Source organism: Dermacentor variabilis, chromosome 5, assembly GCF_050947875.1.
Source record: "Dermacentor variabilis isolate Ectoservices chromosome 5, ASM5094787v1, whole genome shotgun sequence".
NCBI lineage: Eukaryota > Metazoa > Arthropoda > Arachnida > Ixodida > Ixodidae > Dermacentor > Dermacentor variabilis.
This window is the reverse complement of record NC_134572.1, coordinates 63,625,283-63,738,078: the sequence shown is the minus strand read 5'-3', so window position 1 is coordinate 63,738,078 and position 112,796 is coordinate 63,625,283. Positions and strand designations below refer to the sequence as shown.

The 112,796-nt window shown below is 46.6% G+C and overlaps 9 protein-coding genes across 9 annotated transcripts; 7 read left to right on the top strand and 2 right to left on the bottom strand.

Annotated features, from left to right (window-relative positions):
• Positions 1-95: 95 nt before the first annotated feature.
• LOC142581880 (toll-like receptor 9) lies at positions 96-5,466 on the bottom strand. The gene is made up of 3 exons (XM_075691324.1): positions 4,589-5,466; positions 1,938-2,086; positions 96-360 (listed from the first exon to the last, which is right to left on the bottom strand). Exons 1-3 carry the CDS (start codon positions 5,215-5,217, stop codon positions 209-211), a joined length of 930 nt encoding a protein of 309 aa, XP_075547439.1. The 5' UTR covers positions 5,218-5,466; the 3' UTR covers positions 96-208.
• A 2,932-nt stretch (positions 5,467-8,398) lies between these two features.
• On the bottom strand, positions 8,399-11,067 carry LOC142582677 (uncharacterized). The gene is made up of 3 exons (XM_075692616.1): positions 10,307-11,067; positions 9,660-9,808; positions 8,399-8,674 (listed from the first exon to the last, which is right to left on the bottom strand). Exons 1-3 carry the CDS (start codon positions 11,050-11,052, stop codon positions 8,520-8,522), a joined length of 1,050 nt encoding a protein of 349 aa, XP_075548731.1. The 5' UTR covers positions 11,053-11,067; the 3' UTR covers positions 8,399-8,519.
• A 16,896-nt stretch (positions 11,068-27,963) lies between these two features.
• On the top strand, positions 27,964-37,306 carry LOC142582676 (uncharacterized). Its single transcript, XM_075692614.1, has 3 exons — positions 27,964-29,329; positions 32,611-32,759; positions 33,059-37,306. Exons 1-3 carry the CDS (start codon positions 28,611-28,613, stop codon positions 33,229-33,231), a joined length of 1,041 nt encoding a protein of 346 aa, XP_075548729.1. The 5' UTR covers positions 27,964-28,610; the 3' UTR covers positions 33,232-37,306.
• A 5,394-nt stretch (positions 37,307-42,700) lies between these two features.
• On the top strand, positions 42,701-48,816 carry LOC142581878 (uncharacterized). Its single transcript, XM_075691323.1, has 3 exons — positions 42,701-43,617; positions 45,970-46,118; positions 48,424-48,816. Exons 1-3 carry the CDS (start codon positions 42,959-42,961, stop codon positions 48,699-48,701), a joined length of 1,086 nt encoding a protein of 361 aa, XP_075547438.1. The 5' UTR covers positions 42,701-42,958; the 3' UTR covers positions 48,702-48,816.
• A 4,268-nt stretch (positions 48,817-53,084) lies between these two features.
• Positions 53,085-57,516, top strand: LOC142581877 (uncharacterized). Its single transcript, XM_075691322.1, has 3 exons — positions 53,085-53,923; positions 55,453-55,601; positions 57,114-57,516. The coding sequence occupies exons 1-3, from the start codon at positions 53,271-53,273 to the stop codon at positions 57,278-57,280; spliced, it is 969 nt and encodes a 322-aa protein (XP_075547437.1). The 5' UTR covers positions 53,085-53,270; the 3' UTR covers positions 57,281-57,516.
• A 7,227-nt stretch (positions 57,517-64,743) lies between these two features.
• On the top strand, positions 64,744-68,263 carry LOC142583555 (uncharacterized). The gene is made up of 3 exons (XM_075694042.1): positions 64,744-65,590; positions 66,748-66,896; positions 68,064-68,263. The coding sequence occupies exons 1-3, from the start codon at positions 64,947-64,949 to the stop codon at positions 68,261-68,263; spliced, it is 993 nt and encodes a 330-aa protein (XP_075550157.1). The 5' UTR covers positions 64,744-64,946.
• Positions 68,264-71,609: 3,346 nt separating this feature from the next.
• Positions 71,610-74,994, top strand: LOC142581876 (uncharacterized). Its single transcript, XM_075691321.1, has 3 exons — positions 71,610-72,378; positions 73,672-73,820; positions 74,759-74,994. Exons 1-3 carry the CDS (start codon positions 71,711-71,713, stop codon positions 74,923-74,925), a joined length of 984 nt encoding a protein of 327 aa, XP_075547436.1. The 5' UTR covers positions 71,610-71,710; the 3' UTR covers positions 74,926-74,994.
• A 5,047-nt stretch (positions 74,995-80,041) lies between these two features.
• LOC142582675 (toll-like receptor 2) lies at positions 80,042-93,389 on the top strand. Its single transcript, XM_075692613.1, has 5 exons — positions 80,042-80,585; positions 84,318-84,580; positions 90,089-90,246; positions 91,793-91,941; positions 93,171-93,389. The coding sequence occupies exons 1-5, from the start codon at positions 80,342-80,344 to the stop codon at positions 93,326-93,328; spliced, it is 972 nt and encodes a 323-aa protein (XP_075548728.1). The 5' UTR covers positions 80,042-80,341; the 3' UTR covers positions 93,329-93,389.
• Positions 93,390-102,424: 9,035 nt separating this feature from the next.
• Positions 102,425-111,453, top strand: LOC142581875 (leucine-rich repeat transmembrane protein FLRT3-like). The gene is made up of 3 exons (XM_075691320.1): positions 102,425-103,286; positions 108,900-109,048; positions 111,183-111,453. Exons 1-3 carry the CDS (start codon positions 102,631-102,633, stop codon positions 111,407-111,409), a joined length of 1,032 nt encoding a protein of 343 aa, XP_075547435.1. The 5' UTR covers positions 102,425-102,630; the 3' UTR covers positions 111,410-111,453.
• The last annotated feature ends 1,343 nt before the right edge of the window (positions 111,454-112,796 follow it).

Below are 112,796 nucleotides of genomic sequence, written 5' to 3'. Positions count from 1 at the left end.
ATCAATCAATCAATCAATCAGCGCGTCGTTGTTTGTGGGGAACTCGACCCGGAGTCAAATGAAAGTATAATTAAAGAAAAACATCTGAGTGATCGTCGGCGAACGTAGGCACTTTTAATCGGAATCGAATGTGCACCGAAGCGCATTGGCTCCGCGTTTATCCGTGCTGTAGGTAGTCACGAACTGTACGGGGCCCAGCAGCAGTTAGTCAGGGAATGCTCTCGCATTTGAGCTGATTGTACCGCAGGTTGGTGGCGTAGGTGTCCTTCAGGTCGCGCGGACTGGCGCACAGAAAGTAATGCCACGACGACGGGTAATCCAGGATGAAGGACACGGTGCAGTTGCAGTGCATCGGGTTATCTGCGTGGCAGAAAAGGCTCGAGCATTACAAACAACCCAAGACGGACTTGCAGACAAAAGGAAAAAAAAATGTTTGTGCGTATTAATGTCGAAAATCTGCGCAGTGGGATATGATACGAGGGCCGCTGCACTGCAGTACTCCGGGATAATTTTGACCCCCTAGGGTTTTAACGCATACATACATACATACATACATACATACATACATACATACATACATACATACATACATACATACATACATACATACATACATACATACATACATACATACATACATACATACATACATACATACATACATACATACATACATACATACATACATACATACATACATACATACATACATACATACATACATACATACATACATACATACATACATACATACATACATACAGAAGGGAAGCCAATCATACACGCACTTAGATGGCTATCCTGCGCTGGAAGAAGGGAAAAGGGGCAGAAATAATAGAGAGAAAGATTGTATAAGCGGTTCAAAACCTATGTAAAGCCTACAAAGACACACAAAAGCACTCGTCGCCTCACCGCAAGCGAATGAGTGGTATTAGTCCACGATAGCGTCGTAAGACTGTCTAGTACGCTATCAGTTACGTCTCTCTGTTGACCGATGGTCCGCACTGCCGAGACTCACGCAACTTACATAACGTATTCAACCCCTTTACGGCAAATGCTATGTTCTGCTTTTTCTAAACATAAGACCAGCCGTACTGAAATCGTTTTGCTCGTACTGAACTAAGACTGCAGTGCATTAGGGTTTTCGCAGAGACTCAGCCTACTGGTCAACTTTATTTGCTATGCTTCTGTTTACAACCCTTTTTCTGCTCAATGGGTGCACACGTGCCTATAAGCCTGAGGTTTTCATTGTTCTTTCGTTCGCAGTCTTTTCTTAACACATGAAACACGTAACACGTCAAATGTGTTACGGATTAAAGTAGACAGATTCTGAGTTGGCTCTCTGCTCTTTCTTTCTTTTTTTCTTTCTTTTATTCAGGCTCTTTGTTTAAGTCTTGCTTTCCTGTTCTTTTTGTTTTCTGATTTTGGACCGGTTGGCGTTGTGCCCTTCAGAGGCTACTGACAGCTTCAAAATCGCGTTTGTTGCTGCAGTACAATGCTACTCCTTTTTCTTGCACTTCGCTATATATTTCTAGCGCCACTAAATTTAACGCCAGAATGCTTATACAATGTGAGTTGGAGTGAATGACAATGGTCTCACACTCAGTGGATGATCACCCCTGTTCCTGTTTTCTTTTTTTTTTTGGTAGCCTGTATTTTTGAGCACTTCCGACGAGATAGTTACTTCGTCGCTCAGAAGTTTCTGATTTACTGAGGGCGATTCCCTTGCTAGAGTTCTTCTGTGTTGTCGTCCGTTTTTTTTTTCGATGTCTTTCTTTTTCTCGATATTTCTTTTGGCTCTAAGATTACCGCACTAGCTGTCACTCTTCACCATCACCCGTTCCTTGGAATATCCCCATAGCGACTTCGTGCCCTCCTGTACTCAAAAGTGCAATCAAATTCCGATATGGAGGCAATCATTCGAAATCAGGCCTTACACAGCATGTCGACGACGGCCACCTTATCCTTGATGGGTGCGAAGTCTTCTTCCCTGATCGTCGTGATTAAGTTCTTGAACACGTTGACGTAGTTCAGAGCTGGCAGATTATCTCCAAGTCCTACCGGGAAAGAAGTCAACTTGTTCGTCCTGCAAGCAAGCGTGATTGCGCATAATTCAGTGGACGCCCCCAGTATTATAAACACATTTCGCAAAATACACTCTGTGTCTCGATATGGTGCGTTGTCGCCCGTAGCTTCAAGTAGTAAATATGCTATCAACTTTAATCAACTGTCAACTTTGTGAGTTTCGGGCCCTCTTTGTCCAGACCAAGGTGGCGACCACTGCGGAGCTCCGATTTCTCTTATGGCTGGCCAGCGGCTCCACCAATTTCTTACATTGCGGAAATCAAGTGATCACATGTAAACACGTATTTACGAGTTGGGTACAAGAAAGGCAACGATAGACAAACGAGACGGCTGCCGAGACCGATCCCACATCGACGCGCCATATTGTCTTCTTTTGTCTTTGGTGCTACTTTTGGGTGCGCCTATAGCAACCAAGACGGCAGCAGAAGTATATATTTTCAGAATTCACAGCTTTTTTTGTGTGTGTTCGGAACACCTGTTTGGGCTCGACTGGGCCATTTTTGTGGTAATACCTTCGCTATACCAATTTGCCGGGGCCTGTTTTCAATGAACGGACCTAACGTACGAGCTGCAGCAAGAAAATGGACCCTGTGGTGCACATCCTCGAAGTTGTAAGAGCAACAGGCACGAAAACCGGAGACAGATAAAGGTACACGTAAAACATCACTGAAGAGAGCGAATAGAATAAAAGGGCGATACCTTTACTAAAGTTTATCCATTCCAATCCTTATACCCATGTTACATTAAATTAGTACATCTTAAACAAGCGCACCCCCTCCCCCTCTCCCCCAACAAACCGCCCTAAAACTATTGTGTTCTTGGCCATTTCTACAAAGGGGGTGGATTCAATCAAACAGGAGACTTAGGTACCAGTGAAGCACAAAATGTCTTCCTCGACCACTACAGTATCGCGCGTTCTGGCCTCAGAAAATACATACATAGACGCCACCAATCTTTGAGTCGGCGCGGAGCGCAAAGCCTTGCAATAATTTCCCAGCACTGTTATTGCACGATAGCTCTAATTTCAAAGTTCTTTTCTAAAAGTCCGTTGGAAGACATCCCAAAATAGGGTGGCGTCGGTGTAGCTAATGAAACAATGTTCAATTGTCTCTGGCACATCACCAAGCGACAGTTAACAGAAGATACAAAGATATCCTTTCTCTGTAGCCACGTTTATTGTGTGATACCTGCTGCCGACCACTGATAATAATGCATATCCTTCGATATGTTTCCTCTCATGGGAAAGCACAGTTTGCGGTAAACGCGAATCATGGACCGAAACGCCGAAACGGTTGTACCTACTTGGGTACATTTCATCCAGGTGACACTACACCTAACGCATATTTATGATTGACTCGATATATAACCGGACTGTTACCTTATTTTGGTGAGGTGCCTATCCTTACCACCTTTATAAAGTGGAACCAACGTTTCCACTCACAATATGGACGCTGCCTTTTCTGTGTGTTACTTTCATTGTGCCCTCCATTCTCTGACTATGCACAACTCGTGAATGTCGGGCTGAATGCTACTGTAATAAATACCATGAAAGAAAAAAAAATTGCGCCATAGCTCAGTGGTTAGTGCACTCGACTCCCACTTGCACATTGCTTAACTGTCATGAGCTCAATCACGGTGGAGGGTGGGTTGTGACGAAGTTTTTTTTTCTCCACGCTGTGGCAATGGAGCAGCCGAGGAAGACTACAGGTGGCTTGATGACGGCAAAAAGAGTCGTCGTGTTTCGTTGATGATGACAACGGGCAGATTCGAGAAGACTAACTGCTGTCAAAGTAAAAAGAAAGCACGGACTTATTTGGATTCAGAACTACAAACCGAAATAGAAATGCAGAGAATCTACGAGCGTGGTAAGCATAATGGAGGTAACTTTGGGCCGAGTTCACAAAGCTTTTCGTTCACAAGTGCTACTTCCCGTGCTTAAAAAGGGGCTAAAAAACACAAGACGAAAGAAAATGAGTGGCCACGGGACAAGCACTTTTTATTTCGCGCTGTTTCTTTTTTTTTTGCGCTCTCTAATCATTTCAAGCATGCACAAACTAGGCCCTGTGGAAAAGCTATTGTGTTATTTGCCGTTGGCTGGTCGCCCTCGCTTACGATATGTACGGCATCAGTAGTGACTGGAAGTTTCTCTTACGAACAATTCTAGCCTAAGAGCTTTCTTTTTCTGAATACCGGCCTTGGTAATTCGGACTATGTTGAGACAGAAAGATAATCCCGAGTTGGTGGTTATAATCCCATGAGTAACCATTATCAGCACTGGAGCTGACGGGACAGATAACGCACGCGTGGCAGACGCCGAACTTGTCTTAAGCATTTCCAGCGTTTGTTCCGCCATACCTCTACCCCAGGATTCAACGCACAAGGGAGAAAAGCGATAGACACAAATTCTGAGCACCCCCTGTGCTGTGCGCTTCTTTCTTCGCTCCGTCAAGCTCTCCCAGCTCTGGTAAATTATGGCGGATAGAGTCGAGAGGCGTCTACTCACGGCAAGTCGAGGGTGGTAAAACGAGGCGCCGGCGAAGGTAGCCAGTTCCTGTTGAAGCTGTCGAGGCCCGTGTTTCGGAAAATGAGGTGCTCTAGGTTGACCAGGTCGCTGATCCATCCTCCCTCAATGGACTCGAAGGTAACATCTGCGATGAGCAGCGTCTTAAGGCTTTTGGGCAGGTAGTTGAAGTCGCGCGTCAGTCGCAGGCGCGCGTAGTGAAGCATCTGCAGTTCTTCCAGACGCCGCAGGCCGGACAGCAGGGACCACGAGGACGGCATGGTGCCCAGGCTAAACGTGAGCTTGCGCAGGGTGTCCTCGAGACCGGCGAAAGGGTTCTCGGTCTCGGCGGGGTCGAGACGTCCCAGTTCGACCGACCTCAGCTCCAGGACCGTGACGTTGAGTCCCGCGAAGGCCGACGGAGGCAGCGCGGAAAGACGTGACTCGTGCAGCGAGAACCACGTCGGCTTCGTGGACGGATATCGCCGAACGTGCTCGGTGAAGTCGCTGGCCGTCCGAAATTCACGACACATGTAGCGCCGGTAATCGCGGGACTCGAAGAGTTCGCACGCAGGAACGGCGAGCGCTACGGCCGCCGATAAGGACAGGATGACCACGTGCAGGCAATACATTGTCGCTTCTCGAGAAGCGCCCGTCTTAGCCGGAATGTTTGGTCAAACGTTCAGAGGTGGAGTGACCTGGAGAGTGACAAAATGTTGTTCTGGATCTCTCTTGTCTTTGCGCAGTCCTTCTACTCGACTGCTACCGAGAACGAAGTGAAAGCGGTGGTATATGGCAACGCAGGGCCCTAGATCTTCGCAACTTTCCGCGTAGGGTGCCAGGAAGGTCCCAGGTGTCGCCTCTGTGTGTCGAACTGCTTGCGTCGCTCGTGCATGAGGCGCATAAAGCTCTTTATATACAAGACCTAGGACGGGCATAAACGGCACAACGTCCACTGAAGCTGGTGGCGTGTTCCTGTTTTTTTCGGCGCATGTCTGGCTGCTATCTTGGGGTCAGCCGCGCGGCTGTTTATTTTTGTGACATCTCATACCCTCACCACCACCATCTCCTCCCTATATTTTTTCTTCCATCTCCAGCTGTCACGAGCGATTATTTCGCGCAACAGGAGGCACTTATCGCGGCGGGGAACTGGAGGAAGCACCGGAAAAACCACCCGTATAGAATAAATGCTCTCGACTCAACCGACAACGACCTGAACCTAGTTATCTTGTTAAACGATCTTGAAAAGTGGATGGACAACGCCGGCACGAGGTACAATCAAACAAGAACGGCTTGCATAAGAATGAAAAACACATGTTTATTGGCGAACGCAGGACGCGCCTTCCAGACGCGGCGGCTTATCGGCCTGTTTTGGGTGTCCTCCGGTTTGTCTCCAGCGTCGCTTAGGAGATTGCGCAGTGCCATTCAGTAAAATGGCGTTGCCCAAATCACGGACTTTGCATCCCAATGACATTGCGACTGCTGAGGTAAAGGCACGTTTGCTGATTTCCTTAGCTGATTTTTCGACAGGGTCCATGTTTTGTTGTTGTTTGTGTGCAAGTCAGTGGCCGACGCATGGTAAAAGCAAGTTTGAGAGCGCCAAGTACAAGGTGATGTTTTGTGATGGCTGTCATGCAAGGGAGACAGATTCTCTAGCACTGGAAAGTGGGCATGAATCACACATCTACATTTCACTCTCGCAGTGTCTTGCCAGTATGTGGGACTGGCAAGACACTGTTACTGGCAAATACTGTATAGTATTTCTTATTTACCTATATTTTCATGATTTTCCGAGCCCACTAGTGAGCAGCAGTGCAAGAAGAATTTCAGAAAAGCTGCTCACACCTTTCAAATTATGATATAGATAGCTTGTCGCTGTTTCTCCTTTTTCCTTTCTTTTTTTTTCGACACAGACGGAACAACTTTTACTTTCCCTTATTTCCTGAAGGATGACGCTCACAGTTTCATGTCACACGATTTATGATACCGTTATGTGAGTAAACCTCTGCGTAGCTGAAGACATTGAGAAAAACACACCTACATTTATAGGTCTCCTCCACACGTACTTCTTTCTATGGAGGGGCTCTAGGAAGCGTGCCTTTTGTCGTTGGTATAAAATTTTCTTAAAATCAATTTTAAAAAAAAGTGATATGAAAATGATGCTGGCTACTCTTTTTTCCTGCATGAGGGAGTTGCTCCACTCAGTGGCTTGGTCATTATTTCTATTTTGCTTTCACAGTTACATTGCGAGAGTGGGCTTTATTTTTAAGGCACGGCTTGCACGAGGCATTTTGCACGTGGTCGAATTCTCCCACTCCTAAAACGTTTAGCGCACAGCGACAGTAAGTTGCCGAACAGTAGGTTCTCGAGTGACACTTGCGCGGAACTTTTTATCCTCTCTTCTGTTTTTTCAAGAGATTGCGTTCGCCCTGGTAGAGTACGGTCGTTGTGACTGATATCACGCAGAGAAAACGTACTCTGTGTCGAGGAGAGTAGAAGAAGTTTTCGAAATAGGGTTAAACGTGGGGCTGGCAGCCACTCGCATGAAGTACTTGCCAGCACTCCGATTTTTTTTCGACCGCACCAAAATTGCCGCATTCGCTTTGTTCGCCACATGAAATGGGAGAGAATGCAGTTTGTTGCATTTCCGCTGCATTCCTGAACGATAAGCATACTGAGTCAAGTAACTCAGCCAGATGGCTAAAAGACAATTTGTCAGACATATCTGTGAAAAATTCTGCTACTGGAGAAGCCGTTGCGTCTATTAATGAGCCCTTCTGCCACCTCTGAGCTCGAAGGCGAGTAAGCGGCTTCCTTCTCGCCTTCGCTCCCCCCACGTGCGCTCTATCCTTCTCGCCACGTGCTTATCTAGAATTCACGTAGACACCCCGTCAGTACCAAACGTCACGTTGGCGCTCTTAATTGTTTGAAAATATCAGTTTCCGCTTGTCAGGATTCCGTCCTTTCAGCTACACGTTGTTTTCGCCGCACGCGCACTGCTCCATGCGCCCCACGAGGTGAAATCAGTTTACTGCGCACGAGAAGCAAGCGATACGGCAAGGAAGAGCAGGCGTACGACTGAATTGCAGACGTACTAACACATTGATCGGAACCAACGCGCTTCGTAAATAGATTAATTGACCGCTTTGGCAACGGTGACGTCACGTTCTTGACCCTGTCGACGTCACGCCGAGTGAAGAAGCGACCCAAAAAGCCCGGAGCGGGAGCGGGGGATTTTTTTTTCATTATTATTGTCAGGAGGTGGTTCAAAGTGCTTTCTTTAATGGGTCGTAGCCGCACGTTGAGCAGCGTAATGGTATACGCTGCCGACTTACGTGTTCAACCTGCGCGCACGCTCGCAAGCATTCAACTTCCCTCCTCCTCTGCGAAAGAGCGATGGAATGAAAAATGTCAGGCGCAACGTTAAGAGGCAGGGAGAGAGCGGTGTGAAGCAGGGAGCCAACGGTGATAAGCGATGTTCTAGTTGGCATCAAAAGAGAGAATGGAGCTGGGCAGGCCACGTAATGCGCAGGGCAGAAAACCGTAGGGCCATTATAATTGCAGAATGGGTGCCAAGTGAAGGTAAGCGCAGTCAAGCACGGCAGAAAATTCGGTAGGGTGATGAATTTAGTAAATTTGCAGGGCGCCAGTTGGAATCAGCTAGCGCAAGACAGCGGTAATTGGAAATCGCGTGAGAGGCCTTCATCCTGCAATGAACGCAAATATAGGTTGGTGGTGGTGGTGGTGATGATGATGATGATGACGATGATGATGATGATGTTACTTCGTATCAGAAGAAACAACAAACATCAGTTCATAGGTCGTGTGAGCATTTATTCGAATAGCAACGCGTAGAAATAACACCGAAGGTGACATGATGGGCAACAACGATAAACTTCAAACGAAGTGAATGGTCACAGGCTGGCGGAGTCCCTCAAGCGGTACTGTGCTCGCACTGAAGCTGCTCTTCGGTAAGGTGCGTGACGTAGCGGTCGGCCACCTCTCCGGGCGTGGCGCACAGGAAGTAGTGCCAGCGGGTCGGGTAGTCCAGGATGAAAGCCAGCTTGCAGTCGCAGTGCACAGGGTTGACTGCACGTGTGCGTAAAAATCGACAGTAAAGCAAAGAAACCTCACAGGGATGGCAAAATAGGCTCGTTGGCGCGTCATGCGACGGCAATAAGTACAACGTACTGCTAGTGCAACTAGGACACGGGATAAACAAACGCAGACAGCGCCATGCATATGTGTGCTTGTGTTTCCGTTGTATTTCGGCGTTCTCATTTCGAATAACCTACGACGCGCGGTGGGCTTTTTGCTTTGATGGTGGGAAGCCCTCACAGAACCATTTTACGAAGGGCGTTTATTAAGCACGGTCGGTAAGTGATACTACGCCGACGCATGTTACAAATAGGCAGCTTTCTACAGAATCCTTATACTGGTGGTATACAGTGCATACAGTGGCTGTACGATGGAAGCCCCCAGACTGAAGCCAATGTTCCGAATGTGCACCTGAGCTGCGAGTTTGCAGCAATGCTTTCCATTCGATTCTATGCCACTCTCATCATCCACCATTCACGTCCGGATGATCCCATTCATTGGGTGGGCTGAGCGTCGCTCTCACCACTGACGAAGGTAAAAAGCGCGAAAAGGATTAGCATCGGAAGAGGCATCCCTATAAAGATGTGGCCTTGTCTTCGTCAGGGTCCTTGTCCCGACGCAGACAAGTTCCCTGGTTCAAACGTTGGCTGAGTATTCTCTTTTCCGGCCACCTTTCGTCAGTTCAAAACTCCATCTTTCTGTAAACCACTGTCATGTTTGGGCTCATACTGGAAGATGTTATACATAGCAAACACCCTACAAGGCAGGGGCACTATGTAAGGACCTTCACTGCGCCGGAGAAACGTTCTTGCGGGTTGTGGAAGCTACGTGTTGGAGCCCCGAGCACCCACCGCCATCCCATTGTTTCTATAAAACCAGCGGGTGCCTGTCGCAGTCCACGTCTTGAACGCGTGATGGCGCAATCGAGGTTTAGGAACCTTTAAACTGAACCGCCATCAACAATGGCTATACTTACACATAAAGTCCACCAGCACCGGCTTGTCCTTGAGCGGAGCCAGGTCCTCTTCGTGCAGACTAGTGATGAGGTTCTTTTCGACGCTCACATATTTGAGCTCAGGCAGGCCGTCGTCCAGGTTGGCGGGGAACGAGATCAGTTTGTTTGTCCTGCGAGTGACACGCATGGGCTCATTCACATAATCTGAACTTCGCTGTGCAGGCTTATGCATACGTTGCCAGATTGTTGCGTAAGTTATGTGCCAGTTTACCGGAAGTCACAAATCTCTGAGCTCATAATAAACTTTCCTCACGCCTGCTAAATAAACTAGACTTCGCGAAAGGAAAATTATGTTTTAAGAGACAGGCAGCTACAAGCGTATTAGCCTGGACGCTGTCCCGTTAACCAAGCGTGATCTGCCGGTCCTTCCGGGCTTGACATTTATTATACAGCGCACGGAGCCATTAGTGTAAATTTGTAACTTCTGCATCTAGATAATTCATTCTCTAGTGGATACCTGTCTAAATGTAACTAATTTACCGTTGTCATTTGCTGCTTGGCAAATGCTAATTCGAGCTGATAACTGAGCTCTCTGAAAGTGTGTTGAGCCCCATGCGTATTATCTACATCATCCCTTTCAAGAGCAAAAAGGAAGGCGATGTACTCACGGAAGGTCTAGAGTGGTGAAGTGAGGGGCTGGATTAGGCAACCATGACCTGGTGAAGTTGTACAAGTCGGTCTGGCGCACAACGAGATGCTTCAGATCATCCAAGTGAGCCAGCCAGTCGTCGTCGATCTTCTTAATGGTACCATCGGCGATGTAAAGAGTTTCAACACTCTTTGGAAGGTTGTTGAAATCATTGCTGAGATGCATGTCCTTGTAGTGGATGAGCTTCAGCTCTTCCAAATGCTGCAGGTGACCGAGGATGGACCACGAAGTCGGCAGGGTCCCCAGGCTGAACATCAGCCGGTGAAGGGATTGCTCGAGGCCATGGAAAGGGTTCTCCTCTCCCTCTGTTGGCTCAAAATGCTCGACGTGGACGCGCCGGAGCTCCAAAACCGAAACGTTGAGGTCCTTGAATGCGCCTCCAGGAATCTTGGGAACCTGACTGTCCCACAAGGTGAACCAAGTCGGTTTGTCGGAGTGGGTGTCGTGGACGATCTGCTGGAAGTCTTCGAGAGAGTGGAAGTTGCGGCACGTGAAATGGCGATAGTGAAGTCCTTCGTGCACCTTGCAGGAGGGTGGCGCGGGTACGGCGGACGAGTGACATAAAGCTGCAAGGAAGGCCAGCAGGAGGCCGCGCGACAAAACGCTCGAACACATCGCTCTCGCCGCGCTCGACAGTTGCGGTGACCACACCGGGTTCGCGTCCTCTCCAAGTTGCGCCTTCTTATAGGGCGCCTCGAGAAGCATAGCGACCTTGGCCTTGATCTCCAAATTGGTGGTGTGTTCGTACACCACGCTCTTGATTGCTTCATTTCTCCTTTGTTTTTTGATGCGCCGAAGGGCGTCGCTTGTAAGGTCATCGCGGAGCGGCTTCTCCGCCGAATACCGCACGCGTGTTGAAAAAAGTGGCGTATCGCAAGCCGCCCGAGTGTCCGACAGTGCGGCAGAAACTTTATGAATTTCGCGCGCCGATAGTGGGTCTCATTTTCGTAACATCCCTCAGTCTGCTCTTCATCCGCAAGCGGGAGATAAGCCGAGACGCTGCGCCCACTTGCCAGAGCTTTCAGATATTCTTTCTATAGAGACCGCACGCCGCCGTAAAGACTGACGTCGAGAGAAAATGCATGCAAAAGGCCCCCCCCCCCCCTCCATCGCAACCTTCACTTTTCCGGCCGTTTAATCTTGCTAGCTGCTCCTGAGAACACGCCATACGCCGAGCAATGCGGTTTCCGCTCTGTATCAGAAAGCGGAACGGTCATATTTCTTGCTGCGCAACGCGAAGCAGGCTTCCGATAAGGAAAACTTGCTTCCACGCAATGAAATCTGCAGTTATATTTGCAAGATGATCAGTCAGTATTCACTTTCAGTGCTACTGGTAATCAATAGTGCCGCAAAAGCTGAGAAAAAAATATGCGAAGGGTGCTCCTGGCTGAGATCAGCATAACGTTGAGGGCTAAGGCATAGTTAGCGTGAACACGCTGCAGTTTCAGTTGTATACGGTCTGTTTGCAGCTGGTCTGGTTGCTGTAGTGTCCAATCGCTATTTCTTTTTACAGTGAACCTGTATACCTCTACCGTCCAAGAAAATTTTCGCGTCGTTGGCGTGGTAAGCAAAAAACTCCCCGTACGTGGGCCGATCCCGAAGATGGTACAATGCCGGGCCGAACCGCGGCGGAGGTGAAGCAGGCGTTAAGCACTCCCCATACGTGGGCCGATACCGAAGATAGGGCAATGCCAGACCGACCGCGCCGACCGGCGGCGGAGGTGAAGCAGGCGTTCAGCACTCCCCATACGTGGGCCGATCCCGAAGATAGTGCAATGCCGGGTCAACCGGGCTGACCGGCAGCGGAGGTGAAGCAGGCGTTCAGCACTCCCCATACGTGGGCCGAAACCGAAGATAGTGCAATGCCGGGCCGACCGGGCCGACCGGCGGCGGAGGTGAAGCAGGCGTTAAGCACTCCCCATACGTGGGCCTGTTCCGGAGATAGGGCAATGCCGGATCGACCCGCGGTGGAGGTGCAGTTCGCCATTAAGGGGCCCACATACACAGCTTCGATGGCCATCCTTCTTCACAGAGTGGAAAGGACTGAGTTTTTTCAATCATCTGTCATCAATTAAATGTGAAATGTAACAAACAATATAAATAAAATGTCATTTCGTAATCTACATGTCCGAGTAACCAAGACCTACGACAAATAATTGCCCCGTTCAATGAACGGCAATTTGCCAGAATTTGCCAGAACACGCTTTAATCAAGCCACCTTATTGCTGCCATGAATTTCGGTTCTACACGTTATCCACGTTAATATTATGGTAAAAAAAATTGTGCACTTTTTACTCATTAATATTTTCAACATAAGTTAGTGGCATGTAACCATGTGCGGAAATTCGTGAGCTTCGCCAATTTTGAAGATGCGATCTTCCTTTGATTAACATGTACTTCAATAGCTTCCGCAGACTATCGGTAAGATTTAGAACTGTAGTAGAAAAATATAGGAAGCAAAGTTCCAACGCACACTTTGAAGAGTACGCTCGCACTTTTCACATCTTTGCAAAGTGCCGTTTTAACAAGCCCCAAAATTTTCTTAACAAAGCTTAAGAAACTGCTATGGTAAAGGGGGACTGAGTTGGACTTAGGAGAGGGTGATGTTAGGTTGACGGCACATTGTGTTTTGCTGGCGAGAGAGAGAAAGAAAGGAGAGAAAAGGAAGGGAGGTCAACCAGATCAGCGTTCGGTTTGCTGCCCTATATAGGCGGAGAGTTTTCATTTTTCCGGGTGGGGGGTGGGGGGAGGACTGAGGCCCGATATTAGCATGCCCATATATACCCCATATATATATTGTCACACGTGTAAGTCTATTTTCACGGCGTATTTACAAGGTGTATAAAACAGCAGCCGAGAATCTCAAGAGGCTGTCGCCACATCGTCGCCTTCAGCGTCGCCGACCTGGTTCTCTTTTCCCACCGTAACACGGCCCCCGGCAGAAAAAGCACCGTCCCGGTGCTTCAGATGGGGCCGTCGGTAAGGGCATAGTAAGGCTTAAGCCGAGAGACATGTACGGCGTCAGGTGATGTGGAAACGGGTGGCATGACTGAGGTCTCTGGGATGATCTCGTAAATGACATTGGTCACTTGACGTAGAACAGGGTAAGGGCCTTTGTAACACGGAAGGAGTTTCTCGGAGAGCCCCACTCGGCGGCAAGGGGACCAAAGTAGCCCGAGAGCCTTGTGAAAATATGTGTCACGATGACGATGGTTGTAAGCGCACCGTTGAGATTCCGGCGATGCCAAGAGACGAGTACGGGAAAGCTGACGCGCATGGTCAGCATGGGCGATGGCGTGGCGGGCATACTCAGTCTTGGAATCTTGTATCAAGGGGAGTAAAGTGTCTAATGGTAATACAGGATCACGACCGAAGAGTAAGTAAAAAGTGGAATACCTGGCGTGATGAATTATAGGCGAACGTGACATAAGGGAGCGCCACATCCCAGTCCTTGTGGTCGGGTGAAACGTATTTCGATAACATGTCAGTAATGGCCCGATTAAGTCGCTCGCCGTTGGTCTGGGGATGATAGGAGGTAGCCAGTTTGTGCTTGGTAGAACATGAGCGTAGGATATCGGCGATGACTTGGGATAGAAAAGTGCGGCCGCGGTCAGTAAGGAGCTGTCGCGGGGTGCCATGAACTAAAATGGTAACCCGGAGCAGGAAATCTGCGACGTCGGTTGCGCAGCTCGTGGGAAGTGCCCGAGTGATGGCATAGCGCGTCGCATAATCAGTAGCGACAGCGATCCACCTGTTGCCGGAGCTGGACTTGAGGAAAGGGCCAAGGAGATCCAAACCCAGCGAAAGAAAGGCTCAGGTGTAATGTCGATCGACTGCAAGTATCCGGCAGGAAGCGTCGCTGGCTTTTTGCGATGTTGACAGGACTTGAAGCAGCTACATGCACCGTACAGAGCGAGCGAGGCCGGGCCAGCAGAAGCGTCGGCGCACGCGCTCGTAAGTGCGAGCAAACCCAAGGTGTCCGGCACTTGGGGCGTCATGAAGCTCCTGAAGCACGGTTGAGCGGAGGTGTTGAGAGACGACAAGGAGAAGGGGAGGACCGCCCGAATGAAAACTGCGTCGGTACAATATGCCGTCGTTGAAAACGAACCACCGTAACGATGGATCAGTAGGAGCAGATTCCATTCGGTCAATGAGGGTACTCAAAGTAGCGTGATGGCGTTGCTCGTTGGCCTTGTCCAAAAGCTGGAAAACGGAAAGAACACTTGCGGAAGCGTCCATGTCGGCGTTGGCTGGCGTGTGTGCAGGGCAACGGGTCAAGCAGTCGGCGTCCTTGTGTAGGCGACCAGACCTATACACCACCGAATAGGAATGCTCTTGTAGCCGCAAAGCCCATCGTCCAGCCTCCCTGTGGGATCTTTTTAAGGACGAAAGCCAACAGAGAGCGTGGTGATCCGTTACAGTGGAAAAGGGCCTGCCGTATAAATAGGGGCAGAATTTCGCCACTGCCCACACAACAGCCAAGCATTCGCGCTCGGTAATAGAGTCGTTCCGCTCCGCAGGTGACAAAAAACGGCTAGCGTACGCGATGACACGTTCATGGCCGTGTTGAACTTGTGCCAAGACGGCACCGATTCCGCAGCTACAGGCATCGGTGCGCACCTCTGTAGGGGCTGAAGTAGCGAAGTGGCCTAGAATCGGTGGGGTGTGAGCATGGTGACAAGGCGAGAAAAGGCGGTGGCCTGACAGGTGGACGTGCGGGGTACGCGTCTTCGCCACGGAGCTCTGCAGCGGACGTCTCACCCAGCCTGCGACCATGCCTCCAGTGGAAGGCACCACATCTGCAGCAGCAGTGCCAACTGCACATACCCAGTACGTTGCTCTACCTCAGCCGCAAGACCCCGGCAAGTTCACCGGTCTCGATGGTGTTGATGTAGAAGAATGGTTGAAGATGTATGAGCGTGTCAGCAAGGTGAGCAGGTGGGATTCGACCATAATGCTGGCCAATGTCGTGTTCTACCTCGACGGAACACCGCGAACGTGGTTTTACACACGAGGAAGAGCTAACCAGCTGGGACTTGTTCAAAGAAAAGCTGTCCGATGTTTTTGGTAATCCGACCGGTCGACAACAAGCTGCCAAGCAACAACTCGCCACGCGTGCCCAAACTGCTACCGAGTCGTATGTCTCCTACATTCAGGACGTCCTAGTCCTCTGTCATAAAATCGCCACGTCTGTGCCTGAGGCGGACAAGGTAGGACACATTATCAAAGGCATTGCGGACGACGCATTCAACCTTCTGGTCTTCAGAAACTTATCGACTGTCGACGCCATCATGAAGGAATGCCGCCGTTTCGAGCAGGTGAAGAGTCGCCGTGTATACAATCATTTTACACGGCTTCCAAATACTGCAGCGACCTCTTTCTGTGCAGACCCCACCGACCAATCTAGCTCGCCACCACCTAGCGAAAACGTGACCCGAATTGTACGCAGCGAACTCGAAGCAGCGTTTCCTGCCTCGCCTCAACAGACGTCTTGGAAAAACATTGCTGGGAAGATATCGCTGATCCAGTCCGTGGTTCGCCAGGAAATCGCTAATATGGGTCTTCCCAGTGCCTGCTCCTTGAGTCGCCCTGACATCCACCCAGGTCCTACGGCTCGGTCCTATCGTAGTCCACCACACATTGTCCGTTATCCCTACACTACCAGGAATCCCTCGGACTGCTGTACGCCTGACGGCAGGCCGATCTGTTTCTGCTGCGGCCGAATCGCTCACTTTTCCCACTACTGCCGGAGCCGTTGGCCGCCTCCCCCTCGAAACACCTTCCGGAATTCAAGTTCGCCCCGAAATTCCTCACCCCATCGTTTCTACGACGCTTCTGACGCCACTATACCTCGACTCGCCGCTATGTTCGCTTGCCGTCGCCTCAACGTCGCCAGCCACGCCCGCCCCAGCTTCACCACTCGCCGTCACCGACCTACCCAGGACCGTCCCAGCAGGAAAACTAGGCAATGCGGCACCTCGAGGTGGTGCTGCAATGTCGTATTCACCGCAAAATCCTCCTTTGGCGCTGTTTACAAGACGTAACCTTCTTGACGTCCAAGTTGATGGCACACCCGTCACAGCCCTCATACATACGGGAGCACACATATCGATTATGACCAGCCGCCTAAGCTGCCATTTAAAGAAAATTGTTACGCCTCCCGTTACTCGGTTAGTACGAATCGCCGACGGTAGCACTGTGACCGTGGTCGGAATGTGTACTGCACGTGTGAGCATTTCTGGCCGCCATACTGTCGTCCTTTTCACCGTGCTTGACCAATGCCCCCATGACGTCATACTAGGCCTAGACTTCCTCTGGGCCCATTCAGCGCTCATCGCTTGTTCCTCAAGTACTGTGCGGCTTGACCTGCCTCTACTGGACGTTCCTCCAACACCACAGGAAATTCGCCTAAGACCGACTGATTTTGTTCACGTTCCACCTCAGGTCTTGACATACATCGAAATGTCGCCTTCTACGCCAGTTCCCGATGGTGATTACATCTCCGCTCCCATAACTGCCATCGTTCTCATCCACAGCGTTACTGTTCCGCATACAATACTGAGGATCAAAGACAATCGCACGTACCTCCCTGCGGTGTATTTCGGGCTCGCTAAACAAATTCTGGCTTAACATATCACCCTGGCCAGAATTACTGCTTTAGAGGTTAGTTGCGTAGAGACTTTTGCCGTCGACGCTTCCTGTGAGCCTTTCCGGTCTGCCAAATGTACTGACAACGACATTAGGAAAATGATCGCCCCAAATCTCACTCCTGCGGAGACTAAACAGCTCTGCAGTTTATTGCTTTCCTACAAGGATATATTCGACCTGAACAACCGACCCTTAGGCCAGACGGCACTTGTAAAACATCGTATGCATACAGGCGATAATCCACACATCCATCGGCGACCCTACCGAGTTTCAGCTTCGGAGCGTCACGTCATCAAAACGGAAGTAGACAAGATGCTAGCCAAAGACATCACTGAGCCATCGTCAAGTCCCTGGGCGTCCCCTGTCGCGCTGGTCGAAAAGAAGGACGGTTCATGGAGATTCTGCGTTGATTACCCAGCACCTCCACCAAAATGTCACAGGTATAAAACTGTTCACACGGCGTATTTACAAGGTGCATAAAACAGCAGCCGAGAATCTCGAGAGGCTGTTGCCACTTCGTCGTCTCTTCACCGTCGACGACGACCTGGTTCTCTTTTCCCACCGTAACAATATATATATAATTCCTGCACTTGAAGAAATTTCGTGTGACCTCGAAGAATTGGGCGCTGAAGTTACGGCGTTATATGAGTATATACAAGACCTCATAATCGGAGACAGTTCAATTTCACAGCCTGAGTCCCCTCGGCGCTGTAATCTTCCCTCGTGTAATCGTCACATACTTTGCTATCATTAATACTGCTTCGCCTTTCCGGCGAAACTGCAGTCTCTCTCTTTCTTCCTTTTTTTCTTTTTTGAGTCCGAGTATGAGCGCTGCTGCGCATGACTGCTGTTGATTCTGATTTCGAGTGAATCCGGCTTGGACTCTTTTCGGTTATTGAAAGAATTATACAGTGTTCCCCAACTACCACGCACCAACACTTAAAAAAAGAGCAGTTGAGTTACTCGAACAAAACCTAGTGCATATTGTTTCCAGTACAGTGGAGTAGCCGCCAGTGGTTCTTTCGTTACTGAGATTTAATTCGGTAAATGTAAGTTATTATCCAACTCGAGAAGTATTGTCCTCATTTTGAAAGTGTCAATGAGGCATTTGTAGACAGCGAAAATGACACCTAACAGCAGTGTTTCCAGTGACGTACTACTTGCGTACAATTTTTTCACACTGGCAAAGAAACCTCACGAAGTATGCAAAACACCACGTGAGTGCGCTCCCACACGCATCATAAAGCAGCGCCCTCAGATAAGCTGATTGAAAGCAACTGCATTGCCTGTCGCAGACCCGAAGAGACAGCGCATCACCTTGGTAATGGTACGGAAGGAGCACCAACAGCTGGTTTCGCGGCTTCTATTCCTTCGTCTCACTTCTACATCACACTTATTATCCGTCTCTCAAGGCCGACTGATCACATTGATAACACAGACTCCTTGATAACGGCGCCGAATTCACAGGTCCGTGCCTTCCAATCTGTTGCGCATGGAAAGTCGCATCCAGCCAGTTCCGAGCTCGGCTGCTGCTGTGTGCGGGTGCCCCATCTTGCTGATGCCACAAAAGTGGAATACGTGAGAGCGAGACTTCGCTGAGAAACTCATCCACCACTCCTTCAATGATTTCGTCCACGTAACCGTATCCAGTCAGTGTGTGATCGAAGAAGATGGGACCGACTATAGCACAGGCGTAAATTCCTAACCACACATTAAGCGACCCCTGGTACTGGTGACGACTGCGCTTTACCTAGTGTGGATTGGAGTCCTTCCGATAGTGTGCATTATCCCAATTTACGTAGGCGTTTCTGTGAAAATTGGCTTCGTCTGCGCTCATGATGTTGCTCAAAAAGTCCGGTGACCCATCGGCTTTTGTGAGGACCCAGTTCGAGAAATCTAGACGATTCGACAGGTCCCTATATTCTAAGAATTGGTGCTGATTAAGGTGGTATGGATGAAAGGCCGTCAATTAGGATCCTCCAAGCTCATGATTTGTAAATTGATACCTGGGCGGCTACGCCTCGCACGCTAGCCTGAGGGTTTGAGGTCATAAATGCTAGAACATCTGTGCGTAGGCTATAGGACTCAAACATGAAGTCCTCCGCCGCTGTTTCTTGAAGCTGCCGCTTTTTCTCAGGTTTTCATAATTACTGATGATAGTTTTTGCGTTTGGTCTACCGCCACACTTCCAAGAAATATGTGTATTTATATATATATATATATATATATATATATATATATATATATATATATATATATATATATATATATATATATATATATATATATATATATATGCGGCCTTCCTCTTGTTACCATCTGCAGCTCCCAAGGCAACCATCATATTTGCTTTCTGCTCATTACAGAAAGACATCGCGACATTCGAACGAAACAAAAGGCACCTTTAAGTCATTGAACTCGCGTTATAAATTCGCTATTGTGGTTATAGCTTTCGCGGCACAAAAAAAAAAAAAAAGAATCGTCCGCCCACTTTATCTACGCTAAGACAACAGCTATCACAGCTTGTTTCCGACTAACACCAAACGCGACATGTTACTTCGGCCGAGGCGCGGCATATAAGGCACAAGTTCGATCATGATGTTATTCTTTATTTCCTTTGTTTCGTCCTGGCTAATTCAGAGGGAGCATGATCGAAAGCACTGCTTACGCAGTCACGTGGTATTCTCCATATTTCGCAGGGTTTATTTATCAATCGTAAAACATTAGTACGCAGTAAGTATACTTCTTCATGAAAATACCGCAGTTACACGTCCCTTGACTGTGCCTTCAAATGCCTCAGTGACACTTTGATAATTAGGATAGTACGTCTCAAGTTGGATAATTAATTACAATTACCTAACTAAATCTCAGTAACGAAGAAGGTACTGGCAGCTACTTCCCTGTACTAAACAATATGCACTATGCTTTGTTCAAGTAACGCATTGCTCTTTCTTTAAATCTTGATGCATGTTAGGACACTCTGTATATATTTATGACTTTCGCATGCAAGTGACGATGTTTCCATCCCTAATAAATGTTGGAATTTGTAGAAATGTTTCTTTTTCAAGAGTCTTTAGCATTGCTTACTGGAAAGAGAAACAATGCTGAGACACACAACATTCACGCGCATTTCACACGACATGGATAAAAGTCTCTGCCGAAGGGGTCACTTAAGTCTATAGGTTTTTTCATGGCTAAAAAAGCATGCAAAACAATTTGAAGCGTGGTGAACATGCAGCAACATATTCATTCTCTAGGCATACGCTATCCATACCTTTAGAAATAATTTTTATCTCCCTACCTCCACATCTTTCAAAGATATAATAAACATTGTCCTGTGTGCATATTTAAATATATTGTATATGTGCAGGGTGTTTATACAGTAGAAATTTAAAACAATGTTGAAGTGAGAAAGTACGGGTGAGGCAGGCGCCGTTAGTGCTTCTAATGCGCGTGTCCTCCTATTGTCAGGATTTGCATAAATGAAGTGAAAATATGAATTAAAAGCCGTGCATGTCCGCGCCAACAAGGGTGGAGTAAGGCATTAACCCCAGTAAAACTTCAGGTGAAAAGGTCGAGGAAATTCAAAAGAAACACCTCAGATGATGTGACTGACCAAGCTCTGGCAATGACACTTTAGGTGTGTGTGTGTGTGTGTGTGTGTGTGTGTGCGCGCGCGAGGAGGCTGAGCCGCCCCCCCCCCCTCCCCCCGGAAAACTTCGGAGAGGGCCCGGGCCCCGGAGCCCCACCTTAGTCGGCCCCTATGCTGCCCTACACTCAGGGTAATGCAGAGGGGAAACAGAAAGAGGACTGGAAACAATTGTACAGAGATAATTATGGGCTGCGTGATTCTTATTGATGCATTGTACAATGGAGGATGCATAGCACTTTGCAAGGCTCATTATTACATATGGCAGTGATGAGCGAATGTTAGAAATTTCGAATATCGAATTCGAATATCGAATTCGAGTATCGACTGATATTTCATTTGCCCGTAAATGGACTAACGGCTGTACTTTCCCGTATGCTTATCGAACAATCATAGTGAAATGTTTGACAAGAAGGATATGAAAAATATAGGACACCGAGCTTCTTGACAAAATAGCGAATCTTTCAACCAGCAACATCAGGCGACCAACCACAATCTTAAACCTTCCTAAAAGGCTTGCATCATATTCGCAAACTATTTGATTTCCTCTCGATTCGATGTCAGCACTGCTGAACTCGCGGTGGATTCGGTTTCGAAAATCACTGCTCGCACAGTAAGCCGTATTAGTGAGTCCTTCTGTTGAATCAGCGATTGAGAGAATATTAAAGTAAAGATAATATGCTTTAACCTGGTAGTGAAAAAACATGCATGTTCAAACGTGCTTTCGCAGATGACTCGAAAGCACTTCTTGTGACACCGGCTCCTACTCTGTACGACATAACATGCGAGCCACAGCCACGGAATACATACTGCCATCTGTTGGCAAGCTGCAAAAGGAAGCGGCATTCGAGTGTAAGGCAGCAACATCATGGCGGGAAGCCACTGCCTTTCTCTCTCTCTATTTATGCACGCGAACTCAAGATTAATGGGACATGGCGAGGATTAGGATTAGCATCACAAAAACGTTGTGCACTTCGCCAAAACATGCAGAATATCATCACGGAAGCGCATACGCGCGTAGGAGGCCACTTCCGCTCAAGAAAACGCACGCAGCACGCTGTGTTGTATTTCCCTCTGGCTTATTTCCGAAGCACATACTTAGTTAATAAAAAATCAGGTCTCCCACCAATTTCCTTTCGGAGGACTGTTACTGAATTAACGTGATTGCTACTACAAACTTCAAATGGCGAGCAAAATATAAAGCCTGCCAAAGTGTTGGATTAATCATGTTAACCATCTTACAGTGCTCACATTCGATATCATTTACCAGCGAAAACTGCCTCGATTCGCCGTTTGGTGCCATGTGCTTCGAGTGTGCATTAGGGGTGCGTTCCGCCACTAATGCCCTGGAATAGGGGCGCCGATCTTGTGAAGCGGCCAGGACTCAAGACATGAAGACACCGACCCACCGCCAATCTCTCTGAGATATAGAGCAATAAAGCTTTTCCATTCCATTCCATTCCACTTGAGGAGAGTGCGGTTTTTCTTTTTATACACCGCTTTGAATGTCTACCACGTCCAACGATCTGGTATGCGAAACTCTCGAGCATGGTGGAATAACAGCGAAACTTTCCACGGACGAAGAAAGGAAAATGTACACACACGTCAGCGCCGAATTCACTAGACCTGTGTTGAAGACCTAGCGGTATATACAACTCATCACAAGTAAAAAGTAAACAGGCAAAGCGTAATAAGATGCATTATGCAAAAAAGAAGTGAGGCGTGCAGACAGGACACAAGAGTAGAGAAGTGGACAACACGAACGCCGACTGTCAACTGAAGCGAGTCCTGAGGCGAAAAAAGAAAGAAGACACAAAACTCATCTGCGCAAGCTCAGGAATGGTATCACCACGTGCCAGTCGGGTAAATGTGCCGGTCTACGTGAGAAATAACTGCTAAGGTGCTTAATCTCTTCCTTATGTAAAGTAATCGAAGGCTGACTCACGCACGCACTTCCACCATTATAGATATGCCATGCCTCTACCATAAGACGCGTAACTTAATACTTATGCCTGTACAATGTCGCGCATTAATCTAACTCTGGCATGCAGTTACAATCTTGGCAATGTAGGGAAAGATTAGAAGGCGATCCACCGGTTAACGACCTTTTATGCTCCATTAGCCTCTGATAGATACACCGTCCCGTTTGCCCTACGTAGAACTGGCCACAGCTAAGGGGAATTTTATAAACATACGACAGTCGGTAAAACTGTTGTTCTTATTGTGCTTCACTGGACAAATATCTGTTCTTTTTTTTTCCTTTTATTTGCTCCTTTTTCCTCTGTACGGCAGCCCATATCTTACTTAGCTTATTGGGAGCAGTGAAAGCAACATTAACATCATATCTACTTGCAACTTTTTTGAGCCTGTGCGACACTGAATGAATGTATGGAATAGCCACTACTTTTTTTTTTGCTATTACTGCTTTCTGTAATCACGTCCGTCCCCCTCAAAACCAACTTCTTTAGGCGCTCAGCCACAGTGGCCACTGCTACACTAGGATAACCTGCTTATAATAGGCGCCGGACCTGCGCATAAAACTGGCGCTCATTTTGTGCATGCAGGGTCTGGTGAGAGAATAAGACTTAAGGCACGACATGGCAGTTCCGTTTTTTACTACTTTGGAATGCTTGGATTGAAAGTTCAGCAACGGCTTCGAAGATCTTGGGAAGTACTGTCAACAAACGTGATTTTGTTCGAAGACCAAGAAAATGTCAAGAAACTGAATTACGCGTCGCTGAGGACATTCCTTGGTAAACTATAATCCTCCTCCATAAACTTTAAATTGCTCACTTACTAAGGTAGCAGCGGAATCGAATTCCCTATTGCAGAAAATCAGGTAATCATCAACGTAACGAAATATCTTGATAACGCTATCACCTAAGGCTTTCTCTAAGCAGCTGTCGACCTTACTTAGGTAAATATTGCTAAGAATAGGGGCAACCTTTTAGCCAATACAAATTCTTTTTTTCACCTCAGTGCTCCCTTCAGTTGATAGTCAGCGTTCGTGTTGTCCACTTCTCTACTCTTGTGTCCTGTCTGCACGCCTCACCTCTATTTTGCATAATGAATCCTTACCAACTAGCTCAGCTTTCTGTCGTTATAAACGTAATCAGAAACAAGCAAACTCACGTGTACTTATATTTATTGGCAGGTTAAAGACTCCAGCTGGTCAAAATTAATTAACCCGTACCTTTCCGATATATTGCTGCTTCGGGTCGCTGCAAACAGTCAGTCAGTCACCAACCCAAAGGCGTCCCCACCTCAATAGCTGCATTTGAGGCGCCGCATGGGAAATGGCCGCCATGGGAGCGGCCCAAACATCACTTTTCTGTTGTTGGACCACCAGGCGCCCAGAGGCAGCTCGTAAATCTCTATTGGGCCCCTTATATTCGAGATGTGAGCCCGCAAGAGAGCCGAGCACCAGGCCTGGGAACATCTCGACCCATTAGAAAAGGCCGGGGGAGTTTCCGGCGGCACCGGGATTTGAGCTCTTTACGTTTCGCATGCGAGGCGGATGCTCTACCGCTAGACCACCGCCGCATGGGAAACAGACACCATGCATCAATCAGTCAAATTACAGTGAACTAGTGGTATAGTGTACATTAGTAAAGTAAATCAAGTTAGGTGAAGTCAAGCCAGGCGAGTCAGGCCAAACCAAGCCAGCCAGTTAGCCAGTCAATCAGTCCCCCTTCTCTTTTCCGAAGGGTATGTGCCGCAGGGGCAGATTGTATCAGTCTTGTTTGTGTTAGACGGATGAATCCTTATGGTTGCAAGCTTCCCGATGTCCTCCTACCGCCTAGTCCTCTGCCACCTTCGAGTGTGCTTTCCTTAGCACCCACTGGTTCGCACTGCAGCAAACCACCATTATCTGCTCTACACACTGCACGCCTTGTCCCAGTCACGCTTCTTCCTCTTAATCTCAACCATAATCTCGGCTACACCATTCTCTAATCTCAATCGGGGCTGCGCTAATGCCCACTCTAATTGGAGTCGTAGAGGAGCGCGCTGACATCAAGCCTTAATTGACGATGAAGGGTTTCCCGGCTTTTGGGGCCGGTATCGCAAGCCAGCATTGCCTCTGTAAGAGACCTCTTGCGGATGGTGCGGTTCACAGCAGTGAAGTTAATTCTAATACATACTTCGATGTCCGGGCGTCGAATGCGAAAGGTTTATTTCTGCTCTGTCGCCGATAGTTTGCGTCATCCTAGCTTCTGTGTCAGCTTGCACTATCAGCAGTTCCTGCACCGAATCGAACATTTGTCATGCTCTGCTTTGTGCTGTGGCCGCCATGGTGACGACATTCACCAGCTGATCCTCGAGTGTCCTAGAGATGCTACACACTGGCAGCGCGAACAAGAGGTTCATAGAAATGATCCGCATCGACGTTTATCAATAACCAAGCTGTTGGGACCATAGAGTTTCAAACAATAATGACTACAGGGAACTCTGGCGCTAGTGTCTACGGGAACTGCATGGGAGAGGGTGAGCCAGCATGTGAATTATGGGAAGTATATGGATTTGCCTAAACTTCGTCCTTCTGGCTTGAAGCCGCTTCTTGACTTCGTAAACTCGTCATTTTCAACAATGTAATGTGTAATAAATAATTAAATAGACATTACTAAAATTGTCCGACGCCAGGTTTCGAGCACAGGATCTCTAGCACAGAAGCCTGATATTGAAACCGTTAAAGCACGGACGCATGCACCGACAAGCGCTGTGACACGCCCTTATGAATTTATCGCGGGCATGCCACTGCCTTGAGACGCTTGGCGCGTTTCGATTTGGCCACCTCGACAAGCTCAATCGTTGCAATTAGTAGCAATAGTGCGCGTTCGCAACGTCTTCTGCACTTCTAAGAGAATAGATTGCTTTGAAATTGACGGCAATGAAGGCATATAAAGCGCAATAAACAAAGCCACAAGGACGTCTGAATCCATAAGCACGAAGATCAGACAAATCCATGTACTTCCCATCATTGCCATGGTGGGTCAACGACTGCCTACAGCGCCAGAGTTCTCTCGAGTATATTGTAGGAAACTCTATGGTTGGGACTGTGGCTGTCGAAAGCAACACAGCGGAAAGTACTGAACCAGCTTCAACGTTTTTTCCGAGGACAATGACATACTCTGCATTTATTGTGCGCTCGACTGATGCGTGCTGATGGACGATACATTGCCAGGTTTGTAGAAGTACACTGCCACACTGCGCGCAGAAGTGGCTAGCTACGTGCATATTGAACTTCTCACTTTTTAGAGCGCAGCTCTTAGTAGCCCGCTCCTGCGTTCCGCGTCGGCGCTGTCCTTCGGCGTTGTCCTTCGGCGTAACTGAGCGAACGAGCACAGCGAAGGATGAAAGAGAGAACGCGGAACGCAGCGAGGGATGAAAGACGGCGATAGCGAAGAGAGCGCAAGGTGGAAAGCGAAGAAGGAATGCATAACGAACGCGTGAGAAGAAAAGTGTAGTGCCGCGCAAGAGGGGATTTGCGGCGACGACCGCCACGAGATGACACCAGAGTAGCGCGCCGTCATCCATTCACCGATGGCATGGAGAGAGCGCGTCGACCGATACCATATATGGAAACGAAGCACTGCATGAACGGAGATCTGTCTGCTGCGTCTGCTGCGAATCGCCCCCACGCGTCACCCACGCGCTGCCTCTCGCGATCTCCCTATTAGCGAGATATTCCCGCTACACTTCGCTCCATTTGCTAATGTGCCGTACGAGACAGATTGTCCGTGCCAGCCCATATATCGCGAAAGGAAAACACACGTATAGTGCTGCGTTCAAATTTCGCATTCGGGAGTATCGTAATCATCGGTGAATTTTTCCTTTATACATGCTTGCGTTACCTCATCCGTGCTGAATAGTGGTAGAAAAAATGCCACTGGGGAACCAACGTTTCGACAAACGAACTTGTCTTCATTGGAGTGAAGACAAGTCTCACTATATCTTCCTGTTAACTTTTTTTTTTCCTGTTTGGGGATCTCATACATATATGTCTCTCGGCGCTGTGTCCATCATATCAAACTACATCGGGACCGTGTTTACTCTACATATCTTCGTTCCCGATTTTCGGAAATTGTACCATTTTTTCTATATTATTCTTTTTGCTCCCTCACTCCTACATCAAAAGGAAGAGTCGTCTCTTATTTAAGGGGTCTAGCTTTCCCTTTTCTTTGTCATTTCAGTAAAGGAAACAGCAGTTTCATAGTGAGGCGGGTTCCGTTGAGGGGCGATATGCCAAACTTGACCCAGCTCAGAAAATGGAGAGATGATATCACAGGCAAGCTGACCGTATCTCGTTGTCTGCGTCACGCAACTGCTGCCTATCAGTTATTGCTTTAAAAGGTTGACCTTGAGTCACATAGCATTTCGCATTGTGAAAGAAGTTTCAAAAAATATGCAGTAAATCGCCTCTACTATACTGGCCACTCTGGCTTTGTGCACCATTTTAATTTCTGTGCCCTGTGAATTTTGATCGAGCGGCCACACCGTCAAACGGGTCGAAGCATTGAAGAATGCCCCGCATAAGCATGCTGGCAACCGATCCGCCAGCGCATCTCTTTTTATCGCCCAGTGCGCCTCCTTTATCGGAGGTCAGGAAAAGTACTCGGCAATGAAGACGTTCGTCCGTTCGCTCTCTCTTTCTCTCTCTCACTGGCTCTGTCACTCTCGATCTCTCTCTGTATCTCGTTGGTTCGTTCGTTCGTTCGTTGGCTGGTTGGTTGGTTGGTTGGTTAGTTGGTTGGTTCGTTCGTTCGTTCGTTCGTTCGTTCGTTCGTTCGTTCGTTCGTTCGTTCGTTCGTTCGTTCTGGCTATTCGCTTACACTGACAATCATCGTCGATAGTTTCTGCGCAAATAGCAACATTTATTTGTTCGGTGGACGGTGACGTTTATCATTAATTTCTAAACGTTCGCTCTATCCGGTAGGACTGCTCAGTGAGTGTAGGGTTAACTTGGTGGAACGGATGCGTCGGGGCACCTCGGCGTCCTCAGGTGCACTCTGCCACTTCTGGGTGCGCAGTCAAGCTTGCCGAGGTGGGAGTGGATGTTCAACGGTTCATCTACAAGGACGCATTCTGCATGGTGATAACCATAAGCAAAGTATGATGCAGCGAGCTGCCCGATACCAGCAGACGTATGTTTTAAAAGTTATAAAACCTGACTTAGTCTAGCCTCCACCTAGATAGCACAAGACCTTTAACTTACGCTCCTTTACGAGAAGCCGGCCTCACCGGATAGCACGTTCATCGTGGCGCGATGCCATGCTTGGCAGTAATGAAGTCGGTCCGCTTATGTAAAGTCGCAGCCCGAAGCATCCAGGCGTTGGGTTATCTGCGTGGTATGAAAGACGGCGAACGGTCAAAGAAGCGCTTCGTCTGTAACGTGTATATGGAAGTGATCGCCTGCTTTCAGTGGAAAAAAGTGAATCAGCCTCCTTGATAAGCAGCCAAAACAACTCGAAGCGATTGCGACTCTGCTAGCGGCCTTGTCTGCAAGAGTAAAGTTTCTGGGCTTAATGAAGAAAACCGTATGGCCGTATCTCGAAGCGCTCAATGGCTGCTGACGTGGTTGACGTCAGCCATTCGTCACTATCAGCGTTCTACGAACTTAAAAAGGAGGCCGGACACTTACACAACGAGAAGAAATGCCCCGAGTACCAGGAATTAGTATCAGGCGAGATTGGCGGGTTCTGCCAGGGCCGTGACCTTCTTTCGCATGTGTATTTACTCGCATCTGCTTCGAAATCACCGAACATAGCGCAATAAAAGCGACGTTACGCGTTTCTTTGAAAGTTCAGTTCCTTCCATAGGAGACGATCGCCGAAGCACTCGCTCGCCAGAACACCCTGGTCTACATATCAAAACACCCCAAAGTCAGCATGCGTTCGTAGAACCCTGCTGCTGACGAGTGGTTCTGAGGAAGCGAAGCTTCGAAGCATGTCAGTATAAAGGTCGAAACATGCGCTCTTGTGTGCGGCGACCAGAAGCTTCAACCCTTGCCGACTACGGGCACTATCTGGCGCCTAGCTGCACAATGTTCGGAGGCCGTCTGGCAGTGGCACTCATCGTCGTCTTGCTACTGAACCTGACGGCGGCTCATCCGATATGCTACTCAAGAGACGGTCCCAGCCATTGTTATTACTTCTGCGAAGCTTTCACCAGGGCTGAGGACTTCCTCCAAGTAGACCGCTACCTTGCGAAGAATTGCACGTATTTCGTTCTCAAGGACAGTTCTTTGGACCATTTGCCTTCTAGCGCTTTTGTCGGTACTGGCATTTCTGTGCTGCACTTCAGCAACGTCACTGTAGGCGCATACGGCGATCGGCGGAGGATCGCAGCGAGTCCGTTCGATGCCCTCAAGGACTCGCTGCGCAAGCTGATCTTCAGCGACCAACCGAAGGCCCTCGAGTCCTGGAGCCTGCTACGCGGGCTCAAGAGACTGCACACACTCCTGCTGCTGCACGTGAAAGAGGTAAACCTGACGGCTGACTTCAACCACCTGCCGCCAAGCGTGAAAGAGATCCAAGTTCTGGGAGCACACATAGATCGAGTCGACCAAGACTGGCTGGCCGAGCTGCATGGACTGAACGCCGTCGCGGTCAAAGAGACGAACCTGGAGCGCGTATCGAGGTCGATGCTACCCAGGCCTGCGCCAAAGCTGATGATCCTCGACTTGGCGTAAGTTTCTCTGTGCCGACAAGAAACTATTGTGCACGCGGTAACCACTAAAGTAGTACCAATAGGTGACTGATAAATGTTGAAGTCGAATCGCACCACGTCATAGATTAATTGGAAAACGCGATGAACGTGAGTACGCCGCGTCATTTCCACTGTTCGTTAATGAATCGCTGGTTCACGAAACATTGCGAAGAGGTATTATGAGGAACAAGAAAAATATATAATTTAATAATAACACTATAGGAAAAAGTGAGAATTAGGACCTCTTTAAACCGTAACTCTCAGAATGTCATTTCGAGAATCATTCACAATGACATGGTATTTTTTTTATGACATGGTAATTTTTCTTCAACTATGAGGCTTTTCTTTCGAGGAACCCGTATGGGTTTCCTTTGTAGCAATTGCTACGAACGGGTGGATGTCTCCTTTTCCCTTTATTCATTATTTCTCTCCACCTTGCGGGTTTCCGCAGAACTACTACGTCATGACATGGTATACATTAATCTGCTTGATATTGCAAATGTATTTTGTGTTGCTTCCTTCAATAACACTTCTGATTCCGGTTCATGCTGTAACATGTCCTTTACCCACTTACCTCATTCATTTCTCCTTTTCCCAACTGCACCTGATGTAGTAATTTTAATAATTAGGGCCCTTAAAGCTATTAGCGCTGGCATCAATAATATTAACGCTTACTACATTAAAATGATCGCACAACATATCGCTAACGTTCTCTCAGCTATCATTAACCTGATTTTTAAAACCGGTGTTTTCCCACGTGAACTCAAACGCGGTCGACACATTCCTAGCTGTTTTCAAAAAAGGTGATCGCACGCTTACACAGAATTATAGATCCATTTGCGTTCTTTGAGCTTTTAATAATGTTATTTAAAAACTTATAGAAAAGCGTCCAACAAATATTTAGATGAATTTAGTATTCTTTCCCCTTATCAGTTTGGCTTTCTTTCTGGCTGTTCCACTAATCTAACACTTATATCTCTTACTAATTATCTAAAAAAAGCGATTGATGAAGGTAAATTTACATCCTCGATATTCGTTGACCTATCCAAGGCCTTCGACACAATTAATCACACAATTCCTTGTGCTAAACTTGAAGCCATTGGAATAACTAGTCCGCCTCTACCCATAACCCGCAGTTACAAGATAGAAAACAAGTCGTTAGCATTTCTGGGTACTACTCTAAAGAAGCTACTACTAACATTCGTGTACCACAGGGGGCCATAGGTTCCATATTAGGTCCCCCACTTTCCCTAATTTATAAAAATGACCTGCCTAGTTGCCTCTCCTCATCGAAGTGCATTCTGTACGCTGACGACACTCCTTTATTTAGTTTGTGTAACAACACTAACAAGCCTGTCTTGTCGTTGTCGTTGTCTCTCATCAGCGATCGCCTGAGCTCCTTCATTCTATTTCCATCAACAACCACCTAATGATTGCAGTTTATCATTGCACCTATTTAGGTGTGGAATTTGATAGTAATCTTAAATTTCAACTTCACATATGTAAAAAAGAAAATGGCATATGGAATACGCGTTTTAATCAAAGCACGACCATATTTCTCATTTTCTACTGTCCCGTCGCTTTATTATACTTTTGTTCATTCTCATATTAACTATAACATTGAATCATGGAGTAACATTTATAACAGTCGCCTAACTTCGTTGCAAGTCATTCAGAATCGAGCTATTCGCCTAATAAGATTTTCACCACGTAGAATTAGCGCAAATCAGTTATTAAATGCACATAATATTCTGAATGTGACTGATGTTGCTAAATGTAATCTGGCCATATTTATTTTTAGGGCATTAAACAATAATACTCCAGTAACCATCACACCAAAGGCATCCCTTACTAATATAAACAATGCTAGATTTGCAGGCAATATGAAGTTCATTTTACCCTACGTTCGCACCAACTATGGTAAGCAGTCATTACACGTTTCAGCCTTATCTCTCTGGAACACATTACCATTTCTTTTAAAATGGCTCAAAGCTCACATATTTTATACAGAACTCAAGCACTTTCTTTTAGTTTCCTCCGACTTTTCTATTTGAGTGTAGTGTGTGTTGTATATTTAACTTTAACTGTTTCTATATTTGTCTCCCGCATTTTTTTTTTTTACTTTAAGCTCCCTTTGTAGTTTCATTTTTTGCTGACTAATCCAAAGCCTGTTATTGTTTAATACATTCATCTGCTGCTTTTATGTTCAGTTATGCCTTTTCTCCTAAAAACCTTTATTATCGTATATTTTACATGTTGCCATGGTTTGTATTATTAATTCTAGTCATCATGCACAGGAGGTCCATTTCAGTTTCTAACTATGAGACCTCCTTTTGTATATACCTTTCCTGTAGTTATCCCCATTTTAGTCATGATTAAAGTGATTCTGGTTCTGATTCAAGCCGAGAAAATATTTTTCTTTCTTTTCAAACATTCAACTGTCTTCCAACGCAACTGTGCACCTGTCCGTGTCGTTTTGTGTCGTCTGTGCTCCCACTGCTGAGCGATAATTCTCGTCTGAAAAATGCACAAGCTATCCCAAAAACGTGCTTCATTGGATATGTTCTAACGTTACGGGCCCAGCTTGAAATACTGCTCCAGTGTGAGCAGGGCTGTTTGATATGAAGAAGCACAGTGCTGACGGCATTCGAGCTAATTGAAGTTGAGGAAAATGTTAGACATAAATACACGGCGCGTGGAGACACGCCAAACCTCAATTTTATTCTTCACTCATCGCGTTTCAAACAAAGCCTTTTTGGCAGCTCGCTTCTGTACTTGTGTCAGAGCCTGTGAGTTGTTTTGCGCTCTGCTGTTACAATGAAATACGAAAACGCCACAACCTACTCCTTATCTGGTTTTTGCAAAATATTGTTATTATCAACATAAACCAGCGTTCGTGAACCAAGGTGGTCCTCTAACAGGTATAAGGGCTTGGTTTATTCCACGATGCGGAGACAGAAAGCTCTGTAGCACAACAGACGACACCGATGTCAATGCTACGTTCCTGCTATGTGCATGGCGTTCTCAGCTCGCAAACACTGTCCTGACGCAGTATTGTGAGCTTCTTCGGACCTCGTCTCTCAAAGTTTGCTTAGGACCATATACCCTGGCATAACAGAGTAAATCTTGTACGAATGTAGTGTGCAAGAGTGCTGTCATGTCAGGATGGGTGTTTGTGCCCGCGACCGGAACGCTGCACTGTCAGGAATATCGAATTATCGCCTCGCCGTCTCGAAAACGATGTTGTATCTTCAACACAGGGACAACCGTCTCACATCGCTGCCTGAGGACCTCACCACCGATATGCCTGCACTGCGAGAGTTGGACGTCGGCTACAATGAGATCACGACGCTACATGAAAGCACCTTGGCGCCACTGAAGAGAAACAGAGGTTTCGTGAGATTGATCGGTGAGATGCGTCGAATCCTTTCCCACTAGTGACTGGCATGATCAGGCTTCTCCTTTATTTTCGCGGCCATGCAATGAACAAAGCCCGTTGCGAGTTTTATAGAGTGTTAACACGAAAGTAGAACTACTCACAATACGGCGGTAGCGGATTATATCGTCACACGAGGCTTCGCCTACATAACAATAAGAAAGCTCAGCATGTTTGCTATGACAGTACAGATCACCAGGTATGTTTCCTCGTGAGATCTAACTTCTAATTGCTTCAGCTAGTCCTAAAGTCCACGCTGAATTACGTCGCAGGAAACCCTTTGACATGCGACTGTCGGCTGGCGTTCCTCCTCACGTACCCGAAGGAGTGGAACTACTACCCATGCGCCAAGCCGCTGTCTTTGGTGACCAGGTCCATCCAGTCTCTCACGGCAGCGGAGCTATGCAGTGACATCGGGGATCGCAACCTGAGCAACGCCATCTAGAACACGGGACATTTGAGCTACGAGCCCTGACATCACATAGCGGACCGACAACCTTTACCATTAGTGATAACGGCGAGCAACAGCGCTTATCCTGATCTTTAATTTTGCGAAGCCTCAGCAGACACTGGCGAAATCGGTCCACGTATCCAACGTTGCAGCTGTAGAGGTTCTTATAAGTACCGACAGAGAAAAATGGCGCTGCAGTGCTGGTTCATGCATGGAAGTGCACAGATGCGGAGGCTTCGGGATGTCACTTCTCTCGCAGAGCCAGGACTCCTTGAGAACACGTCTGGCGACAACTGCTCCTTCTTTTACAATAGTTGGGTCTCTGCTGAAGCAGATTGTAGGACACTATTTAGCCTTTCGCAGAGTATAGGAATTGCTTTCATTACAACACGGGCATCGTAATGTCGAACATAAACTGTACCACTGTATAGGGTCGCTAAAGTTCTAGGAAAGACGCGAAGGTACGACGCTCACAGAGCGACCGCTTCGACTGTGTGTTTCTGTTTTCCTCGATTACTTGTTATACTGCCCATCAGCAAACTTTAATGAAAGGTGCATTTTGGAAGTACTAAAGCTTGTTGGGAAGACGTAATTCTAAAGAAGTTTCATGGCTTTCTTAGCGCTGCCGTACACGTCATAGCCGCCGTAACCATGTTTTAGGCCAAGCCAGTTACAGCACAGCCGCGTCGGCGTATTACTATCTGTTTTGTCGTCCAATCTTCCGACTTTAGGAAGGGCCTCTCTTTCGATACCCAGTTATTAAATTCCCAACTGAATTACAGTCCAGCACGGATAGCAAGAAGCAAACAGACTATATTTTAGACTTTTCCAGGTCATTTGACCATGTCGCAAATTGTCGCCTCATATCAAAGTTACCTGCCCTTCTACTCGACTCTTCAACATTGTCTTCGTTGAGAATTTTTTTGTGCCTTCGACGTCAATTTACGTAAGTAAATAGCTTCACTTCACCCCTTTCAGACATAACTTCGGGTGTACCACAAGGGAGTGCCCATAAAGGCACTCTCCTGTTCTTATTCTACATTAGCCGCCTGCCCACTAACATTCCATCCTCCTTGGAACTATTTGTTGATGACTGCGTAATTTATCGAACCATTAATACTTTCGATGATCATCTGCTCCTCCAACACGATCTTGATCTTCTGAATCGGTGACGTGTTAGACGGCAAATAGAACTTAACACTTACAAATGTGAAGTTGTTACCATTAGGTGCAAGAAACTAACCTCTGATTTATCCTACGCCATAAATACCGATCCGGTTTCTCGTGTACGTATTATTATCTTGCCCGTCCACTTTACTCCTAACCTATCATGGTCCAGCCGTATTAAATACATAACCACAAAAGCTATGAAAACTGTAGGATTTCTGCGCCGCAATTTGCGCAGCCGCCCCATCTGACGTTCGAAAACTTGCTTGCTTGTCTTTCGTTTGCCCGCAGCTCGATTACGCCTCGTCCATTTGGCCACCACCTCAGGAATATTTATTCTCCGCTACTGAATCAGTGAAACACCCTGCAGCTCGGTTCATAACGCGCGACGCACGATCGACACTCCAGCATCATTAAAATTAAACACGACATTTCCCTTGAGCCTTTAGAAATGCACCGCAGTCTTGCCATTTCGTGCCGTTTTCATAAGTGCATATATAACTAATGGTGGTTTCGCCTACCGTTAAAGACCTCATCACGCATGTATAGCCGACTTCACAATCACGTAAGCTGTAGTCACATGGGTTGCACGCTGGCTTTCAATGCATTTGCTCTTCCTCGTTATCCGCCTTTGGAGTAGTAGCCTTCCCGGTGAAATCGTTTGACTACCCGATCCACTCGCCTTTCGGGAAATACTACAGCAGCATGTCTTCCCTTTCCCCCCGCCCCAAGCGTCAGTTAGCCAACCCGGCACGTCCTTGGTTAACTTCCCTACCGTTCCCTCTTCATCTCTCTCTCTCTCTCTCTCTCTCTACAGCAGCATATGTTTCCTAAAAAAAAATCGCCGACAATTATGACACCATTTAATGCAAAATTTGAGCGCAGTTCTATACGTGTTTTTATTTCGCGATTTGTTGACTGGCGCAGACAATCTGTCTCGTGCGGCACATTGCAAATGGAGCGAAGTGCGGCGCCACTGCCACGCTAATCTGGATTGACACCAGCCGCCGCAGACAGACCTCCCAGACTACGCGCTCTACTCTAGCGCCATCTCGTAGCCATTGTCGCCACACTACGGTTTTCTTCTCTCGCTTTCGACATGCCGTCCTCCTACGTTTTTCGCCTCATGGTGCCGCTGCACCCTCCTCCTCCTCCTCTCTTCGCTCGGTTACGCCGACACCAACGCTCGCCGCAGAAACGGGCGCCTAGGAGCTGCGCTCTAAAGATGTATATTGATAGCGGCTGATTTCTACTTTTGTTGCTCGCATCAATCGTCCTGGCACTTCTTACAGCGGAGCTGTTATGCGCAAGGTCCTGGTGGTTTTTGTACGTAGGCAACAAAGATGGTGGCCACCCCAGAGCTAAAAGAGCTAAGGCATAAAGCAAAAGCGTATCGCCGGGGATGCCCCAGCTGTGTTTCATAACGAGAAGCGTCAAAACGTATTGTGATAAAAAGGATATCGTAATAAATAGAAGTAAAACTGTAATAGACACTGTTTAGTACGGATTGCGGTTTGACGTCACGGTCTCTATAAGCAAACCACGTAATCTCAGTTCCCTTTCACTCGTACAATGAGTAGTCCGCGTGCGGTGAGGACTGCGGAAGGACAGCGCGGCGACGGCGGGTGGCACGTAATGCGGACGAAGGTCGTGTCGCAAGCGCCAAGCGTATATGCACCTGTGGTTGGATCACCCCTACCGACTGCACTCCCATCGTAATTGTGGGCGATTTCAACATAGACGTGTCTCGGCCAGACGGAAATTGGTTCGTGGCGTTTCTCTTGGAAAGGTTTGGCATTCAATGTTACGCAAACGTCAGTGTTCCCACGACGCGTCATCGGTCGTGCATAGACCTCGCAATGGCCAAGAACCTTCCCAGTGTCGCCACAGAGCCACTGGCCGTATATCATAGCGATCATAAAGCGATAGTCACTTTGGTGATCAAATAAATAAATAAACAAATAAATAAATAAATAAATAAATAAATAAATAAATATAAACAAAGGACGCTTAAAAATTAAAAAAAAAGCACTGAGAATGTAATTTAATGAAACAACAAAGAAATTGTGAGAAAACGTAGTTCATTGTGGCATGGGTCTTTTATTTCCAATCAACATATTTAGTATTGACGTATGTATCGCCATACATACGGCGCTGCAGGTCATCCAGCTTGAGCAGAATGGCTCTGAATGTTTTCTCTGCCTAATGTAATGAGTGTGTATTTCTTGGTTTTCTGTGTACCGATGATCTGTCTGCTATAATCACCACTAGTATACTTTAGTATGTTTATAAGTAACCTCCCCTCATTATCCAATGCTCCCACCCGGGCCCTGTAAGCTACTATAAATAAATAAATAAATAAATGCTGTCATTTTAATTAACGCTTTACACGGAAGTCAGTCGATGCTCCTAAGCTTGTCTACTAGACCAAATGCAAATACTATGAATGCTAGAAATATAAAGAAACTCAAACAGATGTCTCAGTCTCATGAAGCCAAAATTTGGAATTGTCACTTTAGATAAACAATATTGCGTCATTGTTGTCTTTAACTAAATAGGTTGTGCTTGCTATAAACTTGAGTGCTTCAATGTTGTCAGCTTGTTTCGCAAATCTCTTGGTGTAAAATCGGTGCTCTTTAGATATGCACTTGCACATATACTCGTATATAAAAAGCTGTGTTTACGCAATGCGCATGTTGGTTTGCGTATATATAGAATGTAACTGAATGTTTTAACAATTTATTTCGCTGAATACTACTTCTGTATTTATTTTTGTAGCTACTACTATATGTGTGTGTTAATTATGTGCATCCACAAGCCTTTGGCAACTGACCCAACAGGCTCTTTGTACAAATTCCGTGGTATATGAACGACGAATAAAAATGAACGAATGGAAACCGAACTCTCCGTATCCCTGCATTCCCGTTGTGTCAAAGGACCATTTAATAGAAAACTACGATTGCGCCTCGGAGCACTCATGCTCTGCGTTCCGCACAAGGATGGCATTCGGCGCAGAACACTGATACCATATTATTCGCGCATTGCAACTGCATTTCGCTCGCCACCGTGTTCTGCCCCAAGGGTTTGTTTTCGTATGCCTTTCTTCATCATTTCCACGTACGTCTTGATAAAGTTCTCGAGCATGCAATAAAAAGAAAAGACAGACTAAAATTACTCATTTCGTTATCCTAAACACGGCTAACTGCAGTCTGTAATTCGCAACAAGTATGCACACTGATCGAGCATACCGGTGATTTATTCGCCCGAGAGATTCGTTTTAACGTGCGTATTGTTAAGCACGCCACAGAGCTACACGTGACACGAGCATGTCGCGTATCGCTGACGGTACCGAGAACCAATCCCCGCCTTCTCTCTTTATTTCCTTCTCCTCCTACTGAGAACGATGAGCAATGCGACAAAACGCAGCAAAAGTACGATGCCTACTCTCCACCAAGTTCACCTCGCGCCAAGTGAGCTGTCTTGCGATGATTAGCAGGTACACCGCTGAGCGTCGACGCTTCCTGGATAACACAGGGTCTCAGAGGTGCTTCGGCTTCCCAATACAGTGGCGTACATGAGCGTGTACAACTAACACCGTTCTCGTTCTCCTCCTATACGAGGAGGAGAACGAGACTGTCGTCCGCACGCAGATGAAAACCTATCAACTCACCGAGCCACAGAAAACTCCCGCAATCCTTAAATCGTTAGGGAAACTTTTGAAACTCCCCCGGCGTGCAGGAAGCTGCGGCTCACAACTTCTGCTTCTTTCCGAGCTCCTACGACTGCATAATCTACCATCTAACATTTAAGAAGAAGCGCGCATGCGCTCTCGAGCTGCTTGCTCCATACCTCACACCTATACAATTTCCTAGAAAAAAAAATAATAGAGGGCTCTCTGGCACTGTAAGTGGGCAATGCAAATATGGCAGTTAAGCAGCATGGGAATGATGGTTAGTACATCGATTTGCCTAAATGTATTCCTTCCGGCTTCAAACGGCTTTGTGACTTTACAAATTGATCGTTTTAAGCATTACACATTGCGTTACAAGTGCAACAATTCGCAAATATTACGTATGAGCATGCGCAAGAGCTGACTGTCTGGTTGTGTTTAGAAAGGTACGAGTGTTTGGACATTTATAAAGATAGAGCGTACGCAGTAATGTCGCAAGAGCTTTTGAATCTGCAGGCACGAAGATCCATCTACAATAGCAGCTCTTCAATAGTAGCTGAGCAATCGCAGTGGCAGAGTTGCAGCTAGTAAAATTTGTCGGACAGTCTAGGCCCACCGCGCCGGTGCAGAGGATCACCCCTGCACATGAGGCATGCCTCTGACGTCATAAATTTCGGCGTGACGGTACAGGCGGTGAATGTGGTGAAAGGGAGAGAAGAAAAGATACGTTCAGCCCATTTCTTATCTAATATACGACCGCTTCGCTGTAAACTGTGGGGAAACGAATGTGTATCAGCGAAGTAGTGTCGACGCCGCGAAGTGCTCGAGCACAGTTAACCAGAATTACAGCGTTAAATTAAGGAACAATTAAACACATTTTGTACAAATATGTTGCGTCTCAATCTATTGCAGTGGTGGTTCAGCAGTTATGGCGCTCCGCTGTTGATAAAGACGTCCGGGACCCCCGTTAATTAGACGAGTTCCTAAGGGATGCTGGCCCCTTGCAGCGTACAAAAATTTAAAAAAAAATAAAGAGCGGAACACATGGCGCAAGGTTACGAATCACTCACAGAATGGGCGTTCGTAAAGCGAAATGTTCGAATCGAATCAAATACGAATAGCCGAGGAAAATTACCTTCGGATATGTAACCGAATACCGAATAACTTCTATCCGCTAAAGAAAGTGAAATACAAAGGTTCCCTTTGGCGTGTATTTGGCATGAAGGGGCTAACTTACGTTATTTGATGCGTCTAATGCCAATAACCACTGAATTTCGAATCTGGTGATAAGCTTATAAATTAAAGGCAAAGAAAAGGTGATCGTATCTGGTGCACCTTGACATTGACAACAATGAAACAATGAAACAAAGAAACGGCACAGTACCAGATGCACGTAGTGTCATTCGAAAGGCTGAAGTAAAATAATATACAGACCTAGGGCTATAGCTGAACGGCCACAGTGTCCGACTCTTAAAGTTGTAGCGCGGTGCATGGCGTTAGTGTGGGCATTTTTTTATTTCAATTTTTCAATCCTACTCTCCTTTTATCACCTTTTATTCCCTTAGACCCTTTCCCCAGTACATGTTAGCCAGCCGGTGTTCACATTGGCTAACCTCTCGATCTTGTCATCTTTTTCCTCCTCCTCTACAGTGCGGTAATACAGCACAGCCATCGTGTTCAGGGAATCCAAACACGGTTAGAGTGATGAAAAAGTTAATTGCTTTGCCTAAATTGAGATGGCAGAAGTGCATGCTGCCTAAGGCGGGACGTGCTTATTTGAAGAGTGCAACCTATGGTGCAGGAGTGATATCCTTCATGCGTTCGTTCAGAAACGAGTTCCCCTTTGATAACTAACTCGATACCCTTTTCCACCACTTCCTGCTCCTTCCGGCTTCCCCCACGGCACCATCCTTGAGCCCTTGCTATTCTTCCTTTACATAACAGATATTGTTAATTAAATTGCGGAATATGTACAAATTAGACTTATTACGGATGATTGTATTTTGCTTACAACAATTAATATCCGGGATGATAAACTGCCACTTAATTCCAACTTTAATCCAAATTAATGTTACGTGTAGCTGATGTACAAGTCTATTTACAATATATTTACCCGTAGACCAACGGTGGCAAAGATGGCGACGCTATATCAAGCGGGCACACGTCGTCTTCTTCCTCCTCAGTGCAGCCACACTGTGGCGGCTGTTCCTTATCAATATTCATGGCTGGTGTACAAAATGGGACATGAAACTATACGTAGCAGAAGAACAGTCCCCATGAAGATAACTAATAAAATGTACAGCTTATCATATCAGTACAGCCTTTACGCACAGCCCCTTTAAATGAAGTAAGTGCGTATAAATTCCTTGGTGTCACAGTGACTCACAACTTAAACTAAAATGCCCATATTTCTAATGTACGTGTATCATCCTTTCGTAAACTCTCCTTTCTGCGACAGAGATTAAAACGCGCACATTCCTCAGTTACACCTTTAGCTTACACGGAGATTACGACAGTTTGGGATCCATTCACGAAGACAAACATTGCTGCCTTGAAGACGGTACAAAGTAAAGCCCACCGATTCATCTTCTAAAAATTCCGCATTACTGACTCTCCTACAACCTCAATGAACGACCACGGTATGCCAACACGTGAAGCTCGGAGCCAATATATGCGGCTAAAGTTTCTTTCCCTGATAAAAAAAAAAAATCAGAAGCTGTCAGTAAGTCCCGATCCATATATCTAAAGCCCCCAACAACGCGACTAACAAGGCATCTCAATGCACCTTCATTAAACCCTCTCCGCGCTAGAACGAACACCTTTAAATATTCCTTCTTCCCCAGAACAGCAACCAGCCGGAACTATCCGCCACCAAACTAACTAAACAACACTGACATCTTTGATAACTTGCTGTCACAATTTTTGTTATTTTTGTGCGCTAAATATTTTTCTTGATTTATTTCATTGTGTACTGCTCCTCCTGCCTGGGCCTGATGACGGCCGGCAGCATTGTATAAATACATATAATAAAATAATAAAATAATAAAATCTGGGCAACAACCGCGGTTCTCCTGCAGCATAATTATGCTGAAAAATCTCCGCTTTCATCGGTCTTTCTTCCTGTAGGGTGCGACAGCTGTTGTTCTCCCTCATACAGTAGTCGGATGGAACGACTATTCGACAACATCCAATGGTGGTTTCTCGAATCCAATACGAATCGAATAGTAAAGACTATTCGATGCGCATGCGAAATTTTGAATATTCGTACGTCCTTATGGGTAAGTCAACCTTAATCATGTAAGTGACCGAAAGGCAAGTTTATGAATTCGCATGAACGCGCTTTTAATGAACCAAGGCAGTGCACTGCCACATCGTTATGAAGAGTATACAATTGTCTCTCGCCTGTAAAAAAAGGAGCAAGAAGGAGAGATGAATAAAGATAGTGAGAAAAAGTGAGAGAAAAAGAGTACGAAAGAAGTGAAGGCAACGTCGCCCTGTACACAGCGAGGAAGGTGCAGCGCTATAGTGCCGAAAGCTACAAGGTAACACTTTTGAGTCTACTAACGCGAAACTGTTTAGACAACAAATGTACATAAACTTAAGGCTCGATTATCTGAAAGTGACTCGCGCAAGCTAACGTTCTCCTCCTTTTTGCGCTTTTGCTTCTTGTTTTCTCTTTCTTCTTTCCTTTTTTCGTTCTTTTCTTTCTTTCGTTATTTTTTTTTTTGCAGCGTTATACGAAGCCGCATGTAATGTCTACATTATGAAGGTCTTTGATTGATGTTTGTTTGGGTACACATCTCTACGACTTCTACAGTGAAAACGAGTTTGCGATTGGAGCCGTGGCGACGTCGCCTTCATGCCCCTCCTCCCCACATACCCCTTCCAATTGCCGTGCAGTTCGCACTGCAAAGCGAAAAGTTACGATTGCCCTAACCACGTTGAACCTTGTAGCCCCAGGAAGCGCGAGTTGTGCGATGATTCACCGGCGCCGCGCGCAGCACAGATGCGTTGCATAAGCTCTCAGACTTCGAGGAGGACAGCGCCAGGATTCTGTCAGCTAACGTCTGGCCGGTTGTCCCGGGCCTGCAGGAGTGACAGGGCTTATAACGGCGCAACGCAAGCAGAAGAACTGTCTGCGCAGTACGCGCTCGTCCGCGGTAGTGCCGTGACATCATAGTTTATGCTTCAACTACTACGTCGGCCGCTTGCCTGCGCAGGGAAATAACGAGTTTATGCCTCCGTTTCTTCGTGTTCTTTTTTGTTTACCTTAACGAAGCCACCGTGTCTTCAGCCAGTCGGCGTTCGCGATCCATACTGCACGAAACAAAACCAACAGGCACGCACAGTACAGTCGAGCGCGTCCCTGAGGAGAAGAGTCGGCGACAGAAAGTTCAAGAGGCCGCGGGAGGGCTAAGACAGTGATGACTCGTCTAGCCCGCCAAGGCCTATTAAGACCAACGCCACGAGGGTTCTGTTGGTGGCCTCGGAGACGTGCGTCGCGTCCTTCGTCGAACGCGCGAAACTTCCGTGTCATCTCTAAGCTCCTGCGGCGGTGTGGCCTTGTTAGGGAATTCGAAAATAAACGAGCGACGCCACACGCACAGAAAGAGCGTTAAACAAAACGGCAGAAAACGCGTAGGACACAAAGCGCGCGGCTCCGCGCCGTCTGAGCAACTTAGGCCATGCACTGCGCGTCCACGCCAACCAGCAGCAGCGTACAGGTTAAATCTTTCTTTTTTCGTCTCACTTTCGGTTCTCCTCCCGACCGACCGCGTTTATAAGCGCTGGCGCCCACCAGGACGTTCCCTTTAGCCGATAGGCAGGAGGCAGACAGTACGACGGCGCGGAAAGTGTTTCGGCGCGTGCACTATAGTGGCGATCATGGCAGACTACGCGGGAAGCACTCTGCGCTTGGGCGCGATGATGTTCTTGGCCACGGTTGTGTCCTGGACGTCGGCGGAACCTTCCTGCTTTCAAATAGACGGCCACAAGTACCGGCGGCTAATCTGCCGAGAGTTCGAGTCTCCGGATGACTTCAAGAAGCACGTGCCGCGAAGCGAATCTTCCAAGGATACCTGGTTCCTCCTCATCGACAGCGCCGTGGACCGCCTGCCTCCAGCCGCCTTCGCGGGCCTCAACGTTTCGGAGCTGATTCTCAGCAACGTCACTCTGAGCTCGCTGGACGGGCCGGAAGATGGCGAGGGACCGTTTTCGGGCCTCGAGCAATCACTGCAGAAGATGGTCTTTCGGAGAGACAGCACGCTGCCCTCTTCGTGGTCGCAGCTGGGCAAGATGGCCGCCCTGCGGGAACTGCACCTCCAGCGTTACCTGAACCTGAACCTGACGCGCGACTTCGGCAAGCTTCCGCCCGGCCTCAAGGTCGTGTTCGTGTTCGACTCTATCCTGAACAAGGTGGACGACGACTGGCTCGCGGATCTGAACGACCTGGAGACGGTCATCGTCCGCGTCACCAACCTGCCGGTCTTCGCTCGCTCCATGCTTCCAAGGCCTGCGCCCAAGCTGAGGACACTGGACCTGGCGTGAGTTGCTGCTTAAGCTTAGACAAGCGCCGCGTCCGCCGCACCACTTCGGTCACACCTGGAAAAATCCTAGGGGTAAAAAAACCAACAAAATAATAGCGGAGAAAGGTGAGAGTGAAGAGAAAATGAAGAAGATTATTGCGAGTATAAAATAACGATGTTCGCTCCTATCCGATGCTCGCATAGCGCTATAGTTGTCGACAAGGGACAGTAACGCACGCACAAGAAACTTCTCCCTCTGAACAATCCTTGATTCTTAGAACCTCGTCAATTTCTCCACGAGGTTTCCAATACGCTTCGCGTGGTACACAATCTGTTGACTGCTAAGCCTTCTAAAATCGAGTTCAGTAATAGTAGCAATACTGTGCACATTTTTCATCAGAAAAATACATCTGTCAATTGAACAACGATATACCAGACCAGCGCTTAACGTTGCCTGCGACAAGATGACCATAAAAATTTTCTTTTTCTTTTTTTTTTGGTAGATACCTTCGTCCCCGCAGCAACGTGTTTAGCGTTAAGTAGGACGCGTTGTGCACGCGTAAGTTGTGCGAGCTCGATAGGTTATACCGCGAATAGTATTAGTAGGCTAACCATTTCTTACCAGCTTTAAGTGTCTGTTGACCGACTGCCGGTAGTTGCCTGAATAAATGCCGAGCTCCTCAGTTCCGGTGATTCTTCAGAGCAACAAATAATTCACTTGTTAAGAACAGCAGTGGAATAGCTTGGGGAATGGCCAATATAATCAATATGTATTCAAGATTAAAACAATTCACAGCAATTATCTGCAACTAGAACTAAGCATAAAAGGAAACAGTCAACCAAAAAAGAAAGCGCGATCCATGAGAGTCTTGGCGTTAACGACGCATGCAGGGCTGCCCTGTTGCCTATGATGAACGCCGAAGTGCAGAGGAATTCCTTTGCATGTGCATCGCTATAAGCACGAACCGTTCGTGGCCGGAATTCCTTGGCACGGGACTTCGTTCGCACAAGCAGAAACAACAGGATTTTCCAGCCGCCGGCTCATCACTGCAGAGTAAGCAACACTGCACCTAAATGGGCGCATGGTTACTGGAAATTGCAGGGTTGCCGAAAATGTGATCGGCGTTCTTCAGAGTGCGATAAGAGCTACACCGGCCACATCAATTCATTCAAAATCTATCGTGCTGATTATTCGTCTCATATTCGTGTAGAACAACATGTTCCACAATTTACTGGATGCTTTAAGTGATCGCGTTTTGCTTTTGTTCTATTGTGCTTGCCTCCCCAGTTTTACGAGCACGTCGATGGTTGAAAGCATGCAAAGCAACAGAAAAAAACAAATAATTTTTAAATATCGCTTGACAGGCGTCGCATGTTAATCCTTGATTGACACGTCTATGAAGAACTGCTTAATGGCTTAGTGTCTTAAAGTGTCTTACTGCTGAAATGAAGGGGAGATCAAGCGAGAAACTTAATCCGTCGTGATATCGAATAACACTTCCAGGAAGAGACCATTTGTCCCAGAAAACAAGATTTGAGTAGAAAAATATTAGTAAGTCACAAGGACTCAAATGCCATCCACTACGGCATCTCTGATAGCACCAGTGTAAATTTGGTAAATTAGAACCAATCAATCAATAATAAATAAATAAAAATAATAAAAGCTTTTCTCGGGTTAGATGAAGTACACGCCGAATTTCTTTATTGGTGTTGTTATGTCTCTAGCCATTATCTCAGTAGGAAAGTAGCAAGTTTCTTGAAATATTTTAAATAACTTAACAAGTTTTAAGAAGTGCCGATGGACGTAACTGCCCTTTCTATAAATTCTAGAAGGCGTACGTGACTGTTTCTTCCCAGGATATTTAAAATATTCTCGGCGCTTAGGAAGAAAAAGAAAAGAACTCTTTTGAAAAACACTAGACAGCAGGACAGGAAGGATGTGGCACAGGTAGGTGTCGTCTTTCTCTTTCCTTCTTCTAAATTTTCATTTAGCGCGCTTATGAGCTAGAAGCGTTTCATAAGTCTACGTACCTACCAGCCCCCAGTTTTCTGTTCTGAGCACTTATATTCTGCGAGGCGCAGTACGAAAAGCTCGTAGTCTGTTCCTGTGTTACCGCTTTCTTCTTGTTCACTAAGCTCGCAATCCACACGCTATATATGGTGAAACTGGGAAGCTCGCGACTTGAATACAAATCTCGCGAAAGCTATCCACATACCTGCAGCTCGTAAACTGGCCATCGGGTATACGCGGCTGCAAACTGCTCGGAAACCTTTTCCCAGAAACGCCTTAGCCGAAGATCACGTACTTTGATAAACCCACTGCCCAGAGCCATTTGCATTATGTCTTTTTTTTTTTTTTTTTGTACCCAGCGAGAACAACCTTCGCGCATTTCCGCGAGGGATCGGCGACGATCTTCCGGCACTGCAGTTCGTCAACCTCGAGGACAACCGAATCACGACGCTCGACGAAAAGGACGTCGCACCTCTGCACAGGGACTCCGTGATCGTTCGACTTATCGGTAAGCAACGCCCAGGGCGATTGCTGAGTTTTGTTCGTGCGTTTGCCCTGCGCGGTCGCGTGATCTGGACGCCCTTTCGCGTTTTTTGCAATTCGGATGGCGTGACGACGTATATGCACCGTGAAAATCCCGATAGATGGTCCACCCCAGCTTCTGGCATGGTTATTATTATTCGAAATGTATTGCCCCTTTTTCACGGTGGCCGCAATGCCGAGACAAAGCGTGTAGTTTTGGAGAACTAGCCCACGAAGGGAGCAGGCATAGATGTAATTACAATTTAAGAAGGGCGCACGGCGCCAGGTTAAAAACCAACAGAAGAAATAGGAGGAGGCAGTTTCTTCCGGTATTTGTTCTGTTGGTTTTTAACGTTGCACTACACATCGTTTTAAGCTATGCGCCAACTAGCCCGACATAGTCATCATCATCATCATCATCAGCCTAGTTACGCCCACTGCAGGGCAAAGGCCTCTCCCATACTTCTCCAACTACCCCGGTCATGTACTAATTGTGGCCATGTTGTCCCTGCAAACGTCTTAATGTCATCCGCCCACCTAACTTTCTGCCGCCCCCTGCTACGCATCCCTTCCCTTGGAATCCAGTCCGTAACCCTTAGTGACCATCGGTTATCTTCCCTCCTCATTACATGTCCGGCCCATGCCCATTTCTTTTTCTTGATTTCAACTAAGATGTCGTTTACCCGCGTTTGTTGCCTCACCCAATCTGCTCTTTTCTTATCCCTTAATGTCACACCCATCATTCTTCTTTCCATAGCTCGTTGCGTCGTCCTCAATTTCAGCAGAACCCTTTTCGTAAGTCTCCAGGTTTCTGCCCCATATGTGAGTACTGGTAACACACAGCTGTTATACACTTTCCTTTTGAGGGATAGTGGCATCCTGCTGTTCATGATTTGAGAATGCCTGCCAAACGCACCCCAGCCCGTTCTTATTCTTCTGGTTATTTCAGTCTCATGATCCGGATCCGTGGTCACTACCTGCCCTAAGTAGATGTAGTCCCTTACCCCTTCCAGTGCTTCGCCACCTATCGTAAACTGCTGTTCTCTTCCGAGTCTGTTAAACATTACTTTAGTTTTCTGCAGATTAATTTTCAGACCCACCCTTCTGCTTTGCCTCTCCAGGTCAGTGAGCATGCATTGCAATTGGTCTCCTGAGTTACTAAGCAAGGCAATATCATCAGCGAATCGCAAGTTGCTAAGGTATTCTCCATCAACTTTTATCCCCAATTCTTCCCACTCCAGGCCTCTGAATACCTCCTGTAAACATGCTGTGAATAGCATTGGAGATATCGTATCTCCCTGTCTGACGCCTTTCTTTATAGGGATTTTGTTGCTTTCTTTGTGGAGGACTACGGTGGCTGTGGAGCCGCTATAGATATCTTCCAGTATCTTTACATATGGCTCATCTACACCCTGACTCCGTAATGCCTCCATGACTGCTGAGGTTTCGACTGAATCAAACGCTTTCTCGTAATCAATGAAAGCTATATATAACGGTTGGTTATATTCTGCACATTTCTCTATCACTTGATTGATAGTGTGAATATGGTCTATTGTTGAGTAGCCTTTACGGAATCCTGCCTGGTCCTTTGGTTGACATAGTAGTACATAGTACTCTCTGGTAATTATAATTGCCATTCCAGTGACATAACTTTGACGTCGCAAGTGCCGCAGTAACGTTTCCCTTCTTGTATTGTCTTTCAAACGACAGATGAAAAATACACTGTGAAAAAAAAAAGACAAGTCAATTCGGCTGAAGTATCGCGGACTGGCTGGCCAATGTATCGCGGACTAGCTGGATATATAGAATGAAGGGTAGGGGGTGAGAGAGAGGGGGGGATTAAAGGCAGGGAGGTTAACAAGACTTCGTTAGTTAAGAAAGAAAGGCTAACAACAATGTTAGGTAAGAAAGCACTAGAAAAAAAAAGTCAGAACCAGTCTATTTCGTGAAAAGAATCCTAGTCATCCTTGCAGGTTTAGCTTTACGTGTTCGCCTCCACTACAGAAACTATTTAGCCACGTAGAACCGACCGGTCAATGATGACAAGGCCGTCTTTCGCAAATGCGAATTCTCCCGCTTTGTTGTCGTCGACGGCCAGCATATCGTATGCCCTAACCGCCGAGGTCTATTCGTTTTCATCCACGCTTTTCTCCACTCGTTATTCAACCGATTCCGACGCGTCCCGCAAGCACTTGTGTGCGCACCAACCACGCTGTACGTGCTGCGCACGGCGACGGGCGACACTCGCTGAGCGTGTATCGTGTTTCCATCCATTCGCGGCGTCCACGCAGGCAACCCGATCCACTGCGACTGCCGGCTGTGGTTCCTTCTGGACTACACGGACAGATGGCACTACTTCCTGTGCCGGTCACCCGAGATCCACCAGGGACGTTACATCAAGATGCTGTCGGAACCGGAGCTGCCCTGCGAATACGAGACGCCCCCCGTGCTCGCAGACGGCGTCGCTGTCGTCCCCGTGCCTTCTGCCGCGCCTGCGGCTGACGCTTCGCCGCCTGCCACTCAGGCCACGTCTTCGGAGAGTCCCTCCTCTTCCTCCTCAGCGCGATAAAAGGAGTTGCTGCGAGCATAAATATACCAAATGTCTGAGATATTATGTGTCTTTTCGTGCTGACGACAACAACACGCATCCCCACGAAGAGTGCAGCAAAAATAAAAAATAAAAAGGAAGAAAAGAAAGAAAATGAGTGGGAAGGGTGTGGGAGGTGTGTAGCAGCTGTAGCTTGGCGACGAACCGCAATAAATCGGTCCAGGGTTCGTATCCTTGCTGAGTTTACTCGGCCTTATGCCCATCCCTTCATCATAATCCCATCAGTCGGCCGGAGAATATGGATCATTGATTCCCAAAGATGTGAGTAATTAGAAAGACGGAGAGCAAGACTGAAGAAGTAGCCCTGACTTAGATCCGTCTAACTAAACCGTACTCGAAGAAAGGGATGAATAAATTTAATGACGGTAGATGGGCGAGTCTGAGACGAGCCAAATGTAACTAAAATAAAAGCACAAACTAACAATTTCTTTACTAAGGCTTCAAAAGGTTGTAGTGCAATCTTTGAAAGTTCGGCTGCTTTTATTCTCGATTTTTTTTTATATAAAGCGAGCCTCAACAATGATGAATATTTGGCAGACATGGACTACTACTGCACAGTCACTAAGCCCTTTTACTTTATTCTTACTGCGCTTTCTCGGACAGCTCGGACACCTACAACTATCTACTACTGCCGCGGTCATTCGTTATACTTAATAAAGTTTCGTCATACGATGACGCTACACATTTGTCCGAAACTGTTCACTGTTGTAGCAACACAGTTCAGTCACATTGCATTCATTCGCAGTGCGAAACTACTCATGAGGTCTGTGGTAAGTAAGTAGAAACTCAAGTTATATCTACGCAGTCAGATTTTGTTAAAAACGTGTTAAAAAGTTTATGCTAAGCAAATGCGGCAAGCGGCCACAGCATAAAAAAAAAAAACAAGACGAGGCGTCACGAGATGCAGACGAGAGGTCACGTGCTGGTAAGCGGCCAATTAACAAGAACAAACGAAGAAAAAAATAAATAAATAAAACCTGATTGGGATGTGCCCTGGATCGCAAGCGATCAGACTTAAGAAAGGTTGGTGTGAAGCTAGATCTACCTGAAAACTTCGATCGTTGGTCGACGAACGATAAACTTGCACAGACATTGCTGCAGTTCATTCACGACGCAGAGTTGGACGCTTTTATTTGACTTTCTTTTATTCCACGCATGCCTTGCAGCAAATCATCTCGAAAAAAGAAAACCGTGCAAGCTGACTATCTATTAACCAGCAGCGAATTAACTGTGAATATAAATCATGGGGAAATGCAAGAGAGAACACATTTGAAAGTACGTACTATGTAATGCATATATAGTGTACACTTAAGTGAAACAATTGGTTATAAAAAGAAAACTGGTTATGCTCAAGGGATGGCCTATTAAGTTAGCTTAGAAAGTGAAGTCTGATTGAATTTGTACATTATTTTGATATGTGCTGAAAGGATTCCACAGTGAAATGTCAGAGGCAAATTATCTCCACTCTGACATTGTTGGTGCGAACTTCAGTAACGTATCCGAACTTATGAAGGTGTGAGGTCGTTGAAAAGGCAGTAGTGGGGCTGATCGTGAAAACGACATGCCGAGGAGGAGCGTGCTGTACGTTCCTGTGCGGTCTCGTGTTCACAAATAGTGCAAATGTGATAGTGCTTTAAACGACTTCGTTCACAGCTTTGCGAACTTCAGGGATAAGCTTATATAATTGTCCTTTATAACCAAATACAGTCGATTCTGGCGCTGACGAAAGTTGATTTGTTAGGCGAAATAGCTCATACGCCAAATGTTACCGCATGACTAACACTCTGTAGTCGGTTCTCCGATATTGAGCCCGTACCAGTAGTTGAGGAAAGAAATCGTGGGCCTGCATTACCATTACCATGACCATTACCATGCACTTGAAAGAAAACAACCGCAAATTCATTTCCAGTGGTTAACTAGCAATTGCGGTATCACTGGAAATGATTACGCAGCCAATGCTGCTCGAGCGACTCGCGAACAAGTCCACTGTGTTCCTGTGCCACTCTCTACGAGGACAGGCGCTGCGAAGCAGCTTCTCCGCCTGACACACTCGTTAGGAGTGGGGAATATTCCAAATATAACACGCGCTATAGATTACATAAACTAAACGCTTCACTGCGACTCCGACCCCAACCTGGACTTCGCCGACGGGAGACGTCGCATCTGCGTCGGCTGTGCTTAGGAGTTGCCTTCGCGAAGGATTACGCAATGCCAATGGGAAGGACTGACAGAGCTGCCTGCGATGCGTGCGGCTACGAAGAGAACGTCAAGCATCTATTGTGCTACTGCCCTCAATTTGGTTTGCAAAGAGTCACTCTGAAACGCATCGCGATGACTAGACGATCGGCCCCTGTCCATGATGGCGCCAGTGGAACACGTACCCGTCGTTCGTTGGCCCACAATGCCGTGAAGGCTCTTTCGTGCGTATCGAGGGTGACTAGCACGTGCGAACGTCTTTGAGTGGCGCACGCGTGTACGCATTCATCGCGTCTCTCTCTCTCTCTCTCTCTCTCTCTCTATATATATATATATATATATATATATATATATATATATATACTGCTCCCCCCTTTCCATCCCCCAGCGTAGCCTTACCAAGCATAAACTCTTATAGTCAACATCCTTGGCCATCTTCCTTTCTTTTTTCATCATCCTCCTCCTCCCCTCATACGACTAATATAATGGCCTTGAAAGACATTACAAGCGGACAGTAACGGAACATGTAAGAGTATACAGGGTGTCCCAACTAATTGTAGCCAGGGTTTAAAAATATGCAGGTGCCGCGTAGCTGTACAGAACAAAGGTAATGCTCTTTGCCGTCGCTTGGAGATACTCAAACTATATTTTTCATTCCGCCTAATTTGATAATTAGTCTTAATTAATCAATTTCTCAAATATTATAACTAGATGAAAAGTGTCAATGAGAAAATTGTAGAGCGACGTGACTCGATACAGCTTTCTGTTGCTCAATGCGTGCTACATAAAGGTGCTTTTCCGAGCGTGAAAGAAGACCGCAAACGGCATGCAAAAGTGCCGCGCGATTGGCCGCTCCATCTCCAAGCGACGGCAAACACCGTTAACTTTGTTCTCTCCAGCTACGTGGTACTTGCATATTTTAAAACTCTCGCTAAAGTTAGCTGAGAAACCCTGTATACAGGCCTGTATGCCAGAATTCAGTTCCTTTCAATGGGTTAAACGCTAACATGGTGACTGTCCTTTTTTTTAATATTAGACGTCCCTGCACACTGTGTTCACACAAGATCGACCCAGACTGCGCAGTACGCAGAGGCTAAGCGAGCCAAGTTCTCGACACGTCGGAAGGACTCCGTATCATTCAACGCACTGAGTGCCTGCTGTCGGATCACCCGGGGGCCGCGCATTCTCGTAAGCGAAGTGAATCGACTATCCAGCACGCAGACGTGAAATCCAGGCGCGCACAAAGAAAGAAATGGCGCCGCAGTGGAAGTTTCCACGCCGGCAGACGGGCGCGTGCTTTGTTGCCGTCGTCGTTGCCGCAGGAAGAAGATAGCTCCGCGCGTCGACCGATTACGCGAGCGAGACGCGCTGCTCTAAGCCCCTTATGTAAAACTGCGCCGCGGGCGCGCTATATAGTATGCATGTTCGCTGCGCGCAACGATCGTCGAGCGCTGCGTCTTGTTTGTTTTCGACGTCGGAGAGACGAGGATAAAATGAAGAGATCGTGGCCCGCGCCGGCAGATCATCTGACGGCCGCAATACCCAATACGCAGTTGCAGAGGTCAAAGACCGGTTTCAGCCTGCCGGCAGCACGTTTCCATAGGAGCCGGTTCTGCGATCTAGTTGCGTATACAACTATCAAAAACGCCTCCGACTGCTGATAAGCGGGTCAATGGAGCCGAAAAGTGGACGCTCGAGGGGCTTCCTTTAAGTCTGTCTTTTATTATTTCTTACGGCAGGTTTCTTAGATGTAAACATCGACCGGGCCTCAAAGGGTGTGGGAACAAGTGGTGCTGCGCTCCTGCGCGTTGCGCATACTGCGTTGGCAGTGGTATCAGAACTGGTTACCAGCTTCTACTGTGGCCCGTGATCCCTCCTAACGAAATATTACCTAACCACGCACCAGAGACGCATCGCGGGGACGGCTGTGGCCCTTGGTTTAGCGATTTATTTTAGTGCACGAGCGCCTGCGGGCCAACAGTAGTGAAAGAAAGCTCCCAAGTTCACCTCACTCGCAGCCAGGCAAGCCGGGGAACAGGTGCGAGTCAAGTGCACCTATCTTGGGGTTAGTGACACGGTCGGAGACCTCGTAAAGAAAGAAGGGGGTGGGGTAGGAGGGTGGGGGGCGCACAATCAGAGGCCCAAAACCAGTCCTGGAAGGGCCCTCTCTGGGAGCTCGGACGTGTTTGGTCCGACACGCGCATATCCCGCGCGTATAAAGCACGCGGCAGTCCGGTCGGCGTTCGCATTCTCGCCACCGGGCTCGCCGCAAACTCCTTTGCTAGCATCCACACAGCCCGCTACTTTGGAGCCAGCCGCACAGACAGCACCGTCATGACGTCGCCTATTCTATGGCTAGCGGTAACGCTCGCCGCTTTCATGAGTGCAGCCGTCGGCGAACCGTCGTGCACGCTGACCGAAGTCGGCAACGTCCGGAGGGTCGTATGCCGGGACTTCACGTCTGTCGAAGACTTCGCCAAGTACGTCAAGCGCGGAGTCGGAGACGACCTCACAAAGGAGACCTGGTTCAAGCTGAAGGACAGCCGCCTGGACCGTTTCCCGGAGAAGGCTTTCGCCGACCTCAACATCTGCAAGCTGGCCTTCTACAACGTCTCAGTATTGGACTTCGCGCAGCAGGGACCCACGGGAAATCCTTTCGAGGGACTCGAAGAAACGCTGCGCAAGGTCGTCTTCCACAGCGGCAGCACCCTGCCTCCTTCCTGGTCGGTCTTCCAGGGCATCCATAAGCTGGAGGAGCTCTGCATCGACGACTACGAGAACCTGCGGCTGACCAGAGACTTCAACAAGCTCCCGAAGACGGTAAAGAGCATCTACGTGACCAAGTCGACTGTGGAGCACGTGGACCCCGACTGGCTGACGTCACTGGAGAACCTCGAGGCACTGGTGCTGCGCAAAACGAGTCTCAAGGTCTTCTCTAGAGGATGGCTGCCAATGCCAGCTCCCAGGTTCTTCCTCCTGGACTTGCCGTGAGTTCTTCAACCTTTTACAGCTATCGTATAAACATGCACACGTTTCTGTCCACACGGCTATGTAGTCAAGCCAGCGCCAAGGCACCTTTCTATGCAGATCTATGCAGATCCCACGCATTGTGGTAGTCGATGTAAGCGAAGCTTTATATGCTGTTTGCTTTGACTGATGATAACTTGTAGTGATGCTGACGGCGAATGTGGAATTTCTTCGGTGTTTAGTCTGGCACGAGAGCGGTGAGTTGATGTTAAACGTTACCTTGCGAGCACCACTGCTATTTCTCTGCTTAGTACACAGAACACATGGGGAAACGTATTTGCTTGAGGCGTTATGGTGCGCCATTGTTTATGATCTTTTGGCGGATTGAGCATTATCGCTGCCTCACATGGCATTAAAGATGAAAGTCCTGACAGAGACCGCGTATGTCAGCCAGTATTTTGTAACGTGCGTATAGAGCTGTTTATATCGTGCGGGTATTTATTTGTTTTTTCGTGAATGCAACTTCCGTCTTAATCAGCCTTTTTTCTGTCTTTCTCTAAATAGTTTTTATCGCCAAGCTTTATGTCATTACACGAGCAACTTGTTTTACACTTCCCTTACCGATGCCTATCTTTAGCACGAAGCGCGTGCTGACAGTAGCTAATGAATCTATTCTTTCAAGTGGTTCGTGTTACCAAAATGATTTTTGTTTTTACCATTGGGCGCGTCATATTGCACGGGTCAAGTAAATTATAAGAACTAGTAGAAGAGCTTTGCTAGCTTGTCTACTCGTTGGAGAAAAGATACAGGAAATGGGGAAGGCACTGATTGCTTCGAGTTAATGCAGGTCTTTTTCGACAGTAGGACCACCTGCCATGACAAGCTCCTAGAAGCTTCCTTTCATTAGATTCCTTAGAGTTCTATTAATCCTGTGACATTACCACACGTTAAAAGGGCACTAACGGCAAGAACTGTTTCACCTGTATTAGTGAATTCCCATTCTACGATACCAAGAACGCCACTGTTGCCCCTAGAAGAGACTTTGTAAGCCAGAAAAAGCGCCGAAATATAAGACGGGCAGCGACGCCGCCTTGAAGCTCCCACGCTAGCCTACCGTGACGTCACAGATTTGGCGGCGTCTGCTAGGGCCCAGTTAACTTCTTATCGGTAAAACTTTATTAAGGAGCCAAATACTGAACATGACAAGTTTCGGAAACTTTTACTGAGACAACTCGGCCCAAATAGAAAAAAAAAAAAGCTTTGGAATCCGTGAAGTCACACTGGCGTACCAGCGCTGGGGTTTTGGAGAGAAATCTAAAAAAAACGGAACTTTGACCTTCATTTTTCTTTTAATGATCAGCGACGTCTTATCGCGAAATGAACGAAAGTGTAGTTTTAGAAGAATACTTTTTCAGCATAAACTGATTTAGTGTTTCTCTTTAATGTCCCTTTAAGAGGCAAGCCTAGACGGCAGCGTAGACGAGTCCCTCATTTAGGAATGCAGCTGCTGTCATAGCAATTACTGCATACATTGATGTTTGCGCTTCAGAGACAACGAACTCGAAGCATTCCCAGAAGGACTGGCCGACGAACTGCCTCAACTTAGCGTCGTCAACCTCCAGAGGAACAAGCTGACCACCGTAGACGAAAAGGCTGTGGCTCCACTCAAGGACAGGACCGTCTTCGTCAACTTCGCCGGTAAGCTTCGCTGGACGAGGATCAGTATTTTGTTTGCACGACGAAGGGAGTACTTTCTTTTTTTCAGATGTGAAAAACATCTGGAGGTTTTACCTCCGCAGTGCCCATTGTATGGCGTGTGCCTTTAAAAATACAAGAATAATATTTTCGTACTTCTTAACAGAAGGTAACTCGATTACGAAGGGACGAAAGGAATGTACTCTCCGCTTCTTATTAGTATTTCAAGGAGACTATTAAGAAATTATCTGTGGCGTATAGATCAATTCGGCTTTTTTTTTTTCGGGAGGGGGGGGGGGGGGCAGGTTATTTGAAGAGGCAGAAGAGCACGGAAAATCCCAATGTTTTATTAACTGATTCGCATTATTAAATAAGTTACCTTTCAGTGGCTTAGAAAACATGTCGCCATAACACAGTACAAGTTCGTCAGTAGTGAAGTCATGTCCATTAATTAGAAATTCTGTTTATTCTCGCTTCAGTATATGCATGTGTTGCTAAAATGTGCTAGGAAACACCTTGGTCTTCTAATTAGTATCTTTCTGGAAACAAATTGACACGACTCAACAACCACACAACTCAGAATCCGCAATAGTGACAGATGTCCTAAAATTATATATTAGAAAAGTTCATTAGTGCAACGTTGTTGATTACCAAGTTTGAAATTGCGATTTGCTGTGCAAGTAATGTTCGCCTCTTCAAGTTACCCACCTGAAAAAAAAATTATCGCCACTATTTGCCGCAGATGACTGTCTTTTTAGTCTTTTTGGAACATTTAATTATGATCAGATGGCATGTAGTATTCTGAGCGCTACAGGGGCGAAGACAGTGGTGCGCACGCTGGAGATAGTTGCAAAAATTTCTAAAAAGTTACGCCACTGAAACAGTTTGTATGCCACTGAGCACCATGTATGTCATATGACCCTCCGAGATGTCTAATAACACAAAATTTTACTTTCGATGGTGCCAGTTGTATTTATGTCTGCACTCAACTGTGACTCCTTGTCTGAAGCCTGTTGTATGTCATATGTTGAACTAGGGAAGAAAAAAAAATGGGCGGAAACCAAGACGCAATTGTGTGCACTGAAATCTCGGAGGCAAGCGGCGTCATAATCACCGAGAACATGCTAGTATGACGCCACAATACCCCGCCGCGCAAGCACACTCTCTTCACCAAGGCACGTACTAAGGTAGTATGTGTGCCTCGCCAGAAGTTCCCAATGTGCACGCAACACGGCAATTGATGGTCGAAAGCATGTACGACAGCGGCTCCGCCTGTTCAACGGGAAACCTGAACTTGCCATCGCAAGTTCTTTCAGTCGCAGTGTGAAATGAGAAGAGCCAGCGTTCATCATCGTCGTCGGCGTCATTATTATTATTATTATTATTATTATTATTATTATTATTACCACCACACTACTACTACGACTACTTTCTGGCATAAAATTCATGTCAAAGGGGGTAGGCTTCAAGTGTCAAGCGCCCGTTGACAGCTCTTTGTTGCGCCCCTCGTTGCAGAAAACCCGCTGCACTGCGACTGCCGGCTGCGGTTCCTGCTCACCTACACGCACCGGTGGCACTACTTCCTGTGCCGCACTCCGCAGACCCTGCTCGACCGCTACTTCCACCGGCTCACCGAGGAAGAGCTGCAGTGCAGCGCCCCCGTGCCTTCTCCCTCCACCTAGACGCCGTCGCCGGCGCGCGAGGGCCCGCTTGCGCTGTGCGCAGTTCGCCAAAGCACTGCCATACCCCACTGACCCGGTACAACTCCCGACGTGACGCTGAGCGCCACGGGATCGGGACGCGCTTCGCTCATCGCTTCTCCCTCTCTCTCTCTACGTTCCTTGCCCGTCCATTTGAACCCCCTCGTTGTTGTCGTCTCTGTACTGCCTCAATAAAAAAAGAGCCCTGTTCGTGCACACATGACGGACCTGTTTCGACTGCAGCGCCCACGAATGGTGGGTTCTGCCCACCTTTGCAAGAACAGCTCGCTGCCGATGCGAGGGCGCCGTCAATTCCATAGAGGCACCGCAAACTGCAGTCAAGTGTGTTTGCGAGTGACGAGAGCTAGAGTTCGCCTCTTGTCTACTCAAGAAAACTGCGGGAAGCATCCGTATTACAGGACCTTTGAGCACAAAGCTTCTCTATATTTATTAGTATATATAGGCAGCAACTGCCCATCACCCGAGTGATCGTCTTAATATCACTGCGATCGGTTGCGTAAGTGGCGGGCGCTCGAGCACCGGAGGAAACGTATGAGGAAAGCATTGTGAATACGGGCCAACATTTGCCTGAGCAGGCCTGCTCTGTCCTCTTCAAAACGCCGTATAGGAACATTATGCGGCTTTAGCACGGCGTCGGTGCGGCGCCACCTGCGTACACGCACTGAACCACACGAGCTATGACAAAATTTGTTTTGCCTTTCGGTCCGGAGCCCCAGGAGGTTTAAATATTTCCGGCATGTTGACGACATAATTAAGCTAAGCCGTTCATCAACCTCCTATATAATCAACTAATTACGATTATAATTACTTCGTTAGACATGTAATCGATTACAGTGACTGTCCCACGAATGTAACTCGGTAATTATTACCATGTCATTGGTTACTTAAGCGTCGGTTGAATCCCTTTCACTTGACGTCGCACAAATATAGTAAATAGTAGAAGCTGGCCTATAGCTGGCTCTTTCAGTGAGCCCTCTGCGGCTCTTCACACGGGATCTAGCATACCCGACGCGGTGCTGAGGTAGCTATGGCGTTGCGCTGCTAAGCCCGAGGTCGTGAATTCGATTGACGGCAGTAATGTAAGAACGCTCGTGTACTTATATTTACGCGCCCGTTAAAGAATCCAAAGGGTCAAAAATGAACCCGGAGCCTCCTACCACGGCACGCCTCATGGTTTTGGCACGTAAAATCACTGAATTCAATTATTTTTTAAAATAATTTTTATCATCACTAACAATTGATTTTTTTTTATGTCGTCGGTCATATATTCCCTTATGCTCTTACGAAGACCATCGGCGATACTGAAAACTCGCCCAATGTACCCACTGGGGGCCAAATGTGACATTCTAACGTACGAATCTTGCGCACAATATGGTGGTTACTCAGCATCTGGGTCCTCTAGGAAGCGCAGCGCTTCGTTGTTGCTGGTGCTTTGAGAAGGCACTCCTGGTGCATGGCGAATGAAAGCGAAAAAAAAAAAATCCTCCACAGGTAATTTCCTCGCACCAAGGTCTGACGTGGCCACCGCTATCGAGCCATAGCAATACCAGTTCAAATCGTAGGCCAACGTCCGGTGGAGCGTTAAGATGAGGAAATAAATACTGAGCAACCAGGGTTTTCCCGGTTTGAACATGCCCATGCGCGAGGCTGCTGCGTGGTCCATTTCAGCACATTCGGTGTAGTTCCCACCGAATTCGTGCTCAAAGCTGTGTCGCCTGTTACGCTTGCCTCGTCAATAAAGTAGCCGGTTGCATGTAATTGGTAAATGAAAAAAATTAAACGTAACTTCCCTGAATAGGAACTGCCCAATGTATGCGTGGCATTATGTGACAGTCGACGCGGCGCGAAATGTGTTATGCGTGGAAATGATGTGTGTGGGGTTTATGCTGGTGTAGTATGTTTTATTTATATTGATGTGCATGATGGGAGTACTAGCAGCGAGGTGGACATATCTACATTTCCGAACCATATCCTCCATTCCGCACCCCGCCATATATAGTGCTACGCATACCTTCGACAGTTCCAATCCCGCTCCCATGTGTAGGGTAGCAAACCGGTTACGCTAAACTGGTTAACTTCCCTGCCTTCCCTCTCCACTTTTTCCTTCCTTCCTTCGACAGTTCTAGTTCAGGATCGGTTCCCAATAATTTGCTTGAGCGATGCCCGGCGCGGCATAACCGGCACTTAAGGCCGTCATATAGGCAGCGGAGAGGTGACGGCTACACGTGCGCGGTTAATTAATGCACGAGTGGCGCATACTGTCGTTTTGGGTCCCCTTTAGTCACCTTAATTCCATACTCACTGGTCGGGTGTTTATACCAAGGTGTCCCATACTGCTTGCTATACTCCTTTTTAGTCTACAGGCTTAGGCAATCTTGGCTAATAGGTTTAATGGTTTAACGCCTCTTTTCTACGTATGGCGTATACATGGGGAACGCAGACAGTGGACGGGCTCGTAGAGTGGTTTGTGCGACCATCTGTGACTGTTAATGCAATATCTGCAAGACCACACGCGTCATCGAACTCGCCTAAATTTCCTTCTTTCCTTCCCTCCTCTCTCTCCCTGTGATCTTCGTTATCCCCTTTCCCATTCCCCCGGTGTAGGGTAGCAAACCGGACGTTATTCTGGTTAACCTCCCTGCCTTCTACTTTTCTCTTCCCTCCTCCCTCCTCCTCCTCCCAAGAGAGAAACGAAACTTATTTGGCGAGAGGTGGCTATGATGTAAAGCTTTTCCAGTTTTCTGCTCTCATCAGAGGGAAAGGGAAATAAATGTGATAGTGGCAACGATGAATACAGGCAGGGCATGAGTATTCTGCGTACGTTTTGTACGATTAAAGCAAAATTAAAAGGTAATTTATCGCCACTCAATCCTACGCCGAAACCCAGCAATAAGCACGCGCCACTATAACCATGATGAAAGCGGCGGCATACGTTATTTCTCTCTTTCTTTAGTGTTTCTTTTTCGTTTGCGAAGAACGAGAGTACGCCATGCACCATTCGTTCTCGGTGCAGCCCTCGTTCGCTGACTCTTCAGCAACTTGCAGGTCAAGGTCACGCATATAGTTCCGATGCATCTCGGTAAACAAGAGCCATTGCGCATGGGGCCGTGCCTTAGGGCAATGCTCATGTTTGTTTGCGCATAGGACGCAAATGGCGGGACGCGGTAGCGTAACGTTCTCGTTTGCTTATGCAGAACGTCATCGATCGCCCCGGCAAGTACACAGTGAGAGTCGAGCTATAGAGGCAGCCGAGGGGAGCAGAAAGCCCGCTATACAATTGTGCACTGAGAGTAGGGAAAAAATGATGCCGTCACGTTATGCATGGGCAATTCAGAAAGGAGACTTAAGTGGAGCGCCATTTGGGCACATCCCTGAACTATACAGCGCGGACCTCGATCGATTAATGGTTCTTTTGGAAGGACCCTGACGGTGTTAGGCCCCGTTCCGTGCGGCCAAGCAGCACACAAATTGGGGCAAATGTACGCCCGACTTTTACAGTGCGGTGTCCGGCCTACGGTGGCCTCACGTACTGTGCCAACACATTTGTTTCTGGCTCCGAGTGGTAGTAGAAACGTTCACTGCTATACCCTAACGAAGTGCATCCCATTTGCACCCTTCGAGGAACGTTGTGTATAGGCGCAGCCAGATAAGAATACCACGAACGTCCTTCTGCAATGTAATCCATTCAGATTTCGATTGGCGAAAGCGTTGTGCTTGAGAATATGCGCATAGTCACGTGCAATATGGCCTGCAACACCGGTTCCCGTTCGAAGGGGCTCCAAGCCTGTACGTCTGCGCAGATACGGGGTAAGTTCCAGACCTAAACACAGCTTCAATTAGTGGTATTTATTAAACCGCTATTTCGCACCTCAGAGCCGCCGCGCAGCACTGGAGCCCCTTCGACCACGAACAAGGGCGTTGCAAGTCATGCTGCACGCGACTGTACATGTAAGGCGGGACGGCTAACGTCTAATTCCATCGCTACAACTACGAAAGGAAGAAAGAAGCCGGATTTATATGGCACACGCTGAAAAAGCCGATAATTATGACAGCAATCGCGACTTTGATTTTTGTGTTGCTTGAGTGGCCAAACCATGTTAGGTTAGTTTACTCTCTTACGCCCTCTTGGCTTGCATTAGTGAGAGTTCCTCTTCTTTCTCCCTTTATACGTGCCATTCCCCTCTGCGTAAGTAATATAACCGGGTTTTTTGCCGAAGTTAACCTCCCTTGCCTTTAAGGAAGCTGCCCGCAGAGAATTTAACAACTGAAACCTCAGTGAGGGTTTCCGCTCTTGCCTATTTATTTATTTATGTATTTATTTATTTATTTATTTATTTATGCTGCAACTCCGATATGAGGATTTAACAGGATGGAGTAATAGTTGCTGGGCTTCGCGAAGTGGCAAACAATAGAACAATAAAACAATCAAACAGGGAATGAAGTACATATTTTGTCAGTGCAACACAATGCTTCATGAGAACCAAACATTTCAAACGAAGCACGTCATGCGGAAACAATAACGGCTGAAATTGTAAGGCAAACAGGGGAAATGTAGCTGTAAAACCGCTTCATTAGTAAGTTTATTCCGTTCACTTGTTGTCCAAGGGGAAAACGAATGCTTAATAGTGTTATTAGCGGTGAAGAAAAGAGATATACGAAACGAGTGTCTGGCTTGTAGAGAAGGAAAGTATCGGCGAGATGTTCACGTTATGATGAACCTTAACTAACTAAAACAAGAATTTCACGTCAATCTCAAAACACGATTTCTTTGCCTCAATGTCGGGAGGTTGGCTTTTTTTAACAAGGCTGTGATTGAAGTTCGCCTAAATCTGTTATAAATGTAAAACGAACCGCCCTTCTTTGTATTATTTTTCCATTTCGTTGATACGTTTTTGAGTGTAAAGGTACCAGGTTATAGATGCATGTTTCAAAGTTCACTTTATAGAATAGACAAACTCAGCAAGGCGAACAGCAGAAGAGGACCGTTTGAGCGTTCGTCTAAGAAAGAAACGTTTATTGTTTATGCTTAAAGGTTATGGTTAAAAAAAAAGAATACGGAGCTATTTACAGCATTTATACGTTTCGTCCAGCTAACGCCATTTAAGATCCTAAGTCCTCGATACTTGTAGCGTAAGTCATACAGGAAAATGTTACGAGATGAATACGTACAATGATAACCCCCTCCATTTTCATTTTAAAGATAACTTATAAGAATGGTCTTGGCGAAATAAACAGATATATTCCAACTACCACACCAACGAATAACCCTTTGAAATGCCTAATTCAAATGGATGTGATGAAGACAGCTTTTTGTTTCAGATTAAAGGATGCAGTCGTCGGTGTATAGGTTAACTTCTACAGGTATTTTATGTATGATATATAATTTGTAAAAAAGAAAGCAAAGGGGGCAAACACAGAGCCCTGAGGAAAACCAGAGTCAATTGGTACCGTCTGAGAACAGTTATCATTAAAGGAAACATGTTGTTTTCGTTTTTAGAGGTAAACTGAAATCTAAGATTTAAGCCACAATTTTTTAAACATATCTAATTGAAAGAGTAGCTCCTTGTGTGAGACTTTTTCGAAAGCTTTAGCAAAATACATAAAAATTTCTTCAATCTCCTTTCCTGAATTTATTGCTAGGGAAAAATCATGCACAGTGGTTATTAAATGAGTACAAATAGAAAATACCTTCCTGAATCCATGTTGAGAACTAGAGGAGAATATCGTATGCTTGTGGCATTATATGTACGAGAAGATTTCATAAATCTGAAATTAAAGAAATACAGTTATATACACACTGTCTATTTCCATTGTTATGAACAGGCTTAACTCTGGCAGTTACCCAGTCACCTGGAAATCGGCCCTTGCTGAAAGATTTAGAAAAAAAATTGTCAAATACTTTAAAACCCACTTTGAATACCGCTTCCTTTAATTTTCCAGCATGTCGAAGGGGCTGATTGGTTCATGATGTCTTTCTATGCTGCTTCTGCAAATAAAGCATTTTGGTTGCTAGTCAGCGCTCCGCCCTGCGCTTTTACTCATTCGCCCTGTGTCGCGCTGTTCTGTTTTATTCCAATTATTCAGTATGTCATCCGGCCCAGGAGATGATTTATACATCAAGTTGAAGTATTCAGATAATAAGACCTGCTCACAAAACATAATGTCAGGTATAGGTGCTTACGATAAGTTTAGATGTTCGAGAACGCTGTTACGCTTGGTAAAGACAGATTTAAAATGGGCACTGGAAGCATTAGCAATGACACAAGCATCTCTCGTTTCTACGCCGTTAATTTCGAAAGGACCACTGTTCACTGACGCAATTTAGACAGTTTATTGCGTAATAAAGACGTCTCAAACCAATCCCCGATTTTCTCCCTCTCTGAAATACCGTTTTTTTTTTTTTTTGCACACCAATGTATGTTTTACAACTGCCTCTGATATATACAAGAATATAAATATAACCTAGTGTCGCATGTTCACTGGTGACGTCTCTGCGGCATCACTGAAATGTAGCGGTAACTTTCTAAAATGAACCGTAATAGATATCGTTTACCACATACGTGTTCGTGAATGCCAGTAATGCATATACTGCACTTATTCTAATTATATTCTGAGGTTTTATAAGCCAAACTCCCAATATGATCCCGAAGCACGTCGTAGTGGGGGACTGTGGATTAATTTCAACCACCTGGTGTTATTTAATGTGCACCCAATACACGGTAGACGGCCGCTTTTGCACTTCGCCCCCATATCCATTGTAATGATGACGACCAATAATTCGCTGGTCATCACAAAATCTTGGCTAGCTAATAAAGGGGCTTCGCGCGAGAAATGTGATCATGGTAATTTTAGTTAATGCAAATTATATGTATGTCATCCGCACTCACAGCTACAGCATGGAGAGCACGATATAAACAACTTGTACCTAGACAATATCGGAACGACTGTAGCTTGTAAGTTGTAACCACTGAATGCGTTCGTTTTGTCCCATACCTTAAGGGCTCACTTAGAGCTCAGAAATGCAAGCATCACGCGAAACATGACTGCGGTCAACGTGTCTAATCGTGACCGAGTCCACTTGGTATATTTGTGAGCTCGAACAGGTGTACACAACTGAAAATGTGTGAAACTTTAATAAACACGCAATCTTGCAAGCCTGCCAATGACCCTTCATTGCAAGCTGCTTGCATAAGAAGCAACTGCGAAAGGCTCACGTCACTTTCATGAATGAAACACAGCCGTATATGTGCTGCCTTTCCGCGCAAACTTCGCAATCTCTCCTCAGCGTACCGAACCCAAGATACAGGAACCGAGGTGCACACACAACGCGAAGGCTCGTATCGCGTGCTCAATACGTCGACGTGAAAATATGGTCAAACCCTTCAGCGCAGTTTTTTTAACGCAAGGACTTCCTCGCGCGGGCGTTGTTTTTACTCAGATAGGCTCGAGAGAGGGTTCAACGACTCGTCGCACGCTGCCCAAGGACTGGAAGGGGTCGATTCTTATCGCGGCTTCATTTAAGCGGAAGCCAATGTTTACTAACAGCCACTGCGAAACCCCCCCGCCGGCTCCACCTCGGAGCTTGTACCAGAGAGAGAATTCGTGAGGTGCGCCAGGCGGTCGAGCCATGTTGTCCGGTGCACTGCTGGTCACCGTAGCGGCCTTCGCCGTCGCGGAAACCGATCCATCGTGCACCGAGTCGCACAGGCAGTCTTATCGGGCCCAGAACTTTCACTGTTCCGGCTTCGACAATCCCGAGCAGCTGTGGAACGCCGTTCCGAGAGACCTGGACTTGCCGAAGACGAGAATCGTCCTGCGAGACAGCGTGCTGGACTACTTCCTCCCGCATACGTTCGCCGGTACCAACGCCACCCACCTCAAGCTGAGCAACGTCACCGTCGGCCGATACGTGCGCGGCTGGTTGCAGCGGTACTACCCCTTCGAAGGGCTCGAGGACACGCTCGAGGTGTTCGAGCTGGCGGACGACAGCACGTTCCCGAGCAGCTGGACCCTGCTGAGCGACATGCGCTTGCTCACGGAGCTCAGGCTGGTCAACATGAACGGCCTGAAGCTGTCGAGCAACTTTGCCCAGCTGCCGCGTACGCTGAGCCACGTGGCGGTGATAAGGTCGACCATAGAGACCGTCGACGACGATTGGCTGGCGTCGCTGACGAACCTGGAGAAAGTGTCCGTGATCAAGTGCAACCTGATGAAGTTCTCGCGCACGATGCTGCCGCGTCCTGCGCCCAAGCTGTGGAGACTCATACTCGAGTAAGTGACGAACTTTCTGGAAGCCTCGGCTTATTTTTACTCTTTACTTATCTATCGTTAATGTTTTGATGCTTATTTCATGGCTGGTATTACCGTTATTCAGACGTGCAGCTTGCGGCCCATATAGGGGCCGCAAGCTGCACACAAGAGATGCTTGTGTCATTGCTAATGCTTTCAATGTCCATTTTAAATCTGTCTTTACTAAGCATTACAGCGTTCTTGAACATACATTTTAACATTGCCTAAAGCGTGTCGAGTCCGATGCCTAAACGTATTGCGAGTCCCGCGTAAAACGAGTTGAAGTTTAAAGAAAGGTATCGCAGTGACGCCTGAACTGATGCACAAATGAACTTGAAGAATAGCATGACGTGCTCGACACGCAGTAAACAGGATAATGAGGTGAGGAGACTCAAAGGCATGGTCATAGCTGCGTCGTGTTGACAATTTAGGTGTTTGCTTGAATAAGTTCCTATATAAGGCTCTAGAGCTCGGCATATATGGTTGTGCATCCTCTTGGTCAGCGTTACAGCAGAGAGCAGCTTATATGTAGTAACTTCACTATGCACTTAGCGTGGAGCGAGTTCGATCAACTTCAGACACATTACATATGCGACAGACGGGCTTAACCGAACAATTTATACGGTTTGAATCTAGATTCTTAAAGTTATGCTAGCTTGCATTAGGACAGCGGCTGGCCCTATGGATTAATCCCAAAGCGTTACCCCAGTAGCGAGTCATGACTCCGCTTTCTCTGTTTTGAGGGGTCGGAGGACGAAATAATATCAACCTTCATTTCCCAGAAAAAAAGAAATGGCCGGTCATTTCGAGCAACAAGCTATGACAGTAGTTTGATAGGTCCCAAAGAGCCCCACATGGCAACAGAACCTAAATACACAGTAAGACTGTTTAAGTGACAAGTTAGAAGTAGGTATACAGTTCCGTACAATAATTGTTATAGACAAATAAACTATGCTTGCAGCACAATTTGCAATCAGAGTCTCAATTCCATTAGAATCCTTTTCTGCCTCGACCGTTCGATTGAAGAATCCAACCATGCACGTAAGCGCCAAATATTTAAACTTGTTGCATGTCTTGCTACCTGACCAACGCATTCGTCCGCCAAACTGCTTTACGCGCGTGCCTTTATGGTTATACAGCCACGCCAACCTGACTTCACTGCCGCTGGACTTTGCCGAAGAGCTACCCGAACTTCAGGAGGTCGGCCTGCGACACAACTCGATCACGTCTTTCAGAGCCGCCACACTTCTGCCGCTGGCTCGAAACGGAACGAGGGTCAGCCTAGTAGGTGAGTCGGTGGTGCTAGTCGACTCACTTTGCCTCTGAAGTGCTTAGTGCTTAAGAGTGCTGTCCCGTACTCTTGACTCGGCGAATTGTAGCAACAAAATGCACCAAGGAGCTCAGCTGTCGCTGTCCCTGCGTGGGCTGTTCCCGTAGTGCCATAAAAACGCGCGTACGAGAACTGTATGGGGAGAGACAAAGAAAGACAAAGCTAGGGAGGTTAATCAGACTGGTATATGGCACGGAGAAAAGGGAGTGAGCGTTAGAAAGAATAAAGAACGCAAGAAAACAGATATTTTAGGAAAGCCGTATACAAGACCTAAGGTATGCGTGCAACAAGTAAGCACGCGTTTGTGCACACCACCTGCAGACGCATAATCGGGGGTGAGTTACTTCGCGTGAGCGGAAACTAAAGAGCGTTGTTGAAGCTGCGGCACTTCGTTGTGCTCCAGCGAGACGAAGTGAGAGCGTGCCTGCTCTCATGATAGGGGGATGCTGCAGCGTCCGCTCTGAACAAATGAAGTATATCAGGGGTTATAGCGCTTTTTTTCTTCTTTACAGCGATTATCTGTGTGCAACGAGGGACATGGCCTTTCTCCCTACAATATAATTTTTCTAAACGTGAAAGCATGACTGCTCGCACCCCCCCAATATTAGCCGTGCGCTGAAAAAAAAAAGTAACTGCAGCCAGGCCTCGAACCTGCGACTAGAGTGCTTGACAGACGGGAATTCGAACCGCGAAGCCAACGCCGCATGCAGCTAGTAAAGCGTCGCAGGAATTAGCACAGCTAGCGGCAGCTCAGAAATATCGGGCTTATAGGAGAACTGGCAACAAATGTACCAGCTTTTTTATATCCTTGAGGCGGAGGCGCGTAGTTGACCCTGCTGGTTATCGGTTGGATGCGGGCATTGCACCCGAGATGTCTAAGAGAGGCCCTAAGCAAAAAAAAAAAATGTATTTCGTGAGTGAGCCCGAGTGGAGTTTCGTTTATTTTGCCGAACTGTGCATGACGGCGCGGTTTTTATCGAGAATTCGTGTAGATTTCCTAGTCTCTTTAGCTGATGAATGGCAACTAAAGATCACGAAAGACTCAGAGTTCCTGCGTTTCCTCTTTCGGCGGCAGACGATACAATTTATCTACGTAGCATGTACGTTGCTCTTTCTTCGCTCCAGGAAACCCCTTGCAGTGCGACTGCGAAGCGGCGTTCCTCCTCGACTTCCCCGACGACTGGCACTACCCGACGTGCGCTGCTCCAGATTCCCTGCTGACCAGAAACATCAAGGAGCTGACCTCTGTTCAGCTAGGCTGCGACGCCACCGCAGGTCCTTTGGCTGAAGCGACCTCTAAGGAAGAAGGAAACGAGACTTCCTAATCGCAAAACGTCGGTGTAAATTGCTTCGAACACGCCCTAACAAAGGAACGCTTTAGCGTGTATCGCCAGATGCAGGTGCTGTAGGCTTTCACGTCTTCCAGAGACGAGCAGAAACTCACTTTGCTTGTAGCTTACTAGTAATAGCTCACTAGTTATAGCTTACGCCATAACAAGAAGCTGGGTATGCGCTCTGCGTGACACAAGGCCTCTTTTCGGCAGCGAGGAAATAAACGAAAATCATAATGTGGTCAAGCGTGTTTCTTGCGTCGAAGAGTGACATCAGATCGCTTTCTAAAGCTCTCGAATTTGCTTCGGTGTCACAGGAGATGCAGTTCACAGTATAAAGGCAGGATCAGCTTCAACTAATGCTGGAAACGACATAAAGGCAAGAAAAAAAAACGCCGAGCAATAATTTATATAAGGCACATTTTTATTCAAAATTGCTTTATTGTGCACAGCATGTCATTGCCTCTGCACGCTGTCTCGGAGCATGCACAGACCTAGAAAAATATTTAGCATGGCTGCGAAGGTAATCCTAGATCGAAATCATAGCAATTAGCATCTAACCATAATTATTTACCGCCTGCGGAGTTAATCAAATAAGAGGTAGCTCGAGTACAGTTGTCGAGAACAGGCGCGGTCGACGCTCACACCTATACACTCTTGCACGTAGGCGCGCAAACACACACACGCACGCACGCACGCACGCACGCACGAAGCTCATCAGAAAGTTATCCCCCATGCCTAAATATTTCTACATTTCAGTTTAAAGATAGCAGTTACCTTCCTCTTTGCTTTCCTTGACTCCAATTTCTGGTGACTTTCTATGGGTGCTACCTACTTCGGTGTTTTCGCAGCAAGAAATTCTACGAATCGCAGAGTGCTTCGCCTAGAACGTCCTGAGAGGAAGCAAAGGAGGACTGCTTTGATTGCCAGTGCACAACGGACACGTACGTCAAATAGCGTTTTTAAACAAGCGAACAGAAACAAAATTAACGCGACGCACAGTCAAGGCTATAGGCGACGACTCGTGCAGAGTCGTCGCCCCGCGCCACGCACGAAGGGTAAGGATGTACGAGGTCAAGAACGCCCCCATAGAGCCGGATTTAATTAAACGACCACTCGAGGGCGCTTCCACCTTAGTCGGCAAGGCTTACTATACTACTCGCTCTTGCAATTATTATTTTTTTAATCAGAAAGGAAACCCCCGCCGACGCGGAGCAAGGCGTTTCATCTCGGATGAAACAGCTTGCGGCCCGCGCGCTGCACGAGCCGTCGGGTTGCCGGGGGTTAAGTGGTCGCCTCTCGCTGGAAAGCCGGTTTGACTTATGTTAGACGGCATGGAAAGAAAGAGAGGAAGAAAAAGAGAAAGAACACATGCTAGGAATAGCTGCTTTTCCGGAAGAAAATCACAACTTTTCAGGAGGAAACTGTTCAATTGGGCTTGCACGACCGGACGAAGTGAGCTATTTGAGTGTTTCGCCTCCTTAATTTTGCCCTTTTGACGAAATGAAAAATACGTTCAGAATTTGTATGTTATTGCGCGATGACAGCGGCTACTCCTCGTCAACTTTATTATTGTTTTTTTTTTTTTGTAATCTGCGAATCGAATTCGCGAATGAGTCTCACCAATGCGGAAAAGAAATCGCTTTCGAGATTGACAAGCACACCAATGAAAAACAGGTCGATAAGTTCAGTGCTGGAAAACGCAGTTCTGCCGGAGAGCGGAAACTACTCCCGCCGTGTCAACTGTATGAAAGGCTAATGCAGAAGTCCGTGAAATCCTGTCAAAAAAAATGTTTCGACACACCTGAGGGCTTTCTTGAGGGTATGCGAAATAATTCTTTATGTAACACTTCTTTTTTCATTTCCCTCTGATTTCATTAACGAGACCTAGTTCAATACTAGGGGCGGCTTGCGTGAACATTAATTAACGAAAATAATAACGAATTTAAGAACGCGTTTCTTGTGCGGACTAGGCGTTGTCTATGGAACATTTAAGAACGCGTTCTTAAATTCGTTATTATTTTCGTTAATTAATGTTCACGCAAGCCGCCCCAGGTTAGTCGTTATTGCATTAGATGCCAGGGTTTCCTGCGTCCCCTCCTACAATATTTTCTGTAACCGACGACGACACGCTCATATGCGATACACAATACCTCTGTATTGGTACACAACGACATTTCTGGACATTATTGGGCTGATAAACGGTGGTCTATTCGACTGGATACAAAGGCAAAAAATGTAAAAGGAACCATCGAATACTAAAGAACATATCAATTGGTGCTGCGGAGAGCCATGGATGCCAAGAATGTCAACAGTATGGACGTTAAGGGAGGGTAGTAAATGAGGTCAGTGGCAGTGTTGCTAAGAACCTGCTCGGCTGCCTATAAAAAAAAAAGTTGATCGGATGCTTGCGGTCGGATGGATTAGCTCGTGCTCAATGAACGCGTGCTACCATTAAAAGACAATAACAATTTCGCTCGAAATGTTTTGCACACAAATAACCCATACATAACGCTTCGCTCGCAGAACAGGGGTCTCGGTAATCCGCCGATTCCGACGGCAGTTGCCACATCAACTGAATATATTCTCTGTTGTACTCGAACCACACCCACGGCTGTGTATCCCGCTTGTATTTGCACATAATATGGGATACGTTTGGCCAGAGCACGAAAGAGAAATAAGATGCCTCGGGGCTCCCTGGACCGACACACTTATTAGATAAACGCTCAAAGTACGCTTATTATGCACTCAAGGAGGAGGAAAAGCTCCAAGCTTTGGGGGAAGCAATTTTTGTCGTTTCCGTTTTCTCTCTCCCCGTGACACTTGCTGCCGTGCCAAGAGCTCATGTCCAAAGTTTCTGCGACCAACGAAGCAACGGCCGTAAGCTGTGAATAAAGGCTTGGTAATCCCTCTTACCATTTGCGCAGCATGCTCGTGAATGGAGACATTTACTGTCGAGAATTATTTACATACACCGCCTACTTGCGACACATATAGTCGCACCGACTCTGTGTGGCGCGCTGTACGGTTGTGGGCTGGCTGTGTGGTCTACTACGCGGGGTACGTAGGAGCGTTCCCGACTATTTGGCATTCAAGTCCGCACGTCGACGGCATTCTTTCCAGATGACGGCAGCTACCGGCAACGCTCCTCTCCGGGACATATAAAGAAATCAGAAGAAAGTAACGGTAAACGAAACGCCCATTATAGCTTCATTATCGTTTCAAGGTCTCCTCCCTTGCCCCCAAACAAAACGTTTTTATTACTCCTGAACGACTCCCTACCACTCAATTCTTTTTTTGTTTTTCCTCTAAAGCCTCCTGCCAAATGCGCACCTAGCGAAGCTATTTAAACGCAGCGCCCCCTTTGTGTCCCTGTCAGAGTCACGCAGTTCATGTTTGAACGGAAGCCGTAGTCGGCTGTCGGTCAACGAAGCCTCCACAATGCGAGCTTCTGAGTGGCTCACTAACCGCGTACGAGTGGCTTTGTTTCTTGCCGTCTGCTCCATCGTATGCGCCGTCTGCGACCCTTTGTGCCAAGAGACAACGCCGTTCCACTACGACCAACCACAGGTGACCTGCTCGGACTTCACCAGCGCCGACGAACTAGAGAGCAACGTACCCGATAGGCCGAACAATGGCAAGCTAGAGCTTTTCCTAAAGGACAGCCAGCTCGCGTACATACCACGGTCTGTCTTCCAAAGAATTAAACCGTCGACGCTCATTCTGAGCAACGTGACAGTGCGCAGCTACCGGACACCCGATTCCGACTCCTCCGTGTTTGCGGAGCTTCGAGACACGTTGCAGAAGTTGGTCTTCCACAAGAACAGCAGCCTGCCGGACTCGTGGAGCTTGCTCAAGGACGACCGACTACTCAGCGAGTTGCTACTCTTCAGGATGGCCTCGCTTCGACTGGGCCACGACTTCGACGAGTTGCCGGCCAGTGTCAAGGACGTGGCCGTGGTCCAAAGCACGATCTCAGGTGTGGACCCCCACTGGCTTTCTTCCTTGGCCAACCTAGAGAGCCTCCGCATCGACAAGGTCGATTTGGAGAAGTTCGAAAGAACAATGCTTCCGAGACCCGCTTCCAAGCTGAAGTACCTCACGATAACGTGAGTATCGATTTCCTTTTTTACATTACATTATTTCATTTGTCGAGTCATAAAGTGAAATTGCGGACTTTACGTCTTCACCGATTGCGTCAAGGATAGCGTGATGCTTCAGCCTGTATATATGTCGTCCATATTCATTCAGAAACATCTGTTAGGGCGTCTACCACTGTACAGATGTAGCTTAGACACGTAAAATTAGTACAGGCAAGGGGTTGCAGTATAGCTCATAAATAACGACAGCGCCAAAATTTGACACTTAGCGAGGTAGCGCAGTGAAAGGGCGCCCTTCTTCATATGCGTGGAGCACGTTGCTTTCAATCGTCACGTGGTTTCGTCAGCCTTCTTCCTGAATCGCCGTGTTAGCTTGCGGTCCCGTATCAGAATTATAAATTATATATGTTTATATGTCTTTCTGTAGGCGCAATATCCATTTCGTCACATCATGCGGGTTCACTGTTCAGAAGAATGCGCAACTTGCTATTTTTGGAGTCTGTAGCTGTAGTTTAGATATTTCGTAATAAACGGACCTGGTGCTGATCTTAAGCCAACGAAGTTTTATTTTCTGCAGCAGAGGTCACAATTGTTTACCGTACCACTTGCAAAATAATGTCTTCTTGAGCCGCGGTAAAGAATTTTGATTGGTGTAAGCTCATCAGAATACTCCGAAGTTCGAAAACTGCTCATTTCGTACTTTTCAAGTTCCTTTGAAGAGTCAAACGCTCGTCAAATGCATGATCGACTAATTAAAGAAAATCCCTAATTAACTTTTGACCAATTACCTTATGGTTCATATTGCAATTTATAAATTGCAGTATGTTGGAATATCAATATCCAACCGATATGCAATATCGGTTGGACACACGGCCCACTTAGAACAAAGCGACTATCGGAATTATCGCCAGTTGGATGCTGCAACCCCTTACGTGGTTGTTGCACCGTTTATAGTTAATCGCTATTGTTAACAAACTACGTTTCTCCTTATCGGCGCACGCAGGGTGCGTCGTGTTCTTTTCTTTATTTCCTTTTCTTTTTTTTTTGGTTTCGGCGTCGATTAGCGTACGCGACTGAGTTAAAGCCAATTCGACAGCCAACGCTTGTCATCTGCCAGTCAGTTCGAACTGAGCTGATAACCGCCTTTAGTAGCACCCCTACCGGTCTACAAACCTGTAGACGCCCGCAAGAAGGCATCTAGCCAAGTGGTATCAGTGGTCGGTCTCATCGAGCTCGTAACTTATCGTTCCTCTATTTGAAGCTTCAGGCAATTTTCATATGGTGCTTCTTTTTTTTTTTCAGTGGTACATCCTCGTCGGCGCTAGCCGAAGACTTCGGACAGGACCTGCCATCTCTGGAGAAGCTCAACCTGAGAAGGAACAAATTCACCACTTTTCAAGAGGCCGCGTTAGCTCCCCTCAAGAACCGCAGCGTGGTCGTCGAACTCGAGGGTACGGACTTCTACTAAATCCTAAAGCTGGCACTTTGTTTTTTTTTTCTTCTTCTTAATAGAATCGTACGTCCTAGTCTCTGCAGCCGTGAACTAAAAAGAAAAGGCTGCAACAAATTACTTCTTGACGTTCAGATCGATGAAATGTTTGAGTAAAATATCCATCACCCATTCATCAAACTGACCACACAACCGGCGGCCAAATTCACAAAGATTTTCGTTCATGAGAAATGTTCCTTATTCGTCGGCCGCCTTCGGTACAAATATGTTTGACGTCGCTATTGGTTGGTATTTCTTCAAACAAAGTGATGTGACATAAGAACCGTTTCGTGAACGCTGGCCCGGAAGGCTTATAGTGACCAGCATGGGCACATGTTTACTCAGCAAAACGGTTAAAAAAATTCCTTATTTATAGCGGAAGTACAGTGATTAGCACGCGACTGTTAGAAGTATGACAGCGCATTCTGCTTCAACGCCACTGATTAATTTCAAAATTGCATCATGACAGCAGAAAGCCTCGCCTTAAGTAAGAATACCGCTGAGCTGTATGGAGCTCAGCTGCTGCTGCATCAACGGCCTTGCCTTTTACATGCACTAGCACCAAAATTCTGCAGTTTTGACAACGCTGGTATGTAGAAGCGCGCGTACAGCGGCCCACGTCTCTCATTTCACTTTCCGTCGCGACGTTCTTTCTTTTGGTTAGTTATTTTTTTAACGAAATTGCCCGAATAATCGCGAGACGAGCTAGAAGGGAAAGAAAAACAAGTCTCGGGAGCCACTGACAGATAGACGGTCTTTGCACCTTGCGAGCGCGCGTTCTTTTTTCTTCATTGTCTCTTTTGCCGAGAGAGAGAGAGAGAGAGTGGCCGGAGTGACCGGTTCGCGCCTCTCCTCCCCGTCATCTCCTCACTTCCAACGCGAATGTTCAATTCGCCGCAGGGAATCCCCTGGAGTGCGACTGCAGGATCCTCTTCCTGCTCGGCTACCCGGACAGCTGGCGGTATCCCAACTGCGAGAGGCCCGAAACACTAGCCAAGACGCCACTTCGCCAACTCGCGCCGTCCAGCCTGGGTTGCACTGTCGCCTCACACGGACGTGAAGAATAAACAAATAAAACACGCACGCGCGCGCGCGCACGTCTGCGTCTTGTGTGCCGTTTTTTTAACATGCAAAGTAAGTCATTCACGATGGCCATGTCAGTTTGTTCCGGCAAGCGTCCCTTAAGTGCTTTTTTTCTTCCTCTTTTTTTTTTAAATTGTCCTTTTTTGCTTCATTCTTCTCTTCCACCTTGATAGCTTTAAGCTTGTTTCGCTCTTGTTGCTGTTGTTCTCCGACACGAGTGGGTTTTGTCCAGACGCCAAAAGTCGAGGACGTAAGCACCGCCAATAAACTGGGAAAACTTCCCGAGTATAGATTGTACGTGCTGTGATGGGACAATGCGGTTGTTTTATGCGAACTATGCGTAAAGGCGTTCCCACCTTCAGTTATCTCATTTAATCATTATCATTCCTTTTTTGGAGCCCACCCATACTTGATTTCTATCGTCTGAATATATATATATATATATATATATATATATATATATATATATATATATATTGAATTGTGGCAAAATGGCTGGGGTGGGGGAAGCGAACTAGACAGGACATATGCCAATCTATTAGATGCTTGAATGCCGCAAGGGGGAAACGGATAAAATGAAAGCAACCGAACATCAGTTAGTTTTCCGCTCTGCTTACGCGTTGAGTACCGTTATACTGCAAACCTTCGTCCACTCGCTTAGCGGGCGTAAATCGTAAGAAAAACACGAATGTGCCACATTCGATGCTTGGCAAACGTTTGTCAGCAGCTTGAGCTTATTGGAAACCGTCGACGAGAAAAAAGAAATCATGCGGATCCCACGCACTGCGGAATTCGATATTATGCGAAGAGTTTTGCACGTGGTTGGCTATTCAGCATCGTTTGAGCAAATACAACACGGACGAACAGGTAATGTGTAAGGAGAGCAATTGCGTGCCTGACGCGAATGCGTGCAGGTGTGACGACCGCATGATGGCGATGACGACGACGATGACGGCGGTTGTATGGCTGCGATGGGATGGTGAATAATCTGCTGTACTCCGGCGAACGAAAGTTATTGTTCTGCGCCGCCTAGGGCACGAAATTAATGTCACGCACTGTTTATGCCAATGCAGTACACAACGTTCACAAGCAATGCCGAAATGCAACCATCAAATCAGGCGAATGCACGGTGTGAGACGTCCAAAGCATCGACGCCACGGGAACTACAGGGCAGTATGTGATGCTTGTCGCCTATACATATTGTCTTACGAATAATGTGGGTGCAGAGGTATGGGCACAGAAATAAGACACCTGTCTAAAGATATGTAGGCATTCTGTACCCCTTGTGTCGTCTATGTGATGAATGCCCACTCTGAGGTATTGGCCAACGACGGGCAAACTTACAGTTGCCGAAGATCGAAGCAGCAAAATTATACGAAATTCAAGGAAATCAAAGAAGCCGTTAAACATCGTGCGCTGTTCCATTAAAAGATCTGCGTATTTTAGCGATACCTATAGGCTGATATTATGCGTACTTGTTTTATTCGCGACTTCTTGTTTTGTCACGCGTAAGTGATATGCGCTCCACCCGCCGCGGTTGCTTAGTGGGTAGGACGTCGAGTTTCGTGCAGTACAGTTCAGCTCAGTACAGGGTAGCCAACTTGAAATAATGTCTGGTTAACCCTCTCTCTCTCTCTCTCTCTCTCTCTCTCTCTGGACGTTGAACTGCCAAGCACGAGGTCGCAGGATTTAATCCCGGCCACGGCGGCCGCATTGCGACGAAGGCTAAATGCAAAAAAAAGGTAAAAAAAGAAAAACGCCGCAGCACCATACATTGGGTGCACGCTAAAGAGCCTCAGGTGGTCAAAATTAATCCGGAGTCTCCCACTACGCCGTGCCTCATGATCAGATCGTGGTTGTGGCGCGTAACGCCCCAGGATAAACAAATAAAAATAAAGTAACTGAAATCTTGCGACTCTCCTTTCTTTTCGTTGATTCCGCTACACCCACAAAGGAAAATCACGAGCCATTCCGCTCTGTGAAGGTGGATAACCAGCGAAGCTGTTAGCACACCACACAGAGGTGACACAGAATTTTGAACAAAGGTACGAACAGATTTATTGTCCTGTGAAGTAGGTACGCACACGCATCCTCGTATCACCTCTGTTATTAAATGGCTAAGCATTTCTATGCCTACCCAAATAGAAATTTGTCCGTCCCGTAAGACAACAAATGACTCATACCCCCGTAAGCAAGCAAAAAAAAAAAAATAATAAGAATTATCTACCTGAGAGTCTACTGACCTTGAAAATGGTGCCACTGATAACTAATCTACTGAAAATGCATATCCAAGTGTTGAGACCTATAAGCTTTTGCACAGAATGAAGCGATTTTGCATCAAATACGGGAGCCGAGTTCTTGCACAAGCAGATTTGTCGACGGACACGAAAAATCCGCGGAAGCCTAGCCATAAACAGCTTCGCTGTAAAATAGATGCGCTTACTGGCGCTACTTCGTCGGTCAGCGATTCGTGCTATGGATAAGTCGGAGCATCCGGTATAGCGCATACCCAGTTGCACCAAAATTATGTAGCCCAGAATTAGAAATCAAAGGAGGGGTTGAATATCATGCGCTATTCCGTTAAGAGATCTGTATGCGGTAAGATACCCATCAGGCGACGTTTTAATTACAGGTTTTAAGTAGCAATTTATTGTTTGATTACGCAGAGCCGAATTCCGCTCACTGGAACTTAGGTCGAAATTACGAAGAAACTCGTGGATCAATCGTAATAATGCTTCGCATAAAAAAAACGGACCTTGCTTTTGTCTCATGCAGTGATGGGCGATAACTCGGAGTATATACATTACATTAAGCCCGATCCTAGTGCCAGCTTATGAAATAAGCACAACTGTTTCACTGCCAAGCCATCGGGAAAAAATACATTTTACTCAACATTCCACTGACTTTATTTAATGACCACGCGCGGCGTCTCCAGTGCGCAAGAGAACTATAATAAACCTACTGGCATAGGATATCTGTCCAAAGCGTAGCATTTCTGCGATAAGTATTTCAAAGCTAGTACTATTCTGAGAATATAAATAAGCAGCTATAACTTGAACACCAGCAGTCATGGATTCCGCAATTGCAAGATCGCCCTAACTAATCTTGAAATATTTTTTTTTTCGGTCATGGTCACTAGGCTGACATTGGTGCATGGTACGTACATGCTAACATCCATCTCGGGCAAGAGAGAAGAAAAAAAGAACATTTCTATCTCTACTGGACTGCCTTCAAAGATTTTCGCCGTCATCGCTGAAACACGCGGTACAAAGCTCGGCGAAAAGGATCTTCTGCACGTCCGCGCAGTGGTCATGTGACTGGCTCCGGGGTTGCCGATGTCGAAAGTTACGTCCGTGTCGCTAACCTTGCACAAGCGCAAGCCAAATTCTCCGAACGCTCGATTCTCGTTCACCGTTCTCGCGGTTGCGTTACCGGCGACATGATGAACCGCGTACGGTTTCCTCCCACGGAGTACAAGGATGTAGACGCAACGTCCTCCTCCCCGAGCTCCTTTAATTGACCCACGAGGTGTGACGGGTGGGGAATCCCGCGAAGCTTTAGTCCCTCTCCTTCACCTCTAGCACCCCGTCTCCTTTCAAACTGCCTCGCCGTTCCGCCTGCCGCCAGCTATCACATCCGCGAGTGTTTATTTATTCGTTGTTCTGAAATGAACGTTACATTATACCTATACACTGTAAACAATTGTGCAAGAGGTACACACGAGCATGCCTATCCGTTCGAAGGTGAGCATTCGACTAAAACCAGACTGGCTTGAACACACTTGAAATTAGACTGAGTAAACAATCACTATTGTTTCGTAGGTTTATTATCTTAGCCGAACTCTTTCCGAGTCTTTCCGATTTCTTCATGATGGGCGACGGACGTTAGGAAGCTGCAGCAGCTTCTTGTTGGTCCGGCTTTGTGACCCTGGTAACAGCTTTTTTTTTCGTTTTATTTTTTTCCCCCGGGAGGCGACATTGCGAAGGTACTGCACGGTACGGCAACGCTCCCAACGAAAGGTTTATTGTCCTGGAGGTGACCTGCATATGTAATGACTCAGAGCCACTTCCGTATAGGTTCATATCGGTTTTAAAGACCATTCTTTATGGTCATTCCTCTCTCTCTCTCTCTTTATGTTTACTGTTATGCTAAGTGCGCTGGGACTAGACAAGAGGCGGCAAATATGATTGTATTCAAACTTCACACTGATTTCGTAATATGAAACTCGCCTGGAGGATGGAGGGATGCGCGAGCGGTCACTCGCTCAAAGAGCTAGCTGCTTGACTGAGTATATGAAACAACAGTAGCCATTCCGAAGCCAGTAAACGGGGATCCGGCCACTCACCCCGCCCCCCTCCCCCCTCCGCTCCGCAGTTACGACGCCATTGTGTCCGGGGCTCTATGTGGCTCAGTGCGACGAGCAGTATCGCGAAGGTGCATCTAAACTCTCCAACATCACCCTTAAGTTCATACAGCTATTCTTCGATAAATTACGGTCCTGTATAGACAGCGCTGATATTAACCATGACCACATGATACAATTTCTGCGATTTTTTTACATCTCGCTCGTTCATAAGTCATTATGTCATTGCTATGCCCTATACTGTTCGTATTTCACTGTTAAACTTTATCGCGACACGCTCGCATCTAAGAAGTTGTACGCACTATACAGCTTCTCGTTTGGAAGTTATGGAGCCCGAGAACGTCATTGCCGAGGTCGAAGCGCTAGCGGGAACACAACATGGTCGGACACGACACGGGCGACACACGGCCACGTGGCACATGGCCCACGACGACGCGGAAGCGGCCTCCGTATTTATAGCGACCGCGTCAGCTCGAGCATGCGCACGCCATGAAGGTCTCCTCCTGTCAGGTCCCTCCGTCGCGCAGCAAGAAAGAAAGAGATCCCGCATAACGCGTGTCCGTACAGCGCTTCGCGAATAAAAAGGAAAAAAAAAAGTTAAGCAAATCGAGAGAAGCCTCATTTGCGTAAGTTCGCGAACCGTGCCGACACCAAGGGCGCCTGGCGAAACCGCCCACATGGGCGGGCAGCTGGGTTATTGCAACAGAGCACCAACATTAAAGAAGACGCGATGCCTTCTCGCTTGCTCCGGGCCACCCCCTTCTCGTCTCTTAATAGGCGCGAAATGCTGGCGCCTCGTGTCGATCACGGCGGCTCGGGGAGGACGCGCACACGCACGCACACACCTGTCTGGCCTCTTTCTCTCGACCTGACACCAAAGGCGACCAGCGACGACCGCGGCGAAGCACGGACGTCCGCAGAGAGCATCTGAACGACTCCGAGCTCGGGGCCAGGAGGTGCCGCGAAGACACCACCGAGAGACGGTAGAAGCTCCGGTCCCTCCTATAGCCGAGACGCACCAAGAAAAAAAGAACGTGATGGAGACGAGGGTCGTTAGTGCAGCCGTCTGCTGCATCGTGGCGTTAGGCGCCTTGCGCGGCGTGAGGTGCGACGAGCCCAAGTGCGAAGACACGACGCGCCGGCACGCGCTCGTGCCCGAGTACACGTGCTCCGGCTTCACCAGCGCGGAGGACTTCGCGAAGCACTTCAAGAAGGCAGCCGAGCCCGGGACGGACCTCTGGTTCATCCTCAAGGACAGCAAGCTGGATTACATTCCGGCAGGTATGCATCTCGCGTGCGCCGTTGTTTGTGTTTTCGCATTCTAGTAACTAATCGCGCCTTGCTGTTTAAAGACGGGAAAACAGAGGTAAGGGATTTGAATGTACCCAGGAAGGCCACCTCGGTCCTTGCATCCGATTATACGCAGGGCCAGTGGGTGATGTTGCACAAGAGATAAAACATCTGATTAATTGCTTAGCGCGGCTAGGGTTCTCGACGATGAATGAATTAATAAGCGTTTATTAAAACAGCCACACCCGCCGTGGTTGCTCAGTGGCTATGGTGTTGGGCTGCCGAGCACGAGGTCGCGGGGTCGAATCCCGGCCACGGCGGCCGCATTTCGATGGAAGCGAAATGCGAAAACTCCCGTGTACTTAGATTTAGGTGCACGTAAAAGAACCCCAGGTGGTCAAAATTTCCGGAGTCAACTACGGCGTGCCACATAATCAGAAAGTGGTTTTGGCACTGTAAAACCTCATAATATAATCTAAAACAGCCACTTGTCATCGAGGTAGGAGGGTCCCTTATTCCAAGAACCCTCTGGCCTGGATCGCCCGCTGGTACTGGGCGACGACTTCGTTCTCGTCAACCAGGTCCAGCTTGGAGATCACCGCCTCCCATATGATTTTTTTTTTTACGATGACCTGAAGTGGCTGCGAAGTCCTGCTTGACCACTCTGTAAGGGTCTATCGCCGTCTGCAATCCGTAAGGTCCTCATCCTTCGGAGAGAGGGAGAGAGGGAGACGTTTCTAATTTTCTCACAGGCAGTACAAGCAGTGTTGCCACAAGTCATAAAAAATAGCTTCTTGCTTGAAAAATCAGTAGAAATCATTAGATTACTTTATGCTGGCAAAAGAGGAACTTTAATAGAAGTTCTTGCCAACACGGATCCAAAGTTTATTGTTGGTTCCACAGTGTGCCATCCGCGAAGCAGTGGCACCCCTCTCCCCCCCCCCCCCCCCGTCTAGCTACCCCACCCCCTCCAATACAGTGGCCTCCAAACTTTTTGGCTTGCTGCGCAATTCGAAAAACCACACGGCACACTACGAATTTCGAACACCATAGCTGTTAAATGGACGCCGCGTTCCAGACTTCAAAGCTGCTTTGGAAGGGCCTCGGGTGACATCAGGTACAGGAAGTCTGAAGTGGTCAGTGCGTTTTGAACTATGTGTAAGCCCCCCCCCCCAAAAAAAAAATAAAAAAAGAAGAAGAAAGGCGCATATCGCTTGTTGCTCGTGCACAGTAACAAGTGATGGCGCCTTAGCAGTTACTTATTTAAAAAGTAGTACATTTCGTAGAAAGTAGTAGACAAAAAACAGTCAAAGAACTTTATTTACAAGGTCCTGAGAAACTTTGCCCTAGGGCAGAGCTGCGGGCCTCTCCCACATGGGGACTGGTAGGCAAAGTAAACAATTTTTGAAAAGTAATAGATATAACTATCTTTCTTTTTCTGGAAGACTAAGAAAATGAGCAGATTCCGAAGCTTTATCACTGGCTCACTAAAATTTTGAAGAAAAATATTCGTTAGACGGTTTCCATAAAAAGCGCTAAAGACGAAGACAAAGTCGAACACATACGTTAGGACTGGCGCTACTTCCAACTCTGCTAGTTCTGAGTTGGAAGTAGCGCCAGCCCTGTCGTATGTGTTCCTTCGACTTTTGTCTTCGTCTTTAGCGCTTTTTATGAAAACCGTCAAGATGAACCAACTCGCCCAAATCAAGGTATTGTTGCAACAAATTCGTTAGACATTCCAATAAATCTGTTGATGTGGCAAGGCTGCGTACATGTCGACTTACTTGGCAAACGCCTATAGTGTCGACCGCGATGGTTTCGGTCGTGTGCTGTCTAAACGCGAGATGCGTGTGCGATGCGGCCGCATATCTGAACGGGATGTCCCGCAACATCGAGAGAAAATTACAGCAAGAATAGGGTTTAAGCTGATAGCGCCAGCACCCATGAGAGGATATTGCACATACTGCAACCAATGACGTGCCTGAGAGACAGAGAGCAACTCTGCAACATGCCCGCATTGTGTAGAAGAACACACATCGGTCAGACTGGAAGGCGATTCTGAAAACTAGAGAGAGGGCGCGCAGTGGAACTTATAGTAACGTTCGCGAACGCCAAATCGTAGTCAGTGGTCCGTAAGGTCCTCATCCTTAGGAGCGACCTCGTAGTCTGGCTCGTGAGTGATCGTGCTGGGTACCTTGCTCTTGAGGTGAGTCGCGAACACTTGTGGATGTTAACTGAATACACAGATTCCGCTTACTGCCCTGACCGACATGCGCATAAGCAAGAGAGACGATTCGGGAACATTGCTGCCGTCATAGGTAAAACAAAAGAAAACTTAATCTGCTGCAAGGTCAATGAGAGAGGCGTCCATTGAGCATGCTTCATCCTCCTCTCGTCGCCTGTGTTCTCAATATCAACAGCGACCATATACGGGGTGGTGATTTCTAAGTTTTACGGATTTTTTTGTTTAATCGCCTGTGGCAGATAGCGCAACTCTCGCCCTCGAGCTGGATTATTGGAAGATGCATTGCTAGCACGAGAAATCTAAACACATATTCAACTAATTAACAAAAATCCAGCAACTAAATTCTTAATTACTTAACGGCCCAGATTGCAATTTACGAACTTTAGCCGGTGAGTTTACAAGAAATCTGCACTTGAATTTAATTTCCAGAATGACACTAACTTCGAGATAATATTTCCGTAAGTGCGGGATGAAATACGGGGGGCGTTCCAGTTACTTTTGTGCTTCAATGCATAAAAGGATGCTTTGTTAAAAAAAGTAAGTGTAACAAAAGCGCATTTTTTATGGTGAGTTTAATGGCGCGTACCTTCAAACTTGTGTCGTTCTGATACTTAATTCCGAGTGGATATGCCTCGCAATCTCACCGGCTACAATTCGTAAATTGCCACATGCGCCGTAAAGTAATTAAGAAGTTGATTAGTGAATTCGGTTAACTAAGTGAATATGCGTTTCGATTTCTCGTGCAAGTAATGCCCGATTCTCTGAATGACCCAGCTCAGGTACTAGAATTATGTTATCTGCCACAGCCGATTTTTGAAAGATGCCGTAAAGCTTAAAAATGATCACCCCATGATATATATTTAATGCTTTGGACAAGAATCTCCGCGCATCAGTGCGGGACGATCACTACAATGAATTAACGTTTAACCCGGCACTTTGACTCCGGTAACCTGAGTGAACGAAGGATAATTATAGTTGATGGTACTTTGGAACCTTGCATCTACGCCGGAATTATCACGTCCGCAGTAGTAGAAAGCTCTTGATTAACTTGGACCAGCTGTAGTCCTTTAGAGGGTCATTAAGTCTAAAAACACGGCCGATTCTGTATTCAGCGCCACTGGAGTGCGACCGCTGCTCCGCTAATAGAGCCGCATATGTGGTGTGTTTGGCAGTTGAACGCCATTGCCACTGAGCAACGACAGTGTATATGACCAATTATAGGAGTTGAGAAAAAATTACGGGGAGAGGAAACAGGTGGCTCAGAACCTTAATGTAGCAACCTTTGACCTACCACCACTGTAACATTTTTGCAGACATTAAAGCTTTCCGTAACAGTCACGTCGTGTAACCATGCGCATTCTATGTCGATTACAGATCATTTCCGGGATAGGGATGCGGAAAGCACGTCAACTCATTGGAACGTATATCAAACGCTCCAGCGCAAAGCGATCAAACCGGCACAAACAATTCTCCCGCAGGATTTCTGGGCGAGCACCGGGCGTCGATGCTGGAGTTCAGCAACGTCACCCTCGGGTCGTTCTTTGAGCCCGGCTCTAACCGGAGCCTCTTCTCTGGCCTGGAGCCGTCGCTCAAGCGGGTCACCTTCACGCTCGGCAGCACCCTGCCTAGCACGTGGGCCACACTGCGCCCGCTGGGGAGGCTCGAGGAGCTGGTCTTCTTCGAGATGACGGGCCTCAACCTGACTCGCGACTTCAACGAGCTGCCCGCCGGTTTGCGCAAGGTAAGAAAGTCGGCGGACTTGGTGACGAGAGGGAGGTCTTAAACGTAAGAAAACTAAGCAGCACTCACCGATTCCTATCGGCTATGAGTTCATTTGCTGCGACAGCCAGCAGGTTCACATAGCGGACATCACCGTCTTCGCAAAGAAACAAATTCTTTGAGATTCACACAAGGTCGTCGTCATCCATTATAATAATGTATGGGTGGCATGGTAATGCTGCATCTCTCAGAGCCTGCATGGAGCGCAAGGTCCAAGCGCCATCACAGTGGCCAGCGCGTCCAGCTCCCGTGCAGCCAATTGTCACTGGTACGTGAGTTCGAATCCCACACCTGTGGCGGTGGTAGGCCATATTTTGCTTCTGGCGAAATTTGGTGGACAACCTTCACACTGTGCTGAGTTGGAAGTTGAGGATGAAGAGACGACCCGAAAACGACGACTACGGCAATCGGCGTAACGAAAATGGCGGACACAACAGAAAGAGACAGAGGAAAGGAAAAAGGCAGGGAGGTTAACCAGAGGGGAAGATCCGGTTTGCTACCCTACGATGGGGAGAGAGGGGAGGGGGAGGTAAAGGGATAACAAAGTAGAGATAAAGAAAGAAAGGAGCATAGACATACAATCGCAACAAACCAACTTTTGAGCTATTGACTGCTGTTGCCATGTAATTGCAGAGTAAATATTGACGCTTACTCGGAAAGCCTTTCTTACGTAACAGTCTTTAAGGAGCCTGTAATTTATGATAGCTAAAGGCGGGGGAGCGATACGATCCCCGTAGCGATGGCCTATCGAGGAGGGCATTTACATAATACAAGTTTTCTTATTAGAAGACCTGACTGTTGGTATTTGAAAGTGAAAGGTGCTTTTGACTCGGCGTCAGCTAAAAGCCTACTTTGTGGAAGTAACCGAGCACACAAGGGGTAGCTAAAACGCTAAACAAAGGGGCAGCTAAGCCTCGATCGTCTTTATAACAAGTACGAAAGAATGGTCACAACATCTGCTCTGCATAAAACGCACCAGAAATCTGTTGGGCAAGCTGCAGCAAACATTGTAAAAGCCCAGGACAAAGGATTCGTGTGTTTTCACCTGTTTCTGTTCCCTTATCTCAAGAAAGTACCGTGAGACTGGATTTTTTGACAAGAAAGCTTCATGTAAGGTATTAGCAAGCAAGGTTTAAATCTACTGGATGATTAAAATTAGGCTTGACATATTTCTTAAAATCTAAAAGAAAGCACAAGTTATGCAGCCAGGGTGCGACGCAACAGCCACACCATATCGGGAACGAGCTTTGGCCTGGTACCCACAGTCCTGCATGCGTAATGCATACGAATTGAGATGAATTTTTCAGGCGGATATCTCGGAACACAGGCGTGCTAGAAGAATTCTACCAAATGAAATTGTGTAGGAATACGACTACCAATACAAACATGCTGGCTTACAGCAGTCAACAGAACGTTTATTAATCAAATTAATTTGCGGCGCGCAAAATCCTGTCTTCCTCGACATCGATGGTGCTACAAAATAATAAGGTGGTTGACGGTGACAATTATAATCTCAAATTTTAGTCTTCCTGGCCCCATTACTAGTGTGCAGAGGTGAATTCCACGTACTTCTCAGCGCCTAATTTTAAGAAATCTCTAAAGCTTTGATCACCCTATATAATTTTGATCACCCTATATATTTCTGAAGCGACGGTTAATTGGGCACTGTCTAGGTGTTCATATCCATAGACTGGAGCAGGCTGTAGACGCTCCGTTTGACAGTGGTTTCAAGAGCAAGTATCTCTACTTGTAAATGAATAATCGGCATTTAAACGAAATAAAGGTGGACGAATTTATTGACATACTCGTCCGTTCCCACCTGTCGTTACTCTATATGAACCACAGTTCGAGTAAACATCTATTTCATGATGAAGTATAGTTCTCACAGCGTTGACACTGTGAAAAAAAAATAGTTTTTTTTTTTTTGTTCTTCTAATGGTTCACAGATCTTGCTAGCGAATATATAAAGTATCTGCGTCCTTCCACATTACAAGTCTTGCTCTCTTGGTTTGTTTGTTTTGAACTTTGGTAGCTTGTCTACATATCTCCCGAGCTTAGTATGGGACAGGTTATGTGCGCAGTCACAAACATAAAAGTCGTGAGCGACAAACATTTGGACGTGGACAGTCTTTAGCACTCTCAGAGTCGCGCAAACCGGAGCAGCGTGCCAACTCATAGAAGAACACTAGTGTAAATAATTTTTTATTTATTTTCTGAGAAGACTTAAGCTATGCTACAAGAAATTTATAACTGTCCAGTTTTCAAAGAAGGTCTTTGTCAAAAAAACATGCATGATATGGAACAGCAGGGAAGGTAAAATCTGAGCTTCGCAGAAACGAGACGAAATTAGCTTTTGAAAGCACGCCAACGAGATGCTAATAAATAGAGTTAAATATAATAGAATAAAATAAATAGAATAGAAGTAAGGGGGGGGCGAAAATCAAGCGCGCGTTCTTGCAAGCCCCAGAGTTATGCTTATTAATAATACGACTTTCAATTAAGGAGAGAGCTAGCAGCGGTGCAAGGGAACGCCTTCCCTATTTCAATGACACGACGCGACGGTTTAGCGTGGCCCGCTAGCATAAGTCACCGGCTCAGACGCCGACAGGCCAATCCATTATGACAGCAGCGTCCTCTGTCACCCAGAACGGCAGAGTGCGACTATATGTACCATGTTATCTAATCTTTCTTTCCGCTCCAATGCGCTATGTATACTGAAAGCTGTGTGTTTGATATACACTATCTTCACCGCTGTTTTATTATCTTTAAACCGGCACATCTACAAAAAATGATAAAATTTTATATTCATTTCCTTAATATTCGTATGTGGCCATATAGTGTGGGATAAGAACGGTTGTTGATGCCTATCGAATTAAAACTAAACCACACTGCAGGGTCGCCTCAGGGTGCGTTTGTTGGTCTGTTAAGAAAAATATATTGCTATAATATGTATATACATCTTGGAATATGCGAGTCTTACGCCCAATAATCACGAAAAAGTAGTCCACGAACTTGACTTGCATATGCTTGCATAGTCAATGAAACTGATACTACAACGTGTGCAAATGATGTCTCACTGATATTCAAACGTGTACGATCGACGTACACAGCGTAGAATTGAGCGAGTTGTTGGGGTTCGTTAGAACGGCAGCGCAAATGGGACAGCGACAGACGGCGCTTGTCCCATGTGCTTTTGTTCTCTGTGTCGCTGTCCCATATGCGCTGACGTTATAATGATTATGTACAATGGATATACGACAAATTGCTGCATGTCTGTACTTTGCATGGTCTTGCGGCAAACACAGAATTGAGTCATAAATATGCACATTCAAAGTGCATGCTGCATCTCTACTGCAAATTCTGAGCCAATACAGAGGCGCACACGTTTCGAAGGTAAAACGTACAGATCTACCTTGCATTTAGTTACTTATAGTGAAGGATGTATCTCCCTTGAGCTCTCTGATACTTTGGAATTGGAGCCGATATTCGAAGTCAAATTATTTTTCGAATATTCCGATTAGACTGGATTAGGAAAATCTGCTACTCAAACATTCACATTCCTGGTGACCCCTTCGACAAGGAAAAGGCAGTGCCACTTCAACATTTCAAGGCGCCGACACTTATTTCACATTCGCGCGCTGAAGAAGGAAGAAGTGCGACTGTATAATGTACTCCCGGTGCACTGCACTTACGCGCCTCGCCAAGAAAAACAAAGAAAGCATTTTACTATCCCTAAGCACGCAGCTTCGGAGTGAAGCACAGCATTAGTCGCCTAGATGAACGGATATAGACTGAACGCCTGACAGTAGATACCATGAAACGCCGTGGCTTTACGATGCCTTATGGTATTTATCAGTGCTTCAGTGAAGGCCGCAACCAATTCTTTATATAGGGTCTTTTCACCACACCTTCTCAATTAGGCAATAAAGTGTATCTTGCTTAAGTGTGACATCACATCATCCATCATCAGATTTTTTCTTTCATTTGTTTTTTCATGTTTAGTATTTTTTTGTAGAAATACAGCTTCTGCAATGCTTCTGCGCAGGGGTTCACACGCAATTAGCAGAGCCCAGAGGGCATTATGGCGACGTCCAGGGCGTCTGGTTGATAAAGCATGCACGTGAAATGAAGTAGCAGGAGGCACGTGCTTCGAACACCTCCAACTTATATTCCTGATCTATCTATCTATCTATATCTATCTATATCTATATCTATCTATATCTATCTATATCTATCTATATCTATCTATATCTATCTATATCTATCTATATCTATCTATATCTATCTATATCTATCTATATCTATCTATATCTATCTATATCTATCTATATCTATCTATATCTATCTATATCTATCTATATCTATCTATATCTATCTATATCTATCTATATCTATCTATATCTATCTATATCTATCTATATCTATCTATATCTATCTATATCTATCTATATCTATCTATATCTATCTATATCTATCTATATCTATCTATATCTATCTATATCTATCTATATCTATCTATATCTATCTATATCTATCTATATCTATCTATATCTATCTATATCTATCTATATCTATCTATATCTATCTATCTATCTATTCTATAACTTGTATGTCAGTCTGTACGTGCCCAGAATTCGCGAAAATTCAGTCCCTTGCAGAAGGATTTTCTGGCGCCGACAATATAGTTTGTCAGAGAAATTTGTACTAAGACTAATATGAAAAACGGCGCAGACGCAGTAATACCGTTTGCGTTCACGGAAACGTAGTAACACCACAACAACATAAAAACTAAAGACTACGTGCGTTTGCTCATGGAACACCATCTTAATAGGTCACTTCCACAGTTTCTGCACGAAGTGGGGTATACACGCGATTATTTAAGCTCCCGAATATGCCTGTTAGCAGCCTTGAGAGCACGAAAGTCTATTTCCCAGGCGCATTTTTTTTTCTCTTTTTTTTTGCATAAAGAGAGAAACTCAGGTGTTTTCATTTTACCACTCCTCCCGTGCTGCCTCTGTACACACCTTCAAGATATGATGTAAATAAAAAGAATACTTATGTTTCTTTCGTCAGTTGAGACGCAAACTCCGCTTTGGAGACTGAAACGAAGCTGGTACGAGACGTACGGCCTCTCCAACTATTGCGTCAGCTTATTACTTGGACGTATATAAATTCATCTTACATAAATGGGTGCCGCTATCTTGGGCTTTAACACGGGAATGTTCCCAATTCTGAATCAATTAAGCCGTTCACAAATTTCCGAACGTGCCATGTTACAAGCACTTTCCAACATTTCCAACAATTTCAATGTCCAGGATCACGCTGCTACGGTGGGTTCGCCAATATAAACAGTTCATGTTGACGGTATACACCAAGGCCTACACACGCACATACAAAAAATACCTCCATACACAGCGTGCCGCAAGCTGCAGCTGGAACAAAATACTTAATTAGCGCTGGCATCTTTCAGGTGGTGATAGTCCGCACAGGAGTGGGCAGCGTCGACGACGACTGGCTGTCTTCGCTTCTGAACCTGGAGAACGTTCGCATACAGAGTAGCACGCTGGACCGGTTCACCAGAAGCATGCTGCCAAGGCCCGCGCCCAGGCTGCGCAAGCTCACCATCGGGTACGTGAACTAGGCGGCGGCATCGCGCACTTAGATGTGTTGAGTATACCGCCCCTATATGGGCAACCAGCGCTGAAGCTTCGCGTGCCATCAGCAGCGCCGTAACACACAGCCTAGTGAGCGGTAGACACAGTTTCCAGTAGCACATGCAGTAATTTCGTGTCAGCAAATTCACCGATCGTCTTGAGACACACTTTTCACGGCTCCGAACATGACAGGGAGCAGACGTGCTAGGACGTAGCATGCAGCGCATCGGACTGAGCAAACGTTGACACATGCGCGCGTCTGTTATCGTTTAATATGCCGCGCTATATTCGTAGCCTCCATACCGGACGGTGTCAGCATATTTCAGTTGCACACTAAAGCTGAGCGCCTCCTGGTCAGCGCTGGTTTTCCATAGGAACGCACCGGTCGGCGCGTGGAAAAACGTTGCAGTGCTTTGAATGCAGACACCGATGTGTGAGGCGGGAGCGAGTTATGCGTGTAACGAAGATAACTTTTGCGAGAACTTAAGTTTCCAGATTTTCGCGGATGACCCAAAGCTCGCGAAAGACTGGTGCCGCGAACTATTCGCACTTGCGATATACGTGCTGTTTTTCCTGCGATTTTTCACCAAGTGGTCAACAACAACAGAACTGAGCCGCCTTATTTTTACTGGCATGATCTTCTTTATTACTAAGTAGGGCATTTAATGCGGATACCCTGTGCCCTAGCTACCTAATCTGGTGGCAAAGCATCTGCGGGGTTGCTTTATTAAATTCTTCGTACGCGTTTTTTATAGTGAAGTCTCCATTACTCATATCTGCGACAACCTACGGAGCGTGGCTAGTTTTAACTGCAGCGTAAAGTATGCATATAACAATATTACGAATGTTTCTGTCGAGACAGAAAGTATCTGCTGCACAGAAATAGATTTCCTCTCTGGAAAACATTGAACGCGGTCCCAATGGGACAACACGTAATAATGGTTCAGCGAAATCACTGGAGGTGACTCGTGCGCGCGTGCCCGTAATTACTAAGGATAAGCAAGATACAGATACAAGACGAGATCCTTATATCGGCGTAGTTGTGAAACTTTACATGGTCCCACAACGAGAAATACCGTTGTCTAAAAAGACACACGAGTAAGGAAATGAACATTATGACGTGAATAACAGGCCAAACGCAAGCACTACACCTGACTAGAATTTACGCCATCATTATACGTAGACTGACCGGCAGAATGATATGTATGTAGGAAGGCAACAATAATTTTTCACTGTAGCTTAAGGTATTCTTTAGCTTTCGGTGTGCGCCAAAAAGATGGTTATGCTAGAGGGCAGGATATGAAACAGCGGTTAGATTTTTTTTCTCGATTTCTTCCTCGCACAAACTGCGCCATCCGTGTCTGTGACGCCTCTGATGCTCCTTACTGGTATCCTCAAGGGGCACACATTCGTGGCAACCACAGCCAGTGTGTATGCCCACTGCAGGAGAATGCGTTTACTCAAAGTTTTGTTTCCAACACGCGTTGCCATCCGCTGACGAAGTCCTGTCGGTCTTGCAGGGACAGTTCTCTGATGTCTCTGCCAGAGGACTTCGGCGCTGACTTTCCCGTCCTGAAACAAGTGAATCTCCGTCAGAACCTGATAAGCGGCTTCAGTGAGCAGAGCCTGGCGCCGCTAAAGAATAGCAACGCGACTGTTGTGCTCTCCGGTGAGTGGTTAATTAGCTTTCGCCATATCTCAATAATGTCCGTGCAGCAGTGCCTCTTTGCACTCGCTACCAGCCACGTAGCCAGGCACACTCAATGAAGATAAGCGACGATAGGGGGGATCCGCGAGCCAAAGTTTCTTGTTAGTCGCAATCATACGAAGTGACGCACAGTGAAGCCAGGAAAAGTATATGAAAAGTTAATTGTTATGTTTAATTAAAATGGTTAAATAATCAAGTAAAGGGAGATGAAAGAGGAGGAACAGATAACTTGCTGCAGGTGGGGACAGAACCCACATCTTCCTCATTGCGCGTGCGGTGCTTTACCTTCATCACTCTAACGGTGATAGTGTGATTTGAATATGACTACTACACTACCCCCCTATACCCCGTACCATAATTCTGTATGATCATATGGACGTATATGGAAACACACACATTTTCATACTTGCAGCATACTATAGGATCCTACTGAATTATGGGATTAAGGGCACATGGGGCATGCGGGATGTTTCAGTAGGGATATTCTACTAATATTGGCGTAGCGACTTTGGTTGGTTGGTCTGTATGTCTCGTACAAAAACCATTCAGTAGAAAAAAAAAAGAAACAGAAAAACTCAATGTGCAGATCCCGCACACTGGGGTAATCATTGTTATGCGAAGCATTTCGCAGATAGATAGACATCTAGCGTTGTTTTGGGTTCCGAAAAGTGTTACCAGATGGTGCAAAAAATCCGCGTAGTGACGAGGAGCTGTGACATGAGCGTGTGCGTGACGACAACGGCTAGACAACGGCACGATGACGACGACGGTGACGAGGACGGCTTAACTGATTTGTTGTACTCCTGCAATGAAACATTACAACCTGTTCCGTCTTGCGGTGCGGTATCACATACAGCTTCAAAAAACCTGTTTATATATATACTTTGCATGAGTGAAGCAAAGTAAGGCTGTTATTCTTTCATGCCAGAGACGCGCGTCTGTGGTCTGATGGGTATAGCATCGGGCTTGTTGCGTATGGGAGACCCTAGTTCAAGTCCCGTGATCGGACAGGCATTTCTTTTATTTAAGAGACCCCAAACGAGGCGAAACGGGAACCGCAAAGTGCCTGGTGAGAGGTAAAGAATTTAAATATCTTGTATCCGACGTAGTTAGTACGTGCGACGTTTTGGTTACGAGCGAGGTGTTCCAACCACGGCGACTCCACTGAATATTTTCATTACTTTCTGCAGGAAATCCGGTACACTGCGACTGCAAGGTGTCGTTCCTGCTCGCCTACCCAGACTCGTGGACGTACCCGGAATGCGGCACACCCGAAGCACTCAGCGGGGTTCCCCTCAGGGAGCTCACCCCGGAGAAGCTCGGTTGCACTGAGCAGAAGGAACCCTGAGCAATTCAGCTGACTCGAACACCCACTTCACAGATGACAATGATAAAGGTTTCGAACGGTGTACCTTTGTTTGTCTCTTTAGTGTAGGGCAGCAAACCGGAGACTAACGTCTGGTTAAACTCCCTGCCTTTCATATTCATCTCTCTCTCTCTCTCTTGGAAAGCGCTCCCCGAAAACAGAATACGAGAATTCATTCATTCGGCTGTTTTGCCAGTTCCAGAATGGCTACGTATGTACAATCTTATGTATACAACTGCAGACTCGGTACAATATCCTTTGCCGCCCACGATGGTCTTTTGTTTGACTTGGCACCGTTATAACAGTGTGTTATAGCAGTGTGTTAAAACAGATCACCGTTCTACGCATCACATGACCTCACTTATCTCCTTCGTTATCACCATCATCATTATCATAATCATCATCATATTTATGTCCACTGCAGGACGAAGGCCTCTCCTTGCGATCTCCACTTACCCCTGTCCTGCGCCAACCGATTCCAACTAGCACACGCAAATTCCCTAATTTCGTCGCACCACCTAGCCTTCGGCCATCCTCTACTGCGTTTCCCTTCTCTTGGTACCCATTCTGTCACCCTAATGGTCCGACGATTATCTAATCTGCGCATTACATGACCTGCCCAGCGCCATTATTTTCTCTTAATGTCAATTAGAATATCGGCTACACCCGTTTGCTCTCAGGTCCAAACCGCTCTCTTTCTGTCTCTCAAGGTTATGCCTAGCATTCTTCGTGCCATCGCTCTTTGCGCGGTCCTTAACTTGTCCTAAAGCTTCTTTGTCATTCTCCAAGTCTCTGCCCCATATGTCAGCACCCGTAAAATGCACTGATTGTATACTTTCCTTTTCAATGATAACGGTAAGCTGCCCGTCAGGAGCTCACGATGTCTGCCGTATGCGATCCAACCCACTTTTATTCTTCTATTAATTTCCTTCTCATGGTCAGGGTTCCCTGTGATTAGTTGACCTAGGTAAACATACATCTTCATAGAGGCTGACTTGCGATCTTGAACTCTTGTTCCCATGCCCGGTTATTTATCATTATCTTTGTCTTCCGCTTATTATAATCTTCAACCCCACTCTTACACTCTCCCTGTTAAGGTCCTCAATAATTTGTTGTAACTCGTCTGCATTGTTGCTGAATAGAACAATGTCATCGGCAAACCGAAGGTTGCTGAGGTATTTGCCGTCGATCCTTACTCCTAAACATTCCCAGTTTAATAGCTTGAATACTTCTTCCAAGCCCGCAGTGAATAGCATTGGAGAGATTGTGTCTCCTTGTCTGACCCCCTTTCTTTATATGTGTCTTTCAACTTTTCTTGTGTAGAATTAAGGTGGCTGTGGAATCTCTGTGGATATTTTCCAGGGTATTTACGTAAGCGGTCTGTAATCCTTGACTACGCAATGCCTCTATGACTGCTGGTATCTCTACTGAATCAAATGCTTTTTTGTAATCTATGAAAGCAATATAGAGAGCCTTATTGCACTCTGCGGATTTCTCGATAACCTGATTAATGACATGGATGTGATCCATTGTAACCTTTCCTGAAGCCAGCCTGTTCCCTTGGTTGACTAAAGTCCAGTGTTGCCCTTATTCTAGTGGAGAATATTTTGGTAAATATTTCATTTAATACTGGGAGTAAGCTAATGGGCCTATAATTTTTCAGTTATTTAACGTCTCCTTTTTTGTGGATTAGTATAATATTTGCATTCTTCCAGTTTTCTGGGACCCTTGCAGTCGATAGACACTTCGTATAGAGAGCCGCCAGTTTGCCTAGCATTATGTCTCCTCCATCTTTCATTAAATCGACTATTATTTCTTCCTCTCCTGCCACTCTTCCCCGTATCATGCATTGCAAGGCCCTTCTGACCTCATCTCTAGTTATAGAAGCAGTTTCTGCATTCTGTTCATAATTGTTTCGAATAGAGTAGTTGTGAGTCCTCTGGGTACTGTACAGGTCAGTATAGAATTCTTCCGCTGCTTTTGCTATGCCTTCGAGCATGCTGAAGATATTACCCTGCTTATCTTTCAGTACATACATCTTGGATTGTCCTATGCCAAGTTTCCTTCTCACTGATTTCAGGCTGCGCCCATTTTTTACGGCTTTCTCAGTCTTTCTCACATTTTCGAATATCCCCTATATTCTCCTTGTTGATCAGTTTTGACAGTACCGCGAATTCTACCTTATCTCTTGAGTTGAATACTATAACTCATTGTCGTTTTTTATTACGTCCTTTGTTACTTGGGAGAGCTTGCCTATTGGTTGCCTTGGTGCCTTGCCTCCCACTTCAATTGCTACCTCTGAAGCCAGCCTAGTTACAGTTTCATTCATTACATCTATGTCATCATCATCGTCTCTCTGTTCTAAGGCTGCATATTTGTTTGCAAGTACCAGCCTGAATTTGTCTGCTTTTACCCTTACTGCCTCTAAGTTGACCTGTTTTTTCTTGACAATTTTATTCTTTCTGTTTAAATTGAGGTGAATCTTAGCCCTCACTAACCTATGATCCCTGCACTTTACCCTACCTATCACTTCTACATCCTGTACTATGCTGGGATAGGCAGAGAGTATGAAATGAATTTCATTTCTTGTTTCACCATTAGGGGCTTTTCCAGGTCCACTTTCTGTTCCGACGTTTCCTGAAAAAAGGTGTTCATTATTCTCAGCTTTTTCCTTTCGGCGAATTCTACCAGCATCTCTCCTCTAGCGTTTCTAAAATCGATGCCGTAGTTGCCAATTGCCTGTTCACCCGCCTGCTTTTTTTCCACCTTTGCATTAAAGTCACCCATTACTATTGTATACCGAGTTTGTACTTTTCTCATCGCTAATTCAACAAGTTCATGAAACTGATTTACCTCATCGTCGTGACTGGATGTTGGAGCGTAGGCTTGTACTAACTTTAATCTAGACCTCTTATTGAGCTTGATTACGACTACTGCTACCCTCTCGTTAATGCTATAGAATTCGTCAGTGTTGGCCACAATGTTCTTATGGATTAGGAATCCTGCCCCATATTGTTTCTTATCAGGGAGACTTCTATAGCAGGAGACATGGCCGTTATTTAGCAATATGTAAGCCTCACCAGTTCTAAGCTCACTAAGGCCGATAATATCTCAAACAATGTCTGATATTTCCTCAAAGAGTTCTGCTAAGCTAGCCTCACTCGAGAAGGTTCGGCGGGTGTTAAACGTTGCAAGGGCCAGTTTCCATTGGCGGCCTGTCCGTACTCAGAGATTATTAGCACCCTCTGCTGCGTTACAGATCTGACCGCCGTTTTGATCAAGTGCTCCGCAGGTGCTGGGGACTGAAGACCATTGGTTAATTGTAGATATCATCAGGGAGGTTGTGGCCGAATACTGCACCAGGGAGGTCAATTCCTGTTCTGGTGAGGGAGTGCCTTTGTTCAAGCTTAGTGGGTCTTCCTAATTTGGTTGTACCTGGATTAGTATAGCCCCACTCTCGGCATCTTTCGCCCGTGTCAGGCACTACTCCAAGCCTGCAGATGTAGTGCACTGGAGAATGAAAAAAGAAAAAAAAAATGCGGGAGGGGGGGGGGATTTGAACTTCTGACTACCGCAACCGAGCATTCGACATAACTCAGTAAGATGATCCCGCAGGCAGCAAGGCTACCTTGTCGCCGATAATTACGGTCCAGAGGGCGCTACATGCCTAAGAGATCCGCTGATTTGTCCGCCCTTTGGACAGCTTTGGACAGCGGTTATACTTGAGCTAATGAAAAGGAGAAAATGGGGGGGGGGGGAGGTAACCGGACCCGTAGTTTTTCTGGGAACGCTGCGGGCCTAAGCGCTAGGGAGTTGGGAATTGTATGCCGCATTTAACCTCATTACGTTTACAATGATCGCACGACCAAGGAAGCACATCATATTCCACAATTCACTGCAGCGCGAAGTGGAAATTAACAACAACATCGTGGTGCCATAATCATCTAACGAGTGCAAGAGAATGTGCAAGTAAGAAAAAAAAAGGAATGAGAATGTATTCTCAACTGCGGAAGACACCAACACATCTTTGGCTTTATCTCCGTCACAATCCGCTGTTACAGGTAGTTCACGTGCGAGCTTTAACGACGTAGTGTTGCCTGAAGGGCCCGCAGTAATCACGAAGGAAGTTTGACAGCTAATTGCGTTTGTTCTAGCACGGAGCTGACCAACACCTGGTGAGACACCCTCGCTAACAATGTATAAGATGCTCAAGTGGAACGATTGCCGTTCAAGCATGCCAGGCTAACCTCGCTCTCTGTAACATCATTAACCACCACGCATCGCTAACACCTGCGTGCCTGTGGTTTCAAACGTTTTCCCAAGCCGCCGAAAAGACGGCTACACCGCGGGGTATGACTCCATTCTTTCTAACAAAATCTGTGCTGCCAGATAAGGCTGTCTCCCGGAATAACCTAGCTTATATGAATATATTTTTAAGAACTGTGCAAATCATAGCTAAAGAGCGTGCACAGAGTTTGTGTTTGCCGGCACGGACGTCATTACTGACAACTTATGAGTAATGTGTCCGTAGTGAAACGTTTGAGTGTCGTTCGTCGTAGCTTCTCACCCGTTCTTTCCCCATACTGTTCCTTGATCGTCCGCGAACAAATAGCTCATTTCCTGCAATGCATACTGAAATGATGCCCTTTGTTTTAGCGGAGCGCACCAATGTCATTGTCTTTTGCTGCATACTTAATTTATGACCTCACGAATGGTGGCTAACCAGATTCTCACTGGTTCGCCTGCCTACGTTTCTTTATGATTGTATAACCAATTAAATGAATACGTTTTACGTCCCAGAGCTGCAACCGGCCTTTGAGAAACGCCGCATACGGTATAGTGCAGGGCTCCGGATTAATTTCGAACATCTGGTTTTTAACGCGCACAGGCATCAAGTAAATGGTTGCTGTTCTTTTCATTTTTTGTTCGTTTCGTCCCCACCAAAATGCTGCCGCTGCGGGCGATCTCACTCAGTCGAGCCCACGACCTCACGATCAGCAGCAGAACATCATAGCCACTAAAGAACCGCGTCGATCTGTGGCCTATTGAGAGATATATGGCGATCCCTAATCACAGCGTGCTGACGTTCCAGTGGTTCCAGCTAGCAAAGAAAGAAAGAAAGAAAGAAAGAAAGAAAGAAAGAAAGAAAGAAAGAAAGAAAGAAAGCTTCTGCAGAGTGTCTTCCTTCCTATAATATCTTCTACTCATTTTATCTTCTCTTCCCCATGATGACATTGAGCGGCGTATGATCTTACCTGTCGAGAGCCGACGCAATCCATGATGGCTATAACTGCGATATATTGCGGGGTTAAAATCTGAAGGATCAGAGTACGCTATTTAGGAAGACTAACACACAAGTCAGAAATTGCAGACAAAAGTATGTTGAAACGTTAGACAATTTCTTCGTGATTTCTTTTGTTTTTTTTTCTCGCTACCCATTACCAGCAAAAGATGCTGCGGGGATGATGGTACCGAAGTTGCAGAGTTCGTTATAAACGACATCGTAGCGGAAGGCTCCAGGTAAATTTCGATCACCCGTGATTCCTTAACATGCACCTAAATACACGAACATCCACCTCCATTGGCGACAATGCCCGCGACCTCGATCGTGTTCAACAGCGTCGGAGCCACTGAAACACCGCGGCGGGTCACCAGCGTTTACAGAAAGAGATACTAAAATCGCAGAGGCAGTCGGGGGCTCCCGGGAAAAACAGGAGGCGAGCTTCTGTTCTTTTCTGTTCCCTCTCCAAGATGCAGCGACAAGAGAGGTGAATGCGCTTTCGCGTGGGGGGCAGACACGCAATCTTCTTCCACATCCTCCGACAAGTTGGAGGAGGCAGCCGCGCCCGCATCTTGCGGCAGACACTTCACGTCGACGTCGCTCGCGATAGAGGCGATATGCGCATGCGGTTTCCGCCAGGTTCATCGGTCGCCACGACGGTCCCTGCTATGCTGCGCAAGGGACCCATGACGAGATCGTCCACCATACTGTGACACGAGATATTTACTACACTCTAAAGCAAAAGAAATAAAATTACTTAAATTATGAGGTTTGCCGTGCCAAAACTACGATCCGATTGTGATGCATGCATGCCGTCAGTTGGCGACTCCAAAACTAATTTTGACCACCTTGGATTCCTTAACGTCACCTCAATGTAAGTGCACGAGCGTTCTCGCTCTCATTGAAATTGCGGCGTCGACCCGATGCCAGGATCAAAGCCGCGACCTCGAGATCAGCAGGTCAACGCTAGCCACTGGGCTAGCCCGACGGGTGAAAGAATGAAGAAACAGCTAATGAACAGAGCGGAACGTTTGGTTATTTCAATTAGCGTAGCTTGTTTGTTTCTTTTGAGATGCAATTCATACCGTGAGAAAGATATGAATGCGCGCGCACACGCAGGTTCGCAGTGAGGACAAGATCTGTGCACACATGCAGTATCCTCAAGACGGGCGGTGAAGTTGATTACGCAAAATCTGCAGCATGTGCTGCTGAAAAAAGTGCTTCCTCCGTTCGCTATATATGCTGCGTTACGACGCTGCTGTTGGCACGCGAAGTTTCAGCGCTGGTTGCACATAGGGCACGTTTGCAGTGTAAAGTAGAATAAATGCTGAAGTTACAATGACTCGAATACAACTGAGGTTTTCCCTTTGAGGTGGACGACAGTGTACACTGATTAGCCCCGTTCATCGCAATGTGGAACAGAGACGGACTCTTACTCTTGTCGGGCTCATGCGGAAGTCATTTCCGCTAGCTAGCGATTGAAATAGACTCCATTTTGCATAATTGTGAGAGAGAACTGAAAAGTAAAAATAGAAGAAGTCTAGGCATGGACATTTACTAGAAGGTGACAGAAGAATAGAGAGATGCGACGGAGAGACGTGAAAGAAACACGCCGTTGACAAGCGAACGTACGATAACAGCGCCCCACAGTTCTGTTTACAGGTCACAGAACTCAAGGAACATCACATAGCTCACAAATTTAAAGAATTCGTATCCTCACTTGCTGTTAGTTGTAAGTTCGGCGCTGGCCGTATGTTCTATATATTCGCTCTTCAATGAGAAGATCGTTCTCGATCTGGCAAGCGTGGCATCCTCCCGCCACTTCTTCCGTGCCGTCCTCGACTTCAGCGAAGGAGGAGGGAAAACGGGAAGAGGACGGGAACGGGACTTTAGGCACAATGAGATCACAACACTCTCTTCGAGACTTCTACAATGAAAGGCATAGTAGTCGAAACTAGTTTACTTATTCGTGTAAAGAAGAGGAAAGCAAATTGCTGCGGACTGCACTGCAACTGTGAGGCTGCTGACACCCGAACACTGTCCAGTAGAGGAGAGGGGAATATTTGAGTAAAGTGCGTGCAGGAAGAGAGAACAACCGAGAGGATAGGACGGTAATAGAGAGAGAGAGAGAGAGAAGGGAAGACGGAAAGGCAGGGAGGTTAACCAGACTGAGTCCAGTTTGCTACCCTACACGTGGGGAGGGGAATGGGAAGTGAAAGAGGGAGAGAGAGAACAAAACTGTATACAGCTATATACAAGTGTCGACTATATAAGCCACCATTCCACCCATGGTTCACTTGCCTTATAACTTCACTCTGTTTGTTGGACGGCTCCGCGCACCGTCACTTTAATTATTGTTTGTATAGAGCAACCGGGTTCGTCGCATGAGACTGGCCTCGCGTTATCGAAGGTGGCTGGCTAGAAAAATTGCGTTCGAATCGATTGCGCAGCGAGAAGTAGGGCCCCACCACTACCACCGCGTCAGTATGCGGAGAGCGGAAAGTGCAGACGTCCAAAGCGTTTTCGCCAGTGACGTCACATACGTATCAAATGTCACGCGCCTGCCGGCGTGTAAGTGGTTTTCTTTTTTCTCTTTCCTTTCTCTTTTTTTTTTCACTTCTTGAAGTGTGACGCACGCTGCCAGAGGAGAGTGGAAAAGAAAAGAAAGCGTACATCTTATCATTATTATTAAGCAAACGAGAAAAAAAATGACAACGCATCGCAACCCCGCGTGACCTTTGCATGGGCTACACGTGGCGGGGTCATGTCGTTTTAGCATCAACATTGTGAAGACGGTCGCGGCTGACGACCGGATAGAGGCTCGTGCTTCAGTTTCAAATGGGTCTAATGACCACGGTGAACGTGGACAGTTGTCGGCCTTGAGCTTGACCCTTGTTCGCAACGCCACTGACTGAACCGCTCCCGGTAACCGCGATACCTCGGCAACAGCAAAGCAGACGGAGCTGCGACAGAAGAAAAGAATGCATCATAGTGCACTCCATTCAACCTGTTGTCGCATTTGGCAACAATGGGCGCGCAACGGTATTTTGTTCAGAACGCCTAGTTTACTTCTCTACTTTTTTGCACAAGCAGTTCCCACACACGACCATCACCGGAAGAAACAAATGAATACAGAACAACGCTCCTCCTTCTGTGCCTTAACTTTTTATTTCTTTCTTTCCAATAAAAGATGATTTAGCCGAAGACGTAGGAAAACACGAGGCTAACGCTCCTGCGTTTTTAACATCCTCGTTATAATCAGCTCATAAGTATGTTGTTTCCCCATTTGTAGCTCATGCATGACTGTAGTTGGGCGTTTAGCTGTGTGTATCGCAGATGTCTTAAAGTTCTCGTTTCTGACTACACTGATTTAATTTGCCAATACAAGACTGATTGTACCGACAACTTCACGCATTAAATTACCATACCATTCAAATTAAATCTCATTTATCACTGACGAACTGAAATAGTCAAATTCGCACACCACCGTCAGCAAATTTCGTATTCCCAACTTGCAAATGCAACGTATACGCATTGTGTATCTAAAGGATACGTAGTTTCCAACAAACAGGATCAACGCTTCGGTGACTACATTTTCATTCCGCGAAAACCGTCGAATCTAATGGCAGTGTTTACACATGCAAATGACCGCCTTCGCCCCCAGGCCCGGCAATGTTCTTATTTTACTCGTTCTTTTTTTTTTCGAATCTCGAGACACGAAGCAGCATCCTGTCAGCTGAAGACCATCACGCGCTCGCCCGTTCTCACATCGCAGTGCCCAACATAACGCGCACCCAACGTTATCCAAATCCCGCGCGGTCAAGCACCCAGGAAGACGCGACGAGCCGCTATCTCCAAGCTCATCGCAATCTTATAAGAAAGCCTGCGCCGCTCTCGAGAGGCTCAGTTCTTGCCGCAGGAAGCCCCGCCGCGCAGACGACAACGGTGTAACAAAAGCACAGCACAAGCGGGACCGGCAAGCCAGACGGGCAACTCGGCAGAGATGAGTCGGACAAGAGAAAGACACTGCTTGGGCGTCGCCGTGCTCCTGGCGGCTCTTGCCGGGGTCGCCGTGGCGACGCCTTCGTGCCTCGACACGAGCAATCACTACTACGATGAACGAGAGTACACGTGCTTGGGCTTCACGAGCGCGTCGCACTTCCAAGAGCACATACCCCGCGACCTTACTTACCCGCGGCTTCGGTTCGTTCTCAAGGAGTGCCTCGTCGACTACATCCCGGGCTCGGCGTTCACCTCGGTGCCGGCGCTGTCCCTGGACCTGAACAACTGCAAGGCCAAGACCTTCTCCAAGCCGGGAGCCAATCCGTTCGACGGTCTCGAGGAGACCGTTTCGCGCATCGGATTCATGCACAACAGTACGCTGCCGGAGTCGTGGCAGCTGCTCAAGAACCTGAACCGGCTCAAGGAGGTGGCCTTCTACATGATGGCCGGCCTGGACCTGACGCGCGACTTCAACAACCTGCCGCAGAGCCTTAGGCGCGTGCTCATCTTCCGTTCGAGCATCGCCCGAATCGATGACAACTGGCTGTCGGGACTGAGCAACCTGGAAGAGGTGTGGATCCAAGAGAGCGACCTCAAGCACTTCCAGCGCTCCATGATGCCCAGGCCGGCGCCCAAACTGTGGCGCCTGCACTTGCAGTAAGACTTGCCACCATTGCTTTCTCCCACACCCACTCGCGAAGTTGTTATTCAAGCAGTGCATTGAGAGGAAAAGCCCTTGCGGTCACGGTTTCTGTTCCGGCAGCCTTTTAAATTAAAGCTGTTATAGTGCGGCTATAGGAGCGATTGAAACAGTTATAAGAGTTCAAGGTGTTTTTGAAAAATTAGATGCTTAACCGTGTCTACAATGGGAGGGAGCAGGGGGCAAGTTAAGGGTGATGTACAGGCAAATTTTGATATATATATATATATATATATATATATATATATATATATATTATGAGCCAGACTGGATACACAGCACTGGGGAAGGTTAAAGGGGAGGAAAAGATTAAAAGGAGGAAAGAAAGCCCAGTGTTGATGTCCTAACATAGTGAAAGTACCATGATTTGTATCACAGACGATCGCTCCATCCGATAGGCTTCAGAAATCGCAGCAGCGCTTTTCTGGCTTTTCTGTGTGTCGGTTAATTATGGTGCTAAATGACAATTGCCGAACCCTCATCTTTTACCTGCTAAGAGGCGTTATACGAAACGATGCCCCAGTTTCCCTGCTACTCTGCGTGAACCAAAGTTGGAATCAATGTTGTAGAGAGAGATCTATGGTGGCCATTTTATGAGTGATGCGTATACAGGAAGTTAGAAGTGTCTAGGTCAACTATGAAGTCTGAAGATAATTACTGAATACTCGTTATCTACCTATTTTCATACACTAAGCGAGGCGGTTTCCCCGCTCTCCTCGGTGAGCTAAACAAGGTACACCTTTTTTTTTTCTCTAATCCTAACGAATCGCCTAAGCAAACCCTTTGCTAATTCATTGCATGAGTGGTACTTAAAGCTTTCTTAGCTGCCGGGCAGGCGACGGATAGACAGTGAGTGGAAACGATTACTGCCCGACCTTTGCGCCAGAGTGTTCGCACGTGGTGATCGCTCTACATAATCTATAGGAGAAGAAGTGTACTTTCAGAGTTATCTTTGATGAAGCGTTCTTAGAGGGAGCTTTGGACAGCGAAGCTGAAGTTAACGCACGCTATCGACCTCTTGCACAAGAGTACTCACGCGATGTACAATGAGGTCCAGTCAGAATCTTGGTTCTGTTCGTTCTGCTCATGCACTGTTCAGCTAAGGCTATGTCCTGCAGGTGCACTGAACTGCATCCGCCCGCTATTTCTCACACTTTTTTTTTCTCCGCGTGATAGAACATCATTTGAAGTTTATGAAGGTTAACCAGGACGCTTCGAATCGTCCAGCGGAGTTTGTAGTATTGCAACAGGTCATCAAAACCAATAGGCATTTTCCCACTCATATCGGCCAACGATGTTTGCCATAACGTAAGCGTTGTTTTGACGAGCAACCGGCTCCTTAACCTACCGCATAAACTACTGCGCTTAACGCTCGATACAAGCTGAAGCAGAAGCGGCTCTCAAATGCCTTTTATTTGACGGCACTGCGCTCCTACGCGCTCGCTGAACAGCTCCTAACGGTGTCACAACAGACCATTGCCGTTTGCGTAGAACATGCAGTCCTTAGCGTCTGCAATTTATAAACGCGGTAGTCGTATTCAACGAGCCCAAAATTATACAATCGCAGCGGCCTAGACAAAGTACTGGAATAAGAGCAACGAGGGAGTGCAATATATACAGAGGAATGGGCGCATCTTGCACGATGGGATGCTGTTCCGCGTTCTGTCTTTGGAACAGGCTATGTTTTATCTCCGCGCAATCCAAGCCGGCATTCTCACGGCCGTATAAAGTGGAGCAGCGTTTGCCTTCCGTGAGCCTGCGCCCGGTGATTGTTATAGGGGTTATAAATGGTGAACCAAGAATACTATACTGCGTTTGTCGCGTTTATTCGTGGTCCAACTTTTCGTCAAGCATGCGCGCGCCGTGCTCTTTGTATGACGATTGTTGCAAGGAAAAGGAAATGCAAGGGACACCCATAGAGTGAAATGCATTGATGCAGTGACAGCATTGTCCATCGAGGTGCCTGCGTATAGTGGAAACATGTCGAGGTTGTGACAGCGCACTCACGGTACATTTGCGCGAAGAGGTGAAGTCCTGTTCTGGCAAAGATGATTTGTTCTCGTAAATGTTACGCTATCAGCAACGTACTTTAATCAAGTATCATGGGTTATAAGTGATAGACCAATGCAAACTTCTGGACTAGTTGGTTTGATACAGTTATAGATTAGGCTCTATGATCCCAAACGTGATACAGCTTTGCTTTTACAAGAAAAGCGTAAAGAGACTCATAGAAAGCTTCACACTCGGAGGTCCACATTTCGGCGGGTCCCTTTTAACTCTGTATTTTTTTTTTATATAGGTCTCACTCACTCACTCAATAAATCAATCAATCGATCATAATCATACACTTCTATTTCACCATTGGGGTACTTCTCAGCCTTCTGAGAGCCACCACGTGTTTCGCAAAATATACTGTACGTGAAAACAGGCAAGCCGGCACTATTGAGGCCTTAGCTTTGTCGACAGAGCTCCGGCGCCGATACCGAGTGGCCAACGGCGTGATCCCCGATACAAGTCGAGTATTCTTCGCTATTTGATGAATTGGAGACCAATATTCTTTTGCGAGCCGTTTGCGATGGATACTCTGCAACAGAGTTTCGGAGTTTCGGCATCCTACTTTGTGCCATAGGTCAAGCTAAATTCTGTGATCCTAATTTGTTACTAATTACTGTATACATGCAAAAACGTTTATAATGTGCTATTATGTTATTGTGTTTACTGTTTATTGTTGTTGCTCTACATACTGTATTTGCTTCGTCATATTAATTTTCTATGTTGCGTGAGTATTCCTTTCATTGTACTGTTTTTTTTTCGATTCCATACTAATATGTTACCGTATAAATAAATAAATAAAATAAATAAATAAATAAATAAATAAATAAATAAATAAATAAATAAATAAATAAATGGAATCCTTATTGAAAGCTATAAATAGCCATCTTTAAGAGAACTGCGTGAACTAACGATCAGCGAGGGATCCTGACTAGGAAAGCGGTAGTGACATCGCAAGGAAGCAGCAGCAGACCGGCGCAGGTGTACATGTTTATGTTTATGATGACGGATATCGCATTTTGTACATCCGTAACTAGTATCCAATCGTTGCACCAGTCGTTACAGACTTACTTAGGAAGGCTTGAGACATGGCTAGGTGATTTATGCATGATGCAAAATGTCAGTAACAGTGATGTTATTTTCGTTAACTGCGCAGGTGCATATATCTCTCCAATACCGCCAGGAAATCATTCCCTAAGTTGACCCGGTCTAGTACCTTGGTGTTATATACCATGGCAAGGTCGCCTGGAGTAGTCACATTGCACATATTACAACCATGCCAGAACGTGCCGTGGCTATGCTCCACCGGCTCAGTCACCGCCGCTAGGGACTACGCAGCAATACTTTACTGATGATATATCGGATGCATATTATGCCCATATTGGAATTTGGCTGCGTGTTATTTTCCGATAGTCCCGCTTATAAAAATTAAACATCTTGTGCATTTAGAAAGAGAAGCTCTACGCTTATGCCCTGGGCTAGCTATATTCGTTGCCAACAATCTGTTATATCAGCGAGCTCATACACCCACCCTAGATTGTAGATTCCGCATGCTTACGGTTCAGACATCCTTAGAAATATACTATTTTTCAAGGAAGCGTACATAATATGTATTTATCACTGAACAAACCGAGTTTTTTTTTTATGCATTGTGGTTGCGAGAACACAGCCCTCAGATAATATTTGTACTAGCACAGTTACAACACTTGAATGTGCCCATAGGTCAAGTCCAAACTTGAGTGATGCTTTAATTAAAGACGTTAAAATTGTGTTCAATTACATATTTACGTATCATCCTAAACTACTGCCTAGCAGACATTTAACTGAAATATTGCCAGGCCACCTAAGCCAGCTAACTACTTACAGCATAATAGCTATACTGACGCTTCTCTGTACAATGAGAAGGGGGGAGTAGGGATCTCTGAAACTCTTCAATGGTCTTACTCTCTTCGCCTTCCCGACTTCACACCCATATTTCAGGCAGAATTATTAGTGATTGTACTTTAGGATAACTTCCCCAAAATCCCTCATTGGCTGTTATTGTTACTGATTCGCTGTCTGTATGCACAGCACTTGCTACATCATTCAAGCATTCGGTCAACATTTTATTTAATGTTTCCCCCGTACTTCGGGCAAGTTTACTTGCTTTGGGTACGGGGACAGTTGTACTTGAACGAAATGGCTGATTCACTCGCACGAGCATCTGTTTTGCCGACATCAGCTTATGCAACCTCGGCTCGGTACTGGAATTTCTCCATATCGCAAAATTCCGCGAAATTCGCTCTGACATCGTCTCCTAATTGCTTTGTTTGTTTCCGTGCAATAATACTTGGTGTCCCTCAAGACAACGTGAAGTTTCCTTTACAAATTTGAGATGCCGCATTCCACCTTTGAAATCTTACCTGCGCACGTCTTGTCTGACTGTGTCCGCTTTATATTGCTTTTGCAATGTACCTTCATCTATAGCTCGCTTCTTTGTTTTTTTCTATCTCGTGCCACTGATTTCTAAGACAAAAAGACACACACACACACACACACACACACACACACACACACACACACACACACACACACACACACACACACACACACACACACACACACACTTTGAAGTATCATTTCGACAACTTGGGCTGTCGCTAGCATCATTCCCTTTTTTGGGACGACTTCGCTGGGACTCAGCCCCACAGTGCCTTTCCCGCAATTTACAATTTTAATAGGGGCACCAAAAGATTACTTGTATTTATAAAATTATCAATCATTTGTATTTCTATTACTTCATTCCTTGGTGTTAAATTACTCTCTCAGCATTCCTAACGTGATTCCTTTTTCTAATTTCCGAATTTATTTTTTTACCCCACACTCTGCTATGAAAATTTTATTATTGTAATTTTAATAAAAAGACACGTGAAACCGCCTGCTTCTTGGCCAGCACCTCGTTGTGAGTGTAAGCCACTGTTTGGAAACGAACAGCTAGCCGGGGTTCTGACCTGGAACTTCTCCGCACCACTTGACCCTTGTAACGCAGAAAAGTTTCTGGCTCTTCAAGAGCGTAAATTGCGTAAAATATCGTGTTGTTTATAATTACAATGGCAGAGGTAGTCATCAACAGGTAGATACTGAAAGAGCCAATATTGAGTAAAAATTTAGAAATATAGTAAATTGACAAGTTTAATTTAGTCTAATTGGCGAATTCACGGGTTTTAGTGCGACAAGACTATGACCATCACGCTAGAACTCAATTCCGGAATTTCGGAATACGCCCCAAATGACGTGGTCATTCCATTCCCTTTCCATTGCGAGTGTTTGAAAATTTGTAACTACTCAGGAATCATTCCAGCTTCTGAGTTGCCACTCCGCCACTCTGTTCTGAAAGGTGTGCGAAAGTGTTTGAGATCACAGAATGCGTATATTTATGGTTTGATTGCAGCGCGAGAATTCTTGTAGCTCTCCAGTACCTTAGGTGAGGAGGCGAGCCCCTTACAGAAGTGCCCGTAGCGTTACACGATCAATTGCAGAGGTTGCGGACTGACGTCATTGCCAAGAGACTTCAGCGACGATCTGCCAGCCATGCGGCACCTGAGCATCGAAGAGAACCTCATCACCACCTTCGACGAACTGAGCCTCGAGCCGCTCAGAAGGGAACGCACCTACGTCGGACTCTACGGTACGCACGCAAACGTTCCATTAGAGAGTTTTAGATTAGGGCACGCAAGCTTGCGTACGCGAGAAGTAAGGGCCACGGTTCTGCACATACGCAGACCCCTACGTCTGGATCTGCGCATGCGCAGTACCGTTGCCCCTACTTCTTGCGTACGCAAGCCGCTTGCGTCCCCTAATCTAAAACTCGACAATATTAACGCGTAAACATTGCGTGGGCTAATGTCTGCACTATCAACTTCCAGTCAAAGTTCGTAACGGAAATTACGCCACCACTGGCGCACACTCAAGAAGCCGTGCCTTTCTGCTGGTCAGCATAGCACTTGTGTGGTGCTAAAGTTTTTTTTTAAACTTTACTTTGTTTCTGAAATCAGAAAGGCATACTTTTCTTTAGAAAAATGATTCGAGGTAGTCGAAAGCGTCTGGCAGTTGGAAAAGCAAGGAAGGAGAGGAAGAGAGAGAGCCTTGGTTATATATACGTATAGTCCAAGCACCACTTGATCCCTACAGCGGTTAAAGAGCGATATAGAGACTTCCCGTTTCTAAGTTCTAGCTTAAATTGTGGCTTTCTTCGCCAATGACATGTTCTTGGCTAGTTATACGCTCAGAATTCTGAAGCTGTTAACTGGGGTCGCAATCTCGACTGATCGCTCTTGGAAATATGCCATCTTCAATGCGCATTGACTGGCTGAATTAACGGGACTGATAATTGCGGAGGGAATTGCCAACAACCTACCGACCTCCTTTTCGCGTTGCATAGCTCTCGAATACGTTGACGGGTCGTCCGTTGCTCTAATAAAGCAACGTACCTGAGGGACATGACACCTTAGGTAATTAAAGTATCCGCGAACCTGGCCAATCCAGAATGCTGCCCTGCCAATTGCATGCCTAAACTCGCTGGCCGTTTCCTCGCTCGTGTGCGTATAGCTTAAAAGGGACATTAAAGGGGCACTAAAGAGAAAAATGATTTTTTCTGCATCATTAAATTACCTCTCTACGACACCAAAAACAACTCTTACCACGATTAGACGCTTTGTAAGCCAGAAAAAGCGCAAGAACAAAATAGGGGTGACGATGCCTCCTTTAAGTTCCCGCACCTGGTCGCTGTGACGTCATGGATTTTGATGGAATCTTCTAGGGCCTACTTAAATATATAGCGGTACAGATTGACTACATTGTGTTCTAAAGGCACCAAATATTAAACATGGCAAGTTTCAGGAACCTTTACTCAGCCAACGCGGCCCCAATGCGAATATATACTTTGGAATTCCTGACGTAACACTGACGTAGCGGCGTTGGAGTTTCGGCGCAAAATTCAAATGCTGATACTGCGACCTTCATTTTCTCATCTAATAATCAAACTATTATTTATGAAATGACTGTCTCTAACAATGCTTTATTAGTCTAAACTGATTTATTGTTCCGATTTAGTGTCCCTTTAAAGAACAATTAGTTCGCTATGGTCAAATAGTTTTTTGAAGGCTCGATTGGCATTTATATTACCTTTAGTACGCCGACGAGCCATGTAAACTAATGAAGCTTTATCACCATCATTTAGCGGAAAAGGTCTGAATATCAGAAGAGGGTTATAGCGCCGAAAAAACACAACACACAGCAAGCGAGACGGGACAGGCGCAGTTTTTTCGGCGCTATAACCCTCTTCTGGAAACATGCACCAACTAGCCCCCCAACAAGTATTACTCAGTCTGAATATCAGCTGAGAAAATAATGGGGAAACGTCTCCCATTTTCAGTTCCCCATTCGATTAGCAGCACCGGTACATTAGTATGATGTCATGGATACCAAAGTACTTCCGTGTGCTTGAGCATTTCTTTAAATTGAGTTAAGGTTCTCAAACGTCACTTAATTTAGCCTGTGGTTAGAATACAATTTCATATTTGTTTATCGGTTACCTGCTAGCTAGCCCAGAGCAGAGGCTGTCCAAATCCCATAGCGCCACGAGAAATTAGCGCAGGAACTAGCCTCAAGCTTGTCTAACGTCTTCGTCTTCTATTGCTCACTTTTGTTCATTTTGTGTTCACTGTAAAAGCAAAGCTTCTGGTACACAGAAGAGTAACAGTTTATCACGATTCCTCTTTACTGTCTCGTTGAAACCGTTGTTCCACCAATTGGTACCGCAGGGAACCCCCTTCACTGCGACTGCCGTATCAAGTTTCTGCTAAGTTACTCGGACAACTGGCGGTTCCCGGTGTGCGCCACGCCCGAGTTCCTGAAGGGACGTCGGCTCAACGACCTGAGCGAGGACCTGCTCAATTGTACGAGCCCCACGACCACGACGACGACTACGACCACGACCCCTGCCGCCGTTCCAGGGGGCTTCTTTCCCTTCTACAGCGACGACGTTTGAATATGATCATGGCGGCGGCATTGGCGGGGCACACCAGGAGTCAAAAAAAAGATCGGAATAAAAAAAGCGCCTATACGAGGGGAGTTGTGTTTCGTGAGCCAGGCAGTCTTGATTCGTGTACAGTTTGCAAGCAAGACGGGGAGTGCTATATTGTCGAATTATGCAATGGCAACGTTTTGAGCCAATCAGAGACGCCGCAGCAGTGCAGAGAGCCAATCAGAGGTGATAAAACGGCGAAATTGGCTGCAAGAGGGGTCCGACGATAGAGTAAGGTCGCTGCAATGTTGCCACTGATAGAGTTACCGTATATGCTACTAAAGGTAGCTTCGGTAGCATATATGCAGTAACTCTAGCTACTGAGTACACGCGCGCAGGCACCGACGAAGGGATGCGATTCAGAAGACCTTGAGCCTCCCTCATCATGGTGGCTCCGCCTATATAGTTCAGGAGCCTACAAATGCATCCTTTCACGTACCATAAGTTTTACATTAGAATTTTATAAAGAGCCATAGGATATTTCTCAAAAATGTACGGAATGAACTTTATACATTTTGTCGATACGCGCATAAGTGCGTGTACATGCAAATGCTTGTTTTTCCATATTTTTATTACTTTTAGCGTTACAAAAGTGACAGGTAGCAACATGGCGGAGTCATTGTGGTTGCCACTTTTTTCACCCAGCTTAGTCTGTAGAAGTAGGTAAGTAATTCTGCTCTATGACTCGCACCAAGAACGAATAGAGGGATGGCGACTCCTCTTCCCGAAGTGTCTACCGCATGTGAAATATTGTCGAGAGTTGTACCCCTCTATGGAGTACATTCGTGATTTTACCATTGTGCGCAGGCACAAGCACTGCTCATGATCGAGTCGACAAACTCGAATATTGAGGTCAATATGAAACAAGCATTTACTTCCGCAAAATAAGTCATCGGCGCATTTTTGTTACAGTGGACAAATCGGCCGATACCTCAGTCACCCCCTTTCTTCTGTTCGAACTAAATTGTGGTAGAATTCCGACCTGTTCACGTGCCATTTCCCCAATTTCGGATATGCTCATGGAAATTTTCCGCTGCCATGTCGAATTTCGGCACCGTCTGGAGCAATTTCCCGAAGGATACCTCCATCTCCAGAAAGTGCAAACCTGAACAAGAAAGTAAAGCAATTTTGCTGGTAGGTTTAAGTCACCAGTAGTAATTAGGTTAACAGGGAGAAAGATATGGATTTACTGAGAAACCACGTTGCATCAATGCGAACACAGTAACACTTGCCAGTCGGACCCACCAATATTTCCTAGCACACTAAAAAATGTGCACTCCCTTACGTGTATAAAAATATTTTTGTTAGAGTAGCACCATTTCGCCAAACGAGTGTTTTGCCAAGTGTCAAA

Excerpts from the sequence above, each read along its gene's own strand:
- LOC142581880 (XM_075691324.1), bottom strand. The coding sequence starts at position 5,217 with ATGTATTGCCTGCACGTGGTCATCCTGTCCTTATCGGCGGCCGTAGCG. Across the intron at positions 2,087-4,588 it reads TTTACCACCCTCGACTTGCC|GACGAACAAGTTGACTTCTT; the intron begins GTGAGTAGACGC and ends GCTTGCTTGCAG. Across the intron at positions 361-1,937 it reads GGCCGTCGTCGACATGCTGT|ATAACCCGATGCACTGCAAC; the intron begins GTAAGGCCTGAT and ends TCTGCCACGCAG.
- LOC142582677 (XM_075692616.1), bottom strand. The coding sequence starts at position 11,052 with ATGCTTCTCGAGGCGCCCTATAAGAAGGCGCAACTTGGAGAGGACGCG. Across the intron at positions 9,809-10,306 it reads TTCACCACTCTAGACCTTCC|GACAAACAAACTGATCTCGT; the intron begins GTGAGTACATCG and ends TGTCACTCGCAG. Across the intron at positions 8,675-9,659 it reads GGTGCTGGTGGACTTTATGT|TCAACCCTGTGCACTGCGAC; the intron begins GTAAGTATAGCC and ends GCACACGTGCAG.
- LOC142582676 (XM_075692614.1), top strand. The coding sequence starts at position 28,611 with ATGCGCTCTTGTGTGCGGCGACCAGAAGCTTCAACCCTTGCCGACTAC. Across the intron at positions 29,330-32,610 it reads CTGATGATCCTCGACTTGGC|GGACAACCGTCTCACATCGC; the intron begins GTAAGTTTCTCT and ends TCTTCAACACAG. Across the intron at positions 32,760-33,058 it reads AGGTTTCGTGAGATTGATCG|GAAACCCTTTGACATGCGAC; the intron begins GTGAGATGCGTC and ends ATTACGTCGCAG.
- LOC142581878 (XM_075691323.1), top strand. The coding sequence starts at position 42,959 with ATGGCAGACTACGCGGGAAGCACTCTGCGCTTGGGCGCGATGATGTTC. Across the intron at positions 43,618-45,969 it reads CTGAGGACACTGGACCTGGC|CGAGAACAACCTTCGCGCAT; the intron begins GTGAGTTGCTGC and ends TTTTGTACCCAG. Across the intron at positions 46,119-48,423 it reads CGTGATCGTTCGACTTATCG|GCAACCCGATCCACTGCGAC; the intron begins GTAAGCAACGCC and ends GCGTCCACGCAG.
- LOC142581877 (XM_075691322.1), top strand. The coding sequence starts at position 53,271 with ATGACGTCGCCTATTCTATGGCTAGCGGTAACGCTCGCCGCTTTCATG. Across the intron at positions 53,924-55,452 it reads TTCTTCCTCCTGGACTTGCC|AGACAACGAACTCGAAGCAT; the intron begins GTGAGTTCTTCA and ends TTTGCGCTTCAG. Across the intron at positions 55,602-57,113 it reads CGTCTTCGTCAACTTCGCCG|AAAACCCGCTGCACTGCGAC; the intron begins GTAAGCTTCGCT and ends CCCTCGTTGCAG.
- LOC142583555 (XM_075694042.1), top strand. The coding sequence starts at position 64,947 with ATGTTGTCCGGTGCACTGCTGGTCACCGTAGCGGCCTTCGCCGTCGCG. Across the intron at positions 65,591-66,747 it reads CTGTGGAGACTCATACTCGA|CCACGCCAACCTGACTTCAC; the intron begins GTAAGTGACGAA and ends ATGGTTATACAG. Across the intron at positions 66,897-68,063 it reads AACGAGGGTCAGCCTAGTAG|GAAACCCCTTGCAGTGCGAC; the intron begins GTGAGTCGGTGG and ends TCTTCGCTCCAG.
- LOC142581876 (XM_075691321.1), top strand. The coding sequence starts at position 71,711 with ATGCGAGCTTCTGAGTGGCTCACTAACCGCGTACGAGTGGCTTTGTTT. Across the intron at positions 72,379-73,671 it reads CTGAAGTACCTCACGATAAC|TGGTACATCCTCGTCGGCGC; the intron begins GTGAGTATCGAT and ends TTTTTTTTTCAG. Across the intron at positions 73,821-74,758 it reads CGTGGTCGTCGAACTCGAGG|GGAATCCCCTGGAGTGCGAC; the intron begins GTACGGACTTCT and ends AATTCGCCGCAG.
- LOC142582675 (XM_075692613.1), top strand. The coding sequence starts at position 80,342 with ATGGAGACGAGGGTCGTTAGTGCAGCCGTCTGCTGCATCGTGGCGTTA. Across the intron at positions 80,586-84,317 it reads GCTGGATTACATTCCGGCAG|GATTTCTGGGCGAGCACCGG; the intron begins GTATGCATCTCG and ends ATTCTCCCGCAG. Across the intron at positions 84,581-90,088 it reads TGCCCGCCGGTTTGCGCAAG|GTGGTGATAGTCCGCACAGG; the intron begins GTAAGAAAGTCG and ends GGCATCTTTCAG.
- LOC142581875 (XM_075691320.1), top strand. The coding sequence starts at position 102,631 with ATGAGTCGGACAAGAGAAAGACACTGCTTGGGCGTCGCCGTGCTCCTG. Across the intron at positions 103,287-108,899 it reads CTGTGGCGCCTGCACTTGCA|AGGTTGCGGACTGACGTCAT; the intron begins GTAAGACTTGCC and ends GATCAATTGCAG. Across the intron at positions 109,049-111,182 it reads CACCTACGTCGGACTCTACG|GGAACCCCCTTCACTGCGAC; the intron begins GTACGCACGCAA and ends TTGGTACCGCAG.